Genomic DNA, 121,896 nt, shown 5'->3' with positions numbered 1-121,896 from the left:
GATGGTTATTTCCCTTCTCCATCTCCTGTTAAGTATTTTTACCTGGATATGAGAAGATGTGACTTTTCTTGGTTTCCTGTTTGTATAGAGAGGGTGGGCATTTAATCCCTGGGAAAAATGCATGAAAGGGTAGGGGATGTTAGAGATTAGAGGCCAAGTTTGAGCCTCAGAATTTCCACTAAATTCAAGACCTCTCTTATAGCTTTCTTTAAATAAATTTGTCCCTTTCCTCTGCCCTGTTCTTTTCTTTTCTTTCTTTTTTTTTTTTTTTTGTGGCACCAAGGATAGAACCCAGGGGCATTTTACCTCTGGGCTCCACTCACAGTCTGATTTTTTATTCTTTATTTTGAAATAGGATCTCACTAAGTTGCAAAGGGCCTCACAAGTTGTCGAGGCTGGTCGCGAACCTGTGATCCTCCTGTCTCAGCCTCCTAAGTACTAGGATTACAAGTGTGTGCCACCAGGTCCGGCTGCCCTGTTATTTTCTGATGCTGGTTTGATGCCTGTCCTTTGGATTAAGACACCATGTGATTTATGGATTGTCAGTGCATAAAAGCAGATGTTCAAAGAACACCTTTATTTTCTTGAAATCAATTTGAAGTATCATCATCTCATTGAATGGGTGGGAAATTACAAAGCGTCAGCAGAATGCATTCTGTGTGAGGGGAGGAGGCTGAACCCAGGGACATTCTATCTCTGAGTAACATCCGAGCCCTATTTTGTTTTTTATTTCAAAACAAGGTCTTGCTAAGTTGCGGAGGCTACCTACAAACCTGGGATCTTCCTGTTTTTGCCTCACAAGAACTGAGATTACAGGCGCATGCCTGACTACCTGTCTTATTTCACTGTTGTATTCCCAGGGATTGGTGACTGGCACATAGCAGTATATCAGTAACTATTTCTCAAATAAAGAAATTGAATAATGGTTATTGGAATATCTGATGGGAAGTGGGATTAGAGGCTCTCTGAATGTCTTTCACTTTTGAGTCAGGGTTGTGAAGTGATCCCAACCACTTGCCTTCTTTTCCCCCTGGGTACACAGCTAGATGACATTTCTCAGCCGTCTTTGCTCTTGCCTGGTGCCATGGATTGGCTCTGATTGGTGAGATATGGGCAGGCCTCATCCATGTAAACCAGGTAATCCCGCATGCTTTTCCTTGCCTTCTGCACCTCTGGCCACATGCAAATCACCTAGTGACTAAGATGACATTTAGGGTGATATTTGGCCCACTGTTTTGATTGCTGCAACAGAAATACCCATCTTAAAAAAAAAAACAAAACAAACAGAACCTTCCCTAAGGTTTCTTACTTATGCAGTGATATAGTTTAAGAAGTATTTTTCAAAATTCCTTTTGACAGAGATGTTGCAATTTGATCGAGCAGCACTGAAAGAAGCCTGCTAAAATCAGGTTTTATGTCAAAATTATTTACTTATTTATTTATAGAAATTATACTCTCTGATCTCTGTTTTTTGTTTCTTGCCCAGCTGGGTCTTCTGTTAAACTCTGAGAATAAACCTTTAATATCTCATCTTCCAGCCATTCAGACTCTCTCTTGCTGCTCTTGGTTAAGTCTCTAGAGAAAGGAAAAAGAGGCTCCTTCCATTGTCCACCACTGACGTTTTCTCTCTCGTGGCGGATGGTGGGAAGCATGTCTATATCTGGGGTTTTCACTGGAGGCTGATGTGCTCAAGGGCAGAAACAGTGAAATGGCAGCAAATAGACAGTTGGGCGACTAAACCTAGAAAAGGAGAGTCGACCCCAACACCCATAGCCAGCACACTCATTCAGAGCTCATGCTCTGCCGTGAACTTAGATGGCACAGAGGTCTGTGAAACAGAGCTGTCAAGGATTTTGTGATCCAACCAACTAAGCTCATCATGTTCAGGAAACAAGGAGAGAAACCTCTTATAGGACGTGGCTTAGTCTGAGACGTCCCCTTTCAAGATGGCATTCTACCTCTGCTCTAAGTGGGTCAAGGGGCTGCTGCCACTTGGAGGATAAGGCCTAACCCGGGCAACCCTTTTGATACCCCAATTCCTCATGAACACTAGCCTGGTGTGAATATGGGAACATACTGCTTGTTCTTGTCAACAAACAAACAAACAAAAACAAACACAGATCAGTGATTGGAACAAAGCTTTGTGTACTGAAAGTGGCTAATTGCTAATGTTTGGTGATGTTACCAAAGGTTAATAATTGCCATAGCTCTGGTTCAAGCTGAACTGAACACTGGCAAATTTTGTCTTCTATTTCACTATTGCCTAGATCTGGGTTCCTGAGGAAAATTTCAATGACTTCATAGTGAAGAGTTCTGTGATCGGTCACGGGTACCAACGGCGCAAGCCGGACTAGGCTGTGTTCATTTGTTTGCCTTCTCTGACTAGTCTCCTGAAGACCTGATAAAAAAAATCCAGGGACATAAATGGTCTCACAGAAATATCGGAGCAGTTCTCTGCCCCTGGGTCCTGTGGGCAGGGCCATATGGGACCCGGAGGACTTGAGTGGAGATGTTGCTTGAAATATCCTGCGGGGGTTTTTACTGGTTCTACAGCTGAGCTGGAGGACGCTTTGAGGAGGCTTCCTCAGGCTCACCCTGCGGTGTGTCAGTGCCTCCACGTTCTAGATCTATTTAATCTGGCTTTAAGCTGCATGGAGCATTTTGGCTCTGGGGACCTCCACCTGCAACAACTTCAAACCCCTGGAAAACTGCTGGCCTCTTTGGAATGGCCTGCTGTCTTCAACATCGTGGTGAGGCTGAGATGGTCCTCCACTGTTACCCACTAAAGTAGGCCCCAGATCACATTCAGGGCATTCGTGTGTTGGTAGGCATTGATTTCTGAGATTCTTTGTTTATGAAAAAAGATGCAGAGACTTGATTCTTACTTTTTTTTGTGTGTGTGGTACTAGGGGTTGAACACAAGGGAATTCTACCTCTGAGCCGTATCCTCAGTCCTATTTTATTTTTTGTTTTGAAATAGGGTCTCACTGAATTGCTGAGGCGGGCTGTGAACTTACAGTTGTTTTGTCATAGCCTCCTAAATACTGGGATGACAGGCGTGCGCCTCCTTGCCTGGCCCAGTTACTCCTTTGTTCGTGGACGATGCAGGGCTGTCACATTCACTTTGAACCCGTTACAACTCATTTTGACAATGTGCGATTGCTGGTGCTTCCCGTTCGTGGTCGGTTCTGAGGAGAGGAGAGCCCTAATCCCTGAGAGATGTCACCCTCAGCTTCACTGCAACTTGGTAAGATATTTGACTGGGATGAAGTCTGAGTCTTTTCTCAATGAACTTCTGACTTAGGCCAGGTCCATCAGGACACAAGAATTTCCAGAGAAAAAAAATTACCTACTATTTATTGAATAAAAAGAGAACAATTCCTTAGATAAGAAACCCTGAGATCCTGTTTTTTAAAGCCAAATCAAATCTATCTATATTTTTTTATTCCCTTCTTGTTCCCTGGGGGTTAAGAAAACCAGTAGGCAAGACTTTTTTTTTTTTTCTTTTTCTTCTTTTAATTTTGTTCAGCATTAAAGGAGGGAACTTCATAAACATTGATTGTCATTTACAGAAAACATTCAGAAATCATGTGTGCATTATCCAGGAATGCTAACAGTATTCAACTAATAATTACAGGACATAAAATAAGGACAAAACTCTATTACATTCTAAAGTAATATAAAACTCTTTTTTAGTTTTTAGGGAGTGCTGTTTTAATCTAGTTTATTTATAATTAAAAAACTCAATGCTTACTTCCTAAGTGACTCAGGCTGCTGTTTTTACTCACATACACAGAAATTAGGGCTTATATATTAAACAAGGAGAGAGAAAGAGAGAGAGAGTGCGCATGTGCGCGGTCAGAAAATTGCGGATTTAAAAACTATAGATATCACTGGGTTTATTTGTAGTTTTCCTTTCACCTCTATAGGCTGAGAAGAATACATGGTAATAATGTAATTAAGCTCCAGAAAAAACAAATCAATGGTTCACTATAGGAGGCATGATTCTTTTAAAAAAGTAGAGTCATGTTTTTCAGAGTGAATACTTTTATTTTACAGACCTGTGGCAAGGCAACCCTTGTGCGCTGCCAACAGTGGCGTGCATGCTAATGAGATGCGAGCCGTCCCTCCAGGTGCAGGGCGCTTAGTGGGCTCCGTGGAGCCCAGACCGCCCACGGCTCAACTGCTGGAGGCCTTGGATGCGCTCTGCACTCTACGAGCGTAGGCTGGAGCTAAGGTAAAAACGTTAAATCTCTGAACGTTGGAAGTTATGAAAATCATTTCTCTCAATCCTAAAAGCAAGGAAGCATTGTCAGGGATTTCAAAAATATTGGAAAGTCTCATTTAAATCTAAATATCTTTTTTTATTATAAATCGATCATCATAAAATACTAGCCTTTTAAAGTCATATTTGGGATGCAGGAAAAGCATCAGATGCGTGGGACCTGCTCCTGCCCGCGTTGCTATGCTCAGGACACCTTGAATTTTCCTCCCTCTCAGTCTTTACCCAACCCTCCCCCCACGACAGGATCTTTACAACGTTTATTTGGTGAAGGTCAGTTATGGCTTCAGCAAATGAGTGGTCTGACCTCAGGTTATTAATAAGAAATCAACGTGTACAAAAATATTTTGTTCATCAGAAAGCGGAGTTTGTTTTCCTTAAGCTAACCCATGCAGAAAGGATTCGGACAAGCCATTTGCTCTGTGAGGAAAGATGATTTCACTCAGACAACAGTTTTTTTTTTTTTTTTTTTTTAACTTTCCTTTTTCGTACTGTCTACTGCAGATAGAGTTTGTGGTTCTTGGGCCAATCTTCAATACAAGTTCTTTGGAGCCAATTTAATTGCCAGCCCTATCCTTTCTCAGTTGTATTACAAAAAGAAGCAGACACTTAACACCAATGACCTATCAGGATGCTTGAACCATTACAACCAGTTTCCATTAAAAAACCGAGAAGTACATAACACTCAGAAAGGAAGCAAGTACATATTTGCTTTTTGTTGTTTTCCCCCTCTAAAAAATTGTTACAAAGTCTTATGCTTAAACAGAGACATAGAAAAATCAGTGTATTGGCCATCTCTACTTATTTACAGCAAAAACTAGAGACAGCATACATTGTATTAGACCTTCCACAAGCATATATTAAAAGTAATTACATTTGAAAAAATATTTTTATTTTTCCTCTACATTTCTACAATACATACTCAGTTCTTTGTGGGTATAGTTTTCATTCGTGTGTGTGTGTGTGTGTGTGTGTGTGTGTGTGTGTTAATTGGATGAAGCAGACAGAACTGTGTTCGGATGTGGGATTTGTAGCTTTTCAGACATACCTTGGGTGTGTCTACGTGTAGTAGTGACAGAGGCAGGGGGATGCTCGCCTTCGGCCATAGCAAAAGAGTACAATTGAATATAAAGGTCGTGTTGCCCAGCGGGGATGCAGACACCTGTGTTTCCCTGAACTAGGCTTGTTCAATTCCAAGAACCCTTGTGCTTTAGTTTGGGTCAGGAGAATAACCACTGAGGTGCTTTCTCTGATTCATTGAAGGCCGAGTGTAACCATGTTTCTGCAGAAGGCAAAGATTACCACAGCCAGGTCATTTCAGAGGAATTTTGGCAGTTTGGAAAAAAAGTGCACAGACAGACAACTCCACGTACTGCGGAGGAACCATGATTTGCACTTGGGAACGGGGCAGGTGATACCATCAGGGTTACAAAAGAAATGCTCAGATACATAAAACTAAGGGGAAGTCAGAACTTGTGCAGATTTTTTTTTTTTTTGTGGTACTGGGGTTCCTGGAAGCCCTTCTACCTCCGGGCTACACTCCCAGACACCTATTTTGTATTTTTATTTGGAAACAGGGTCTCTTAAGCCAGCACACGCGCCTGGCTTCGAACCTGCGAGATCCTCCTGTCTCTGCCTCCCAAGCGCGGGGATTACAAGCGTGCGCCACCACGCCCGGCAGAACTTGTGCAGATGTTGAAGCCATACATTTAAACGCGTGTTAAGACTCAGAAACACAAAGTCATGCATCTGACTTCCAGAAAAAAGTGGCAAGAAATCGAGTCCTGGCTTTCTGACCATGGGAGTTCAGACAAGACAAATGTAAGTATCTTTTATAAACCCTCAGTACATTGAGCTGTCCTGATTTTGTTCAGCTCATCTCTTACTATGTCCTTGAGCTGGGCTAGTTAAATTTGGGAACCAAATTGAGAATCAAAGGTGTGAGATGTCCCCACCCCACCTATATCCCTTCAATAATAGTGTCATTTCAGTGTCATCCTGCTTTAATCTGGCCGGACATGCTCCAGCTGAACAGTCCCCTAGACTGTGACTCTGAATTAAACCAGAGGTTGCAAGCTGGTGGCCTGTGGCCCGTGGCCTTCTGCTCAGAGCTGTGTTTGCTTGATTTACACTTGGCTTTGAATCAACTGTCATCATTTACAATTCAATAGATTTTATAAAATTCGGAAACTTGAGCAACACTCAGCCCAGTGGCTGGTCCGATTCAGGAAGGGTGTTTCCCTGCCGGCTTGCTTCATTTCTCTGAATTGACTCCCTGGCCCCCTTAGGCTTTTGATTTTTAACGTCTGCTTTAAATTGACCTGCACCTGAGACTAGATCTCCTTCTCCCAAACAGAGGGTGTCAGATCTTTCTTGAAAGACCCTCATGGTTTTCCTCATCAGGCCTTTACTCATCTAATTCTTGCTCATACCGGCTATTGCAAACAGGACACCAGGTAGTGCTTTATCTAACACAGATGGTGGGCTTTCTCCTCTTCTTTACAGAGGGATCTTGTGCAAGGTTTCCCTCCAGACACACACTCTAAAGTGAGCCCTGTTCTATTGACTGCAGCTCCTGCCACAGCACAGACACCGTTACCTGGATTTACTACCCATTGTCGTAACTTCACTGGAAACAAAGATTAATAGAGACAAATGTGTCAGAAGAAATATTTCTTCTAATTTTCAGTAGCAGTAGATGTTTCCTTGCTTCTAATAAACAGAAACAAAGACTATGAAATGACCCTGACATTATTTCCATCTGACTGATCTTTTTTGAAATGAAAATAGCAACAACAACAACAACAACAACAACAACAACAACAACAAACCGGTAAGTTTTAGGTTGTCCTTGGGACATAAGAATTGCTTTTGCGTTCAGGTCTGGTGCACATGGCATGGTGAGAGTGGGTGAGGGCCGTCCATCTGCCTGGTTTCTACAGGTTAGAAGCTGTGAAGTCACGTGGTGAGCAAGGCAGCCATGATGGAAATGTGCTGCTGTCTCCCTGGCACCTCTTGTTCATATCCAGAGTGTGGTACAGTTAGAGTCTCTTAGATTCTGCCAAATAAATCTAATTACCCAAGAGACCATTACACTCTTTCTTTATTTACTCAAAGGTCCTTTAATCCAGACCCTGAAGACAGTGATAAAACAAAACAAAACAAAAATCCAGAGAGAGTTTGTAAAGTACCTCTCTACCCTCAGTTTTTGGGAATCAGAAAATGGGCGCAAAGATGACCCTAGTCATAGCAGGACTATCTGTGGGATATCAAAACCAGTTGGGAACCCCTTTTCATCCTATTCTCCCTCCAAAATTTGCTTTTTGGAGTTTGAATTCACACCTTCACTTCCCTGGTCAATCTGATTCAGTGCTAGTTAGATTTCAATCTTTTCTTGCTCAAGACTTGTATAGGAAGCTTGGATTTGCTGGGGAATAAATATTCCTACAAAAGAAGCAGCTGGATCATTGCTTTTAGCACATTTTAGAAAATGAAACTAAGGTGTCTGTACTTGTGTGCAACCTTTTAGGCAAGTCCAAATAATAGAAGCCGATTCAGCTTACGCCACGAAGTTTCTACACGTTGGTCTGAAAGCCTTGTCAAAGAGGTTCTCTCCTCGGCATATTTAAATCCTGTCATTTCCATCTTGTCATTTTCCTGTTTTTTTTCCTCCCCTCCTTCTCGGTGTATCTTTTTTCTTTAATGAAACATCCCTGAGCGCATACAGTGCAACATCTGCATCAAGCAGTGATTGTCATGTACAAAGCGTGGTTGAGTAGTAGACTACGGATTCCTTCTTCCCTTGCACACCGTATCCTGAGCATATCAGATCTTTCACTTCTCAGGGGGAAGAAACACAGAGCCGGGATCACACATTGCACAAAAAGCTGTTCTGAGCAAACTTTCAAAACACCTTGACATGCAGTCACAGGAGAAGCTGAAAGGGCAGCTTTTTAAGGCTTTGCTACTTTTCGGAAACCAATAGTTGATTCTCTCTTATGGGCAAACTTGGCAACTGTAGGTCAAATTGGTAATCTCTCCCAATGAAAGTGGGCGGAGTGTGCACTGGTCAGTTTCCCTTGTTTTGTTTTGGTTGAGTTGCTAACTCTGTTTCCTGTGCTCCCTAGCTTCAAAGGTTCAGCTGTCTCAAAGAAATGATTGCACTAGTGGAAACGACACAAATTCAAAACCAGCATCTCCAGAGGCAAACTTGGGGAGCAATCTTTTTCCTACACCACCCATGGGACAAGGGAGGAAAAAATTCTCAGCTACTCCATCAATTGAGCCAGTTTAAATCCTCTAAGGTAAACTGGAGGCAGCAAATGATTCCCTTTGCAGCTCAGCAGGAATTACAGGCTGGCAATGGGAGACACTAGGCCAATGGAACTATGAAAACAAAGTCTGACATAAGTTCAAAGCTCAAAGGGAAACACCAAGTAGACACATTAAGCACCGCCTATCACAAGCCAATCATAAAACATACATTGCATTTGGAAACGGCTTGGTTTAATTGAGTGCCTTCCATTACCCTGTTTTCCTAGCAATCAGTAAAGTAATCTTTCCATTAGAAGGAAATATGACTCTTGGAATTAATTCTTTATACAAAGAGCTAGCAGGAGTGACATTTATACCAAAAAGAATTGAGTCCCTGTAGCAGCATAATAAGCCGTCTACAGCTGTCTTTTCAGAACCAAAGGTAATTTGGTTCAATGTAGTTAAATTAATTGAATATAACAGTAGTTGAGAAGGAGATTCATTATTTTAAAGCCTTTTTTTGTTTTTCCCCAATGGGTTGGAATTCATCAATCATGAGGTGAGAAAAGGCTTCGTTTTCTAAAAGGAAAAGACTAACACTTCCGTTTTGATCGTGAATCAGGAATTCTGAGGCATCTTGGACGTGGCTCTTAACCATGAACTTCAGTAGAGCATAAAAGATGAAAAAAATCCCCCAAAGTCCAGTTTCCATTGGTGGAAATTTACAAAGCAGGGGTGTGTGTGTGTGTGTGTGTGTGTGTGTGTGTGTGTGTGTGTGACAAGGAGAAAAGGGCAGGTTTCTGTGAATTGGGGGCTTAAGATCATAATTTTTATTGTCTTACAACAAACTTCCCCTACAGCTTTCTTTTGAAAACTCCCTTTGGGTCAGAAAATTCCAGAGGCACAGGCCTCCAGGACATGGCCAGAATGAGTGCCTTGGGATTTATTCTTTTCTGATGCTTAATTTTACTGGAGCGTAGATGGAGAAGTGGGAACTTGTACAAGAGAGTCTATATTCTCTGATTCTGATGTCACCCTTGCATTCTCTACTTTTAAATATTATTAAAAAATAATACTAGGATGGATGGATGACACAATATCAAACTGCACTGGGAATGGTTTTGACATTGGAGTGTGTTAGTTTCATAGAATAAACATCTTGTTTTCTACTCTGTCCAAGATCTTGCTATATTTTCATAACACAGCATTTTGGAGTTGACTTTGCTTTTGTGTTTTGCAACGCTGGGGGATTGAACCCAGGGCCTTGGGAATGTGAGGCAGGCACTCTGCTACTGAGCTATGACTCTGGCCCCCAGCTATGGAGCATTCTGGAGATGAAAAAAAATAGAGGCCCCAGACAAAAAGCACATAGAAATTCCCACCTCCCTCTTTAGTGCTACTTTTTGTAACAAATATATAATGATGATGAATATTAAGACTTGCTTTTTTACCTGTGTGTTCTGTTTCTGCCTCTTCTTTGCCAAAAAAGAAAAAAAAGGTTAGACAGAAAATGTTTAGACAAAATGGCATTGGGACCCTGGGTTCTGATTTGCTCTTTTACTCTAATTTTTCTAGAAAAAGCTGCTGGTGGTCATAATCCACAGACTACTTTTTTGGTTGTAGACACAATAAGCACCAAAGTCAAATATTTTTATGGTCATAACTGGAAATCCAAGTACAAAGAAAATAAATGCTTCATGTATTCTGGTGAGAAATAGGAAATATTGAATTGTGTGGTTAAAAAAAGTTGTGGCCCTTATAATACTATCTGCAGCTTAATTCTTAAAACAGGAAAATGGCTCGAAATATTTCTCTCCCCTCAGTATATGCCATCTTGACAAGGCTTTGATGTTATTGTTAGAAATAGAGTCTTTATACAGAGACTATGCATTCTAATTATTCTTTTGACTTACTTCGGAGTTGGTACCCTTCTGCCATTGACTATAGAAGAAAACTCTGGCTGAAAAAACAAAACCCTGATTGTCTAACATAAAAGTAACATTGTCTAACATGAAAGTAACACAGAAGGTAAATGATATAAAGAGTCTGACTGAACCTCTGTTGCTAGTAGGTATGATATTTTAAGCCATAGCATCTGTGCATGTATAAGTAATAGCCATATATAATATTCTCACATATTATATACTTATTACATACATGCACAGTACTTTCCAAGACAGCTACAAATTTATACATGCATCAACTATCTAAAAACATAGAAATAGGTAAGCCTATTAAGTGGAATTTTCTTAAATTATATTTGAACAATCAACAGGAAAAGTAATCGTGTAAAGTACCGCTCTGTTCTCGTATATATCTACAATAAAATTCTATAAACAGTTGTCTCCAAAACATACCCGAATAAAATTAAAAAAAGGATAACACCCAGTGTCCTATATTTGTATATTTATGGTCATTTCAAAAACAAACAAACAGAAGAGCCCCACTCAGGTGCATTATTTACATTCTTCAAACTGTAGCGGTGAAAAATAATTCTATTAAGTGCAGGACATTCCTAATGTTGCAGTAGTGACATTTTTCTTAAGTCTTCATGAACACATTGCTTTTGTCTTAAAGGATGCATTCCAGGACTATGAGACAGTTTTCTCGTCCCCTTCATTTGCAGACGGTGGCACAGTCAGGATTAAAGAGCTCCTTGTACAACGGAGGAAACAGTGTATTCACTATGTCTGGATGAGATTGCTTAAATACCTGCAGCTTCTCCCCGTGCAAGTTGCAAACCGCCGTGATGGTTGGTATCTTGGCTATTAACTGCAGAACGGAGAGATAGGGAGGGAGACAAAGAAGCAGCTCATTAGTGCTGGGTGTTCTCAGTCAGTGTCTTTACTGGCCTCAGCTACAGGTAAATGGCTTTGGAAAAAAGATGTTCCGAAAGAAAGCTCGTTGGTTTACAGCTGCTCTTTAGAACAAAACAAAACAAAACAACAACAACAAAAAACCAGGCTCTTCTCCCTATCACCTAAAGGAAAAAAAAAAAATCAAAAGAAGGAAAGAAAGCAGGCCAGACTTTCTGATTCATTGTTCTTAAATAAAGTATGCATGGGAGGTAGTCTAGTTTAATAGTTAGGGGTGGGTTCTCTGCAGGCAGGCTACTTGGGTCGGAATCCTGCTTCCAAAATAGCTTTAAGGACGGTGTGGCTGTGACGTACTTTCTGTTTCTGTCTCAATTTTCTTGTTTGTAAAATGGGCTTATTAATAGTAACTGCTTCATTGGGTCGCTGCGTGGAGTGAGTACAGAAATTTGTGTGAAAGTATTGTTAACTATTATTATTATCATTATCCATCAATTCCCATAGATTTATATGACATGGATACTCAAGTGTGTGTGTGTGTGTGTGTGTGTGTGTGTGTGTGTGTGTGTGTGTTACTGGGGATTGAATTCAGGGCAATCTACCTCTGAGCTATACTCCCAAACCCTTTTGTTTTTTTTGTTTTGAAGAGGGTCTCCCTAGATTGCTGAGGGTCCCCTGCATTGCTCAGGCTGTCTTTGAATCTGCCTCAGTCTCCCAAGTACTGAGGTTATAGGTGTGCATGGCCACACTTTGCTTAGGTTTCTAATTTTGGAAGGCGATGGTATTAGAGAAGTATAATGACTTTTACAAGGAGCAATCTATAATTGTCTGTATTGCTTGGGTGTCAGACTTTCTCAACTCACCTGTGCCTCATGAATCCCTTTCCACTATGATGCTAAGATGAAACCTACACTCAGTCAAGGGAGAATCCAGGAGGTCACTGACTCTTAGCTACTGTAGGGAGATTATTGTAAAAGTGAGTCAGAAATATCCATGTAGGTTCCTTAGATTTTGATATATAGGTGTCATGTAGGATCTAACTTTTCAAGTTAAAATGCCCAGCAGACATTGTTTAATAATAATTTAAAAGCTCCACAGTTTGCTAAATGATATATAGGCCATAGGCGATGAGCGATTCTAGCTTTTAACATATGCATATCTTAGGACTATATCAAATCCATCCTTCAGTGTCATATTGGCTTAAACAATTGCCTTTGTAATGATGAGGTTTGTTCTATAGAGAACACTCTCACTAAAGATAAGCGTGCTACTTCCTATAGCTGACTAAGGATACACTTGAAAGCGATGATGATAAAATACAATTAAATAAAACCCATCTCATTGCCAATTAAGCCCATCGTGCAGCCTATCTCTTTTGGTAACAAGAATCCATTGCAGCCTTTGAAGTAAAAGAGGAAATAGGTAATTAGTTACTTTGTGGTTTTTCAAAATCAGAGATTTCCACTCTTTCATTAACTTTCCTTTTAACAACTAATGACTACATAAGCATACTATGAGTAGTTTAAAAATAGATTCAAGATGAGAGCTGATGGTACACTAAAGGGATCCAGAATACATAAATATTTGTGTAAATATTTATTTATGTAAAAATAAGTCTGGGGGCTTAGACTTTTTAGCCTCCCCCTCTCTGATGCTATCCACGGAGCAATAGAAATGAAAAACATGGAGCCTTTGCCTACAGAATGATGTTAGAATGTAGACTGAGAAATCAGAACATTATGAATGAAAATTTTTCATTCACGATACTCCACAGCGATTAACTGCATGTCCTCAGCTAGACACCAGAATGCACAAAACAGTTATGGTTCTTGTTTGTAGTCTACTTGTGAAGACAGATGGGAATCAAGTTACCACACTGTCAAAAGCAGACGGAAAGACTGTGTGGTGAGAGCTGAAGGACAAAGGTGGCACAGCCGTGGATGACAGGAGGCCTTGTCTCCTGTGGGGGCCCTGGGAAGGCATCCCTGAGAAAGAAAGTGACAGTGAATCTGAGCTCTGCAGGAGAGGAGAATATCTTGGGTCTAAGGTGGGGTATGTAATATACTCCACGACCAGGGGCAGAGATGCTGTGTCGCTTGGTGCACTGGGAGGGGTGAGGGCAGCTCAGGGCTGGAGCAGAAGGTGAGTGTGTTTGGGAATGACAGTGGAGAGATGGCCAGACTATGGAAGCCCCTGTGATTCACATTATGATCATTAAAAGGGTTTTAAACAAAAATAAAGATAATCCAAACCCCATTCTGAAAGACTCATCGAATCCAGGGTAGAATACTGTGTTTTCTAGGTAAGGATGCCCAAGTTCTCTTAACCAGCTGGCTCACTCAGAAGGAAACTACAACAGTTTAGAAATACTTCTTGCACATCACAATTCTCCCTAAAACAGCTATCGAAGGCAGAAAGGCTTTGGAAGCTTTCTATAATCATCCAACTTTGAATTGATGTGCAGAACTCCAGAAAGTTCCAGATCAACTCTATAATTACTATTGATCTTTAGTGTGCCTAAGAAACACTGGGGTCCTTCCTAAAAAAGCAGATTGGGACCTACTCCTTAGGGATTCAGTTTTGGTAAGTCTGGGTGCAAGTCAAATCCCATGTTTGACAGAGATACCCCCTGCAAGGACAGATGTCATTAGTCTATGAAACAAATTTTGAGAAACATGGCTGAGAGGGCCATATCTTACAAATTTACAACCGGCTTTCAAAACTGAAGAGTAAACTCTGTACTGTATTTGAATCAGTCCAGTTAGCTAAGTGTTCAGTTAATTCCTTTTCAAGAGATGGATGAGGACATTATCTGAACTAGAGAGGGAAGGTTGTACTCGCCTTGTTCTATAGGAAGAGAGACAAGTAATGGATGTCCTGAGTTCCCTGTGATACACAGGATTACTCCAGGGTAAAGAAGGTGGGCTTTGGAATCAGACTAGGATTGGATCCTGCTGGCTGCTAACAGACTAGCTTCGGTCCTGCCACTTACAGTTATGTGACCGTGGGCATGTCACCTAACGTCTGGCGTCCCTATCGGTCAGTCAGATGACAATAATCGGCATGCCTGCTTCAGAGGGAGGTGGGGAAGATTCAGTGAGTCAACACGTTGGCTTCACAGTGGTGCCTGGCACACAGCGGGACACAGGCGGCGGCTCTCACAGTTCTTCCTTTAAGGACAGAGAGAGTTAAGGCCATTGCTATTCAGGCATATAACATGGAGGGCAAGAACCCAACCCGACCCTGGACCAAACACTCCAAATGTGAATGCACGAGATATTTACTTTTATTAAAATGAAAAACAAAATCATGTTGATTTTTCATTTTCTTATAGCAATAAAGTGAGTTTCTCACTGGTGTATAAAGTAAGTTCCTATGCCCTATAATTCTTCAAGTATTTGTCTCCTCCTACAACAAAGGAATGATAAGGGTAATTTAATGTTTAAGAGGATGACCAAGATCCTCCCATGGTTCTTCATTTGGCTGGAAACATGTAACTTTGTGTTTGGTTTGGGAGAGTGACTATGAAGTCGTGCTCCTTTTTTGCTAAGCCTCTGGTTCTGAACTGGGTCTGCCTTTGTTTTGGGGATTTGGATCGGGTCTTTGGTGCTCATCTGTAAAATGGGCTGAATGGTTAAAGAGGACCTAGCCCGTTTCAGCAGTGAGCACTGAGAAAGGCCAAGAGCTTCCTTGCCCACACTCTGAGAGGAAGCTGGCCTAGAGATGTCCAACAAGCTCTGTTAAGCAGAGTGCGGGCATGAACCTCGGCACTGCGCAGCCAGGGCGGGCGGCAGGCGGTGTGGCGGCAGCGGCAGCACTTGTCGGAGCCCAGAAGGGCCCACGGAGGAAGCAGCAGCAGCCACTTATTGCTCGTTAATATTCTGTACTGCAGCTGGGGGACGCCCATTTCCAAGGGAGCTCAGAGCAGCCTCAGCAGCAGTTAATGGTGCAAAAACTTTTCAAACAGCTGGGGAGGTGATCCAGAAGCACTTGGAGACGGAGGGGGTGGTCGCTGTCAAATCATCATGAAATTCCTTCATGTTTAAATAATCCCCATAGCAGAAGTAGACAGAGGGTCTATGAAAAGGCATTTTCACACGCATCGCTTTCACATGACAAGCATTTCTTATAAGAAGGAGGCTTTAGCTTATACCTACAGGGGTCTACAAGAAGAAAAAGCAGCTGTTTGAGAAGAGATAATAATCCTCTGCTTCTCTCTAGTGTGGCTTTATGAGAAAATTCACAATTTTATAACTGGCACATTTGATGTTGGAAAAAATGGGGCATGCAGAGGGTGAAGCTAGTAATCTTGCTCATGTGGGTTTCCAGGCCATCAGGAAGCCAGGAAGCCAGCGATGGTTCGATCAAAGTGGAAGAAACTTCAGGAGCACTGATAAAAACAGGGTGCATAAAGTAAGGCTAAATGCACTTGAAACCTGTCCACTCACATTCTCTGTATTTTTGTTTGTTTGTTTGTTTCGCTGACCTTAGGTGCTTGGACTAGAATGATAATATTGAACTTGAGATCCCTTTCCAGGTCATCAGCCCTCCCCCCCATCCACACAGCATCCTCGGTGTCCCTGTTGCAGTGCATGTTCTTTCTTCCTTGGGCATTGATGGCTAAAGTGGAAGTGGACACTTGGCTCAACTAGGGATGGAATCTGGAATCAGACAGAGCCAGAAAGTCACTTTCTAAATGTAGCAGAGACTGCAAGTAACCCAAGGAGCTAAGAGCTGGCTATATTTCACCATGTGGACCAGGAAAGCAGAGAAAACTGGCATTCAGAGAGGGAGAACATTGAAGTCGATATTTAAAGTAGATAAACATGTGCGATGGAGAATTCTGAAAGCTTAGTTCCTTGTTCTAGCACTTTCCTGAACTGTGGCTGAATTTTGACATTAGGTTCCATGATATCTCTCTCCTTACTTTAGTTTATTTTTTATTATTTTGCCTCAGCTGTTGGAATTGGTTTCTGTTACTTGTAACCAAAGAATCCCAAGGAATACATCAACTTGCAACTTGATGAGCGGGGAGTAATACCACAACCTCACTTCTCGTTTACAGACCTTTAATCTGATGGACAGCACTTGGAATTTGGGGGTGTTAGACTTACAGTGCATGCCGCAAACTGTAAACAGCTAAAATAGACTGAAATGGTCTGGCTGGAGTTCTTCAAGGAATCTCCCATGTGCTATTCATTATTATCTCCTTATACCTGGCACACAGTACATGTTTATAATAAATGTGAGTTGAAGTAGAAAACTATCCCAGAGGAGAGGTACATTTCTTGTGTATACGTTTGAAATATGGAAGCACGAGGGCTCTGTTGAGTTGTTTTCTATAATTTCCCCTATTCTTGCATTTTATAAGTGTGTATTTACTGTTCAACAGAAGACTGAGGGAGGGCCCAGGGTGCCTCAGAAGTGGTTACAGAGGTCTGCTAACTGTGATGATTCACAGAGTTCATAAATAACTTATGACTTAAGAACTTTTCAGTTTGTGTGTTATACTTCCAAAAACTATAGATATTTTAAAATATAATACGAATTTCTGTTCAAAGAGAAATGGGAATGGGGAGGCTGAGACTACAAGTCACATTATCTGGGCAGGGACCCTTCAAATTCTGACTAGATTGATTATGCTAATTTAAGGAAAAAATTGAACCCAGATCTTGGTTAGGCCTGGTGGCACTTGCCTATAGCCCCAGTACTTGGGGGGCTGAGACAGTAGGATTGGGGGTTTGAAGCCAGCCTCAGCAACTTAGTGAGGGTCTTGGCAACTTAGCAACATTCTGTTAACAAGTAAAAAGTCAAATAGGACTGGCCATATAGCTCAGAGGTAGAATGCCCCTGGATTCAATCCCTAGTGCCACAGGAAAAAAAAAGTCTAGTTCTGCCTATCAGGAATTCAGATAAAATGCCCATTGCCCAGCAAGAAGAATAAGCAAGCTTTAGGCATAGACATTCCATTATCAATCACAGTGTAGTCTATTTTGTTCTCCTGGAGAAAGCAAAGAAAATCAATATGAATGATGTTTACCATTTCCATGAATCTCTCAATCAGTGTTTGCTCCATTGACTTTATGAGTCTACATTTTTTTCATAATAGTGCTACTAATATGACAGTGGCCAGGAATGATTGCTTTCAAGTAAAATTTAAAATGTTAACATATATATTAGGGCTGTTTAGCCTTCCATCTTGTCTCTCAATGAGAGAACAAGCTTCTCTCTCATTAATGGTAAAGCTTTGTTGTCTTTGTACTAGAAACAGATATAGGAACTAAGGAGTGAGGGAACCCATGGACCTTTCCCATCTTGATTGGGAAATTCATTCTCCCTGGAAAGGTGGGAACCTTCCAGATGTCTAAGCAGAAGGGGTCCTTCCTTCCTTCCTTCCTTCCTTCCTTCCTTCCTTCCTTCCTTCCTTCCTTCCTTCCTTTTTTCCTTCCTTTTTTTTCTGACACTGGGGATGAAACCCAGAGGCATTCTACCTCCAAGCTACACCCCCAGCCCTACTTTTTAATTTTTTATTTTGAAACAGGGTCTCACTGAGTTGCAAAGGGCTTCACTGAGTAGCTGAGGCTGTCTGCGAACCGTGATCCTCCTGTCTCAGCCTCCCTAATGCTGGGATTACAAGTGTGTGCCATCATGCCCAGCTAGAAGGGGCTCTTTCTGAGAAAGTAGCTGCCCATGGATGAATTGTTCAGGTGCTGGAATTGTCCTTCTTTTGAAAATCATTGTATTTTCATTAACTTGTCATAACCTTGTGGATAAAGAGATGTATTGACACATTTTCATGGGCAGGAAAAGTTTAGGAAGACTCACTGGAAAAGAGAAAGCCTATCAGGGGGCAGACAGTAACAAAAATAGGACGAAAGAGAGTAAGATTTTGAACTTCAGTAAAGTTCTTCAGACTCTTTCACATCCTGAAAGCATTAGAAAGGGATTATCAATACAAAGCTGTGGGTCTAAAATCACTCTAAAGGGGCTGAGACAGGAGGATTACAGGTTTCAGGCCAGCCTCAGCAACTGAGTGAGATCTCGGCAACTCAGTCTGAACCTGTTTCCAAAATAAAAAAATAAGTCTGGGGGTGTAACTCAGAAGTAGAATGCCCCTGGTTTCAATCCCCAGTACCCTAAATAAATAAATAGATAAACAAAATAAAACCTAAGAGATGTATGGTTCCTGAAAAGCTGGTCTCTATAGCATATGAATGAGGCACAAGCATTTGGATATGTTTTGAGGGCTGAATGGAAGGCACAGAATCACTGAAATGTCACAGCTGTGGCAAAATTAAAAGCAGTATTCCCTCTAGGCCTGCACTTGAAGAGCTGAGTGGACCTTGGGTCAGAGGTAGACCAGTAGTTCTCCACACCATACTCTTAGGTATATGTGCTGTTATAGAGTTTGCTGCTCGGCACAACTTTGGGCAAGAATGTACTTCCAGGAGCATTCTATCTATAGGCAAGAGAGCTGGGGAAAAATAATCACTAAATCTAACAATATTTCATAACCCTCAGCACTGAGGAGGCATGGAAAAAGGGGCCGGATTATTGAAGACCTACATCAAGTTGTATCCAGCTAAGGGCTGCGCCCACAGGCTGCATTTAGGAAAGAGCTGGAAACACACACCCGAGGGCAAGATGTGAGCAAGACATACAGACCCAAGCATCGCCCCTGGCCATGAGTGCACTTCCACAGCCTGGCCATAGCTAAGATGCCCTCCCCCAACCCATCTCTGCTTCTCCATGCAAGACACAAGAAGGGCAGATTTAGTGGCTTGGACTAAGGGAAGCCCATGTGCCAGAGAACTGAAGCACCAGCAGTCTTTACAGTTCAGTTATTCTCTGTGGTTTTTTACCCTTTTTAGTCCTGATCTCAACTGAGTAAAGAAGAGCACAATGCATCTGAGTCCTCATAGGTCCCAACTCAGAAGAAAGCCCTTTGGAATGAGTCATGGCAGCACCCAACACACAGGAAGAGGAAGGCCCTCCTGGAAGCCTGGCGCCTGGCTGAGGCACTGGCCCCTGGACACAGGCTTTATAAACAATGTACACTTTGCAGCTTTGAGACTGGAAGATCATGTCAAGTGATCCACTGTGTATGTGACCATAGTGCCCAGAGTACTAATGAGAATCTGGGAGATGCGGCAAAATCAAGTCTTTGTTTTCACTCATTATGATGGTAAAACATCGAAATAGTCCTTAAAATAATCACACAGGACAAGGGCTATGTGAAGAGGAACCTTTGTTTTGTTCTTTTGGACATCAAAGATGTTATACTGAAGGGACCTTAAAGACCATGCAGTCCAACCTACTCATTTCCCAGACAAGAAAAATGAAGCCCAGAGAACAGATGGGCTCCCTCCTCTAGTCATATGGGGCTTAAAAATATATATGTATATTTATTTTTTTTATCATGAGCTTTAGAGAAAGTGACCAGTGTTATCTCATTTCCTGGCTTCTCAAATCCAAGATCCAGCCAAATCTAACTAGTATTTATAGTTCGAACATACCTTATACTTTCCTACCTCCATACCATCGCCCCCATCACATGGAATGCCATTCTTCACTTCCCCAACCTCCCATCCTAACTTTCATCTTTTGAAAAGTTTTCATCCTTATGGGATTAGCTCATATATACCATCTCTTGGTTAAGTACATTTCCTTGCTAAAGTAAAATGCCCTCTGTCAACACCAACAACAGCCCCAGCGAGAGCAACAGCATTTACATGTTGCCTGTTATGGGTAGGACAGCTTCTTTCTATCCTATCTCATTTGTCCTCAAAACAACCTTATGACATTGGTGCTATTTTTAGTCATTGCATTAATGTGGAAACTGAGGCACACAGAGCATAAATGTGTCCAAGGTCCCTTAGATAGTAAGTGGCTCTTGTGGATTATTATAAATTTCTACACATTATCATTATGTTGATATGGAGAGGAAATTAGATTCTTTGATATGTTTTTCCCCCTAGTTTCAAATCCCCCCTCCCAATCACAAATATAAAGTTAATATATGGGGGCTTAAACTTTTTAGTCAATGATACAGAGTCCCTGACTTTCCAAACATTCCCCAGGTTAAAAGTTTGGCCCAAAGTATAAAGCAGAGCTACTTTAATTTCAGGAAGTGAGGGTGTAGAAAGTGTGTTGGAGATTATTCTTTTAGGATGAATTTCAGTGGCTCCATAAGCTCAGTACCTTGATTCTTTAGCACTCAGTGATGACTCAGACACAGACAAATGAAATCTCTTTATCCTGTCTGTTACACCTTTTTGTGTTTGAACTGGTCAGTGGTATAAATAGTTTTTTGCATATTACACAGAAAGCAGATCTAAAGGTTCCCTCTGCTCCAGCCCTGTCTACTGGTTTAAGCCTCTTGACTTGAATACAACATGGTGGGAGTACGTGCCTTCTTCTGTTTTGTTTTTTTGCAGTACTGGGGATGGAACCCAGGGGCATTGTTTCTCCGAGTTACAACCCCAGTCCTATTTTTTTTTTTGTGGTACTGGGGGTGGAACCTCCAGGCTATACTCCCAGACCTTTTTTATATTTTATTTGGAAACAGGGTCTCACTAAGTTGCTGAGAGCCTCACTAAGTAGCTGAGGCTGGCTTCGAACCTGTGCGATCCTCCTGTCTCAGCCTCCCAAGTGCGGGGATTACAAGCATGCGCCACCACGCCCGGCAAGTCTTTTTAATTTTTTGAAACAGGGTCTCACTGAGTTACGAAGGGCCTTGCTAAGTAGCTGAGGCTGTGGGCAAACCACGATCCTCCCGTCTCCGCCTCCTGAGTGCTGGGATTACAAGCGTGCGCCACCACGCCCGGGTAGTATGTGCCTTCTTCTAGAGATAAGTTTTACAATGTTCATCAGATTCCCTAAGGGTTATGAATAACATGTACTAAGAATGTCTGTCACTGTCTAAGAGATATTATGGAGTCAGAAGAGCTCTGTGACTGTGAGATATAAGGAGCATATCTCAAAAGATGAGAAGAATCTGCAGTGGGTGGCTCAGCTTTTCTTAGATTTAAATAAAACTACTTCTTTTGTAGAGTTCAATGAAGAAGGGTCTGTTATGTCTTAGATATTATATGCACTCTGAAGGCTCTCATGCTAAAGGCTTGGGCAAGTCTGTGGGGCGAAGGGAAGGTGGCAGAACCTTTGTAAGGTGGGGCCTACTCGGAAGAAGTTGGGTCAGTGTGGGTGTGGGACCTGGGGTCCCCCGTCTCTTCCTCTCTCTCGACTGGCTTCCTGGCCACCACGAAGTAAGCAACTTTTCTTTACCACTTGCTCCTGCTATGATGTTCAGCCCTGTCACAGGCTGGAAAAAAATAAAGCCCACTGACCATGAACTGAAACCTTTCAAACTTGAGCTAAAATAAACACTTCCTTTTTATAAGTTGTTTATGTCAGGTATTTTGTCACGATGGCAGAAAGCCGGCTAATAGTGTGTCTTATGCACCGATGGTGCCTTTATCTTCCAGGTGTTAAAGCATTCAGGAACCAGAGACTCCCCTATACCTCCCAGCATGTGATGATAAATCTGAGTCTGAGACAAATGGAGGCCCTGGTCTGAGTCCACATAGTCCGAATGTGGATTACAAGCATCGGCTGCCACGCTTGGCTTCTTTTTTGTTTGTTCAGTTTTTGTTTTTTAAAACAGGGTCTCTTTCAGTTGCTAAGAGTCTTGCTAAGTTGCTGAGGCTGGTCTTGAACCTGTACTCTTTCTGTCTCAACCTCTCAAGTATTGGAGTTACCTGTGCATCGTCGTGGCTAGCTATAACATTATCTTTTTTTTATAAAAAGGGAATAAAACTGTATTTTGCCACCAAAGATGGAAAAAGAAGAGTTAAGATAACCTATAGTCAATGTTGTAATTTTTTTCTTGTCTTCAGTTTTCAATTTCTCTGTCTTTTTTCCAAAAAACCTCAAATGCTTTCAGTCACCACCAGATCACCAGGATAGAGAATGTGGTGCACACAGGATCATTTTATCAGCGAAGGGGAGTAATCATCATAATCTTACAATATATCTTTATAGGAGCAAGAAATTGTAATCCCTATTCTATAGATGATGAGACCAGGGCTTTCAGACCAACAGACAATCTCTCCAAGTAGAATAGTTAAAGTCTGTTTTTCTTTCAAGATTTTAACTTTAGGATGGTAAATATAGAAACCAAAGTTGCTGGGGGATCCTAAATGCAAAAACATTCCTCCACGTAATTAATCAGATGTATTTACTCATACATGCTACCAAACAACTATAGAAACACAGGCATATAATTGTAGTATCATCTTTTCTGCCCAGTGAACCTGAGAGAAAATTGAAATTTTGCTTTTGACTGGGAGAAAACAGATACAGAGACCACCAGGTGATTTGTCCTTGATCCCATAATAAGTTACGTCAAAGAGAACGATTACTGCTGTCCAGCAAGTGTGGAAATGTTCTTCCTAGTGACGCATTAATTTTAACAAAATGCTACCATAATGAAGCAGCATATTTAACTCATGCAGACTTTTTTTTTTCCTGTAACCGTTTTCTGTATGTGCAAAGTAAAATCTGAGGATGTCTCCAAATAGAGCCTTTACCCTCCCCCCCTTTTAAATAAAGAACTTCAAGGGCAGAGTGGGAGGGTTTAATGATAAAAATATAAAGAGTAGGATTTCTATTATCTTTCACCAAGAATAAGCTCCATTTTCCAGTTTCTTATCCTCTACGAAAAGCCAGTGCTTAAGAAATCAGTGATATTTTAAAATTTAAAATAATGTCACCCTTCTACCAAATTCTAGTTCTTGAGAAATCAAAGATACTTTAAGATTTAAAATAACGCTGACGATCAATCATTGCAAATTGCTTCTTCCTTTTATGAGCATTTTACTTTGGTAAACAACTTTTCTCAGGACTCTTCGTAAAGATCATCATTCTTAATTAAGCAAAATCAAGAAACGTATGTCATGTTGCAGGAATTTGGCCCCAGGGATGCTTCGCCATTTTGAAAAACCCAGAGCAAGTCTCCTAGGGAAAGATTAGCCTTGAAGGGATACTTACATCGTGGCTCTCCAGGTAGGAGAGTTACTTACAACATACCTGAGGGGGGACCAGGCGGTGGCTGCTGGGTTGAGACCAGTGAAGAGAGCTAACTGTTTCACACCGCGGCCACCCCATTGTTACCAGTCTCATCAACTGACACTTCTTCCTCATTTTGAATAAAAACCTAACTACTCTCAGATTTTGTCCAGCGTTTTCTCTTACTTCACATATGCGTTTTGAAGGTTTGTTTTCTTGTCTCAGGCTTTCATTGCTCTGATGAAACAGAGTTCCTTTGATTTGTCGCCCCTGCCTGCTGGGTTCAGATCTATCTATTTTCTCCTTCTCTGAGAAAGCCACCCTCCTCTCTAGTGACCATAATTTGCTAGTCTCTTTTAAAACATTCACCCCTCCAAATTTATGAAGCCTCTGGTAAGTTTCAGAAATTGTGGCTGCTGAGAAATCCTCCTGCTGTGTCCCAGGACCCTTGGGCTGTCTGCGTTTCCCTCCCGGGACGGTGGGTCTGCAGTCTGAGGACTTACCTTGGCCAAGGTCTCGTCATCCAGGTGGTTCTTCTGAATCACATGTTGAAGTGCAAAGTAAATCTTTTCTTGAAGCTTCTGAACCTTCCTTGGTTCTATCAGCCAGGCTCGGTCTGACAAAGTGGGGGAAATAATGGATAAGAAGGGGAGGGGACATAAAACTTTGACTTCATCTACGTATAGAAGCTCTGAGTTTCGGACCCATTTTAAGTTAGGTTATTCTAAATTGCTTCTGAAGACACATAATTATTTATATAGAACATATATATCTTATAAACAATAATGCCATGATGCCAGGGATGGACAATTGAATGACACAGGGAATCAGTTTGGAGGGAAGGGCAGGATGTCTCTGTGATGACTCACATCTCTCTCTCTTTCCCTGGACAGAAGCTTAGGTTTTCTTTCAGGGTAGAAATGAGTGATTTGTGACGAAAATGAGTTGCAGCAGTGAAGAAAATGTATTCTACGGGAATGTTATCGATATTAAGGAGCTCATTCTTTGATCAGATTTAAGGCTGAAGCTATGCCAGGCATGGTGGCACATGCTTGTAATCCCAGAACATGGGAGGCTGAGACAGAAGGATCACAGGTTCAAAGCCAGCCTCAGTAACTTAGTGAGGCTCTCAGCAACTTAGTGAGACTCTGTTTCCAAATAAAAAATAAAATAGGTCTAGGGGTGTAGCCTGGAGGTAGAAGGCCCCTGGGTTCTATCCCCAGTACTATACACACAACACACACACACACACACACACACACACACACACACACACACACACTAAAGCTGAGGCTATGTATAACTTGTATAGCAGAAACATGAGTTGATTTAAAAAACTACTCTTGAATTCTGTTCTATACTGATTTTTTTTTTTTTTTTTTGCGGTACTGGGGATGGAACCCTTGGTGGTTCTACACTCCCCCAGCTTGATTTTTATTCTTTATTTTGAAACAGGGTGTCACTGAGTTGCAAAGGGCCTCACTAAGTATCTGAGGCTGTCTGCGAACTGGGATCCTCCAGTCTCAGCCTCCCAAATGCTGGGATTTCAAGCGTGCGCCACCAAGCTCTGCTTGAATTTTTTATTTTTATTTTATCTTTGGTACTGGGGATTGAATTGGGAGGTATTATATCTCTGAACTACACCCCATCCTTTTTAATTTCTTAATTTTGAAGCAGGGTCTTTTTTATTTTTTGTGGGTCTGGGGATGGAACCCAGGGGCATTCGACCTCCGAGCTATACCCCCCTGTCCTATGTTTTATTCTTTATTTGAAACCGGGTCTCACTGAGTTGCAGAGGGCCTCACTAAGTAGCTGAGGCTGTCCGCGAACCGCGATCCTCCGGTCTCAGCCTCCCGAATGCTGGGATCACAAGCGTGCACTACCACGCCCGGCTTTGAAACAGGGTCTTGCTAAGCTCCTGAGGGTCTCACCGGTTTGCTGAGGCTGGCCTTGAACCTGTGATTCAGTTCTACTGTCTCAGCCTTCCAAGTGCTGGGATCACAGGCATGTACCACCGTGCGCACCCAGGTTTATATTGAATTTTTAAATGGTTGATAGGCTAATCTCTCGTGCCTCCCTCCCTCCCTTTCTCTCTCTCATACTTCCTCCCCCATTTCCTTCCCTACTGCTGCCTTCCTTTCTGCCTAGAAGCCTTTTCCACCATGGTGACAAAATGCAGCCTGGCATCCATGAGTGCCTCAGTTTGCTCCATCAGTGAAGAGACACCTAGAATCTCTAGATGCTGAATAAATACTTATGGAAAAGAACTTGGACATGATCCTCCTGCACACAGTTCAGGTCAGGTGAGAAACTGGAGTCTGTAATCCTAGACAGGGCCAGGACAAGTCTAGCCAAGAGTTAAGCAAACTCTTACGTAAGTGAGCACAATGGCCTTCAGTGACAATTGTCAATCAGAATACATTAAGTTTCCCTCCCTCTCCCTTCCCTAAGTGAAGCTGGATAGACAGGCTCCTAAGAACCAGGCATGGGGGAGGGGAGGCGTGGCGGCTGGGATGACATGAACACGGGCTGGAGGGCTGTCTCCCCTCTGGTTTTGAAATGGCACTAAGCCAGGGCGGCAAACATGATATTTGGAACTGGGAGGCCTCAGGGTGTGGGTCCCTACCCGGGCTGAAGATTCCCTACCAGGCAGAATAGGCCCAATTTCTCCCCGTTTGATGAGAGCACATTCTTTTAAGACACAAGGTAAAACAGCTCAGCTGATCTCTAACTCATAAAGAGTAGGATAGCCTTCCTTCAGGGTCCCAGTTTCACGGCTCATTCACGTTTGACTTGGCATGTCTTAAACATTTACTGCTAGGAATTTACTGACTCCCACAAACATACCCACAGAGGAGAGCGATTGTTTTTTAGGACTCTTCCTTTGAGCTAGCGGAAGTAGAGAAAACACCTTCCTCCTTCACAGACCCTGGGCTTAGTCTCCTATTGAACTCCATTCAATGGAAACATGGACTTACAGCAGAAAGGGTAGCAGGAACATTATTTGTCATGTAATTGTTGTCAGAAATAAGTATTTCTTTAGCTTGTGTGCTTCTATGTTTGGGAAACTTTCTAAAGAGTGAATGTGTATGTGCATATACACATATTCACACACACATATGCACACACACACACACACACACACACACCCATCCCAGAAGAACAACATGACTTTAGACAGAGCCATAAGAGAAACTGTTAGCAAAACCACTCCATATTATAGTCAGGCACGATGGTGCACACCTGTAATCCTAGTACTTGGGAGGCTGAGACAAGTGGATCATAGGTTGGAGGTCAGTCTCAGCAACTTAGTGAGACCCTGTTTCCAAATAAAATATAAGAAGGCTGGGGGTATAGCTTGGAGGTAAAATGTTCCTGGGTTCAATCCCTAGTACCAAACCAAACTGAACAAAACTCCATGTTATAACTAATGTCCATGTTTGATGAAGTGGTTATGTAAAAAATGGAAGCAAATAATAAAAACCCTCCTGATAAGACCATCAAGGATCATGTTAAGAATAACACAGCCTAACTGATAAAAAACATAGAACTTGGCATTATGGGCAAATACAGCTAGAATGACATGTCAAAATGTACGATATTTTATATCACATGTAAGAATTACTTCTTTTTGCCTTAGTGAAAAATATGTCAGGGTATAAGTAAAGGAATCGATCTCCAGAGATAAGTGGATTACAGGAAGAATGAGTCTTTTGATCTTAAAAATGAGGCAGCAGTGTGTTCTTTGAGTAGAGAGCTGTCAATGCTGCTGCGATCCCTTGACCCAAAATGTACCCGAGGAGACTGCTGAGAAAGACAGCTGAGAGGAAGAATATATTTATTACTATAGCACTTAAAAAGATTATGATCATATGCTTTTATTACGCTATTTACTGTTACATTTCAAGCTGGCACATACTTTAAAATTATTTCAACTGCAGCAATTCTAGTTGATGTATAAATATCGCATCTTTACTTCTGTGGCACTTTTTCACATTTGACTGCATTTTAGAACTGGAGGAAGGTTTCTTTATTATGGGGTTCTATCCCCTTACTTATAGATGAAGACCTGTGCCTCAGAGGTTATGTGTTTAAGGTCCTTCAGATAGATGATGATAGAGCTGGTATGAGAAGGTCTCCCTCTGGATTCTTCCTTTGCTGCCATTTATTTGGCCTGGACAGAAGCTGTTTCCCTTCCAAAGTCCTTACCTCCTTTTAAAGCTCCTGATATTTGCTGGACGTGAGCATCTCTATATTAGTTTGGGTAGAAAAATCCAGTGAGAAAGGTATTTAAAGAGGAGTAGATATTTTATTTAGTCTTTATGGGTTCATTTAGGAATAGTTCTACAAGTTTCACTCTAGTGTCCTTGTTTTGGTACTGGAAGTTGAACTCAGAGAAATTCTACCTATAAACTATGCTCTGAGAGTCTTGCTTCGTAGCTGAGGTTGGTCTTAAACCTGTGATCCTCCTGTGTCAGCCTCTCAAGAATTCCAGGCATTTGCCAACATGCTTGCTCTAAGTCTTTAATTCTTAAAGTCAAAATAGGACTTAGCCATTAACTCAGCCCACTGTTTTCATTGGTTTATTAAGGAACAGTTTTGCTTATCTGGATCTGGAGTGACCCTTATCACATGCTCTACTCTTGCTTTGGGAAAAAAGTTGCTCATTTTAATAAACTCAAGGCTATTTTTCTTTGCATTGTCCAAAAATATCAAAAGCTTGCTAAATAGAATATAGTTCTTTTAAAGTTTTTCCTGACTGCTTTGGCTTGGGCAGGTGTAATTGATGTTAAAGATAGTAAAGAAGATTTGAAAAGAAGTTAAGGGGCCCGAGGGCTCCCTACCTGGAGATATCAGAACAGCTGATGAGAACAAAGCGATCTCCTCTTCAGTCAGCTGCAAGGAACACAAATTCTTTGCAAAGTCAAATGCTTCATTCACTAGGTCATCAGAACCTGGAAAGAAAGAAGGAAAATTAAATTAAGTGGAACTTGCAACTGGGCAGGAATAGAAAGTCTCAGTCTTAGTACCAAGAAGTTGTTCAAGGATATGCTTACTAGACATCTAGAAAAGACCTGTCTAAGTTCCTAACCAGAGAACGTGACTTCATATTAATTATAGGATGAGGAAATTGGCTAGCATCATGGCCGGGTGACTGAAGCTGATATGCTATTGAGGGAAAGTAGACATGGCATAATATTTTTGGGAATATGTAACTTGAATCTCAGCCTATGAATCCTAATTATTTTGGGCTAAAAACTTGAAAATACATGATTTGAGAATTATCTATATATCTATCTATAATACAGGCAGTGTTCACAGAAAACCTAAAACATTACACATAATCGCGAAGGTCTGTCAGTATTAGCGGTTCTTGGACCTAGAAGTGGAGGGCGTTCAGGTGCTTTAAACTGTGTACCTTCTTGTAGAATGGAGATGAGCTCTCTTTCAATTTAGTAATTTTCCTGGAAATCTGATTGAGGAGCTAGAGTGCATTTATTTTAACCTTCTTAAAAATGGCTCACAGGTCAGTGGCTTAGCCATTGTGAATTTTGGCAAAATAATGTTGCATCTCTATACTAATCCCCGGTAAATGATTATTTAATGAAGCTGGAAATATACCGCGGTTGCCTGCCAAGGCTTTTCCTCCTTTCTTGAAAACCTAGCCTTGGAGAACACATGGATGTGTATCAGCTGTAGAAGGGAAACCGGGCCAGCCTTGGTGGACCCGCTGTTGGCTGCCGTATCAGCTAACGGCACAGGAGGTGAAAGGGCAGCGGCCTCCTTTGGTGTCGATGGGCAGGATACAGAATGGATGGCACTATCCATCGCTAAAACCTTTCCTGGCACTAGCCCATCTTTGCTAATGTTCTTCTCCTCTATGCCGTGCACTGATGACGAGCGAGCTGATACACAACACTCCCAAACAAAGGCCGACTCTGTTGAGCCACCCACCAGAATGGCCTGGGGATCATTTTGATCAGGCGAGCACCAACTCTACCTGTAACCCCCAAACTTCATGAGTTCACAGGAAGAAAGCATGTCTGTGGGTGAAATACAAGCGAGAGTTTCCCTTTTAATATCCTTCCTTCTTCCCTCTCTCCCTCCCTCCTTGGTACTAGGAATTGAACCCGGGAGTATTCTACCTCCGAGCTACACCCTTGGCCTTTTTTATTTTGAAACAGGGTCTTGCTAAGTTGTCAAAGCTAGCCAACAAACCTGCGATCTTCCTGTCTGAGCCTCTGAAGTACTGGGATGACAAGCATGTGCCATGATGCCTGTCCCCCTTTTAGTCTTGAGCAATGATTATGTATTTACACAAGAAGCTTAAGAGGTCACCTCATGGACCACTGGAGGTCTATAGTATACACTTTGTGAAGCAGTATACCAGGATGTAAAAGAAAAGGATTCTACAAAGAAGGCCCTATAGTGCATCCCAGCATCAGTTCCCATGAACTTTCAGGCTTAGTCTCAATAGGGTTATGGTTCTCTCCTTCCTTTTCTATTATGGGCCACGATTATAGGATCAGAAGAGTTGAACCTTCGGAGGTCCACCTTTTCCAGCTCTTACCCAAAGATGTACTAGTTCACATCAAAGAATTAAGGCATTTCATTTGCTGATTTTAACTCGAGCGAAGAAACTGATGGTAATTAAAAAATTGTGTTGTCATCAAAATGAAACTTACCTAAGGCTTTGAACATTTGCATTCCCCCATATTTTCCTTCAAACAGAACAGTGTTGTTTAATGGGTTGAAGGCACGACACATTCTCACTAAAACCACTTCCAAGCAACCTATGAGTAAAAACAAAAACAAAAACAAACAAACAAACATAATAAAACATGTTTATATATTCAGTAATAAAATGATCCGTACCGCATGCAAGTCAAAAGAGTTTCGAGAACTTTAACTTGGACACACACACACACACACACACACCCCTCAAGATGAACTGTTATAGAAATAAAGTTATCTTAATACTTATGTGATGAATTAAAGAGCGTATACTTTAAAAGTGGATGAAATGAAAAGCACCAATGGGCAAGCATTTCTCTTTTTTGACTTCTATTATAGTTAGTTTCAATTCTTTTCTTTCTTTCTCCTCCTCCTTCTCCTTCTCCTCTTCCTCCTTCTTCTTGTTGGTGTGGGGAATTGAATCTGCTATACTCCCAGTCCTTTTTATTTTGAAATGGTTCCACTAAGTCACTGAGGCTGCCCTCACACCTGTGATCCTCCTATGTCAGTCTCCCAGGTATGGGGATTACAGGCGTGCACCACTGTGCTGGGTTCCTAGTTTCACTTCTGAATTTACAATCAATGGTAAATAGCTCAGGCCAGCCCAGTCAGCTAACTTTGGTAGCAGTTTTGCTATTGGGTAAACTTTCACCTCCCAAATGGAGTTTCCAACAGACTCTATATATTTCAGCACCAGATGACTTTAATCTGCCCCTGTGTTTCTTGGGGGCCCTGTTTACACCTGATACTCTTTGAAACAAAGGTTTCCTGGTCTAATAAGTCTAAGCAAAATGTTAAATTATTTCATTCCAATGTATCATCAACATTGACAGATCAAAGGCTCGGAGGAGTCCTGAAGTGAAGGAGCTTGATTGACCTTGAAGAATGTAGCATCTTTCTGAGTTTGGTGTCAGCCCAGTGAGGGCAGGAATCTTGTCCGCAGCATGGGCAGTTGAGGTTATTGCCTTTGCCCTTGCATCTGTGGGACCAAAAAGGGTCCCTGGTACCTAGGAGGGGCTTACTGATGTCTTTTGAATGAATTCACCTGCTACCTTTGTGTTTCCTTCTGAACATTTACTGACATCCCGGGGAACTACTGTGGCATATTTCCTCTACTCTTTGGGAAACTGGCTTTTGCCCCGTAGTAGTGTGTGTAAGGTGACAGTCAGATTCGGAAGCCCCAAATATGCACAAGAGCATCCTCCTGGTGATCGGGCTACATCTTTGGTGTCTTTCTTATCCCATCACTTTATATGTATATCTATGTTTTATTTTCTTTGCACTGCTGATTTCTTTCTGCTTCCAGCATAAGGGCTTCTATGTAGGAGAAGATTTGCAAAGATCAGTTGAAACAAAGCTTTTCTGACACCAATGAGATTAGATAGTATTTATTGACTATCTACACTCTGGAAGGCACTTTCCTCAGCCCCTTACATTCATTATTATATTTTCTTCTTGCAATAACCATGTTAAGGTGAGTTTTATTAGTCTGATCTTATGAATGAACTACGGGAGGCTTAAAGATATGAAGTGCCCTGCCTGTTACACCAGAGTCAACATTTTTACAGTAGAGAGAGCTGATAAAAATTAGTTTCAGTGGTCCCCAAATGTCAGTTCATGGATTGGTGGTGTTTGAGTCTTAGTTAAAAATCCGAAGAACTGGGTTTCTGTCCAGGAGGTTGGGATTAATGGCCTGTGATGGCGACTGCCTCTTTGAACTATCACTAAGCTTCTTTGGTGTTCTTGATGTGATTTTAAGTTTGGAATTGATAATTTCAAGTCCACTTCTTAATTTACAAATGAAAACTGCCACCTGGGGGGGGGGTTCGTTCAAGGCCGTATATTAAGCGGAGCAGATTTTATTTTTCTAAGAGAATCATAACAAGAGTTCATTCAATTTTGTGTCCCTCTTCTAGACCTTGCCACACTCCCATGAAGAAATAAATCCTTATCTGCTGCCCTTGAGCCTAGGTAGGCCTCCGTGACTCCCCAGACACAGAGTATGGTGGAAGTAATGCTAAGTGACATCTGTGTCTAAGTCAGACAGATCTAGGCATTCTATGTACTTCTGAGCTTTTTTCTTTTTTTCAGCACTGGGAATGGAACCCATAGACATTCTATATTCAAGCTACACCCCAGCCCTACTTTTTATTCTTTATTTTGAAACAGGGTCTCACTGAGTTGCAAAGGGCCTCGCTAAGCAGATGAGGCTGTCCGAGAAATGTAATCCTCCTGTCTCAACCTCCCAAATGCTGGAATTACAATTGCACACCACCACTTTTGGAATTCAAGCTTTTGGAGCCTATGGAAGTCCAAGCAGTCTATGGAGAGGTTTCCAATGGAGTGCAGCTGAGGCCTCCAGCCCAGAGCCTTGGCTGAAGTCCAGGCTATCAATCAGCACAGCTGGCCAGCCACAGGAGCAAACCAATTTGTAAGAAGATCTTCCTTCCCTCAAGTGGAATCTCCTCAGTGAATACCACCATGGGGCCGAGATAAGTCAGCCTACCGAGTCCCGACCAAACTAGCTTTGAGAGCTAAAGAACCAAGAACTATTTCTTGTTTTAACTAAAATTTTAGGTTGTTGGTAACTAGTAAAAATTCAAATTTTTGTAATTAATAAAAATTCAAAACTAATAAAATTCAAACATTGCCTGAGTCAATGATTTTTTATATCAGTTTATATCATTTGGTAAAGAAGCAATAACATAGAATAATAATCATATTTGACCCAAGTTCAAACACCAGCTTTGCTACAGATTAGCTTTGCCATATTGAAAGCCCCCCCTTTTTTCTCTCTGAATTTTGCCTCCTTTGCTTTCAGATAGAAATAATCCTGATCTCGGAAGGCTAAATGAGATGTCACAGGTAAGCATGAAAATATGAACTTATATTGTTATATGTAATAATAGGATGCTACTAATATTACCATAGATGAGGACCAGGATTAACACAAACATCACAGTATTATCACCTGGCTTCAAAGGGAGCCAAGAAAGACAAGTGGCTGGCTGCTATATAGTAGCTTCTACATAGTCAATCATATGCAGAGAACCTGGGCTCCTTCCTAAGTGATTTTGTACGTGAAGAGGGTGTCCCGGTGGGGAAGATTAGGGCGCAGTGGTTCCTCCCTATACACTGGCTGCGGGCGATCCTCATTAAAATCATTGGGAATGACCAAAGAAGCAGCGCTCAGCTAGCCTGCATTTTTTTTTTCCCTTGGCAGAAGGCAAGGAGTTGGTTTTAGCGCCAGCTCAGCAATTCAGCCACCTTGACATGCTAATTACTTGCGCTGCCTGTCAAGCTGGGTAGCTCATCCTCCGCAATTAATAGCTCTGCTTTCAATAAGCAAAACTGTATTTGACTTCAAAGGGGGACTGAAGGAGGAGCAGGGCATTTGTATTACTGAGAGTTTCCTTGGGGAGATAGCTGACAATGTGGGTGGTAAAAAAGCGCGCCCTCAGGGAAGGCAGGCTTTCTAGAGCCCTGCTGGGTGTAAGGGTGGACCACATCCGGGGTCTAACCTTGGCCCCCATCAATCTTCTTGCTCACCTGACTTCAGAAGAAGAATCTGGTCATTCTGGCAGAGCTCCATGAAGCCTGTTATCCTCTTCGCAAACTCCACCACGTACTGGATGGCGTGCGTGATGTGGATGGCACATTGCTGCCACAGCGCCTCCCTGGACTTCAAAAGAGAAGACACAGCACGTGAATAGAGTCGGGGTTGAGAGGAGTGAGCACCACAGTCAAGGGTGCCTTTAGGGCTCTGCTGCTACCTGGGGCCCAACATGTGAAGGGACACGTTCCACTAAAAGGGGAGAGCAATATTATCTTTTCTTTTATCTTTATGTTTTGATCTACTTGAACCTCAGTATGCTACAGTCATCAAGGTACTGAGGCTAAGTTAACAGAGACATTGCTAATAGTTGGTGATATTTTCTTTGTTTTTTTTTTTTCCTCCTCACCTAAACAAACTCCAGCTCTTAATCTATTATGTAAAAATGAATTCCTGCACTGAGGAATAGCAATTTCACTTAGCCTTCCATTATGTCACTTTCATGCTTTTATAATTTTATATTTATAATTTTATATATATAATATATATATAATTTTATATATATAATTTTATATTTATAATTTTATAATTTTATATTTTAATAATTTTATATTGTATTCTTCTTTAAGAACTTATGGAGGGGTGTGTGTGTGTGTGTGTGTGTGTGTGTGTACTGGGGATAAAACCCAGAACAAGAACTATACAGTCATCTACATCCCCAGCCTGAGAGATTGTTTTGGTATAAAAAGAATTCCAAGGAAAAAAGCATCTGATCAGATCAAATCTCTCTCCTGAGTAACATATTATTATAAGTTTTTGGGCTATTTATTTGAATGAAGAAATATAAATCCATGTGTGTTATTTCTGCTGTTTATTATCATAGGATTATCTCTGCTTTTATTTCCATATTTGTATAAAAGTAATGAGTTAGTTGTTCTGTTAGAGATAAATCAATATGTTGTTTAAATCATCCATTTAGACATTTAATAAAATGTCTAAAATATATTATTTATTAAATGTCTAAATCAGATGTCTAAAGTACATTATTTATTAAATGTCATTTATTAAATGTCTAAATGTATGATTTTTATTAAAATCCCATTTATATATTTTATTAAAATTCTATCAGCCAGCAGATGCTGTAATTGAGGATTTCAATCCCAAAGTCAAGCAACGTGAATACTGACCAACAAGAATAAAGTCTTTCCTTTAAAAGTTCTCAGTTACACAAAGAAACACTACTGGTCATAATAATGTAGAGGGAGTTGTCCATTTTAACATGTAGGGCAAGAAAAACATTTTAGGATGCTTTGATCCATGTCTTTGTTGTGTGTTTTGATGCCATTTTGACTGCTCAGATTACTCAGAGCTTCCCTGCTCCTTGCCTGGAGCCAAGAAACCACAGTGAGATGAGCTAATACCGTCTTATGAAGGCACAGTCTCCCTGGTCACTACAACAGGCCCGCGGGTTTCCGTCAGGGCAGTTGTGCCTCCCAGGGAATGTCTGGCAATGTCTAGAGACATGTTCGGTTGTCATGACGATGTGAGAGTGGTGCTGCACACTGGCCACTAGACCAGGACTTCTGCTCGATAGCCTACCACGCACAGAACAGCCCCTCAGGAGCGCGTCCACCCTGTGGTGTCTAGTGCCGGGACTGAGAGACGAAGATGGCCACAGTGGGGTGATCACAGGGAAGTTTGCGCCATTTCCCAGCGTACCTTGCTTTGATAGGCTTTAATTTCTTCGTAGGTGTGGGTCTGCCATGCCAGCTGGTGCAGCTCTTCCATGGTGTATTGACAAGTCTCCAAATGGGACTTAATGATGTTCTGTGCAATTCGATCTGTGAGACAGAATATCAATTCGAGGTTTTGTGAGTAAAATCATTCTACTCAAAGAAAATTGTTTCTAATATGTATACAATAAAAATGTCCTTTGGAGACTGAATGCATTAGACTCTCAGTAACACCATTCTCTATCTTCAAGTCTCTAAACCCTTGCCTCGTTTCAATTTTCAGCCTTCTAATCAAACTTTTCTGCCATCCTCTGCCCACTTTTGACTCAAGCCTTGGGGTTTTACATGTTAAAAAGCATTCAAGTAATTGTTTACTTTAAAACTATATATAAAAATACTATAGTAATTGCTTTTCTGGCCTAAAAGTCCACTAAGTCTTAACATGTGCACTCTAAATCCTGTGTGTGTGTGTGTGTGTGTGTGTGTGTATGTGTATGTGTGTGTATGTGTGTGTGTGTATGTGTGTGTGTATGTGTGTATGTGTATGTGTGTGTATGTGTGTGTGTATGTGTGTGTATGTGTGTATGTGTATGTGTGTGTGTATGTGTGTATGTGTGTATGTGTGTGTATGTGTATGTGTATGTGTGTGTGTATGTGTGTGTATGTGTGTGTGTGTGTGTGTGTGTGTGTGTGTGTGTGTGTGTGTGTGATGCTGGGGATTGAATCAAGGGGCATTCTACCTCTGAGCTATACCCCAGACCCATTTTTTAATTCTTTATTTTGAAACAGGGTCTCACTAAGTTGCAGATGACCTCACTAAGCAGCTGAGGCTGGCAAAGAGCTTGCAATCCTCCCGTCTCAGCTTTCAAAGTACTAAGATTACAAGCATGTGCTACCATGCCTGGCTTCTAAATCCTTTAAAATAGTTTCAAAATCATTAGAACCTTAATTTATCTCAGAAAAAGATAAAATATAAATGTTTTCCTCATCTTTAAAAAAAGGAAGAGCTGGGCATGGTGGCATATGCCTATAATCCCAGTACTTGGGAGGTTGAGACAGGAGGATTACAGGTTCAAAGTCAACCTCAGCAATCTAGCAAGACCCTCCACAAGTTAGTGAGACTCTATTTCCAAATAAAAAATAAAACAGGGCTGGGGATATAGCTCAGAGGTACATGCCCCTGGATTTCATCAGAGTATCATTCAACAAATAAACAAATGAATGAATATATTAATTAATTAATTAATTAATTAAAAAAGAAGGGCTAGGCTCAGTGGCACATGCCTGTGGTCTCTGTGACTTGGGAGGCTGAGGCAGAAGGATCCCTGTTTTGAGGCCACCCTGGACAACTTAGTGAGACTCTGTCTCAGGGTTAAAGAAAAAAGAAAGAAAGAAAGGACAAAAAAGAAAAGAAGCCAGGCATGGTGGCGCACGCTTGTAATCCCAGCATTTGGGAGGCTAAGACAGGAGGATTGGCGGTTTGAAGACAGCCTCAGCTACTTAGTGAGGGCCTTCACAACTCAGTTAGACCCTGTTTCAAAATAAAGAATAAAAAATAGGGCTGGGAGTGTAGCTTGAAGGTAAAATGCCCCTGGGCTCCATCCCCAGTACTGCAAAACAAACAAACAGAAAAAAAGGGAGAATTCTGGGCATATATCTCAGAATGCATGATTCTCTGGGCTTGATACCCAGCACTACAAAACAAAAACAAAAATAGACAACAGGTAAACAAACAACCTGAAAGAGGAAGGTTACTAGAGGAGGAGGGAATAGAGTGTGGAAGGACAGAGATGAAAGTGACACTTTCTTTATGATATTAATTCCATAGATTTCATTTTAAACCAGGTGTTTCTTACTCAGTTAGAAATGGGAGAGGAGGCATAGATAAAATAATATTGGCCCTTGTGTTAATTACTGAGGTTGGGTCATGAGGGCCTCTATAATTGGCTTTCTAGTTATGATGATATTTTCCTTTAATGCATTAAAAAAGAGAAAATGTTTATATTCATAAAAGGAGCAAGGAACACAATTTTTGGACAACTTATCCTAAATGAGAGTTGTATTTTACATTGTTTCTTAAATACCAAAGGAAGTGTAAGAGTTGAATGATAGAATCAGGCATAAGAGCTCTTTCTAAAAACTTGCTCTGAGTCCGCTGGAGTTGGGTGGAGCTGACAGGAGCTCTCACAATCCCATCTGCTATCTGAACACTTGGAGAAAGGACTAGCTTGAGAAACCAACCAAACACGTAGTCACTCTGTGTGGGGGGCATGGGGAATGAAGAGGACTACAGCCTCTGCCTGACAAAGGTTCTTAGCTCATACAGGAATGGATCTTTCTAGCATTTCAGGTTGCGCCCTTTCCAATGCAATTGGCTTTGTTTTTTTCTAATTGGCTGTACATTGTTTCTCTAGGATAGCTCTCTTTTTTAATCTCAATGAACTTCCGGCATATAGGGTGTGTGTGTGTGTGCGTGTGTGTGCGTGTGTGTGTGTGTGTGTGTGTGTGTGTGTGTGTGTGTGTTGGGGGGGTAAATTGAATTGCAGTGACACAGAGAAGGAAAAATGGAAGCTTAAGCATGTAATGCACTCTCCAAACAGAGCTGTCCCTAGCTGATGGCCTGGCACATGGTAGCGGGTGAGGATGTGGCGGTCCTGGCTGTTGTCCCTGGGCCACTGCATGTGGCTTGTTACCAAGGGAGACAAGGCAGAGATGTTGCTTTTGCAGTCAGAACCATCAAAGGAAGATACTTCAGTATTTGCTAGAGTGTTCCATCACAACTATAAAGTGATAGAGGCAGAAAATGCTGCACTGTGCTAAATTAGGGTGATAGTTAATCTCCATTGGTTTCAGTGCTGAGAATCTCTAGCCTTTCCTTGCTTATTATACCACAAAATCTTTTCTTTTAGAAAACTTTATACTTAAAGTTATGGATTATATTATTATATCTCCTCCAATGTTATAAAAGAAGGCCAGGACCTACTCTAGACACTGTATTAAAATAGATTGGTAAGTCATGGTTCATCATTTTTCAATTTTGTTTGGGCAGCCTTAATTATTCAGAGTCTAAAAATATATCTGTTCTGTGGTAGGTACGTAATAAGAACATAAGATTTTATAGCTCTAGAGCTTTCAAACCTCTGTCTTCATGGAGTAGTTTTCTTCAAAGATGATGTTGATTTGTTGGTAATTTATAGACTTCAGGGCTTATAAGCATTACTAGAATTGCTATTCAACATTGCATTAAGAAAAACTCTTTTTTGCTCTTTTAAGTTATCTTCTGGGAACTGTTGGTCAAAACTTAAGAATTCTCTGGCCTTCTGCCACCGACTTTTCAGGTTCTATGGGATATGAGGAGCAAGCATAATAAATATGTTGTCAGGCTAGAAAAACTGGAAGTCAAATCTCCACACCGTAGCAGGCTCAGAGGTCTTCCTCATGCTTCTCTGTCCCCTCTCACTGCCCATGGAAGGATTGACTGCTGTCACACTTTGATTCTGTCTCTTGGTGAGCCCTTACTCCAGTGAGGTTTGTTGTATGATTATTTCTGTGATTCAGTTTGGTTCAGATCCTCCCAGAGTGGGAACTCTTCAAGAACTGGACGGTGGAGTCCAGTATGGTGCCACCATTCGTTTAGTTAATAAACAGTTTTTGAGAAATTGTTCTATATCAGGTCAAGTTACATATTAAATCCAAAGACCTTGCCTTCCTCTTTAAGGATTTTACAGTCGTATGTAATAAATGCCCTAGCTGACATATTGTGGGAACCCAAAGAAGGAGGTGTCCAGTGCAATCTGGGGGAGGCCAAAAAATAGCCATATAGGAGATCGCCTCTGTTCCGAAGGGTTTAATCACACAGAGGAGTGAAAAATGTTCCTCTGATAGGAGTAACAATGTTATGGAGGCACAGAAAGAAAACTAGCTCTAGGCTAGATAATTTCAGACATCTCTTACATGTTTCCAGCCCTTACTTCTTTATAAGCAACCCCCCTCCCCTTTTCCTAAGGAAATAAATGAGGTTCAGAAAGAGTGAGTAACTCTGAACCAGTTTTTACAGAGTCTACAAATGATGTTTGTAATTAGGTCTGTCTTCTCTGGCAAGAAGTCTGCTGTGTTTGCAACACAGAGTGATGGAGAAGACGGGGAGAAACGAAGTTGGGGGAGATGAAGAAACAGGCCGGGGGTCCATCTCAGAGGATTTCGAGTTTTATCTTGTAGGAACCTGGGCATTGGTGGAAGCTGTGAAGCAGGACAGTGACATGGTTGACTTTTTGTTTTAGAAGAGTCATGCTAGACATGACAGAAGAGATGAGATGAGGAGATGGCATTAGCAAGTACATGAGATTAATTAGGCTATTGTGAAATACACAAGGGGGTCTGGATCAGGTGATGATGCAGAGATGGGGTGGAGAGAGGGCCTAGGTTCTAGATAGCTCTGCAGAGGACCAGCAGATGCGGCAATGAGAGAGCAAGGCACCATTGAATAGAGTCGGTATCTGGCTGATGTTGAATTAGTGAAGACAATGTTAAAAAAAAGTCCATCAATTCAGCCCCAGATCCTAATATCCTTCTCCCCTCTGCTTTATTTCAACAAGATTTCTTTCCCTCCCTCCTCTCCTTCCTTCTTTTCTACCTTCCTTTTCTGCCATATTGGAGATTGAACTCAGTTGGCATTCTACACTGAGCTACATCCCCACCTTTTGATATATTTTTTTGGGATACAATCTTGCTAAATTGCTGAGACTGGCCTCAAACATGCAATCTCCCCGCCTCAGCCACCAGAGATGCAAGTATTACAGGTGGGCATCACTATGCCCAGTCTTCACCAAGCATTGGAGAAAGCTAAGATGGGCCTTTAAAACTCAAATGCTCAGAATGGCACTGACGTCAACCTAGAGCAAGCACTAGTATTTCCCAGGCCCTTACAGCGAAGAACAAAAGTCAAATCTCTTTTGGATGCTAGACTTTTACGTGGCGATGAAGACAGAGATGCAGTAGCAGCAGTTGTCCACGCTTTCCACCTCTGCTCTCTCCCACTGTTCTGCAGGGCAGAGGCTAGCCACGAGCGAAAACCAACTCGACCCTCTCAAGGCTCAAGTCGACAAAGCACACAGAAAAGTGAGACTGGGCCTCAGGGGAGCACGGCCGAGGGCTCATTCAGTCGACTAGAAAGATGCTTGCACATCAGAGGAGACAGTTTGCTTGGACTGAGAGTCTGCAGTTGTGAAAAGGGGAGAAGGACTTAAAAGAAGGGACAAAGAAAGAGACAATGAATGCAGTATGCAAAGTTCCTGCTGGGAGCCAAAGGAACTTTCAAGAGTCCTTGCCTAGAAACATAGAAAAGGTAATAGTAAACGCAGTCCTCTCCAGGGACCAACCACATGAGAAAGTCCAGACAAAAGAGCTGAGGAGATGGAATCACACACCCTTCATCCGTTACCCTGACTTGGATTGCGGCTTTCTCAGAGCTCAGCTTTTGCCGATTCTCTAACTAGCTTGGGCAGCAGACAGTACAGGATGAAGCAGGTCTGCACGCTCTGTGCTGTGGTATCCGTCCACTGGGAAAGGACTTAGGAAATGAGCTCATGAGAGCCGGGCGTGGAGGCGCACGCTTGTAACCCAGCATTCTGGAGACTGAGACCGGAGGATCGCGGTTTGTGGACAGCCTTAGCTACTTAGTGAGGCCCTCTGCAAGTCAGTGAGACCCTGTTTCAAAATAAAGAATAAAAAATAGGGCTGGGGGTGTAGCTCGGAGGTAAAATGTTGCTGGGTTCCATCCCTAGTACCGCAAAAAAAAAAAAAAAAAAAAAAAAAAAAGAACATGGGAAAGTCTACAACATTACAGGCGACACACATGGATCCTATCCTCTGCTCCTTCCAGGGCGAGGCTGGCGATTCCTTAAGAGGATGTGAAAGGGGATCTGTAGTGAGAACGCAGCTACTATACTGTCTCAATAGTTAATATTCAGAATGTACGTTTAGCAAGACAGGTTTGCTCGAATCACTAGAGTTCGAGGGCTGCTTTCATAATTCATAAAACAATATTGAGGAATGAGAAAAACAATATTATGTGCTCAGTCCAGCCATTCATTTGAATTCACATGGAGGCAAGGGAAAACTGGATATATAATTAAAAGTAAATACAGGCTAATATTAACCCTTGGTATCGATTTGTTAATTCGATGAAAAGTAGCTTGCTATCTCTTCCTCTACTGTATATTTTTGCCCCCCATAAACCCACTGTTTTATTTTAGTTTTGACCACAATGCTTTTGGAACCCAAATTTATGTTCAATTAATGGAATGTATAATTTCATATGCTAACTAACTGTATGGGGCAAAAATGACAGGGCATTATTCAAATAAAATAATCATCCCAGAAATCTTCAAAATTATCAATATAGGCAAATATACTTTCCTATCATTTGTGATGAAAAAAGGTAAAGCAATATTGTTAAAATTGTCACCCTTCCCTAAAAGTCTTAAAGGTAATCTTAACTCTATTTAGGATGTGGGCAATAAGAAGAGAGAAATTAAGTTTTTGAAGAAAGAAATGGAATAAAATTGATGGTAATTCTCAATAGTGTGTGTGATAATTATGGAAGCCTGGGGCTGGAACTAACCTCCTTCCTCCATTTCTGGATGGACTCTATCTAAATACTCCTAGAAGTTAGTCATTCTCATTTCTCTCTCTCCCTCTCTCTCCCTCTCTCTCCCTCCCTCCCTCTTTCTCATCCTCATTCTCTCTCTCTTCCCCTCCTCTTTCTCTCTCTCTGACTTTAAAGGCATCCAACACTTCCTGCCCCATCCCTCAGTGTTCTTCATGTGATCTTTTAAATAAATCAAAGAAGTAAGAAAGACAGTCTCTTTAAGGCCTTCACAGCATGGTTGTGATATATATGACGTTTAAATAGCTAAATGGAGTTTTAAAGGTCAATTGTACGAGACAATGTAGAAACATGTAAGGAAAATATTTGGAAGCAATGTTTAAAGAAACAGATGCAAAACAACTTTTCTTGCATATTGACCCAATAGCGGAGCGAAGCTTGGAAACAAGTCATCCCAATTACCCAACTCTCTGGAGAAAACAGGCTACCTCTGCCGATTTTCTGAGAAAAGAAGTAAACTGACAAGCAAGGTGACAGTTTCTTGTTGATAACTGTGATGCTATAAAATGAGGACCAGCTTGCAGCTACGAAAATAGCAAGTGACCTTCTGCAGCTCTGATTTCCACCACTCAGCGGGTTTTTTCCACCAAAGCGGCTTATTTTAGCTCTCACTAGACGTTTCAGCAAATGGTGCTTTCCAAAGGCTACAGTATCTCAGACACGGGTGGTTTCATTAGAATCCCACAACCTGGGAGTGGGGAAAGTTGAGTATATCTTCAAATATGGCAGTTTTCAGTGTTATTACCAAGAGCACCCAGGCCCGAGCGCACGGAGGTGAGAAAGCTGAGATTCAGAGCTATGCATAGCGCGCGGCATCTGAACTTCCTGCTTCTCTCCCCATTCCCTCTTTCTTCTTCATGAGCAAAGATGGTTTCTTCATGGTGAACTATACACCCTCTGTTCATTTTCCTCAAATTTTTTCTTTAAACTTGGAAGTATTCTTCCTAAAATACTATATCTCAGCCTCAATCAAAATGATTAATGAATTTTTAATTTGTCACTTGCCTTAAGGATCTTGAGAACTGCTGAATTCTCTGTTTGGTTATACTACTGGTACGCGGGTGGAATTCTTAGGGGATTCACTTTGAATTAATGGCAGGATATCTCTACGGACTAGCTCAAGGCATGTTTTAAAGTGCCTGCATTAGCTTTTCATAATATCGTGATCCCTAGAATCCACACTCTGAGGCGGTGACTATAATATATTAACACAGTTGGTTGAAAGGTGAAATTAACCCAATGCACAGTTTTGCTTTTTTGACTGGGGACACCACCGATTCTATGAATTTTCTTTCATTAAGTAGAACAAGTCCAACTGCTTGTTATAGATGATAATGCCAGAGAAGACAATGTCTTAAAGACTTGGGATTTTTCAAATCTCTATTTAGAGATCTTTCCTTTTTGCATACATAGGATGGTGCTGTCAGAAGAAAAACACCAATAATATTTAAAATTAACACGACAATCTATAAGCTATCTAAGAGAATAGTAGATTCGCATTTATGGTTTTCAAATTCTCTTAAGTAGGGATTGGAGGGTGTCAATAACCCGTAGCTTATTTGTTGGCTTAGTTCACGATCGGATCACTCATTACTTTCTTCCTCTAAAGAGTCAGAATAGATCTCAGTCTCCTTCTCATGCAAATTCTATTGTCAGCTCAAATCAGAGACTGGCATAATTGATTTTTACTTCGTGTAGACCTGCGCCACAATCTTCATAGCTTTTTTTATAGAAAAAATTAACATAGTAAGGTTTTTTTTTTTTTTTTTTTGGTGGTACTGGGGTTCCTGGAAGCCCTTCTACCTCCGGGCTACACTCCCAGACCTATTTTTACATTTTTATTTGGAAACAGGGTCTCCTAAGCCAGTGTGCGCGGCTGGCTTCGAACCTGCGCGATCCTCCTGTCTCTGCCTCCCAAGCGCGGGGATTACAAGCATGCGCCACCACGCCCGGCCATAGTAAGGTTTAAAGTGATACATTCATACATGTCCACATTCCTTCCAGCCCCCACCCCACTGCCCTGCTCCATCTCCATACACCTCAGTGAGATTGGTACTGATATCTTCAAGTATAAACATAGCATTATTGGATGTTTCCTTTCTCAGCCCTCCATCTCTAAACCCTCTTCCACTTTTCTACTGTCTGTTGTTTGTATGAATTCCTTTTCCTTTTTTATTTTCTCTCTAGCCTCCACATGTTAGAGAAAACATATATTATGTAATTAAAATGCACCTATAAGAATCTAGAAAAATAATTAAGGGGGAGAGACTTATGAACAAAAGAGATGTGGTCTGGGGATGCAGCTCAGAGTTTGCCTGGCATGTGCAGGCCCTAGGCCCAGTCCCCAGCAACACACACACACACAGGTATATACAAAATACAATATCACACTGTTAACATTAAAATGCTGAGAATAGCCGGGTGTGGTGGCACACTCTTGTAATCCCAGCATTTGGGAGGCTGAGACCGGAGGATCATGGTTCGCGGACAGCCTTAGCTACTTAGCGAGGCCCTCTGCAACTCAGTGAGACCCGGGTTCAAAATAAAGAATAATAATAAAAAATAGGGCAGGGGGTATAGCTCAGAGGTTGAATGCCCCTGGGTTCTATCCCCAGACCCACAATAAAATAAAATAAAATAAAATGCTGAGAATATAACAGAATTAAATAAAATATGTAATAGAGGAAATTAATAAATATTATTTTAATGTAAGTAATAGTAATATATGAGGAACAACTAAGCAAAAAAATTGGTAGAAGGGTTAATATTTTCTTCAGTTTTAGAAAGTTCATGCAAGATAGCATTTTCATAGAAGGGAAAAAAAAGCAGGAAAATAAAGCAGAAAAGAAACAGAAAAAACTGTATAGCATTTGTGTTTCGGTAGAGTATATTCAAAAGGAAAAAAGTCACAAGCAGCAAAAACAAATTAACTCTCTTAGAGGGTGCCTTCTTTATTACTGAATAACAGAAAGCTGTTTTGGATCACAAGTGTTTTGTTTTATTGCAATAGTGTGTGTCTAATTTTTGGGAAATTACGGTTTCCTTTTTTGAAAGTAGTTGACAAAATTGAGAAAGAATCTATGATGAAAACATTACATTTCAAAGTTAACTTTCCTAATAAAAGACCTCCTTCAAAGAACAATCAGGAAAGAATAATGCACTCAAATGTCCTGGGATTGATTAGTTCCGAGGGCGCTCTGTGGTAAGATGGAGGAAGTCAAACGTGACCTCTTCCAGACATTTAGCTTGTGCCTTTGGAAAAGTCACTTAACCTTTGAAAGTCTTAGTTTCTTTGGGTTTGAATCTCTATCCACAGAAGGATTTTGGCAGAAGTGATGTTTTCTAAGCAAGCTGAGTCTGAGACACTACATGGAAATTTTGTTTTGTTTTGCTTGGTGAATGAGAAGTCTAATGGTGTTACAGAGGGTGAGAGTACCGCCTACAATCTTAAAAGCACTTGAAAAGTCCTAGACAGAACGAGTGAAAATGTATGGTGGCCTTGAGCGCATGAGAACGGTGTTTACCCTCCTTTAAAAAGTGCACCTCCACACACTGCCCAAAGGACAATTGGTGGGTCACAGATGATGAAACCTAATTAGAAAAACTGCCCAGGGCCCTCATTAGGATTGATTTTTACTATCTGGATTTTGTTGACATGTGGATTGATTGTTAATTTAAACAGAAGCACCCATCCCCCATCTTACCACCTTTTGGAATCAAGTTCAGTCAAATTCACTTCTGACCCTTACAAAGAAGTAACTGAGGTGTATTCCGTGGAGGCCATTTTTATATTTTTAACACTTACCCTAAATTGTAAAAAGTAACTTGAAATTTAAATAATGCATTTAGTTGGCTAATTGTGTTTTTCTTTTATGGTACTGAGAATTGAACCTAGGGGCGTTCTACTTCTGAGCTACACTCCTAGCTCTTTTTATTTTTTTGTTTTTGAAACAGGGATTTGCTAAATTGCTGAGGCTGGTCTCGAACCTGCAATCTTCTTGTCTCAGGTGTGTGCCACCATGCCTGGCTTAATTGGCTAATGTTTTAAAATAAGTCTTGACTAACTAGTCAAACATGAAAACATTCCAGAACAAGCCTGTTTGAAAACAGGTAGAAGTTCCCCAATAAGTCTCATACATATGGCTCAAATTTAAATAGTAAATTCATTCTCCTTAGTAGTGAGGGCATATTGTCAAAGTAAAACATATATCTGCACATAAATAAAACAGAAAAGGAAAGTTTCTCTGTCTGGGAACATTTCCAACAGGTTCTTCAATTTGCAAGTATCACAGGAATGAATCCTGTACAAGTTAGCAGAAAGAGACTTCTAAATTGGTTGCATACCTTGCTAATGACACCAAAGTGCATTGACTTCTATCAGCCTGGTGAGTAACCAGGCGTTTCTGTGTTCCGTGGTCCATGTGGTACCTTAGACCTAACCAGCTCTTCCAAAATTGGGTGCTTAAATATGCGGCAAGAAAGTACATAGCCACCTCCACCAGTGGCAAAGCAATTCAGACCTCTGAGAGCCAAGGTCAAAGCTTGCAATGCCTTAAAGTATGGCTGGCCTGCTGGCTAACATTCTGAAATGCGGCTCCATGCAGAAGCCATCAGTAGGGGCTATTTCAAAGGTCACCTTGTAAGTACCAACATCCTCTTCATTCCCTTCCTCTGCAAGCCACGGGCAGAAACTCCTGAAATCGCTTTTCCTTTTCCTTATTGAAGAATATTTCATATCTACTATGGCTTTTGAAATCAAGTATATAAAATGAAATTGGCTTTCTAATAGCTTCTCAATATGTGGCTTTTTTTTTTTTTGCTGGTAGATTCAGAATCTTCTTATGAAGTTCTGAATCCTGAGTAAAAAATTAATCCCAAACTAGTATCTCCAGGGGAAGTCTCCTCTGCGGAAGATCAATTTTGCACAATTTCAACTCAAAATAGAAGAAGTGCTTTAGAAGATTTACCTAATCTAGGAAATGCTAGCATGTTAGGAAAGCCGTATTAACAGAGGCATAAGCATGTATTGACTGGTATGCATTTATGTACTGTAAATAGATATGCATGTTTATAAGAATGTGAATTTAGCAAGTACCCATGTGGAGCTGGTGGTGTAAATATTCTCTGTATTTGTTTAGAGGCTTGCTACTCACAAAATGCTTTTTATACCTTGTACCATTTACTTAAGCTACTGTACTGAGCATGACTGTAGAAAGACTATAACATATTATTAAGTGATTTTGCTTTGCCTTTGGGGAATTATTAAAAGACAACTAGTAAAGCAAGGATGGAAATGGCCATAGGAATTTCTGCAGAGCCTTGGTCCCAGGTGCCCTCTGGCCCTGCACTGGTTAATGCCATAGCGTAGCCATGTAGAGATCAAAGGTATATGGCAAATTGGGTGATTAGACCAGTCTCCACACTCAGGGAATTCCTTTCTGAGATAGAGGACAGGATTCTGGAACTAAGCAGTCTTTGGGAGATACTCTGTGATAAAGAAGAAGATGCTGTTAACGTTTCAGAGGAGGCAACCAAGTCCCTAGTCAGCTCCCAGGTGCCCTCGGGGAGCCCAGCTCCTTAGAAGTCAAGAACATACTGTCATTTTATGGTCATATATTCTCCCACTAGAGGGGCTGGAGGGAGAGCAGGTTCGGATGATCCAGGAGGGACAAGTAATTTTCCCTGAAGCTGCGTATACCCAATGGCTTGTGTTATTATCTATTTTGATTTAAAACAGCATTTTGCTAGGGTGCTGAGAGTCTTGCTACAACGCTGAGGCTGAGCCACTGTGACCAGATTGTACCTTACTTATTTTGGTACTAAGAACTGAACCCAGGAGTGCTCTACCACTGAGCTATATCTCTAGCCATTTTTATTTTGAGATAAGGTCTTACCAAGTTGCCCAGGCTGACCTTAAACTTGCGATCCTATTGCCTCAGCCTCCTGAGTTGCTGGGATTACAGCTGTGCACTACCATGCCTGGCTCATGCTATACCCGTGCATAAACGTAGCGTGCTTTGGGTTTGGCCACCTTTTCCTTAAACGGCCCCTGGTTGTCCTTATTTTCATATTAATGTCATCCCCCTTTTCTTTTTTCCTAGGAGAGTGGATTAAAAAAAAAAAAGAGGCTGGTGCTGAGTTCTGATTTGGTAGTGGTTACTCTCTGTGATTGGCAGGGTCATTTCATCCAGTGAGAGCCCTGAGTGCCATCCAACTTCTTGGGAAAGGTTTGCTGGCTGCTGACATAGGCAGGTTCACATTGTCTCTTTCCCTCAAGTCTCCTCCCTCCTTTCCACCACCCTGTGCTTCTTGCACAGTGGCCATGACAAGGAAAATATTTGACCAAAGCTTTATGGGAGGTAAGGAAATCATAATCCTTCAGAATCATTTAGTACACCTGCCTTATTTTTCAGATTTTGAGGCCACACCTCAAAACCCTGAACTAATCTTGAATAAACAAATGCAGCTAGCACGCAGAGCTGGGACTCCCAATTTCGGTGTACTTTCCTGAAACTGCCTGCATTGGGTGTGTGTTTGGGGTGAGGGTCTGGGGACAATGAACATTCCCAAGATCCCAAGATGCCTTCCTTCTAGGCAAAAAGGGAAAAGCTAGGCACTGGATTTTCCTTTCCTTCCCTAAATTTTTTTTTTCCAGAACTGAAGATTGAACCCAGATGCTTCCTACCTCTGAGCTATACTCCAAGCCCTATTTTTTATTCTTTATTTTGAAACAGGGTCTCACAAAGTTGTGAAGAGCCTCACTAATTAGCTGAGGCTGTCAGAGAACCTGAGATCCTCCGGTCTCAGCCTCCCAAGTGCTGGGATTATAAGCATGCACCACCACACTGACTTTCCCCGAATTGTTTGAAATTACTCCTAAAATTTACTCCTAAAAGTGAATGACTACTTGTATTTGTATAGGTGCTATCAGAAGACAGAAAAATACAGAGTCAACATCTATATCATCTATTCATGGTTAATGAAAATATGAATGCTATTTTTAGCAGTTTTAAAGTATTTACTTATAAAACTGCACATCATTAATAGTGCTACTTTAAGACCATAGCACTTGCTTGGGATTCTTAATAAGCAGGAATTTAAACACCATCAATTTCATGGAATAATGCAAAATGAAACACTGCTAGTAATGTCTTCTGTATTTCTTTGTGCCCTTGATAGAATAGTGAAGCATTAAGAAGACCAGATCACTTTTAGCCCCAATCCCCTTTTTAGATAGTTATTAGTACTCAGTTTTGCAATAGGTACATATAAAAACAAGGTTTGGTTCTACTTTTCATATTTAAAATTCTAGAGTTTGTGAAAAGAACATAAAAATAAGTTTATGTTTGAGACTATGTAGGAAAAGATCAGCAAGCTCACATTTCACTGTCTTTCTCTGGATGAAAAAATTACTCAGTAGAATACCAAGCTCTGTCCATGTGTGTAAAAGACAAACCTATCCCCTTAGCATCACAGGTGATTTGGTAGTTACTTATATTTTAGCTGTATATTAAATTTATTTCTTTTTTCTATTTTAAAATCATATTGCTTGGCTATTTGTTTTGTCATCTGGTACCTCCTAGATACACTGCCAATCACCTTTCAGCTTTAATGAGCTTTCATTAAGAATATTAATCCTGCAGAATCTCCCCAACCACCTGAAGGCTATGTACAAGAGAAACAAAAACAAGAGGGTCTACTTCCTTTTCCTGCTTGCTTCCTGAGGGTCATCTAGCTAGCTGCCTCTGCCTATCACGGGTCACTGCACGATTTTATTCCCAAAGCTATAAACATCCATCCTGCTAGCTGGAGGTAAATTTCCAGCCAAGCTCTGTCTAAACATTAATTTCAGTTTACCTTTCCTTCTCTTATTTCTTCTTTTTCCTGGCTTCCTCCTCCTTTGGGATTTTGAAAATCCAAGGATATAATTCCTAAAACATTCCAAGTTGTTTCTGATCTCTTACCTGCATTTTGCCTTCTCTTCTCAAAATTCTGTGCGTGAAACTTGCCTGATGAGGGAGGTGGAGCAGAGTAAAGACGCCCACCACATCCCTCATCTCCAGGGGATGACGACCCCCTCTTGCCTAGGATTGCCCAGGATTCACAAATTGAGGATGCTCTGATTTGCAATTATTTATTTCCACGTGTGTCTCTTAGTTGGAGAGGGCATAATCCATGTTCTGCTTGTTTTGAGTGTCTGGAACAGTTCCAAAATAGGTCTTTGGAAGAATGGATGGTGTTTGAGGGTGGTGGAAAGACTGAAGTTAGAATTAAACTTTAGCACTTAGCTTGCTGTGTGCTCTAGGAAAATCTCTCACTGTTTCTGACCCTGAATTTCTTCATCTTCACACAGGATGGTCTTACGCTTCTGATATAAGGTGTTGGTGTGAGGCTTAAATGAACTCAAGTGCACGAAAGGTTTTTCTACATTTCCCTTCATACACAGAATGCTATTGTTAGGAACCTTGGCCTAGGAGTTTGAGTTCCTTTGGTGCACTTACAGAAACATACGTGTTTTTGGCTGGGTGTAGTGACACACGCTTGTAATCCCAGCATTCGGGAGGCAGTGATAGGAGGATCACAGTTTGCGGAGAGTCTCAGTTACTTAGTGAGGCCCTCCGCAACTCAGTGAGACCTTGTTTCAAAATAAAGAATAAAAAATAGGGCTGGGGGTATAGCTCAGAGGTAGAATCATCTGGGTTCCATTCCCATTACAGCAAATATAAAAAAAGGAAACCCGAGTGTTTTTTCTGTTTTTCTTGACTCTGATAATATTCATATAGATGACTTTTCTGGATTTGCACTCAGTTGGTTATGTAATTGTGCTATGGTTCATAAACATGTGTTTTAATTAAAAATTTCAACTATAACACCTTATTCTACATAGACTAATCTAAAAACTGGTTTCTACAAAAGATCTCCTTTTCCGGTGACCCAATATCAAAATAATGACCTGGTTTTACATATTTCATTGTTCTTTCAGAAAGCAAAGGAAATATTCATCAGGTCTTCCTGTAGCCAAGAGTGATGTTACAATTTTTTGGGAGTCATACAACCTTTAGCCAGTCAGAATGAGACCAAAATAAGATACTCTGTTTTCTTCACACAGCATTCTTTCTATAACAGCTTGCCACCAGCCAGATAGATATTCAACAATCAAATCAAGTCAAAATGTCAGCAAGAAGACTGTTAGCTCCATTTCTACCACTTAGAAGAACTTTAGGTACACAGCCAACACCAAGCATGCTTTGCTGTGGGCATGCCAATTAGTTTGTGAGGAATTTCTTTGTTTGATGGGAGGAAATATAATGGTTTAAAGAATTGGTTTTGACATTACTCAGGCCTGGGCTCAAATACATTCTTTGGTTTTTACCACGTTATATAACACATAAACCTCATTTTCATATACAAAGTAGGTATGAAAATATGTAAATCATATTAGGATTGTTATGAGAATTAAGTATAGGTCAATGCTTAGCACAATTGTTACTTAATAAAAGGTAGTTCTGTTACTGGCAATAGGCAGCGATCGTATTATTATTATTAATTATGATAATGTTGAAACATGACAGATGTTGTCCTAAGAAGTCATCAATACTCACTCGCGTATGCCTGCCGCCGTGCGCAGGGATTGCTGCTGGCCAAGTTTACAACTGAGACTCAGAGAGGCCTAGTCAATTCCTCAAGGCAAAAGTTCACCAGGTGAACACTGGCAATTTGACACCAGCACCAAAGTTCTTAACCACCATACTGCAGCGCTGAGGTCTCCCTGCCCAGTGATACTGTTGTGGGCTTAGTTTTTTAGTGAAATGAATGCAAACTGTTTTCATAGTGCAGGATTGTGGTTGCCGCATGGACCTAGATCCCATACTCACTGAATGGGTTTGTGTCCACTAGGTGGCATTGCTGAGTTGACAAAAACCAGCCAAGCCAGTATCTAGGCTGTCGGCCACATTTGGAAGATCTCCTCTGACAATCGAATTGCACCTAATGATATCTTGAAGTAATTAAGAAAAATATCTGCGGGTTCATTCTGCATGTCAGTGTATATATGCAGATAATCTGTATAAATGTTGAGATTATTTAGTCAACAGAAATTTCTATTTACTTCATAGAAAACAAGACCGAGGGCCAGAGAAGGAAAGGAACTTGTCTAGGATAATCCAGACCTGATGGTTTTGCTGATATTGTCTCTCTGTAGTACTTCCTGCGGATGCCAAATCAGGAAGGAACTATTATTTCTGGACACCTAGAAGAGCTTCCAGTTGGGTATGGGGCAGAAGATTGCCAAACTGTTGTGAGTTTTTGTTCCATTAGGATGTAAAGATATGTTTCAAGTCAATAGTAAACTCAGGAGCTTAGATATTAAGTTGTTCAAATGCAAAAAACAAAAAACAGGTAGCTTTTGTTATTTTTTTTCATGCACTGTTGGTGTCTACACTTAAAAAGGCCAGCCCTCTTGGTTTACAATGGGATTTGTAAATATTAAGCCTCTAGCAAAGTCATTGATGGCTGAGCACAAGGTCTCTGGCTTTAGGTTGCCTAGGACTGACCGACACTAGTATTGCCAGGACACCAGGAAGCCACGAGACAGCTCTAAGCCCATGATGTTCATGGGAGTTAAATGTTTGTGAAGTGCGGCGATCTAGTAAAAACAGGGTCAAGGATAGCAGTGATAACTGAATGATTTTGCTGTGATAGTTGATGTTTAGTTGTCTATGTCTCACAGCTGTGAACATTGTTACAGTTTCTTTGTTAACAGCACTTCCTTGTGCTGAACTACTAAAAACAGGAAAAAACATTTTGGGTTTATAACTGTGTCTCATCATTTCTTCCTCAAACAGTTGGAACCAGTAGCCAGTAATATAGCCAGGGTTTCACTAAGTGTTCACAGAAATCATGACAAATGAACTTAGAATGCTGTGGGTTTCAGGCACCTATGAAGGTGAAGGAGCTCATGTTGTACCAATAATAATAGCCAGGAGTTTTTAGGCACTGGCCACATGTTGGAATTCTTACAACATTCCTGGAAACTCTAAACTCATACGTTCTCTCTCTCTCTCTCTCTCTCTCTCTCTCTCTCTCTCTCTCTCTCTCTCTCTCCTCCCTCCCTCCCTCCCTCCTTCCCTCCCTCCCTCCCTCCCTCTCTCTTTTTGGGTTGTACTGGGGTGGAACCCAGAGGCTTTCTACCTCCGGGCTATACTTCCAGACCTATTTTTTTAATATTTTTATTTGGAAACAGGGTCTCACTAAGTTGCTGAGAGCCTAAGTAGCTGAGGCTGGCTTCTAACCTGTGCGATCCTTCTGTCTCAGCCTCCCAAGTGCTGGGATTACAAGCATGCGCCACCACGCCTAGCTGTACATTCTCTTTTTTGAAGAGCAGTGAACTGGGATTGTGAAGCTTGCTCTGGCTTAAATAATAAGTCATAGAGCCAGGGGTAGAACCCAGGGAGCCTGGTTCTTAGTCACTGTGCTCTGCTATTTCTTGGGTGGGATGTGGGGGCATCCTCTAGGGCTCCTGAGCCCTTGACTGCTTCCCGCCGTCCATTAAATGCTACCATGGAGCCTGGTTTAGCCATTTGGGTTTAGCTCTTCTAGGCTGCTGTGGCCCCACCACCCAGGAGGGTAATGTGTTTAGCTGACATCAGTATTTTTATGGTGGCTAGTTAATGAGATTCACTGGATAGACAGTCAATGGACTCTCAAGCTGAAGGGTGAGACAAAGTGGCCACAGGTCGGAGGTGAGCGTGCCTGGGTAGGGCCCCCTTGAACATCACTCCTTAGGAGCTGAAGGGCACTGTGGCCCCAGGAAGATTGGGTTGCGATACTATCACACCCAGGAGTAGCTTATCTGTCACTCTTGTGTTCCGTGACATTCCAGAGCTGGCTGTTTCCACTGCTGTAATTCCGAATCCCAGATAGAATTCTTGGATTCAGGCTTACAAGAGTGTTAGCAGTCTTCCTGTCTACCCCTGCCTTTGCAAAGAGAAAAAGTGAGGTAATGTTGGCTTAAGGTTGTCCCCAGTTATCTCAGAGGGAGAGCTGGATCCCCACTTGTTGGGTCGATCTGCAGTTTCTATATCTTTTAGTGATTTCATTTGGGATGTGCTGAAATTTCCCGATTTATACCAATAATATTTGTCCTTCAGTGAGAACCCAAATTCAACAGATAGCTTCTTTGCAGATGGCCTCTTTCTATTTATAACTTCTTCTCTTTTCTTTTCCTGGTAATAAACAGTTATGGGGCATGGGGACACCGACATTTATTAGAATATATTTCAAAATCATTTTATTTTCTCAGTAGAATCCACAAGTACAAGTAATTCACGAAGAAAACAGCCTTCCTAGCCGGGCATTTGGGAAGCTGAGACAGGAAGATCACGGTTCGAAGACAGTCTCAGCTACTACTTAGTGAGGCCCTTTACGACTCAGTGAGACCCCGTTTCAAAATAAAGAATAAAAAATAGGGCTGGGTTGTAGCTCAGAGGTAGAAAGCCCCTGAGTTCCATCCTCAGTACTGAAGAAAAGAAAGAAAGAAAGAAAGAAAGAAAGAAAGAAAGAAAGAAAGAAAAGAAAAAAAGACAAAAGCCTTCCTAAATAGGACCCAGGCACCTTCAAAAGCAGAATTTTCAAAAGTAAACTTGGAGGAGATTCCAACTTACCAATCTCAGTCATCGTTATCCCCGGCGCTAACTGCCCGTGGTTGAAAGAGCTATAGGTAAACAAGTTGGGGACCGACGTGAGGTCATAGATAGGTTCTTGCTTTATCTGTTTGATTCCAGTCATGTCAAGTCCTGACTGATCGGGGGACGGCTGGCCGGAATCCACGCTGTAGTACCCCTCGGACTTGGGCAGGTCAATGACATGCCCGTTGGCGTAGGTGCCGCTGGCCTCGGTGCCCAGGTTGCTCAGGCCGTTGCTGATGCTGCTGCTGTACACCCTGGCGAGGGCTTCTGCCTCCCCGCTCTGCTGCTGCCGCTGCTCCTGTAGCCGCTGCTGGTGCTTCTGCACCTCAGCGTACAGGCTGTCCCTTTGCTTTTTGGACATCCTCCCGAACTTCACAGCTAGGTTGGAGAGAGAAGCAGAAGGCATATGTGGTTAGCATCCTCCTAAGACACCGAAGGGCTAAGGGTCACGGATGATTGTCCCTTCAAGAGCAAAGAGACAAGTTCCTAGAGCCATAACCTAAGAGGCCATTGGATTACACTCTATATTTGATGAAAGGTGATTTTAGAGGGTGCTTGTACTGGTTTATGTCATCGAATCAAGTCTAAATGTGTCAGCTTTTCATCACTGGAATAAATACCTGAGATAATCAACTTATCAAGAAAAACAGGTTCATTTGGGTTACAGTTTTGGAGGTTTCCGTCCATGGATGGATGGAGCACTGCTTTGGGACCTGTGACGAGGCAGCATATTAGTGAGGAATGTGTGACAGGGGAGGCTGTTCAGCTCAGACTGGGGCAGCAAAAGGGAGAAAGAGGAAGGGGTGGGGTCCCATTATCCCCTTCTAGAGAAGCACCTCCGATGACCTAGGACCTCACCCATTGGCCTCACTTTTACAGGTTTCCACAGCCCCCCAGTAGTGCCATGCGGGGAGCAAACCTTTATCACATGGGCCTTTGGGGGGCATTTAAGATCTGAACTATAAGTGGGGTATGGTGGCGCATGCCTATAATCCCAGTACTGGAGAAGCTGAGACAGAAGAAACAGAGATTGAGGCCAGCCTCAGAAACTTGGTGAAACTTTGTTTTAGGAAAAAAATAAAAAAAATAAAAGAGCTGGGGATGTAGGTTAGAGGTAGAATGCCCTGGGTTCAAGCTCTAGTAGAAAAAAATTAGGAAGAAATATGACAATTTAGATATTCTTTTGTTGTTGCCATAATCTTAGAGGGCATATTGACTTATTCTTTTCAATTACACAAAAAATAAAACCTCACAACCTCCTGAAGCCCCCACAAAACTAACACATAATACCTGCTATTAAAATGTCTACCAACAATATTTATTTATTTATCTATTTACTTATTTTTGCGGTACTGGGGGTTGAACCCAGGAAACTTCTACCTCTGAGATACACCATAAGCCCCATTTTTAATTCCTTATTTGGGAACAGGGTCTCACTAAGTTTCAGAGGCCTCACTCAATAGCTGAGGCTGGCGGTGAACCTGTGATCCTCCTGTCTCAGCCTCTCAAGAGCTGGGATGACAAGCGTGCGCCACCACGCCCGGTTTACCAACCATCATTACTGGGTTTCTCCCTGAAGCGTTAGGGTTGCTAGTTTGTTGGGAAGGACCCCATAACTTCAGTGTTAGCCCTGTTTTGTAAGTAATGGGCAGGGCAGGGTGATGAACACATTTTAAATGAATCCCATCACTCGCTTGCAGATGGCTTTTGGGGATCAAATTATAGGAATCTTGGAAAACAGAAATTTTGTGCATCTAATGCCCAGCAAGCGAGCCAACGATAACTACCTTTCTTCATCCTACCAGCCCTGAGTTTTATTTTGCCCGTCCCTTCCAGAAAAGTCCTCAGCCATTTTGTGGCAAAACAAGAAAAGGCTCTGCAGGCAATCAAGGAGGAACATAAAGAGAGTTTTCATCTCCATGTATTGCTTCGTAACTTTTGGAGCTTACCCTCCGGAGCCATTTTAGATACTGATATTTTCCCTCACAAATCGTCAACTTCCTTTTCAGCATGTGAACATCCTGCATCTCAGAGCTACCTACCTGAATCATCATGCTCATGTTTTTTTTTTATTTTTGGTACTAGATATTAAACCAAGGGCATTCTACTTCTGAGCTATTCCCCCCATCCCTATTTTATTTTGCATTTGGAAACAGGATCTTGCTAAGTTGCTGAGGCTGGCCTTGAACCTGCGAACTTCCTGTTTCAGCCTCCCAAGAACTGAGATTACAGACGCATACCACCACTCTTCAGCTCTTGCTAATGGTGGGGACCATGACAAACTTGAGGGCTCTCCCCTGAGTTTCTGTCTTTTTATCCTTTGGTAACAGTGCTTTCAGGGGTAAAAACAAGTCCTGTCCTTGGATGCAGCCATGGCAGTTGCTGCTCTTCTGAGGAAAAGTAAGGGTGAGGTGCTTAAGAGGTCTCTCGTGCACAGGCTTCACAGAGGAGACTCGTGCTCCAGAGAGCTGCTGTCTGCTCTCTGCAATACTCCACAATTCGTTTTCTCCTTCCATTGATATAGAGTTGCCAAATTTCCTCTGGAAATGGACTGTTCAGAACATAGACCACAATCCACAGCCCCCATCTCTGAGAGTGGTGGTTGTACGATTGAGTGCTGGTTAAGAGGAAGCAAATGGTGGGGAGGCCTGGAACGGGGATGTGAGGTCTAAGTTTACAGAAACCCACACTCTCCCTGAGTCCTCAAACAACAACAACAACAACAACAACAACAACAACAACAACACCACAACACACAACGCAACAACAAGACAACAACACAACAACACAACAATGACAACAACACAACACAACAACACAACAACACAACACAACAACAAAACAACAACAACAACAACACAGTCTGTCTTTTTGATGCTGCCTAAGCAGGGAAATGAATTGGTAATTATCCAGTAATTTTTTCTGAATGAAGATGAGCAAGGTGATTATTTCTCAACAAACTCTCCTTTCTATCCCCGTTGTTGCTTTTACTAGGTCTTGAGTCCTTTGGGTCATTGCGTTTCACTTTGCTTGTAGAGTCACTATCTTTATTAGATTCTGTTTCTCAGAGACAAATTTATTTGCTTACAAAGTGCCACGAGATTTCCAGTTTGTCTGTGGACAGAATTTTACGGTGCTCTATACCTTGAATGTTTCTTGAAATCATCTCTAGGGGAATTTTTTTTTGTACAGGAAAAAATAAATAATGCGTAGTGATTGAAATCCTCCCTCGCAGGAAAGTAATGTGACATGCTTCGTTATTTGCAGTCTCCTCCTCTCCTTCACATTCATGTAGGTTCACAATAGTTCTTCCTTATAGGAATGAATGCAATAATTGTGTCTATTCCTATAGATTAAAATATTTGTGGGCTAGGATAGATCTACTTCCTGACTTACTTTAGTAGAATAGTTTTGCATCTATTTGTTTAAAATTTATAGCAATTAAAAGTTGACAAGGAGAAATACTTATGCCAAGAGAATAGAAACGTAGCGTCTCTACACTTAATCCTGGCTTTAAAATTCTACATATCTATATTTAAGTGAAATAATAAAATTTACATTTATAAGAATTAAATTGGCAAGAAACATTTCTTCTTTTTTTTTTTGTGTGTGTGTGTGGTTATAGGGATTAAACCCAGGGGCATTCTATCTCCAAGCTACAACCCCACCCTTGTTTTTCATTCTTTATTTTGGAATAGGGTCTCACTAAGTTGTGGAGAGCCTCACTAAGTAGCTGAGGCTGGCCTTGAATCTGCCATCCTCCTGTCTCAACCTCTCAAGTACTGGAATTACAAGCATGGGCCACCGCACCCGGCACAAGAAACATTTCAAACACTAATGCAGAGATGTAGTGTTCTATGCTTAATCCTGGCAGGCTGATTGCATTCATGACCCTGATTCTTCTCACCTCTTTCCTCTTTCCTTCAGTGTCCTGCTCCGTGTCCATTAGCAACGCTCTTTATCTCTGTGTAGGGGTGTGGCTGACCCCTTGACTCATGGTCACTGACCTGCTCTGGGCCAATGAGGTACTGGTAAATGCAATACAAACCGAGGCTTGCTTAAGGGCTTGCATGATCTCGGGGCTTCACCATGGCAGGGACATGCCTGAGCTAGCTTGCTGAAGAATAAGCTACACAAAGTCCATGCAGGCCTCCTCACTCATCCCAGGTGAGGCCATCTACCGTCAACAGAGCCAAGAACTGGCCCTTAGCTGGCACATGCAGAATGGTGCTCTTAACTGTAGTCCTCATAATTAGAGCCAATGATGTAAAAAACGTATGCTGCCAAGGGCTCTGCTCTGGTAAACATGAGAAAACTCAACAGAGAAAAGCTATGCCCTTTCTAAGAAATCAGCTCATCAGGTCACTGAGTAACTGAAATATTTGAAAAGAAAACAGCTTAAAATTCCACTTCACTTTACAATTTTCAGGCTTCATCCTAAATCCTAGAATGAATTTTGGATTCCTTTCAGAGATACTGATGAGCCACTGTTTCAATTTTATGCCCCTCCCTCGATAAAATTATTGCCATATTTTGGGGAAATAGCGGTGCAATAAAAATAAATCTACCTAATTTTCCGGACATATAGTAATTCCTTGTCACTGTTTATAAATACATGAGTTGTATTCCTAGACCTTTAAAAAAGGCCATATTCCTATTACATTTCAAGTATTTGTATTCTTCTGATTGCTACCATTGATGAGAATGGCACACATTTTAAGTGTTTGCTCCTCTAAAACTGGGATTATTCTCTTAATGATGTTCACCTGAGGATGAAGGCAGCCTCTTGTTAAACTGCTGCCTCTTAAAGATACCAGCACAATTCTGCGCACACTTCAAGTGCCGTATAAATATTCACTGATGATGGTATTTGCTCATGGTATGCTCTTAATACTCATTTCAATACCATACAAGCAAAGAACAATTTCACGCAAAAGTATCAGAAATCACTTCATTTTTATTTTGATTATAGGATTTTAAATGGGAAGGAAGTTCTTAGAATAACTAAAAATCAAAGTCATTGCTCCTTCAAAGATTTTTGCTCGGTGGACATGTGGTTTTGGTTTGAAGAGAACCGAACTGTACAACTATCATCTATGACTGTCTGTTGTCATTTGGATATTAGCACACCTTACTATCCTTGGCCATATTACAAAGTTCTCTTGTTGCTTAGTAATTAAACTGGCCTGACTTTAATTATTTTCAGTTCAGAGATGTGCCTTTTTTTGCTTTGTTTTTGCGATACTGGGGATGGAACCCAGGGGTATTCTAACCTCCGACTTATACCCTCAGACCTATTTTTTATTCTTTTTATTTTTCCTAAAAAACATGTTTTTATTTGCCAAATGCAGCGTGAAAAACTAAAGCAAAGAGTTTCTTTCTTTCTTTTTTTTACAGAAAGACATTTCAGTTTATAATTTTTTAAAATTTTATTTTATTTTGAGACAGGATCCTATTAAGTTGCTCGCTGGCCTCCAACTTGTGATCTTCCTGCCTCATCCTTCCAAATACTGGGATTACAGGAATATGCCACCTAATCTGGCTCCCGTTGGTATTCCTTAATACTCCATAGTAGGTATTACTTATCAACAGCAGAGGAAAAAGAATCAGACTCCCCAGTATTAGGATGATTTATATAGTGTGAGATAACCTTTATAACCAAAGCACTGACCAACTTCCTCTCTAACTTATTTCATAGTAAGAAAAAAGCTTTATTTATCTTAGAATCAATTTTTGTCTTCTTGAACTCCTTCTCCTTCAGATCCTCAACCACTGCCCCCGCCCCTGAACATCTTTCTTCATGATTAGTTTGACACAGACATACTTGGGAGGCATTTTGGAAGATGCTCTTGGAAGCCTCAGGATGTCAGTGGACCGAGGGCTGAAACGAATCCCAGCCTCATTGGACACTAGTTGCTTTTGTTTGCATAGAGGTGTATGTGCTGCAATAACTTTTTTCCTTCTTGGGAACAGACTGTGACCTCCATCCATTAAGTGACCCTCCCTGATTCCCAACATATTTCTTTCATGTCATGTGATTTAGACAGTGTCCTAGGTTTTGAGCTGATGTGACTGAATTTGCCCTGAGACACAGGAGTCTGCTCTCCTTCCTGATTCATGAGGTATCTCTTCTAGAAGAGATACTGTTTCTGATTGTAGGAAGAAGTCACAAAAAGAAACACACCCAGTTGTTCATCTTTTTGCACAATTATTAACTTTTTCCAGACACTGTCAATTGATGTGCTGCCTCCAAGTGGGAGATTTGAAGTACAAAACCATCAACTCAAATTCCCATCGATTTTCACTACAATTCTGAAGATCACTTACCCTTCGCTCTACTTAATTTGCTTTAGTTATGTAGAAGTACACAATGCTGTAAATTTACCCTAAGAGTGAGCCCAGGAAAACAAATACAAATTTATGCATGACACAAATTTAGGTTTACTAAGGAATTAGAGAAAAGGTAGGAAATAAAATAACTCATGAAATCCCTAGATACAAAGTAATAGTGAATACCAAATATTTATTTATTTTTGGCGTGGTCCTGGGGATTAAACTCAGGGGCTTTCTACCTGGGAGTTACAACCCCAGCCCTATTTTATTTTTTAGTTTGAAACAGTCTTATCAGGTTGCTGAGGGTATTCTTAAATTGCTGAGGTTGGCCTAGAACCTGCTATCCTCCTGTCTCAGCCTCCCAAGTACTAGGGTTACAGGTGTGCACCATCACATCTGGCTAGTTATCTATTTTTTTAACTTAAAATTTTCTTTCTGTAGTCCACACTGCCTTGAATTTTACCATACTACTTTGTAATCCTTACCACCTTGAAGTTGACCTTCAGTAGAGGGAATGTGACTAGAGGCACTGAATCCAGACTGATTCACACAGAGAGAGTCTCAGGGGTATGGTTTGTGTCTCAGACTCCAGGTAGAAGAGAATTGAATGGATGTTCATTCATAAACACTTAGGTGCTTGCCTTTATATTTTTGTCTTTTTTGGAGGGAATCAAACCCCGGGACCTTGGACGTGCTAGGGAAGCTACAGCTGAGCTTCATTCCAGCCCATTGTGTTTCCTTATTTAATCTGACCTTCAGGATGCAGTGGACACATGACCCCAGTACACAGGGACATTTTTTTTTTATCTTTTTATTGGAAACAGGGTCCCTTAGGCCAGCAAGGCTGGCTTCGAACCTACGTGATCCTCCTGTCTCCACTTTCCAAGTGCAGGGATTATAAATGTGAGCCACCACGCCCGGCCTCAGGGCTGCTTTTAATCTGCCAATCTCAGTAGGGAGAAAATTAATATATGTGAATGTCTAAACAATGCAAGAAAAACCAGGTGAACATCTTTGTTCAACTTGTTTATTTGTCCTCTTTCATTAATCTAAGAGACTTGATCGGGAGCGGAGGCACCCAGTTCGGTGGGGCGTGGAGGGGCCGGCTCTTGCGTCACAGTCTGAGTAGGACACCTCCTACGCAGCCCTTCTAAGACTTGGACTTCTGTTATGTCCTTTGCAATCTTCATCATGGCTCAGAATAGTCCAGATCCTTATCTGGATTTCTAGGAGCAGCCAGACAAGCTCACAGCTTCCTACAGAATCATATTCTGCTCTTGGGCATCTCCATCCGGCAAGTAAATTGTGCGCCAGTCAGGCCTCCTCAGACATTGAAGGGCTCCTATTTGCCTGGGACTTTTGGGTTTTACTTCTGAAAGCCACACGTCCCAGGAAATGGCTCATTTACACGTTAACCTGGATGGTCACCTTCAACCCAGACCCTTGTGGCATTCCCTTAACCTAAGTAGCACAGGCGGCTCCAAGAGCTACAGTCAGATCTCCCCGTTCTTCTTACTTCTTAGCCAAGACTAGATTTTATATGTTCTTACTTTACATGTTCTTGACTTCTTAACTCACCACTTGCACTGTGGTTTTCTATTTTTTTTTTTTACCCCCAATCCCCACATTTAAAATTCTTCAGGTGGCTTACATCGACTTTGGCGAAGCCTCCACCTGAAGACCCTAGAGTAGGAAGGAGGAGGGGGCACCTTACCATCTCTGGACATTCCTAGGGCAAGACACTTCTGCAGCCGGCAGTGTTGGCAGCGGTTTCTGTTGGTTCTGTCAATTAAGCAGTTTCTCTGCCTTGGGCAGGAGTAAGAAGCATTGTTCTGCTGGCTCCTCCTGAAGAATCCCTAGACAGGAGAAGGGAAGTGGAGGGAAACGGTGAGAAGGGGAACATCAACATGTGCACCGGCTACATTTTCTGCTATGGACAGAACTGATTTTCTTCTTACTTTTAAAGATATTCATTCAAAAAATGTAATGTCACGTTTTGTTTTTCTTTTTGTTTATTAATTTATTTCATTAAAATTATTTTGGATCATTCTTTTTTGGAGAGCTTGTGAATGTTTCTAAACAGAAAGTGTGTGCTATTTGCAGAGATACGATGGTACTGGTGTCATTCATTCATTCATTCATTCATTCATTTAAGGAATGCTTATGGAAAGCATTTGTGAACTATGCTGCCCTCTGCAAAGAAAATAGTTTCTGCTGCAATGTGCAATGGAGAAAAGAGTGACAATAAGTGTGTTGCTGCTGAATCAGATATGATGAGCCTCGATGGGAGCAGGGGCACAGGCTTTGCCAAGTGCAGTGGAGGTGAGGAACTCGGGTACCAGTAGCCGCGGTGGCACAGAGGTGGCACTCAGTGTGTGCCACTGTTTCCTCAGTTTCTAAGAGGCATTTGTCCTTGTTTTTTTATTTGCTTTTATTGGTTAATTATTTGTTTTTATTTGAAAAAAATTTAGCCAGAATGCATGTGTAAAGTTGCTTTTTAAACCAGTGATGTACCCTATAATCAGTCATATCTTTTAGTAAAGGAACTACTGAGTACGGATTCTTCAACAACAAACAAAAGAAGCAATGAGCCAGGTGTGGTGGTGCGCACCGTGTAATCCTAGCACTTGGGAGGCTGAAACAGGAGGATTGCTGGTTTAAGGCAGCCTCAACAACGTAGAGAGGCAACTGAATGATAGATATCCTGTTTCAAAATAAAAAGGGTCGGGAGTGTAGCTCAGAGGCAGAATGCCCCTGTTCAATCTCCAGTACCCCAAAATAGCAATAAGTAAAAACGGAACCAATGGTCTTTCTTGTCTTTAAGCTATAGAATAGAGGAGCTCTTCACAGAAGAAAGTCTGACTCTTTCTTGCCTTTAAGCTGTAGAATAGAGGAGGTTTTCATAGAAGAATGTTTAATTCTTTCTGGTATAAAATAAACTGCCACGGGCCATGTAGTAGCTATCTAAATAAATCTGCAGCTGAGTTTATTATTATTTTTTACTTCTTTGGGCACCACCCTCCAGCACTATTGGGGGAAAGAAACATTATCTCCAGAGACCTGGAAGTTGCCATTTATCCATCCCCTCCCCTCTGTTACCAGTTTTTCTAATCATTTCGTTCTTGAGTTGCCTGCAGCAAAACAGCAAAAGTGCAAATCCATGAGCAAAAGGAAGGTCTAAAATAAAGGTGCCATGAGAAATTTTAGGAAAAGATCACTCACAGCATTATCTTTTGGAAGGAAGAATCCTCAAAAGGTGGGAGGAGGGTGGTAAGCTTAACACTCATCTTGCTGAGTGGCTTGAAGAGTCCCCTGACTTCTGTCAAATACTTTCTGTGTTTCAGTTTTTTTGGACGGGGGTAGCGCAGGCCCGGAACCAGGCTAAGCTATGGAGGCAATTACCTTAGACTGTGGAATTTATGGACTTCTCAAATTTGTTAGTGATTAAAAGTTAATATCTTAATAATGATATTAACAATGTTTTAAAAATCAGTATTAATGCAAAAACCACCAAGAGTGTAAAGAGAGACAGGATTAATATCATCGATTTTTTTTTTTTTTGGCTCAGTTTGGCCCTGTCAAGGGAACTTGGCCAACCTGTTGGAACTTGGCCAAGGACCCCAGTTGATTGTATGGTTTGAGATCAAAGTCATCCAACAGACACTTGGTTTCATCTCTAAATCTTCCTTATGTCATTTATTTACTGTACCAGTGATGGCAGAATGATTAAATACCTGACTGTTCATTTTGACTGGACAGAGATTATACACATGTCCCCAGGGATAGAAAGGATGCACTTTCTATACCGTGAAAACTCAGAAAGCAAGACTTGACTTGATTAAACATGACTCGATTTCTTTTTGAACATTATGCTAAATGATATTAGTTAGTCACAAGAAGTAAAAAATCGAATGCTCTCCCTATTATTTGGAAGCTGGGGGAAAAGGGGTCATAGGAAGAACTCTAGATGAAGAAGGAGAAACCATAGATGAGTAAATAAGATGACCTGAGGGTAACTGGAGGGGGAAGAAGGACATTCCCTAGTGTACATGATGTACTTTCACAAACACATCAAAGTCAGTCACTAAGCCAAACATGAGGAGGGGAGGAGGGGAGGGGGGGACTAGGGAAGGGCTAAGTGAGTGATGTGCACATGTACGCCTCTACCAGCTTGTACTCCATTAAGATGTCTGACCACAATGCACCGATAAAAATTTTTTAAAAAAAGATAGCTTGAAATTTATATTTTAAGAAAGAATTATTTTTTATCTTTGGATAAAAGAATTGGCAGAAAAGTCTCTTCTGAAGTCACAGCTACAAGCCACAATTTAAGGCCAATTTGACATTAATTATGAAGCGTTTCTTGCTTATCTGTTGCTCATGATTGCAAATTAGGTTTTTGGCACGAAAAGAGACTCTGTTTCAAATTTTTCTGAATGAACAGAAATTGAGTAAGTGTGTGAGTTGAATTTATGTTATTTAAAATGGATTGTTTGTGTTGACTCAAAACAGTATTAATGGAAATTGAGAAGTTGATACTGAATGTGCTGACATGGATGTCTAATCTTGAATGAAAATTTTTGAGTTTTCTGTTTGGAGAATAGAAAGTTATAAATGTGGGTTTTCCCATGAAATGAATGTAGCATGGTACACAGTTGTTTTGACTAAAACCTCAGAGAATGCTTCAGAGCGGCAGCATAAATTCCTTGCTTGTGGATTCTTCCTCTACAAAGAGAATGACAGGAACCTAAACATTATTCCTGGCTGTTGACCTGTGAATTATATTCATCCAGTAATTAAATATTTTAGAAGTAACTATTTAAAACATTTTATTCCTTAACATGAATATATCCCCATATTTTGAAATCAGACATTTTCCAAATAAGGCTTATACAATGAAATGCCAAATATCTCCACTTTGACACTGACCCCCCCAAAAAAATACACTCTTAGTGGATATTATGTAAACTAAACTAAAACTCTTAAAATTGCAGAGCAAGCCAACAAATTGGTAGAAATTCCTTTATGATTCCAAAATTACTAGTGCTTATGAAAAAAAATGATTGTCTACCTGCTCAGGGAAAGTAATAACTTATTTAAGGAGGGTAAAAAAGTGCCACCTTATAATTTTGCTTTATTGTTTCTTCTTAATGAAATGAAAAAATTGCATTAAGGTGGAGAACATGGGATTCTTAATTATAGCTCTGCAGAAGAACAGGATGCGAGGGACATCTCCGTGCTGTGCACGTGTGGATTCTCACTAGCCATCAAAAGCATGAGTGTGTGAAGCCTCCTCTCCCATTTTATTCTCATTCTTCTCTCTTTTCTCCAGTTACAGGAATCACTCTTTCTGAGACTATTATGAAGACACTTTTTGTATACAGCACAAGTTTTTGACAATTACAGTATGATTTTTATTGTTTACATCTGAAGGTCTCTTGAGATTAGAGCTTCGAGTGTATGACTGTACTACCTCTCCTTCAGTTTACTGACCTTAATGATCCACTTTGCTCGCATCTTAGATCGAAATATAATTGCAGGCTGGGGATGTGGCTCAGGGGTAGAGTGCTTGCCTATCATGTGCAAGGCTCTAGATTCAATCCCTAGCACCATTAATAACAATAATAATTTTATATATATAGTGATTTCATCAATAATTTTGCTAGTATATTACCATTTTCCTGCAAGATGGTAGGTGCATTTTATTTTTTTCTGTTTACACGTGACCCTTTAAAGTTTGTTGTAGAACTTTTTTTTTTTTTGGTACTGGGGATGGAACCTAGGGCATTCTACCTTCGAGCTACACCCTAGTTCTATTTTTTATTCTTTTTTTATTTTTTTGAAACAGGGTCTCACTGAGTTGTGCAGGGCCTCGCTAAGTAGCTGAAGCTGTCAGCCAACTGCAATCTTACTGTCTTCGCCTCTGGAATGCTGGGATTACAAGCGTGCACCACCACGTCCAGCTGAATTTTATTCTTTTTGAAACAGGGTCTCACTGAGTTGCAAAGGGCCTCACTAAGTAGCTGAGGCTGTCTGCGAACTGTGATCCTCCTGTCTCAGCTTCCCAAATGCTGGGATTACAAGTGTGTGCCAACACGCCTGGCTTAGCTGTAGAACTGTTTTGCTTGCCCTTTGATATTTAGTCTCTCATTATTTCCCTCAAAGCATTGAATTTATTAAATTTAAAAACGTATCGTTAAATTTCAAATTTCTGTTATTTCAGATGAGGTCTCCTCTGCCGGCTTCCTACTTTAGAAGCAGTTCATCCCTGGAATGTGCCTGTTATTAGGAGGGTTGGTGGTATCTGCCTGGGAGCACCACTGGGATGAGTGTGGACTAAGTGGATTTGGTCAGCTTTTTACTCTCTAGGTCAATCATAATGGTCTCAAATGACATAACCTGGCTTATACCTCAGGACCTCATTGGTAAATGAAGAGGCTGAGGAAGCCGACTTGTGGTTGACTTAGGGATTATCTGGTCTTTTAGCATCCCTTGCTTCCAGGTTTCTTGTCTTTTCCTAGAGGACAGAGGACAGCAGAGTGTACATAACCTGCCACCTTGACATCCTCTTTCTCAAGCAGATGGACACACACGTGTCCACTAGCGTACCCTCTATTTTATCCTTTAGTTCTATCTCAGTAGTAAATGCTCTAGAGTCTTCTAGAGTCAATACTGCTAACGCATCAAGACTTGGTATTTATATCTCTGTAAATGTGAAGAATTTGAGCCTTTAAGTAAGAATCCATGTTCAAGGAGGTGCTGACCAGGTAGACAAAAAGAGTCAAAAAGAACAGAAAATCAACATACCACCCACCAAGCCAAAGACCCCGAGTGTCAGCAGCAGACAGGGGACAGTGCCAGCCCCGGGGGGGCTCACGGGTGCCCCGGGTGAGCCCAGGGTGCAGGGGACAGTCCCTACCTTGCAGCCTTCACACGTGATGACTCCGTAATGGATCCCGGAGGATTTATCGCCACAAATTTTGCATGGTATCACTTCAATTTGTGCTGAAAGGAGAAAACAGAGGTTTTGAGTTGATAATGTCTTCCTCCCCACCCCTCAATGCTGTGATGTTTGTGTTGGAGGGTCCTGGGGCGGGAGAGGTGGCGTGGGGTCACCCAGTACTATCTGAAGGTCTTTCCAGGCTTCTTCTAAGTGAAAAGATATCCTTCCATCCATATGGTTTATTTTTATTTTCTCAAACTAAAAACAAATGAATAAATAACCAGAAACCAGAAGTTTTCTAAACTCTTGCCTTCACTGTTTTTTCCTTTTTAAACTCAATCTTAGAGTACAGAATTTAAATTATACCCTTGCAAATAAGAATCCTTTTTAATTACTCAAGGAGTCATTTTGACAGCCTCAGCTACTTAGAGAGGCCCTCCAAGCTTCATGAGAACTTGTTTTGAAATAAAACATAAAAAATAGGGCTAATATAGCTCAAAGGTAGAATGCCCCTGGGTTCAATCCCTAGGTCTGCAAAAAAAAAAAAAGAAATATATATCTATATATCTATATATATATCTATATATATATCTATATATCTCAAAAGGCATTTTGATATAATCGTTAGTAACACATGTAAAATAATAGAGTAGAATATATTAAAATAAAAATGTGACACAGAAATACCTTTAACCCATGTCTTCAGAGTTCTTGTTTTGCTCTTGAAATTTTAAGTTATTAAGAGCTTTCATGAACTTCCGGGAAGATGGTGACCGAGAAAAGCGGGGCTTAAGAGCCCCGCTAACAACCAATCTCCATTACCACAAAATCGGCGCCTTTCATAGCCAGAAAACACCATCACCAGAGAAATAAAAAAATCACCAGGCTCCAGAGAGAAAGCGGACTGAGAACAGAGCTCAGAGCCACAGAGGAGATACACCAGCCTCACACCCGAGGACGCGGCAGCAGCGCCATACTGCCGGCGGCAGCGGCGAGTTCACCGGATGGCTACAGCGAGCCGAGGTGAGCCGCTGCAGAACAGCCAGGCGGGATTTTTCAGCACAGGGAGCATCTAAAGCTCCCAGTGGCTGAGCTCAGCACACACTGCAGGGACTCAGAGTGGAACTCAAAACCAAGAAGAAATAAGCCAGCCTCATGGCCAAGGGCGTAGCAACGGCGCCATATTGCCACGGGCGACAGCAGCAGCGAATTCAACGAGTCCAGTACAGCTACATCTGCATACTCAAGAACAGTGAGTCAAATTGCAGGCCACAGAGGAGAAATCCCAGTACTGTACTCCCTGGGACTTGACCCAGTGGGGGAGTGGCGGTGGCAGAGATATCACACCATAGGAGAACGTGCAACCTGGCACCCCCCATAGTCTAAAGCAGCCTCTATCGACTCCCTGGGTTGGAGACTCTGTGATACAACCCAGTAAAGGAGTAGTGGGGTCAGAGATACTACAGACTCGAGATCCAGAGCACCTTAAGCGAAGTCATAGTGACCCAAGGGAAGAACCCAGAGAAGGCACAAACTTCCGAACTCATGGGAAAGAGGAATAACACTGGAGCAATGAATGCCCACAACCCCATAACATCAGAACGCAATAAAACAGAAAATCAGAGATTTCTAGAAGATCAAATCAGGAAAATAACTGTAGAAATAATAGATGTGCTTCGAAAAGAATTCAGAGAGAGCCAAAAAGAGATAAAGGATGCAATTAATGAAGTAAAGGCCTCAATTCAAAGCATGAACAACCGATTAGACCACATGGAGAACAGAATCTCGCTCTTAGAAGATGATCATTCCAAAAATGAATGCATAGTTTCTAATCTAGAAAAAAATATCCGACAGCAGGAATCTGACATTGAAGAAATATGGGCCCATTTTTTTTTTTTTTTTTTTTTTGGTGGTACTGGGGTTCCTGGAAGCCCTTCTACCTCCGGGCTACACTCCCAGAACTATTTTTACATTTTTTTTTATATTTGGAAACAGGGTCTCCTAAGCCAGCGCGCGGCTGGCTTCAAACCTGCGCGATCCTCCTGTCTCTGCCTCCCAAGCGCGGGGATTACAAGCATGCGCCACCACGCCCGGCAATATGGGCCCATTTTAAGAGAGCTAACCTAAGAATAATTGGAATAGAGGAGGGAAAAGAAAGTGAAACCAAAGGGATCAACAATCTCTTCAAGGAAGTAATAGCAGAAAAATTTCCAAACATAGAGCAAGAGGGTGATACACAGGTCCAGGAAACTTATAGAACTCCCTTTAGACAGGATCGGAGAAGAGGATCCCCACGCCACATAAATGTCAAAATGACCAATGTGGAAGCCAAACAGAGAATCTTAAAGGCAACAAAAACAAAGGACCAAGTGACATTCAGAGGCAAACCAATTAGAATCACTCCAGACTTCCCAAACCAAGTCATGAGAGCCAGAAGGGCTTGGAGTAACATATTCCAAACTCTGAAAGAAAACAACTTCCAGCCAAAAATTTCCTACCCAGCAAAACTTTCTATCAAATTAGATGGGGAAATAAGAAGCTTCCATGATGAACAGAAACTGAAGGAATTTATGTCTTCAAAACCAGTGCTAGAGAAAATACTCAAAGAGATTAACTACAAAGAAGAAATAGGTAACACTCACCAGAACCAGAGAAACAAGATTTTCCATCCAACAGACAACTAAGATTGGTTATCTGTGGAGATTCATTATTTATGTTAGTCTTTTACCTATCTCTAAATGGTATTGTTTGCCTTTATTGTTGTTAATTTTTAGGATTTCTAGTTGGAATATTAATATACCTTCAGATATAGCATTTGGAAATATTTTATCCCATTCTATTAGTAACTGTTAACTCTGTTTACATTGTCTTTGGATATACAATATTTTTTTTTATTTTTTTAGGGAGTTTGTATACTCTTCTGTTGCCTGTGCCATTGAAATCATATCCAAGAAATCACTGCCAATTTCAATGTTGTGAGGTTTTATGACCCAGATTTTCTTCTAAAAGTTTATAGTCTTAAGATTTATATTTAGGTCTTTTATCTATTTTGAGTTAATATTTGTATATGGGATTAGGTAAGGGTCCAATTTTATTCTTTTCCATGTAAGTATTATTTTTCAACAATATTTAGTTAAAAGATTATTATTTCCACCACCAAATATTCGTGGAAACCATGTCAAAAATAACTTGACAATATAGGGAAGAATTTAGCTCTAGGCTTTTATTTAACTCCAATGGCTTATATATCTGCCTTTAGAACAGTACTACACTGTTTCAATTATTGTAGCTTTATATGGTTTGAAATCAGAAAATATATATCTTCTAGCTTTGTTCTTTTTCAAGATCATTTTGGGTATCTAGAGTCCATATTCCATATTAGGATAGATTTTTTTTCTGCAAAATAAATATATAAATATATGATAGTTTCACCTAAAAAATAGAAAAAAATATTCTCTGGTAAGAAAGAAAGCAAAAAGAAATATTGAAATGTTATCTTTAAGTCATCAAAAGCTTGGTATCAGACAAATGAAACTGTTATGTGAGATTATCATTTTTAATTTTGGATAAATTGCTATATTACTAGATGTCAACCACTAAGCCAAGCATGGGAAGGAGGGATGGGGAGAGAATGGGGTGGGGATCGGGTGGGGGCTGACTGGGCGATGTGTGCATGTATGTCTACAAAAGTTTGTATCCCACTATGATGTATGAATACAGTGCACCAATAAAAAACAGAGCTTTCACATGGTCTATATCAATAATATTTTTATTTATCTATTTATTTACTTAATGGCACTGAGGAGTGAACCCAGGGTCATCTACCTCTGAGCTATACACCCAATCCTTTTTTATTTTTATTTTTTTAAATTTTGAATCACAGTATCACTAGGCTGCTGAGGCTGTCCTGAAACTTGTGTTTCTCCTTTCTCAGCCTCCCAAGTACTAGCATTACAGGCATGTGTTACCATGCCCAGCTTCAATAATATTTTAAATAAGTAAATAAAACAAAACAAGATCATGGATGCATGACAACTTTACCGATTTTGTGGCTGGATGCTCATTTGTAAAAAAGCCAATAATGAATGAGCCCAACACTGAGTGACCATGCCATATATATCCCCTAGGAATCAATGGCTTATGACAGAGGATAAAATATAGTAATAACCTAATTAGTAAAACAAAATTAGTACATGAAGAAATCAGAGAAAAATCGCAAATTTTGTATGCACATGTGGTTAATAAGGTAGCACAAGGGATTGATGCCAGGTTTTGGAGCTGCTGGGGTTAGGCAGAGGAGCTAATCCCTCTTGTCATAAGAAATAGACAAAGTGAACAGGATGAATAAATAATGAAAATGGTGGCTTAGTACTTAGAAAGCTGAGTTGGTTAGGCTAAAGGTCCCAAGGCAGGTATCACAGGAAAGCATGGCTTATGTCGGTGGCAGGACAAAGAGAGAGGAAGAAGGGAATACAAAAGATGATCAAGGGCAGAGAGAGGTTCTGTGGTCAAGGGAAGGATGTAAACCGATGAAGAGCAGTAGGTGGCTTCTAGCTTGCTAGCCTGGAAAGTGAGACAAGGTAGTACGTTTGACAAAAAATGGGGATGTGTATGGATTAAGGCGGCACGTGAGCCATGGAGTTGGATGTCTTCTATGCACCTGTGTACATAACCTCTCGGAACGGTGATTGTAAGTCATCATGATAGAGGTTATTTTGAGTGGAGTAATTCCTCTGTTTCTGATATTATTCTAAGAGTTGTTTGTTACAATTATACACACTAAGAATATGCTATTTCCTATGTTAATTTAAAATAATTATGCAAAATATACTTCAAAATGCTTTGTATATTAATCTGCCACTTGGATGTATTTCTATAGATTCTCACTCTTAAATACACAAAACAAATAAATGCAAGACATTACCCACCTTTTCTTATTGTTTCACATTTTTTAAAGGGTAATACCTAGCTTTAGGGGATCATAATAAATTTTTGAAATTAAATATTTTACCAAAACTTCAAATCATCATTGTAAGCAAAAAAATCAATATTATGTCTCTACAGTTTATATGAAAATGCTGAGCATCCAGGCTGTTAATGAGGCTTTTGAATTGATGTGAGATGTGATAAACCAGAAATTAGCCACATTTCCTGATAATTTTGTTCAGTACTGCGTTCTCTGACTCTTGTAAAAACAAAGAACACAATTTTGAATTTCTACATTACTTCAAAAGTACCAGCAATGAAAACAGCCTAAGGAGAAGCATCACCTGGAATACTTACTAGATTAAGTATTTATGTTTGCTTCTACTTTTTTTTTTTTTTTTTTTTAGCTTTCAGATTACATGAATTCAAATTTGTCTTCAAGATTTTCTGATAGGGGAAAGATATGGAACTTGATGTCATTCTGTCTGGTTCTTCTGGAATCCAGTCCTTAACCTGTTAGTGATTGGGACCATGGCCAAGACAGAATCTTTAATCTTATGTTTTCTGGTTTATAAGGATAAAACTTAGTTGACAATATTCAGAGATTTGTAAGGATCAAAGGGGTATTTTACATAGAAATGCCTTGTAAATAGTAAAGAGCTAAAAAAAATGTAGCTGTCCTCATTACTGCCACTGTCAACTGGTCTTTCTAGTGCTTTTGGATAGGAAATATGATAAGCCAAGTTATTATTCCTTTATTAAGAACCTTGTCATTTGAAATAGCCTAATGAGTGACATTGTAAGTTATTTTTTACTGTGGATCTTTTTAAAGCTATATAAAACTATAACCTTTAAGCAGTGGATTATTTAAAATGATTACAAAATTGACTTTCAAAAATCCTAGGTATCCATTGTATAGTTTTTAGATTCTATGATATTAAGTCAGAGGCTCTCTTTGCATAAATTACTCCCCAGGGAGTAGCTTACACGTGAGGAGAGTCTGCTTCAATAAGTTCTTAATTATAAAATGATCTAACTTTAAAGGAAATGAAAATAGAGGTAATTTGCCCCCCGGGGTGTGAGAAGATGTTTTTGAAAGGCACAAAGGTTATCTTATACAACTTCGAAAATACAAATGAGGTAAGGAACATTCGATAGAACATCTGCATATTTATACATATTTATAATCCTGGCTCAACACTTAATCCTGAGGAGCTATAAACACTTTCGCAGTATTTTTAAAGAGAAAGAAGCCATGTAAAGGAGTGTAGATGTGTTTCTGTGAGTGGGAAGGGGCTATCAGTTTGGACATTAAGGCCATTTTTACTTATTATGGCAGAATGGATCATCTGAAGTTTATTAGAGGCGAAGATTAAGTTAGATAACAGAAAGTAGCAGGTTTTCCTTTTCTTTCATTTAAAAAGAGCAAACTGCTTCTGAGCCACACCTTTGCCATTTGCACGATGTGTTCTTATGAAAGCACGTCTGTGCAAACACAATATTTCAGACACTAATTAGGACGACAGATCACATCATTTCTCCTGTGTTGTCATTTCTAAATATCTTGTCATTACTCCGGGTGTGCTCTCCTGCAGGAGTGTCTTGCAGAGGATAGACAACGTACTGTTTAACACGGTTCCAACTGAGCATCTTGGGAGAAGTTGGCTTGGACCTCGCCAGCTTTGAGAACCCAGGTTATATAAGGAAACGAAGGCATGAGTTTGTCTTTTGTACTTTTGCTTGACTCATGAGTTTATTTGACAATATTAATCCTTGAGAGAAAAACTTAGAGGTGCTGAAATGCCCTGATCAATGGCTTGAGAATCTTTCATTTTTTATATGTTCCTCTTGCTTATATTTTCTATTGACAACCCTTTGTGTAGGCTGTGGTTAAAATTTTATTTACTATTTAATATTTTGTTTGTAACAGCAATGGCATATATGTGTTTCTTCTCCTCCTCCTCCTCCTCCTCCTCCTCCTCCTCCTCCTCCTCCTCCTCCTCTTCTTCTTCTTCTTCTTCTTCTTCTTCTTCTTCTTCTTCTTCTTTTTTTTAAGAAACAATGTGTTCAATGCCAGTTTCCCAAAAGGTTAAAATACTGTGACGCTCTACATTATATTAATGTAACTCATGGACACAGTGGGTTTGACTCCAGGGTTTGGTAGGCAGAGCCTAGTCACTAATTATGGGATGCATGTTTTTGAAGATGTCTCCTCTCTCTCCCAATTATGCCCAAAGTCTCTTTCCTTGCTCAGAGTCTCTGTCACAACTTTGCATGAAGTCACCAAGTTTCATTTCTTTTTGCTTATACAAATATACACAGTTTTAGTTCTGCCCCCTCCAGACTCCTGCTGGTGACAGCAGGTGTTAAGGTTCAATAAACTAATCCTGGCTAATGAGTTAACTAAGAAACCACTGCTTCGATGCAACAAATAATTTAATTCTTAGAAGCATCTATCAGGAAAGGCAATGACAATTTATCTGTTAGGTACTTTCTGGTTGGAGAAAACTTTCTTCTTTCTTTTTTTCCCTTTTCTTTCTTTTTTTTGATATTAAGGATTGAACACAAAGCCATTCTACTTTATAGCTATACACCCCCACCCCAGCCCTATTTTATTTTTTATTTTGAAGCAGGTCTCACTAAATTGCTGAGGGTCTCATTAAGTTGCTGATGCAGGTCTTGAACCTGTGATCCTCCTGTCTCAGCCTCTCAAGTACTAGAATTACAGGAGTGCACCACCACGCCTGGCTCTCCATCCCTCTTTTCCAACCCATACAACTCAACTCACCCACCCATTTTTTCATTCTGATCATTCTAAGTTGGGAAAGGAACAAGGTCATGCTTCTGTGTTTTCAATGGTGTCAAAAGGAGACTTTATGTAAGTCCTTAAAGCAATTATCCTAAATATTTTTCCCTTTCAGCACAAACAAGAGATTAGACATACTTTTATTTACAAAGAGTCTTTAAGCAATACTGATTTTTCATATTTAGTGTGAAAGAAGAAATCAGAATCTTGAAATGGGGGAGGCATATATATTTTGGAAAATGCCCCCAAGTGTCCTAATGATATGATCAGGCTCTGTTGGAAATTAAATGAATCAAGATATTATCTAGGAATTCTCTCTACTACACAAACCACATGCAAAGTTTTTAAAAAAGCCGAGAACAGGCCAGATCTGTAAATATTAAGGAATGATCAGTAATTCTACGTTTCCTGACTCTGAGTTTGGGGCTACACTTGTGACATCTTTTGTTGTCTCTTATTTATTTATGCCTTCAAGGGAAGAAGCATCTAGCAGGCTAAGAGTTCTCTGGACACTGGGACCCAGCACAGGCTGCCTTCTTGGACACTGGGCTTGCCTGTTAGTTTCTGTTTCCCATAATTTTGCAGTTATGCTAAAAGTGGACAGAGCAATTAAAGCTCTTAATGTCTGAGTGAAGTACAATTTACACATGTAAAAATTTCCAATAAAGATGACTATTTTGGTTAAAAATCCTGTTGCAGATGGTCTCAGTAGCCCAAGTTGTATCTCATCTACCATCTGTGACAAATGCAAGCTAAAATCTCTGCACTCCTTCCCTCTCCCTCTGGCAGGCTGATAATCATCTACCTTTTTAGGTGCGAAACCATCTGATGTCACATAGCAGGAAACCCAAGGACTGTGGTAAAGCCGGCATCCTGAGACCTGGTGCAAGTGTTATATGTGATTTGCCAGACAAAAACTCTGAGGATGGAATGGGATGGAAGTATGACCCTCAGGGGACCAAAGGGAAAGTCCTGAGCTTTGGCCCTTGTATTATGCTTACTGGTGATTCTGAAAGATTCCTTATGTTGGGTCAGGACTGCATCCATGTCCATCTCATCAATCCAGAGTGCATCTCAATGCCAGCTTCCTGCCTGCCCAAATGCCCTGAACAGTGTATGAAATCCAGGGCACTCTACTTTCTACTGTAACACTCCTGCATCTGTCCACATCTGGGGGGTCTCCATCTCTTCTCAAACATTTCTCTGTAATACTGTTGGTAGTGTACTTTGTTGCATTTGGTTGATAGTTCCTAAATGACCTAAAGATATATTTAGATTTATATTATTATAATTATATATACTGCATGTTAATGGAAGCTAGATTAAGGAAACTATCATAGGATGATGACAAAATTTGTTTTCAAAGACATAATTTGTAGGCTAATCATAAAGAAGACTGACTTATATTTTACATATGAGCATTTACCGTGAAGGGATGCTTGCCCACTTAGACTCTCTAGAGGACTAAAGACAATAGAAAATGAGACCAACAAATAGTGATGACAGTAAATTAGTAGGGTCATTAAAAACAACCACCATTTCCCCCTATCTTCAGTTTTGCTTTTCATGGTTTTAGATATCTAAGGTCAACTATAGTCTGAAAATATTAAATGGACAATTCCAGAATAAACAATGCATGATTTTTCAATTGCATGCCATTCGGAGTAGCCTTATACAATTTGACACTGGCCCACTCCATCTTGCCCAGAATATGAATCATCCTTGGCTTAGTATATCTACTGGACCACATATCACTGTATATGATACCTGCCCATTAGTTAAGAGTAGCCATCTAAGTTATCAGATCTACTGTTGTGGTCTTAGTATACTGTTATAATTGTTTTATTTTATAATTGGTTGCTGATAATCTCTTACTGTGGCAAATTTATAAACTAAACATTGCTGGAGGTATGTATTTACAGGAAAAACCATAGTATTTATCCAATTTGGTTCTACTCACAGTTTCAGGCATCTATGGAGTGGAAAGAAGAGAATCTCAAAATGTATCTCCCATGGACAAGAGGGGACAATTGTATTGATAATAAGTTAAATGTTTAGTTTTTAGAAAACTCAGTCGCATCTATAAGTAGTAGTAGTTTATGAATTAATTCCCATTAAACACATCTACTTTTTTCCCCCTGGTACTGGGGATGGAACCCAGGAGCATTCTACCTCTGAGCTACACCCCCAGCCCTACTTTTTATTCTTTATTTTGAAACAGGGTCTCACTGAGTTGCAAAGGGCCTCACTTAGTACCTGAGGCTGTCTGCGAACTGGGATCCTCCTGTCTCAGCCTCCCAAATGCTGGGATTACAAGTGTGTGCCACCACACCTGGATCACATCTACTCCTGTCAATGTTTTAATCCTATTGAGACAATGTGTGTCAGAGACCTGACACCCTCCAGGTTGAGAGCAGTTAACGTCTTCAGTGACCACTCAGCTGTGTGGTCTTTGGACTAGGGGCTTTGTCGTGACCCAGGACTGTGTACTATCAAACTCACCTAAGACTAGCAGAACCAAGATTTGCACCCCAAGTAGCAGTGAAGTTTATAGCTATAGCTACCCTGAGAACTGCTATTGGGATTTTTAATTTCCAGGCCATGAAGATAAGAGCTTCACAGGATTCTGCAAAAACAGTTTCTATTCTCATCTTTTAGGTATTTCCTTGTGTTCCTACTGACAGGAGGTTAGTTGGAGAGTTAGGGAAAAACTCCCCAAACTCTGGTCACTAATTGACAAGGCAAAAGAAAGAGATGCCAGTGTATTTTAGAAACATCATTCACTACTGTAGTTAACACTTTGTGCATCAGGGTAATTTTGCAGATATATTGGCTGGGTTCAGGCCCCAGCACCACAGGCTCACCCAAAATGAGTCACTACTACACACTGACTAAAATTATTATAGTATTAAAACTGACAATCCCATATACCGGAGAAGATGCTGAGAAAAGATTCTCATTTGTTGTTCTTGGGAATGCAAAATGGTATACTCATTCTGGAAGGCAGTTTGGCAATTGTTACCAAAGCTAAATTTAGTCTTACCAGCAGTTGTGCTCCTAGGTATTTACCAAATGAGTTGAAAACGTATATCCTCACAAAACATGCACAGAAATGTTTATGATTTTATTCATAATCTCCCCAAGCTGGAAGAACCAAGATCTTCAATAGGGGAATGTATGTATCAACTGCAGTATGCCCCTAGAGTGGGGTATCATCTGGCAGCCCCCCAAAGAGCTAGCAAGCCATGAAAAGACAGAGGAATCTTGAAAGCATATTCCTAACTGAAAGAAGACAGAGCAATTCCAAATATATAACACTTTGAAAAAGGCAATACTAGATAGCAAAAACAACAACAACAACAACAACAACAACAACAACAAAAACCTAAAAACCAAACAAAAACCAACCAAACAGCAAACAACAACAAAAAACAATGATTACTAGGGTTTGGGGGTAAGAGAGGATTAATAAATAAATCACAGAGACTTGTTAGGGTTATGAAACCACCCTGTATGATACTGCAATGATGGACATGTGCTTTATATATTAAAACTTTAGAGAGGACATTAGTGTAAACTGGGCTATATTAATAAAAATGTATCAACATTGGTTCATGAGTTATAGCAAATGTACTGTCTTAATGGAAAATAGTAATAATAGGAGAAAGAAATTGTGTGTGTTTGTGTGTGTGTGTGTGTGTGTGTGTGTGTGTGTGTGTGTGTGAAGGCTGGTGGTTATATGGTTCTCTATGTGATATGTCCTCAGTTGTTCTGTATATACGATTGTACTGTGTGCATGTATGCCTTTTTACTCTGAATTCCATTAAGATGTATGATTACAGTGCACCCATAGAAGTACATATTGTAAAAAAGTTTATTATTTATTCAAAAAATTGTACAAAGATTTTTTTCCACTGGAGGCAATGAGGAGCATCCTAGATAACCAAAGAAAGACAAGTAAGAAATTATTTGAAAAAAATTCAGAAAGTGTCAATTTAAACTACAGATTATATATAGTCATATATATGTAGTCATATATATACATGTATATGACTAAGTTTCTGCCTTCAAAATGAATACTATGATTATACATCCACATACATCTAAATAACTTCAGCCAAGAACAGAAAGATAACTACGGAATGAACTTAAAAGAGGAAAATAATAACTTCTTCTGGGGACACTGAGAAGGTGTGGTGCTGAGCCCGGTGGCTTTTGAGCCAGGTTCTGGAAAGCAAGCCAGCATGAGAAGTAAATATGTAGGGAAGGCTAATGTAAAGATAGGGGGTAAAGAGTGAAAGAAAAATCCAATGACAAAAGTCGATTTCCAGATCAGATATTTAAACTTGTCTGGGGTCTTTTGTTAATGTGGGTAAAAGCGAGTGAGGAGTAGCAGGATGTGTCTAGAGTGATCGCAGAGCTCTGCTTTATCATAGTCACTAATCATCTGTCAAGCCAACGCATGTGAAATTGCCACCTTTTTGTGCAAAAAATTGGTGACATTTGCAACCATATGATTCAATCTAGTAGTATTATTCACTGTGTTCTAAGATGTAGTTCTTATGCTGCATGGTTTTCAAGAATACTTGAAATAACAGAAGGACGTGCTTAATAAGTATAAATAGAGCCATTAAATGATCTATTTGGGGTTAGACAATTCATAAGCAGAACCACAGAGAGAGAGGGGGGGAGAAGAGAGAGAGAAGAGAGAGATAGGGAGAGAGAGAGAAGAGAGGGAGGAAGAGGGAGGGAGAGAGAGAAGAGAGATAGGGAGAGAGAGAGAAGAGAGGGAGGAAGAGGGAGGGAGAGAAGATAGGAGAGAGAAGAGAGAGAGGGAGAGAGGGGAAGAGAGGGAGAGAGGGGGAGAGAGGGAGAGAGAAGAGAGAGAGGAGAGAGAGAAGAGAGAGAGGGAGGGAGAGAGAGAGGGGAGGTAGAGGGAGAGAGAGAGGGAGAGAGAGAGAGAGAGAGAGAGAGAGAGAGAGAGAGAGAGAGAGAGAGAGATCAATCCCAAGTAACTAAAGTTTTGGGTTAAAAGCACCCAATACTACTTTTCCCTCTCCTAATTGATAGAAACTATAGAGAACATTCCTGATTCCCAGCATTTGATCAGGGAGTTTGAAAAATAAAGCATCACTCTTTCTGGTAGGTGGCAAAGGAAGACTACATCTCTTGAAGTATATTTAAAACAAAAAGAGAGACAAGCCAAGACTTCAGAGGAAAGGAGGAGAATGTATGCTAAAACAGAGTGACCAGAATCCAGTTTCAACGCCTTTGATCTTGAAGAAAGAAAACTTGCAGCATCATATTGAGATCTTTTTGTGAGACATTTGGGTAAATTATTGCTCTGCAGTAAGAAAATGTCTACATTAAGATCAGAATGTGAGTCACATATTAAAATTTCTCTTCCTAATCTAATGATACCTCTATTAAACTGGATCATAACATAATTTGCCTAGGTGGCCAAAAGCTAAATAATATTGTCACTTTTTCATGTTTACACTTTTGTTTTTTAATGTATCCTCAGACTTTTGCATAGCAAATAATAACTAGAAAACATAAGGGAGATATTGACATCGGGGGGAGAGAGAGAGAGAGAGAGAGAGAGAGAGAGAGAGAGAGAGAGAGAGAGAGAGAGAGAGTATGACACCAATGATCTTTCAATAAGAACTCAGATTGCAGCAACTCATCTTGAATTATCAGTGGGAGCTTTGTCACACTGGCTAAATATGTTACAATTTCTGCAGTGAGAATTAGATTACTATATCATTTATGTTCTAGCAAACTCGCAGTTCAGCCTGGGTTACTTCAGCATCCAATCTTGAAGTGAAAAGAAACGAGAGAATTGAAGAGACAACCTTAATTCTTATTTCATGTCTTTGAGACAAGAAAAGTTCAGAGGTAGAGAGACAGGGTTGGATTTCATCCATCTTTACATAGATGGCCTTTGAATAGAAGGGAGACACAGAATTTAAAGAGAAGTGTTCTCATTTGCATTAAGCACCAGAAATTATTTCAGGGGTAAAGTGACCATTGAGGTGTCACTTGGGGATGGACGCTTTATAATTTCTTCTGTGCTACCCCCACAAAGGCCTCTTGTTAGTGTGAGACCTAGGCAAAGGGTAGCCACCCAACACATGTAGAATTAGTTACAGCCCCTTCCAAGACTGAAAGGCCTGTTCTGCTGATACTGCACACTTTCTCTAAAGAGATTACTAGCATAATCCTAAATATTATGGGACCCGAGCTATCTTATTTTTGAGCCCATCAGATCCAGCAGGCTGCACATAATCCCCCACAGCTTTATTCAGAGTTTATGTGAGCTGGTGATGTAGGAACATGGTGACCATACCTTCCTCACTCCACAGACAATATGACTCTGTGTGAATGACACGGAAACATGTAATATCATGTTATCATGGCTTTCAAATTCCATGTGAAGAATTTTCCTCTTTTTTCATGGACTTTTTTTTTAATAAAGAGAGCACTCACAAGCATTGTTTGATAGTCTAAAATATTTGAATGGAGATGTTTCTGGGCATCCCATTCGTTAGTTGTGTTTTTTATATGTTAGTTAATACCAAAGCCATTTTGATGCTACTCTGTGGATTGAATTGGTAGAAGGAAGAATTTTTCCCTGCTTGTTTGCAAGTTTGAATTTCAGAGAAAATATAGAGGAAAAGACAGTGGTAAAACCAGAAATGGCCAAACATAGCACCAATTATTCTGTAGTAACTTTAAAAGTTGCTCCTTTAATTTATTTTTATCATATTTATTTTAATTTTACTGATATTGAAGAGGAAAAAGAAAAACTCTAGTGATCTTTGGAAAATGTCAAAGCACATTTGTTCATAAAATTTATTTTAAAAAATGAGTTGTGCTTATGTATATATATGTGCACATAAACCCCTAAAATCAAACATGTTTTATGTAATTTTACAACAGAAGGTAACTGCATGCTTAGCTTTTTAAATACCAAGCAGGGGAGAAAGAAACACTTCTGTTCACCTGTGAGCCTCTGCTAATTGTGATTCAGACTCAAAGAGGATTAGGTCCATGGACGTTAATATGTCCGGTATTATTAATTTCTAAACAACAATAGCAACAATATCCGTAGTAAATCTGTCAGTGGCGAGGATGAATAGTTGTTTAAAGACTCTACTGATGTCAGAACTGCAAGCTGCTGGTAATGGCTTATTTCACCAACGTCTTTAGGTGTATATATTTTAAAATCAGTGAGTAATTACATGGAAAACATATCTATACTTTTCTAAGAACACAAGCACCAGGAAGCTGTGAGCATTGTGGAAAAATTTTAATTTTGAGTCTATAGACTTAGAGGAGTTTGTCTGATTAACAACTTTTTTGAAACAAATGCAAGACTTATTTTATTTTAAACATATTTACATTTTAATACTTCTCAGTTCATTGTTATCTAGCGCCACCACAGAATTGACAATAAATCATTTAACCCTAAAATATTTTTAAGACAGATCCCCAGATCTACTCATGTTATGAGATAATGTGTACTAACTTACTTGTAAAAAGTGTAGAAAAAACCATAATTTTTCTCATTGTTAACAATCTTCCCACCAAATAGTATTGAAAAATGGATTACTTACATATGAGAAACATCTCATATAATATATAAACTAAATTGATATTTTAAAAATAAGAATAGCCAAATTATCATGACTCTAGCAATATTAATAAAGTCAAATCTACACATTTGTGACAAGGGTGTCTACAGTGTTGACCTGATTTTAGTGAAATGTCGTAGATGACTCCTTGAGTTTAATTTTGAAATATATAAATGGGGGAATTCACCTCTGGATATGACAATATTTATATGTAAATACCTTCTCCAGTGGAAAATTGAGCCGGAGTGACTGGTATATTATACGCATTCCCAGAAACTATCTTATTGTTCCCACACCTGGCTATCACTTATTTTGCAGAGAGAGCTTCTAAACCCTTACTTTCCTGCCTGAGGATGCTACATACAGCTAAATATCAGAAGAGAGAAAATAAAAATGTAAAACTCACCTGTGGCATCAGCTTTAGTTTTGAGCTGGTTCTCACACATTTTGACGTAGCAATTAAAAGTCTAACTGAAAAACACTACACTTTTCACTGGAGATCTGACGATTGCCTCATGCCATCCCACAACTAGAATCCCTACAGACTGCATTAATGAGATTAAATGAAAGAGGAGTTAAAGGCATCAACTGTTCCATTTCATTAAGTAAGGGCGAAAGGCAGCTCAAGGCAAGGAGGCGGTGGCCACGGGACTGGTTTTCTGTCTTGATTCTACTACTTTCTAAGGAACACCGTGCTTGATAAATTACAATGAGCGACTTAAACATCACTTCTTCCCCGAATTGTACAGATATGTATTCTTTCCATATTTTAATCCCCCTTTGTTTTCATATTGTTGGAAACAGATCTAAGATGTAGATGCCAAGTAGTAAGAGTCCATTCTGTGCTGGTCATGGGGGTTCACGCCTGTCATTCCAGTACTTAGGAGGCTGAGACAGGAGGATGGCAGGTTGAAGGCCAGCCTCAGGAATGCAGGGAAACTCTCAATAACCTAGCAAGGCCTTGCTTCAAAATAAAATATAAAAATAGCTGGGAGCTGGGCATGGTGGCGCACACTTGTAATCTCAGTTCTTGGGAGGCTGAGACAGGATCACGGGTTTGAGGCCAGCCTCAAGCTACTTAGTGAGGCCCTCTGCAACTTAGACCCTGTTTCAAAATAAAGAATAAAAAACAGGGCTGGGGGTGTAGCTCAGAAGTAGACTGCCCCGAGTCTAATCCCTACACCAACAAACAAACAGACAACAACAACAACAACAACAACAACAACCCCACTACCATCACCACAACAACCAAAAAGGCCTGTAGATCAGCGGTAGGATGTCCCAGGTTCAATCTCCAGTAATGTGCGCATGCGTGCGCACTCGAGAGCATAAACATTTTTTACAGTTGAAGAAAGCATGTCTGCCTTACAGTGGCAGCTGCCAGTCTGGGGACTGAGCACCGGGCAGGTGAGCTGGCCCAGTCAGGTCCACAGTGACTTTCTCCCCTGCCCCCGCTATGCTTTCACTTGTAAAAGAAGAAGAATGAAGATACACCGACAAGAAATTTCTGACCCTGAACCAGTGTCACTAGGTGGGATAAACAGATAGATACTATAAAAATTGCTTTGACTTCCGTAGCAAAAAAATGCTTTTTATGCAAGAGCAAAATGCTTACATAAGTCTCAGCTTTATTTAACTTTTGCTTAGGGCTGCTACATTGCTTCAGTGATAAATTCGATTTTTCTTTTTCCCCTTACCTCCCCCTACCACCTTCAGCAGCTCCCGCTTTCTTCCAGTAGTCACTCAGTACAAAGAGTTTCTTGACTTCCTTCTGGTCTACTCATCTCTTAAAAATGCTCCATTTTTATGTGTCCTACATTATAGTAGAACTGTCCTTCCTTCCTTCCTTCCTTCCTCCCTCCCTCCCTCCCTCCCTCCCTTCCTTCTTCCCTTCCTTCCTTCCTTCCTCATACTGGAATGAACCCAGGGGCATTCTACCTCCAAGGTATACCCCCAGCCCTTGCTATTTTTTATTTTGAAGCAGAGTCTTTCTTGTTAGAGCATACTGGCCTTGAACCTGTGATTCTCCTGTCTCAGCCTCTCAAGTACTGGGAACAAGGGAAAGAGGCCCTGGGATGTTGACAGAGGCTGGGGAGACACATTCCATATTGCCTGCTGGAGTGGCAGACTGAGCCCAGTGGCTCTCAGCTCTGGGCCTATTGGAGTAAACTAGAGACCTTAAAAACGTGTATCCCCAGGGTCCCCCATGAATCCCCATGGATATGTTTTCTTTGAGGCCAAGGCTTCTGGAGTGATTCTAATGGGTGGCCAGGACTGGAGACCCCTGGCACCTTCCTCAGAGTCATCAGAGAATCATCATAGATTCTTGACCCTACCAACTGACACCCAGACAAAAGTAGAATAACCTGCTAGCTTCACTTGCTTTCAGTTAATTTTAAAATCACTAGATTTGGCCATCACATAGCTGGGCAATTATTAGACCCCTGCAAGCTTTGCTGTCGGTCACACCTCTGATGTGTGAATCATGTTGATAAAGGTTACCTAGGTTCCTTTTTAGGGACTTAGAAGCCCATTTTGTTGAAACTACTATCTCTTTACTTGGGCCTCCCAGAGCATCTGATGGGTGATATTTCATAATAGAAGGCCAAAGAATTCACCCCGGATCATGCCTATGCTGCTAATGTTGGAATGTATATGGTATGAAGAGCCATGAAGTCCACACATGTGCAGACCACTGAATCCTCCAGCTTCAACTTTCCCCAGACCCTGAGTCCTCACGCTCCTGTATCCATTAATATCCCAGACCCTATGCTCAGGGAAATGAACTTGAGACTTGGTTTCCCATCTCTAAGTCTGGCCACCATGGGAATAAACTCTTTCCTTTTTGCAAAACTCTTCATTTCAGTGATTGGTATACGGCGTGGAGGGCAAAATGGCCAGGTTTGGTAAGACACACCATCAGGTCAGATCTGAGGCAGGCTCTGAGCAGCTATGGTAATAATCACTTTGGCATTTGTTATCAAAGAAAGTTGGAAAAATTTGAAGAACAAACCTTAGACTTTGAGTTAGATCATGTGGGTGTGAATTCTTGGGTAAGGTTCTTGACTATTTCTGTGCCTCAAGGCTGCATATCTCTGAAAGAAGATGGCACACCTGCTCATCATGTCACTTGAGGAGTAAGTGTAAAAGTGCATAAGACATGGTCTGGAATATATTGGAAACTCAGTAAATATACTGAATATAATCTGCCTGCCTTGGCTTTTGTCAGGATATTCATTTAGGCTGTGAAATCTGGTTATCATTTACTAATTCATTCAATATCAGCACTGTGCAGTAAATGATGAAGTTCGCCATTCAGTACATATTTAAAACTTATTGCCGGGCGTGGTGGTGCACGCTGGTAATCCCCGCGCTTGGGAGGCGGAGACAGGAGGATCGCGCAGGTTCGAAGCCAGACTCACTGGCTTAAGTGACACTGTTTCCAATGAAAAAGGTATAAAATAGGTCTGGGAGTGTAGCCTCGAGGTAGAAGGGCTTCCAGGAACTCCAGTACCACAAAAATAAAATAAAATAAAATCTATGGATTTAATCCTATTTAATTCCTTTCACTGTCATTGTTAGTTTTCCATATAATGGGAGAATGATATTACTAGAAACCATGTAGGTAATACAGATAAAGAAAGCCATTTATGAACTTTTTTTGTTTGGTAGAAAGCAAATGGACTTAGGGAATGCAAAATGTTATATATGTTATAGTTTAAATGTGGAGGTAGACTTGGCTCCTATTAATTATTTAAAGATTATTAATTCTCCCTTGCTTGGAAAGGAATTTCTAGGCACTGTTTATAGAGGGCTGAAAGTCAGGAGCAGAAACTTACATACCTTCTTCTCATGCCTCCTGAGCCTTGAAAGAATCCAGCTCTGTCCTGGTCACATAAGCAGTGCTTATGAAAGAGCCTCAGAACAGAACTGTCAGCAGCAGCCTGGGGCACAGAGCGCTATTTCCCTAGAAACAAACGGCCAGGTGGGAGATGAGAATCCAGCCTGGGGTCAGGAAAGCAAGGGGAAAAGATATTTGTCTAATTACCCTTAGAGTCCTCTCACATCACTTTCCATATCAAAGCCTTTTTGGTTCTCTGGGGGTCACAAGATAAACCAGGCTCCTTCTTGGCTGGACTTCCCTCTGCCTGACCAGCTGCCTTTAGAGTGATGCTGGGCCTGAGCGGTCCTTCCCCCGAGCCGCCTAAATGCCTCACTCTTGTGCCCTTTTTGGGCCGCCTCTCTCCTCCCGGTCCCCCTGAAGCCTCTCTGCACTGTCAGCATTTACCTGCTCTTGAGAACCGAACTCAACTCCCACCAGCTCCCTAGAGCCACAGGGCGGCCCTGCTCATCTGCCCACTGTGCACGCTGCTTATCCCGGCTCCTGTGTCTTTCCCACTAGTTTAGTCCTGGTGTTCTTCATTAATCCTGCTTATATGTTTGCTTTTCACCTTGGGTATAAGCTCCTTAGGGATAAAACCCTCTCTTTGTGTGTCTTCCAGTGTCTAGCATAGGGATTCATAAAAGGTATAGAGTCCATGAATGGGTGAGTAGACACTAGCTGGTCCATTGCAACAAGGGGGCCACCTATAAGTCTCATCGCCTACCCTAGGGTTTCCCCCAACTCAGGTTTTCACACTGATAACTCATCTCTCTGCTAGGTTTGCTTGTTTGCATTTTTTACTGTTTAGGAAAGAAGAGGGGGTAGTTTGAGAAGAAAACTCTTGCCCTGTTTCTTTCCTTATTTAATCATTGGTGATTCTGGTATAGGAACAAGGAGGTTAGAATCAAACCCTTATCTTGCTTTCCTGTTTTTCTTTAATACACTAGTTTTCCTTTCAGTCCCATTACCTGACATTGATTTTAACTATATATTTTTGTGTTCTTATTAAATATAACAATGTATCAAGCTCAGGTAAATATTCTTGAGCTTTTCACTGTTATGTGTTATAGATGCTTTTTCTGGTGCATTGTAATTATATAGCAGAATGAGGTTCAGAGTGGTAGAATCATATGTGAACACAGTACTTGGTGAGTCCCTCACCCTGTTCTGTTCTGTTTCCACGTCGTACATGGTTGTCTCTGAAGATAGTTGTCCATTGGCTATGGCTTTTTCTCTGAACTATTGGTAGATTTCTATTTATTTATTTATTTACTTATTATTTATTTATTTACTTATTTATAATTTTTTAGGTACTGGGGATAGAACCCAGGGACATTCTACCTCTGAGATACACTCCCCCAGCTCTACTTTTTAATTCTTTATTTTGAACTAGGTTGTGGAAAGCTTCACTAAGTAGCTGAGGCTGGTCGCGAACCTCAGTTCTCCTGTCTCAGCCTCCCAAGTACTCAGATTACAAGCATGTGCCACCACGCCCGGCTTGGTAGATTGCTTTTCCTCTGGTTAGGGGTATTATCATTATAGGTGAGAAGGAGTTGCCCTCTCCCCTGGGTGGCTCTGCTCTCACCCCATCCCAGTGGAGGCAGCAGCCTTCTAGCTTTCCATACCAAAATGATGCTCAGGGTCTGTCCCTTGGTATAGCAAGACGGTAAGCTAGCTAGCAGGGCAGAAAAATTCTACCAAGCTCTCTATAGATTTCAGGGGGAAATGAAGGATGGGTTCCCTTAAATAAAAGAAACGTCACAGAAAGAAAACAGTTTGGTTTTACAGAAAACTGTTCTTGTTCAGCGGCCCCCAGACCAGCAGCAGCAGCAGCAGCAGCAGCAGCAGCAGCAGCAGCAGCAGCAGCAGCAGCAGCCGCCGCCGCCGCCGCAGCCTCACTGGGGACCTGTTAGAAACGCAGATTCTTGGGCCGTACTCCAGCCCTGCAGATTCTGGCGCCCTCGGGGTGGGGCCCAGCCATCTGTGTTTTCACCAGCTTGCCAGATGGCTCCGATGCACGCTTCTGTTTCGGAGCTACTGGTTTACAGCATGGGTTTTCCAGCTGGGAGGAGCTACATTTAGTGTATAGCTCTGTCACACACTCGCTGTGTGCCCCGGACGAGTTATTTAATCTTCACACATCTCAGTTTCTTCATCTGTAAAATGGTGATGTGAGAGTCTGAATGTTCTTGTCTCCCCATATTTATTTGTTGAAATCCTAACGTCTAGTCTAGGGTGATGGTGTTAAGTGATGGGTCTTTTTTTGGTGGTGGTGGGGAATTGAATAATGGAGGCAGAGCCCACAGGTACATAGGTAGTGCCTTTACTAAGAGGTCCCAATGAGTCACCTTGTCCCTCGGCCATGTGAGGACACAGGTGAAGGTGCCATCTGTGAACCAGAAATAGCCCTAGACGTGGAATGTGCTGGTGCCTTGGACTAGAACTGCAAGAGATAAATTTCTGTTGTTTATAAGCCACCCAGTTTAGGATACTTTATTATAACAGCCTAAATGGACTAATGTAGGCACCAAACACCTATCTGTGGAGGTGTTGGCAAGTTTAAAGGCAATAATTTCTATGAAATATTTTGTGCAATCCCGGGCACATGATAAGCATTTGCTAACTGTAAGCCATTACTGTGATATTAACTTAGCAGAGGATAGACAGTGTTCCATACTTTAAAGATGCCTGCTATTTTTCTCTACATGTTTCTCAAAACTTGGCTGCACATTGAAATCACTTGGGGAGCTTTAAAAAATATCTGATTGCCAAAAGCCTTATGCCAGGCTAATTTAGTAAGGATTTTGGGAAGTGATACCAGGCATTTTTATTTTACAGAAGATACCAAAATGATTCTTATGTACAGTATAAATGTACTGTTGTAATGTACTATAATCAATAGTGCCACAGAAAGAGTCGTGAGATTGAATGTGGAGAAGAATGAACATTAGTATGAAATGTCTTATTATTTTCATGATATGTCCAAATTCAGTGGTAGAGACAGACACAGAAATGCTCAAAGGCAGGTTCTAGGGTGGGGTTTCTTACCCTTGACATTATTAATACTTTGGCCTGAAATTTTTTCTTTTTTAAATAGAGCTGTTCTATAGATTTTAATAGCCTTGGCCTCTATCCACTAGATGCCAGTGTCACTTCCCCTCAAGTTATGACAATGATAAGCCCTGAGACAACAAAGCCCTCGGCTGACAGTCTTGGTTCCAGAGTTTCAGTGGCTGGCTACAAATACAGACACTTTTAGCCAGGTGTGTGGCACACACCTGTAATCCTAGTACTTGGGAGGCCGAGATAGGGGAATTGCAGGTTCAAGGATAGCCTCAGCAACTTATTGAGACTCTGTATCAAAACAAAACAAACAAACAAACAAAAAAAACAGAGTATAGCTCAGTGCTAGAATGCCTTATGGTTCAATCCCAGGACCACACACACACACACACACACACACACACACACACACACACAAACCCCCTAAAACAGACATTTGTTACTTAACAGTATCACTAAAGCAAGTGATTTAACCTGCCCCTAAGCCTCAATTTCCTCTCCTGGTAGATGGAGTGCAGCTGTCAGAGAGACAGACAGAAGAGCAAGGGTGTGTCAGAATTAGAACAGGTTCCCGTCCCGTGCTTCTCTAGTATGCAACTTCAGGGAGTAACTCAACTTCTCAGGACCACTGACTCCTCATTTGTAAGTTAAAGAAAATAATCACAGTGTTATGTATTTGTTGTGAATTGATTCAGATAATACATGTGGAGATATTTAAGCCAGTATCTCAGTATATAATAGAAACTCATTAAACATTTAAGTCCTTTAAAATTATAGAAGATGAGAGCATAGTAGGACACGGGGTGCACGGTCTCCTCGTCTTTATGGACTTTGACTTTGCACAACATCATTTCACCCAATGGGTAAGTAAGCCGTGAAAAGGACTTGTCCAGTCATGGAAGCATTTTGTCTTGTCAAAACTGCATCTGTAGTAGGTGTGGAGGCGCACGCTTATAACCCCAGCATTCGGGAGGCTGAGACAGGAGGATTGCAGTTCCCGGACAGCCTCAGCTACTTAGTGAGGCCCTCTGCAACTCAGTGAGTTCCTGTTTCAAACTAAAGAATAAAAAATAGGGCTGGGCGTGTAGCTTGGAGGTGGAATGCCCCCGGGTTCCATCCCCTGTACCAACCAACCAACCAACTGCATTGTGTAGGGAGGGAGGAGGGGAGAGCAAGGTGAGAGGCGGAGGGAAGTACTCCAAGAGCTGTGGGCACGTATGTTTTTATCACATTGAACTTCACTATAATGTATCATTTCAATGCATCAATAAAATATTTATAATAATAAAAAAGAATTCAAAAAAGGTACTAGAAGCCTATGATTTTTCTCTTCTATATCTTTGTAGAGTGATAAATCTTGCATACTTACTCATAGATAGAATTCAATGAATCTTTGTTGAAATGACAGCTCTTTACAGAATAACCCCCAATAACCCGCATTTGTAAAAACGAAGCGTGTGAAGGGTACTTGGTAAAATAAAACATACAAGTTAGGGTAGTTAAACTACCTGTCATCCAGAAGGCTAACGGGAGAGGTTGATCTACTCACAGCTGTGCAAATACATCATTCATGCTATTGAGCACTTTCATTTAATTCACTAATAAACCTCAGCAGTTTAATTTTTCTGCAGCATGGACTAGTGATTATTGCATTAATAAAAGCTAAATTATTATGGTGACCAAGTTTGAAAATATTGTAACTTTGGTTTATACTTATATTTTATTTATGTATTTAGTATTTTTAATTTTTGGTGGTACTGGGGTTCCTGGAAACCCTTCTACCTCCGGGCTACACTCTCAGACCTATTTTATACTTTTTATTTGGAAACAGGGTCTCCTAAGCCAGCCCGGCTGGCTTTGAATCTGCACGATCCTCCTGTCTCCGCCTCCCAAGCACAGGGATTACAAGCGTGCCCACCACGCCCGGCTATACTTATATTTTAAAAAGAGACTTTTCAGATTCCCAAGTGCTTTCATATGCTTTTATGTATTTTTCTTATGAGGGGAAGTTACATTAATAGTAGAGAAGAAAGCAAAGAGACAGGGATTATTTTATTAGATGACTTTAGAAGTAGATCTCAAAATTCCAAGAACAGAAGTCGTGAGCCTTGATTGCTCATTTATTAATACATTCCGAAGCTTCCCTGAGACACTCCAGGTTTTAAATCTCAAGAAAACTAACAGGAGCAATTTTATATTATTACGCAAAACAGATTGCTTTTGTTATACAAGTAATTAGACAGATATAATGCACAAGGTGGATGGGCGGGAACAATTATCTTTATTTTCCTAAAAAAAGTTCTGAAAATATTTTTAATAGTAAGTAAAGGTTTTCTGAGTAGAAATCTAAGCTATTTAAAGATAGCTACTGAGCACTGGGAAATGGTCAAAATACAATCACTTCTTTCACTTAAATTTTGACATGTTTTCATTTACAAAATACTTGTTTGTTGAGCACATATTCCAATAGCTGAATTAAGTGCCTTGTCTCAGGGAACTGCCAACCTATAAACTTATTATGCAGAGAGTGAAGTAAACTTGCCTGGTTCTCCCTCAGCATCTCCTTGGTGACATTCAGTGATGGGGCGTCCAACACTTTGCAGGACAATCAGTTTCCCTGTTGCATTCTCTTGCTGATGAATCGTTCATGTGTCACTCTGACTCCCTCCAGCCCATATGTCCCGAGGATGCCCACAGACCTTGCTGATATGACCAGTATAGTAAATTCTATCAGAAATGCTATGAAGTGAGTTTGTCATTACTTACATCTGTTGTTCCCAAGAAGACTGCCGGAGACCTGTGGCTCTAGTTAGTAATTTGTTCTGGGTTGATGTTGAGCATCCCTCCCATATAGGTGTATATGTGTATACATGCATATATATGTGTATATGTACATGCACATATATGTGTGTGTAAGTATGACTATATGGATGCATATATTTATATGTGTATATTTAGTATATAGTATAAACATGAGTCTTTATATAACATAAACACAGCTATATATTCATCTTTCTCTACTTGGTTTTGAATGTATCACATTTCACTTATCTATAATCTTCTGGAAACTTTTCAGTGCTCTGGGAATCTCAGATTGCCAACAAAAAGAAACATATCTGTAGTGCTATATGAATATAGCTTTCATATAGAGACATAAGCTTACGTAAAGTAGCAAGTTTCACCATTATAACACTTATTTCAGTGGTGAGAGTCTCTTCTGCCTTGACACTGCTTATCCTACCTCTTTCTAGTTTGAAGACTATTCTTCTGATCGGAGGAGACACCTTTCTGAAGAATATGCAGAGAGATAGATGACATAAGAATCTTTCCCAGGGGATCTTCAGTTGGGAAGTTGACTTCAGATAAGCTCCTTCAGAAGTCTGAATGTGATGAAGACTTCTCTCTGGTGTTGTGAGCAACAGCAGAAATGCACATGTTGCTGTATATGTAGCATCAAAGGAAGAGCTTTGATTGTTTTAATGCAGGGGACATACATGGATATCAGCTGCTGCACTCAGAACCCTGTTACATCTCTTGCACGAGCTTCATCCATGCTAGATCAGAGTTTTCTAGAAAAAAGCTCTCCTATGTTCTCAAGAGTATTCTCCCATTTTAGTCATGAAAATCAATATCACAACAACAACAACAACAACAACAACAACAACAACAACAACAACAATAGCTTCCTTTATAAACACTAGTGAATTTTGACTGTAGATCTATAGCTTGGATTTCTGTATTACTATTGTTTAGATCCTATTTTTTTTAAATCTCCGTACAAAGGTACTAACAACATATCCTCATTTATACAAGAACCACTTCATTCCATCAGAAAGAATTCAGACACAGCTATTAGTGCTAAACTAACTCAACTGCTCCAAGATCAGCAAAAGAGTTTCTCATCTTCTCTCTTCTACTGAGCATATTCACCGAGAGACAACTTAACAAGCAAATACAGTGAATGTACTTAAAAATGCATACGAGTCCAAGAATGGTAGCATTACCTCTCTGTGCATCCCAGGATTGCACCAGCAGGGAAAAATTTGTCCCTGAAGTAACTTTCAAGGTAGAACTGTGCACGGTTCTTCCTTCTCACTCATCCTGGGACATCTTAACAGTAGCTCACAGCCAACTAAACACATGCTACTTTACTGAGCAGAGTGAGACACAAATGAAGAATACAAACCACATAAACAAATCACATGTTGCCAACTATGTGCAGATTTAATATCCTTGAAGAACAAAATCTTTCTAACTTAAAACAGGACTTGCATCTGATCTAAAGCTAAAAACAGAAAATCCAGAGGGGCAATCAGAGACAAGAATACCAAGCCATTCTCTGTCAATGAAAACAACAGAAGCCTCAAGGGTCCGCAGAGCCAGGTAGCAATCATAATTAGCATGGGTTAAAACCTGGTATGTGCCAGGCACTGTGTTAATATGTTGAAATGAATTACCTCACTTCTCCATCACAAAATCTCTGGGAGGTAGATTTTAGTACTCTTAAGTAACTGTTGTAGAAACCCAGGCATAGTTAGGCTAAGAAATAGAGTGTGAGAGTACTTTCTCCAAGCATAGTTCATTGTGCAGTACCATTAACTCTTATTCCTGTATATTTGCTAGAAATGCATATTTTGGGGTCCACATCAAACCTACTAAGCTGTGGTTCCGAGATGCTAGGAGTGACATCACAGTCATCGTGTTTTGAGACGCCCTCTAGCTGGTTCTAATGCCTGCTAAATTCTGAGAAACTAGGCTGAGATTACATACTAATGGCATATCCATGTCTATTTTAGCATCTTAGCCCATTCTTTTAATCATACACACAAAATATAAACTTAATCACAAAGGTGAGTGATACTTTGAAGAATTTCAAGAAAGATATACTTTGACATGTTTAATTATTAAGCATTACTTATTCCTTCCATTTAAAGAAATCTAGAAGGATTGTTTTTCCACTCCCCCGTAATTTTTAGCAGGTCTTGGTGGTCCTCACAAATGAAAGATGATCTGCATATAACAGAAGTCTTTTCCTCTTTCATATGAAGAGCACACAGACACTGTGTTGTCTCTTTCTTGGAGAAAATTTAGTGATTTCCAAGGTGGATGGGATGCTCAGATTGTGGAAAATAGTTCTTGAGACTAAAATTCTCCAAAATTAAATTGCTATAATACTAGATGTCAACCACCAAGCCAAGCATGGGAAGGAGGGATGGGGAGGGAATAGGGTGGGGATCGGGTGGGGGTTGACTGGCGATGTGTGTATGTATGTCTACAAAAGTTTTTTTGTATCCCACTATGATCTATGAATACAGTGCACCAATAAAAAATTTAAAAAATTCTCCAAGATGTCTCTTTTGAGACACTGCTTTCTATAGAAGGTTGTTGCCAACATGTGTGTGTGTGTGTGTGTGTGTGTGTGTGTGTGTGTGTGTGTATGTGGTACTGGGGTTCCTGGAAGCCCTTCTACCTCTGGGCTACACTCCCAGACCTACTTTATATTTTTTATTTGGAAACAGGGTATCTTAAACCAGCGCAGCTGGCTTCAAACCCGCGCGATCCTCCTGTCTCCGCCTCCCAAGTGCGGGGATTACAAGCGTGCGCCACCACGCCTGGCTTGACCAACAGTTTTGACCATGAGTTTTTAGTTTCAAAGTCTATCTACACTCCTCCTAACCCTTCTGAAATTGGACTATCTACCTTAGGTCTGTATCTCCTAAAGAAAATTGTTATTTGTTTTATTTTTCTACCTTTCAATCATGAACTGCAGATTGGGTTGGTTGACATTTTATTAATATTTTATATATTAGCATTAATATCTATGTCATACTTCATGCTGAATGCGATTTCAGGACTGAATGAAAGATTAAATTCTGGAGTGAAAGGACATAAACGTACGTGTTCGTGGTGATCTCTCTCCTTTGCTTGCTAAGATAGAGTTACTGTGTAGTTCTATGGAGGCTTCCCCATTTTGAGCAGAACAGAGTAAATAGAGAATGTAGATATAATTTAGTGAATATAGTAGTAGCTACACTTCCATTGTATTTATTTTTTGTTTCTTATCTTTGATTCTTATTAGGTGTTCAAGTTGCTGTCCTTAGCATTATTAAGTGGCAAATTAAAGTTATTTTCAAACTGCTTGAAAAGCATTATCAAAATATAGCTGCTCTCAGGGTCAACAAAGCCTGGGGAATTTTCAGTGATAAATGTCATATCAACAACTTAAAAGACTCCTTCTACCCTATTTAAACAATTTTCTCCTTTTTTTATCCTGTGCTGAGATAAAAATCGCCAAGTAGAAATAATTGCTATTTAACATCACCACATTTACTAACAGATAATGATTGGATGATCTGGAGGAATAAACATTGAATTATTGTTTTATGGTTGGGAATTAGGAACTGGATCCTCACGGCTAAAGAATTTCTCAGTTGAGTAGGACATGAATGCTGCAGGAACATTTTAATAAACAGAGAACAATACATATCTTCTACTCGGTGGCAAATCAGAGAGTGAATAATCTAATTTGCCCATGCCCTTGCAACTAATGGGTCCGAGAATAGTTAGTGTTCAGAATTTAAAAATTATCTTTTGTTTGCTGAAGGCGCCTGATGGGTGGTGTGTTGAAGGAGCAACCGCCTTAGGTATGTTTCAGAAAAGTGCTTATTCTGATTTTTTGAAGAGAGACTAAATGGCCTCAGTGAGGAGTTTATATTGCTTAGGGTATGAAAAAGGCAGGATCATTAGGATACTTTAAAACATGCAAGGATTCAAACAATATTTTACTCAAAAAAGTGAATTGCCAAGAGCTTGAAGACACAACTAATCATCACTATCATTGGCTATCTCCTGCTTTATTTGATATTTTAGCTTTTGACCTCAGAAGATACCAGTTAGACATTTTTAACAGGGTCATGTCCTATGTAAATGGGTATATGAGAAGAACAAAATGACATTTAATAACATTTAGAAGATTAATATATTACTGAAATAATGAGAGTGCTCGGCTCCATTCACATCCAAGGTAAAAAACTCTCCTCTCTTCTTTCATTTTAGCATAATGGTTAGGACAATGTTTAACTTTTTTCTTTCCTTTTTAGAAAACTATCTAATAGAATATTTATTAGTTTGAGCTGGGCGTGGTGGCACACGCTTGTAATCTCTGCGATTGGGAGGCGGAGACAGAAGGATCACACAGGTTCGAAGCCACCACGCTGGCTTAAGAGACCCTGTTTCCAAACAAAATATAAAATAGGTCTGGGAGTGTAGCCCGGAGGTAGAAGGGCTTCCAGGAACCCCAGTACCACACAAAAAAGAATATTCATTAGTTTATTCTTTTTAAAAAATATGTTTATCAGTGCATTGTAATTATGCATCGTAATGAAGTTCAGAGTGATGGGGCCACACATACACACCAATTTTTTAAAAAAGATTATTGCATCACACGTAAGCAAAGCAAAGTCTTCTCATCCCACCCATTCCCACTTTCTAGTGGATTTCCACCTATCTGTGTATTCACTGTGAAACAGTGACTTTACAAGATGTTATTTTATCTGAATTTTCAGTAATGAACAAGAGCCACAGACTATCTTGAAAACATTAATTTTAATTTGTAAATACCAACATTTTTATAACTCCTAGTAATCAATTCATGAAGTTGCTAGTGCACTGGTCTTTATTTTTATGTGGAAATGATGCTCAGTAGACCTGTCGTTTGCATATCATAAAACTCCAAGGAAACACTTGTAGTATTTAATGGCAGGCTAGCCTGGAAAAATGCATGACCTAAGGATCAAACTGTGGGGAACACTGGTTTGCAGCATGGGCTTTGGAACTATACTCTTCCCTGACTAGTCCACTTAAGACATGAATCCTCATTTCAGAAGATCAGCCTTTCTGTGTCTAAATTTTCTCATTTATCAAACCTGGGCGATGATTCCTACTTCATAGGACTGCAGAAAGAATAAATGAAATCCTGATCAAAGGTTCCTGCCGGTCACATAGAAAGTGGTCAGCATTATGGTAGCCATTACTAAGCATGAAAACTGCCTACTCCATATCCTGTAGGTGAGCCCCAGACATGCCTGTGTTTGTCCTCATCACTGGAGACTGAAAGGCCTTGCAGAGGGCTGTTGTTGGGGTGGACATGTTTTGGGGTTCCCTACTCAGAAGCCTTCTGACACATCATGTATCCTACAGAGCTGTCCTATGGCCAAACTTCCAGAAAGGACCCATGCTAGTTCTTAACTTCCTGCAATTCCATGACAGGGGAAATTATACCTACCTATTAATTCAGTAATAAATTCTTAATCATATGCACACTAATGGGCCAGGCACATGCTCATTTATATTCTCTAGTTATCTAGCCAACGAGTTGCCTGTTATTTTGGGAGAACATCATAAACATTATTATTCTTATACTAATTATAACAGCAATAATAGTTATCATAAATAATAATGCCTTATGTTTATATGGCACTGCACATTTCTTAACCTGAAAATTTTCACCATTTGTAAAATGATACCAATTTACACAGTGAAGAATTTCTCAGCAGAGAACAAGGATAGGTATTAAATAACCAAAAATGCAGAAAGTAATTGCCCAATAGCAACTGGAATTCTTTGGTGGGAAAATAAGGCACTGTGTGATTTATTTTATTCTCTTTTTTGGGAGCACATCTAAGTGTAGGCAGAATAGCTAAGGGACATAGAAATACGTGAGCCAGGCCGGTGGGAAAGGCAGAATCCCACTCATCATCATCTTGTGTATCCTGTTGTCATTGTGTTCTGGAGCCAAAAACTGCACCAAACCTTTCTCAAACCCAAGTCCAAAAGTCCTTCTTTGACCATCATCAGAACTTTCACCTGAGCTGTTTTTAGTTAATACAACATGTAGTACGAAAGTCAGTCTAGTAAGTCTCTCTCTCTCTCTCTCTCTCTCTCTCTCTCTCTCTCCCTCCCTCCCTCCCTCCCTCTCTCTCTCTCTCTCTCTCTCTCTCTCTCTCTCTCTCTCTCTCTCTCTCACACACACACACACACACACACACACACACACACACACATACACACACACAAACCTTCAACATTTATTCCTTGAAGCAACAATACAGAATTCAATCTTTTAGGTATCCCTTTGAAAATTATTGAATACCTGTGTGTCTGTCGGGTTCAAAAATTCAACAAGCAATTTATATAACAAATTCTACATCTTACGACTTTAATCTGAGACAAGAGCACAGAGTCTCAGCAAGAGGACTTTGTGGAAGACATTGTGCCTGCTTGAGGAGCAGCAGAGGGGCTGCTCTCCACGGTTTGTGATGTTTTCTGTGAGGATGGCAAGGTGTCACTGGTGGAGAAACATCAGGGAACCAGAGGCCCCACCATGACTAAGCTCACCATGAAGAAGACCCGTGGTCTTAGCAGGATGGAGAGCAGGAGGAGCTAAAGCCGCCGTGCCCAGCCTCGGGTGCTGCTGGTGTGCTCTAAGCCAGGTTCTTGATTTTAAGGGGCTACCGTGGTTCCTCCTTGTCACTGTAGTGCTGCCAAGGTTGGGAGGTTACTGAGCTTGTTCTGCACATCTCTTCTAATGGGTAAGTAGCCCTAAGGGAGATGAAATCTCCTTCACTCCTGTCTACCCACCAGAATAGAATCAGCTGTTAGGAGTTTGTTGGGAAAGAATCCATACAACTCTCTATTTCTTTTATTTTAATCAACATATGAATCAATGGGATTTTTAGCAATGTCACATTATATAAAGTCCTTCCTCTACAATGAAATTTTGTAAATCGCATAAGAGGCTTTATCATGAGAAATAACCCAGAGTTGAATTAGTAATCTTTTAAAAAACTTATTTAATATATTGTTCGCAAGGGAAACCAAACCTTATTTACATATTTTGTAATATATATATATATATATATATATATATATATATATATAGAGAGAGAGAGAGAGAGAGAGAGAAGGTATCTGACATGATAAATAAAACACTGGTCTTGGGAGATGGTTAGGCTAAATGAAGGAAATATTTAGCTGAAAGGCTTTTGTACAATAAAAATATTACATATACTTTATTCAAATATACTCTGTGAAATTAAATTAAATTTAAATTTAAAATAAAGATAATAATTAAATATTATTTTAGTGGATATAAAACATTCATATATGACTAAATTTACTCAAATTCATATTTGTTTTTAAGATTCTTTTCTCTACTTATTTCTTAAATTTTAGAAGACTAAGAAAAGAGTATAACTAGCCAGGTGTGGTGGTGCACTCTGTAACCCCAGTACTTGGGATGCTGAGACAAGAGGATCACAGGTTTGTTGCCAGCCTCAGCTACTTAGTGAGGACCTCCACAACTTAGTGAGACTCTGTTTCAGAATAAAGAATAAAAAATAGGGCTGGGGGTATAACTCAAAGTTAGAATGCCCCTTGGTTTAATCCCCAGTACCACACACACACACACACACACACACACACACACACACACACAAAGATTATAACTATTTTAGAGATTCTCTAAAACATCAAGCGTCACACAAATATGCCGGTCTCATTATACACTTGCTGATGCTAAGCATTATTAAAAAAAAAACTATAATTGCTATAGATGAATAAGGACCATTTGAAATTTTGATATTAAATAAGATAACATATTTTACCCCAGACTGACTTCTACCTGTCATTTAACATTATTTCTTAGTTCTTATATATTTTGTATCTACAGAATAAAAATTATCAGGGCACAAATCTATTAAAATTATATTATTAGGAGAAATATGCCCAATGCCAGGTAGAAGTAATCTCTAGATTTCCCACAATTTTAGTAAAATTTGCACTATTTTAGTTTTTTGTTAGGTGATGATTAGAGTTAATCATTAATACAGAAGATACTGTATTGATACATTAGGCCCTATACTTCAATAAAGGACTTCAGTGTATTAATGTTTATCTGAAATTTACCTTTAAATATTTTAATATCTGAATCTAACTCAGCAAGAAAACTGCACCAAAGCCCATCTGAACAAAATATGGTTCAGTTCATGTTGAGGTCAGCTGTGGCTCAGAGGACCGTCTGCAGCGATAACTACGGATGACGGGCCATGTGGCTGTAGGTGGCCTCAGGGACGCACACTGGCTCAGAAGCACGTTGTGAAGGTCTCTATGTCTTGATTACTTTTAGCAAGATAGCTAAGCACATCAGTGCTGAGAAGGGAGGTTTACTTTAATTCTCTCTGAATATGATCTTCACCTCTGGATAAATAATTGTTTCTGTAACTTGATTAAGGACACTACTGAATCTGAAAATATATAATTTTTGGTTTGTCCAGTGTCAAAACCTTCCCCTTGAAGCATTTCTTTCTTTCTTTCTTTCTTTCTTTCTTTCTTTCTTTCTTTCTTTCTTTCTTTCTTTCTTTCTTTCTTTCTTTCTTTCTTTCCTTTTTTTTTTTTTAAAGATACTGCTATCCCTAAAGAATTTCTTGAATCTACCTCTAGGGGAGCTACTGCTATCTCAAAGGTTAATTAATTTTTAGGAGTCTAGGGCAAAACTAAAAGTGGGAAAACACAAGATGGCCAAGTTTAAAGGAGAGAGGGAGAGAAAGAGTGATGTCCAGAGCAGCCCTGAGTGCTTTTCTTGGAATCTAGTCCTGAAGAAGCAACGGCCACGTGCTGGTGATCCCAGGAGCTGATTAAGATCACAGAAGATGGCAGCATAGGAGGGGAAGCTAGAAATTTGCTAAAGATAATTTTTAACATAGCAGTTTGCCTTGCACTGGCCCTCTTCAAATTTATTAATTGTTCTGGGAAGCTTTAGAGCTAGTAGCTTTGAAAATAGCTCAGGTCTCTGGGCTGTTTGAAGTTTGGCCCATAGTTTGGCTGGGATTGTGGGGAAGTCCTTTGGACCCCATATGAAGGCAAGATATTGTCCAGGTAAAATAGAGCATAGAGGCAGGGTTCTGGCCCCGGTATGTCTCAACTTTATGACCTTGGGTATGTCATTGAACCTTATTGTTAAATGTGACTAACTGTAATAGTATTCATAACATGGTTGGCAATATAAAACAAAACACTTTCTTTTAAAATATTTTTAAGTGCTAGAATACTGTGCAACTGAAAAATGAGTATTATTGTTAATATTACTGTTCTTATTAATGATTCTCTAGGATTTGACTATCTTGGGTAACAGTAGAGGAAAAGAGATGGTAGATAGAACTCACCATGGTAGATAATCTGTAGGTTTGTTTTAATTTTTAAAAATGTGCCATTTGTGCTTGGTTCAAGTAGATGCCATAGTTTTGACCTTGGAGGCTATTGAATAATATTTGACATCTCAATCTGTGGCATTTCTCTGGTTAGGAAAGAAAATGTTTGGAGTAAGGAGTGCTATACATAAGAAATGCAAGCACACTCTCACACAGCACTTGGCTACGTATTTCAGAAGTATAGCGCCATTAGAACGGTGTGTGGGACTGGCACACAGTCCTCAGTGGCTTCCAGAAGTTCAACCATTGTCTCACCTTCTCTCTGAACTGCAGGTGGAGAGTAAGCTGTCATGATCTCCAGTGGGGAATAATTGGCAGATGTGTCCAGTGTTTGGAGGAAAAACGAGAAAAAAAGATAATCTCCTAGCAGGTTGTCTCATAGGAATCACAGACTTTAAGAGCTTTAAGGAACCTCAGAGAGCACTCATTTACTATTCTTCTTCTCCAAAACCAGGGCCTCAGTTGACTGACAGGCAATTGATAGGTCCAGAGAATGAGGTTGAGTTCAGGCCAGCACAGTCTCACAGAAACATAATTCAAGTCACATATGCAATTTAACATTTGTGTGTTTGTGTGGGCGAGGTGCTGGGCATTGAACCCAGAGACATTCTACCCCCAAGCTACAACCCCAGATCTTTTTATTTTTCATTTGGAGACAAGGTCTTGCTAATTTTCAGACAGCCTCAATAAGTTACTGAGGGTGGCTTCAAAACTGTATTCCTTCTGTCTCAGCCTCCCAAATAATGGGATTATATATGTGTGCCAACATACTTGGCTAATTTAACATTTTTCTTGTAATCACATTTTAAAAGTAACAAGAAACAGGTGGAAATAACTTCAATGATATATTTAACCCAATATCTAGTAAATATTACCAGGTCAGCAAGTAATGAACATAACTATTAATGGGATATTTTGCCTTCTTTTTTTTATACCAAATTTCCAGTCTGTCTTTTCCCACTTAAATCGCATTTGTTTCCCTTTGAATTTTCTCAATTTGTTTTAATGTTAAACTTTCCATGGTTCAAGTAAAACACAGTCCTGTCAAAGTGATATAGTTGTACTGAATGGGAAATATTTTACACCGTTTTCAAATTTAAATATGAGTTCTGACTTCTGGGAAGATGGCGACCGAGAAAAGCGGGGCTTAAGAGCCCCGCTAACAACCAATCTCCATTACCACAAAATCGGCGCCTTTCATAGCCAGAAAACACCATCACCAGAGAAACAAAAAAATCACCAGGCTCCAGAGAGAAAGTGGACTGAGAACAGAGCTCAGAGCCACAGAGGAGATAACCGGCCTCACGCCCGAGGACGCGGCAGCAGTGCCATACTGCTGGCGGCAGCGGCGACTTCACCGGACGGCTACAGCAAGCCGAGGTGAGCCGCTGCAGAACAGCCAGGCGAGATTTTTCAGCGCAGGAAACATCTAAAGCTCCCAGTGGCTGAGCTCAGCACACGCTGCAGGCACTCAGAGTGGAACTCAAAACCAAGAAGAAATAAGCCAGCCTCATGGCCGAGGGCGTAGCAGCAGCGCCATATTGCCACCAGCGGCAGCAGCAGCGAATTCACCGAGTCCAGTAAAGCTACATCTGCGAACTCAAGAACAGTGAGTCAAATTGCGGGCCACAGAGGAGAAATCCCAGTACTGTACTCCCTGGGACTTGACCCAGTGGGGGAGGGGCGGTGGCAGAGATATCACACCATAGGAGAACGTGCAACCTGGCACCCCCCACAGTCTAAAGCAGCCTCTATCGACTCCCTGGGTCAGAGACTCTGTGATACAACCCAGTAAAGGAGTAGTGGGGTCTGAGATACTACAGATTCGAGATCCAGAGCACCTTAAGTGAAGTCATAGTGACCCAAGGGAAAGAACCCAGAGAAGGCACAAACTTCCGAACTCATGGGAAAGAGGAATAACACTGGAGCAATGAATGCCCACAACATCAGAACCCGATAAAACAGAAAATCAGAGATTTCTAGAAGATCAAATCAGGAAAATAACTGTAGAAATAATAGAGGTGCTTCAAAAAGAACTCAGAGAGAGCCAAAAAGAGATAAAGGATGCAATTAATGAAGTAAAGGCCTCAATTCAAAGTACAAACAACCGATTAGACCACATGGAGAACAGAATCTCGCTCTTAGAAGATGATCATTCCAAAAATGAACGCATAGTTTCTAATCTAGAAAAAAATATCCGACAGCAGGAATCTGACATTGAAGAAATATGGGCCCATTTTAAGAGAGCTAACCTAAGAATAATTGGAATAGAGGAGGGAAAAGAAAGTGAAACCAAAGGGATCAACAATCTCTTCAAGGAAGTAATAGCAGAAAATTTTCCAAACATAGAGCAAGAGGTCGATACACAGGTCCAGGAAACTTATAGAACTCCCTTTAGACAGGATCGGAGAAGAGGATCCCCACGCCACATAATTGTCAAAATGACCAATGTGGAAGCCAAACAGAGAATCTTAAAGGCAACAAAAACAAAGGGCCAAGTGACATTCAGAGGCAAACCAATTAGAATCACTCCAGACTTCCCAAACCAAGTCATGAGAGCCAGAAGGGCTTGGAGTAACATATTCCAAACTCTGAAAGAAAACAACTTCCAGCCAAAAATTTCCTACCCAGCAAAACTTTCTATCAAATTAGATGGAAAAATAAGAAGCTTCCATGACAAACAGAAACTGAAGGAATTTATGTCTTCAAATCCAGCGCTAGAGAAAATACTCAAAGAGATTAACTACAAAGAAGAAATAGGTAACACACACCAGAACCAAAGAAACAAGATTTTTCATCCAACAGACAACTAAGATTGGTTATCTGTGGAGATTCATTATTTATGTTAGTCTTTTACCTATCTCTAAATGGTATTGTTTGCCTTTATTATTGTTAATTTTTAGGATTTCTAGTTGGAATATTAATATACCTTCAGATATAGCATTTGGAAATATTTTATCCAATTCTATTAGTAACTTTTAACTCTGTTTACATTGTCTTTGGATATACAATTTTTTTTTATTTTTTAGGGAGTTTGTATACTCTTCTGTTGCCTGTGCCATTGAAATCATATCCAAGAAATCACTGCCAATTTCAATGTTGTGAGGTTTTATGACCCAGATTTTCTTCTAAAAGTTTATAGTCTTAAGATTTATATTTAGCCGGGCGTGGTGGCGCACGCTTGTAATCCCCGCGCTTGGGAGGCAGAGACAGGAGGATCGCGCAGGTTCGAAGCCAGCCGCACGCGCTGGCTTAGGTGACCCTGTTTCCAAATATAAAAAAAAATGTAAAAATAGTTCTGGGAGTGTAGCCCGGAGGTAGAAGGGCTTCCAGGAACCCCAGTGCCACAAAAAAAAAAAAAATAAGATTTATATTTAGGTCTTTTATCTGTTTTGAGTTAATACTTGTATATGGGATTAGGTAAGGGTCCAATTTTATTCTTTTCCATGTAATTATTATTTTTCAACAATATTCAGTTAAAAGATTATTATTTCCACCACCAAATGTTCGTTGAAACCTTGTCAAAAATAACTTGATAATATAGGGAAGAATTTAGCTCTAGGCTTGTATTTAACTCCAATGGTTTATATATCTGCCTTTAGAACAGTACTACACTGTTTCAATTATTGTAGCTTTATATGGTTTGAAATCAGAAAATATATATCTTCTAGCTTTGTTCTTTTTCAAGATCGTTTTGGGTATCTAGAATCCATATTCCATATTAGGATAGATTTTTTCTGAAAAATAAATATATAAATATATGATAGTTTCACCTAAAAAATAGAAAAAAATATTCTCTGGTAAGAAAGAAAGCAAAAAGAAATATTGAAATGTTATCTTTAAGTCATCAAAAGCTTGGTATCAGACAAATGAAACTGTTATGTGAGATTATCATTTTTAATTTTGGATAAATTGCTATAATACTAGATGTCAACCACTAAGCCAAGCATGGGAAGGAGGGATGGGGAGGGAATGGGGTGGGGATCGGGTAGGGGCTAACTGGGCGATGTGTGCATGTATGTCTACAAAAGTTTGTATCCCACTATGATGTATGAATACAGTGCACCAATAAAAAAAAATATGAGTTCTATTTAATTAAAATGAAATGATATTAAACATTAGGTTTCTCCTATGCATATTTTGTGTGCTCACTAGCCACACGTGGTCAATGACTGCTGGGAGGATGGTACAGCTCTAGACAGTTTCCTCTGTAGCTGCAGGACCGAGTCTCCATATTGCAGCCTTGCACTTAACTTTAACTTGGTATTTGGCTCAGAGGGCGTACCCAACAAAAAAGTGTTGACTGCATAGAGGCCAAAGCTTGGGTACTCTAATTCAGTCATCAGATGGACCAGTTTCTAGGTACCTTCTTGGCATTATTCCTACTTTGTATAGAAGAGTGGTTCTCAAAGTGTGGTCCCCTGAGTGGAAGTATCTGCATCACCTGGGATGTTATGGGAATACAAATCTTTGAGCCCCTATTTCAGACCTACTGAGTCAGAAACTCTGAGGTGAGTCCCAACAATCTGTGTTTCAACAAGTGATTCTGATGCATGCCTACGTTCCTGAACTCCTGCTGTAGGTCTCAAGGAGTTCTGTTTCCCTTGGGCTCATCCTTGAGGTGGAGGGATACTAAGACAGCATGAACTTTTAATTCCATGGGCCAGCAGAACTCTGCAATACAACGGAAATGTTCTATATTTGTATTATTCAATATGGTAGCCATGGGTTACGTGACTATTGGCCACTTGAGATGTGGCTAGCACAAATGAGGAATTAAGTTTTCAGTTCTATTTAACTTTTTTTTTTTGGTACTAAAAGATGAATCCAGGGACATTCTACCTCCAACTCAGACCCTATTTTATTTTTTATTTTCAAACAAAATCTTATTAAATTGAGGCTATCTTAGACCAGTGATCCTTTTGTCTCAGACTCCCAAGTACTGACAAAACAGGCATGGGCTACTATAGCTGATCTCTATTTAATTTTAATTGGCTTAAAGATAAATTCAGGTAGCTGCATGAGACTAGTGGCTATCTAACAAAACTCTTTTGGAATCAGGCAGGGAAAACATGGTGCTCAGTAACTGTAATGGGGCATCATTGATTTGAATTTGAAGTGAGTTCAGAGTTAACTCAGAGACAAAATTTGTTAGGCAATAGCTCGTCTACTCCTACTCCAGGGTTGTTCTCTCAGAAAGGAGAAATGGATTTACTGAGCCAGTGTGTGTTTTAAACCTAGGATTAGGGTAATCAAAACAACCCATAGCCTATTGCATGATGAAGACTGGTAGACTTGATTTTCCAGGTCAGAAGTAGAACCACATAGCCTGACCAGGAGGCCACAATGCACAATACTCATATTTTGTGATTAATGATTACATAAGCTGCTCTCTTCTTTTGGCCCCCGAGTTATCAGAACTGGCAGTTTACTAATTTATTAACCATACAGACTATCTGGCTATGCTTACGGCAACCTTTTCTTCTGTGTTAATTCTCTTTTTTAAAAAATGCTTTGCAGAGCTGACAAAATGTCTCTACCTTTGTCCTGAACCCTTTCTCCCTCCACTGTTCTTGGGCAATTACTATGATTTCCTGCACTTCCAAAGTACAGGCGTTTTCCATAATAACACAGAGAAAACGAAAATGACTGGGTTTCAAAGGATGAGACAGAAAGCCCTCAGTGCCATAGCTCTTATTACTTAAAATAAGACCGAATAAGAACAAAAATGACTTGCATTTTTTGTTCAAGTCATTGCACCTTACTTTAACCAACTCAAGCCCCTAATTTTTCAGAGCAAATCATATTTGATCACGTATTGAAGTGGGCACCAGGAAGCTGGGATGTGGTTCCTGATGACATTTTTACTTGATAAAACAGAGACTGCCCAGCTTTGTGAGGCCTCTGGGGAGCCCATCACAACATGCTTTAAAGCTCAGGTGCCCCAGGGAGGGTAAGAGTGACCCCCAGCAGCTCTAGCTCATCAGCCTGATCCTCTTCACTGACTCTTTTCTTATAGAAGAACCTTAGTTTGAATTTAGTTGTAAAACTTACGCCACACATAAGACATTTTTATTTGCAAGTGGAACCCCGAGCCAACATATTATGAATGGTAAATATCACATAAGCTGGTAAACTGGCAAAATAATCCCATCTTTGACAAAGAGAAAGTGATATAAAGCTGTTATTGCCAATACGTTCACCTCAAGTCTTCCTGAACAGTGCTCTCTCTCTACCTCATCGATCTAATGCTTTAATTGGCAGACAGTGAAGTCTGATGGGAAAATAATGGTCTCTTAAATACCTGAAAATGAAAAGCAAATTAAGTTAGCACCGTGTAAAAGACAAGTAATTACATAATGTCACTCCCATTTTATACCATTCAGTCTTAAACAATATACAAAGAAAGGGCAGGTTTAGGAGAGAAAAAAACAGGTCTGTTTCCTTGGGCGACTTAAGCATTGCTGACTTGGTGAGAAGAGAGCTGCAGGAAAGGCTTCTAGAAGGAAAGCCAGCCTTTATTCAAAGTCTTCATTTTCTATGGCCTGTCTTGGTTTGTACCAGCCCATGATAAGATGACCACCATTGTGAGCCAGTTTTGTTTTTTGGTTCACAGACATGTTTCTAAATCAGAAGATGATCTTGTTGCATCACAGAATAGACCCAGAGACTCACTGTATCCTCTAGGTGGCTGGGAGGCTGCTGACTCAGCAGGCAGAGGGTCCCCATCTTGGCTGTGCCCAAGGGTAAGGGTGGCTTTGTGGCTTCAGAAGGTTTTCATCCTTGGAGCTCAAGTTTTATCATCCACCCAAAAAGGACATCTTTAGCGAATGGGTATGGCAACCATAAGGAAGCCCCTTATAAATAAAGAGCTTAGGATATTCCAGTGTGGAGAAAGATGAGGGGACCGGACAGGATACATGGTAATGGGGTGATGAGTGGACCAACTTCCCTCACTCTCTCAGTCTTGTCCCCTCTTTCCCTCCCTCTTTTCCTTCTTTCCTCTTAAAGGGAAGTATTGGGATTTCTCAGTGCGTATGCAGCTGCATGTGTATGTGTATGCTGTTTACAAAAACTCCATAGAATAAAGAGAGGTAAAGAAGAAAGGAAAACTGCAAGTAATTCTATTTCCCAGAGGAAAAACCACTGTTAAGACTTTAGAGTGTACTTCTATGAACATTTTCCCCATGTATATTCCTAATTCTCTGTCTCTCATATATATATATATATATATATATGCACAATAAAATAAAATATTATATAATATTCATAATAATATATTTGTATTAAATAGACTATCAACATATATATTACAATACGTACATATATCTTAATATAGCAATAATATATTAATAATGATGTTATATAGGTTAACATAACATTAATCATATGTGACATCATATATTTATATTAAATATACTATACCAACATTCATACTATACATAGATTGTATATATGATTTTCACGATACATTATACTCAGCTATCAATCATCATTTTCAAACATTCCTTAAGGAGCAGGGGAATAAGAATTACAGTTCTTTTTCTGGAGCTTCCTGGGGGTTTGACTGAATTAACTGTCAAGGACCTGCAAATAGGGGTTGAGCATGAGAAGGGTGTGGTGACAGCTGTGAGACCCTGGTGTGTCCTGGGGAAACTTTCCGCGCTGTTCATAAATGCACAGCTGGAGCCAATAATGCACAAGTCTCACTTGTGCGAGAGGTATGCAGGTAAACTCAGGGCCATCTGAATGAGCGTTCCCTATTTCAGTCTATTGACATTATGCCAAGTTTCACCCTTTTGAAACATACTGAGTCTCAGTTATTGAGAATTTCATAGATTGAGCTTCACAAATTCCCTGAAAGTACTGTGGTTGCTATTTCAAACACTATGATTTTTTCTACTGGAGTTGCTTTGGAGATATTTCTAAAATATATGGCATCATTTTTATTTGTCTTGAATGTAGTGTTCTGAATGGACGCTACCTTTCTGTGAAGGGTTAGCTCCCTTTTAGGGCTCCATAGCACTGATGTACCATGCCAGCGCTTGTGGCTTTTGAGGTGTGTAAGAAATGTTGGTATCTTCACAAGAATGGCTCGAGAGGGTTATATTTTCTGAGGTCTGTATCTCCTGTTGATAGGTCTCTGTCCTGTTTCCTGACAATCCGGTGCTTTTCTGGCTGGATCAGAATGTTTTTCTGCAGCAACAGCATCCGCTGTCCTGTTCTTTCCTCTTCATGTACTGTGACTCATTCCTTCTTGTGCAGGACAAGGAAACCAGATAACCAAGCGGGCTGGAATGATGTGTAGGTAGAATTAGGTAAAATAAAATTGGTATTAGTATTAGGTCCAACCTGATGCTCCATGAAAGAGTAATGAGATTTAATGATGAAGTTTGTGGCCTATTTTGGTTATTTTCAGTCTTGTCGTCATTGTCTTTCTCTACCCCTTTCATCCTCCTCCTCTTCCTCCTCTTTCTCCACCTCTGCCTTCTCCTTGTCCCCTTTATTCCTCTTCTTCTTCATATCAGGTTATGATTATAGTATCTGGCACATGTAATCAGTAAATACTGGTTGAAAAGAAGTAGACATCATTTCTGGTGTATATCTGGGGAGCTGCATTATCAGATGTTTGAGTGATGGACAGAGGGCTGAGTCTAAAGATACTTTGGGTAGAAAGCTGCTGTGACTCTCATCAGCCAAAGAAATGATTCAGGCCCAAGGAAAACCTTGATTCAGAAAGCTGCTCATGGGCCTGTCCCACAGCATGGCTCAGGTTCCTGTCTCATTTCATTCCTGAATCATGATGCCTGGAGCCTACTTCATAGGCTCAGAGTGTCCCTTATCCACTGCAGGCTCTGGGGCATGTGATGGACCATTGCTGTCCAGCCTGGGTCTATCTGGCTTCTCATATTAGTGAGTGAGGAGTAGTGTTTGTTTTGCCTTTCAGGGCCTCAACTTCTCACTAGCATTTAGGTCATCTATTCTCAGAAATTTGGTCCAGGCAATGGGTGATAAAAGGGGAGAGATTTCCCTATACTCTTGTCTAATTTTTTTTCCCTTTCTTTCTTTCTTTTGTGGTGCTGGGAATTGAACTCGGGGCATTCTACCTCTGAGCTACACCCCCAGCCCATTTTTTATGGAAGCAGGGTCACTATAAATTGCTGCGGCTGGCTTAGAACCAATCCATCTGTCTCAGCCTTCGAAGTACTGGGATTGCAGTTTTAGCGCCATCATCACGTCTGGTTCCCTTGGCTAATTTTTACTCTCCAATCACTCCCTCAGCAATGTTATGGTGCACTCCAAAGAAGCGTGTGGCCAGCGGCACGGGGCTGCTTTCATGCATGTACAAATCACTTTCAAAAAGGTAGATTCTGGTTCATTAGGTGCAGGATGGGACTTTAGAGTTAGGTATTTTGGATATATATATATATATATATATATATATATATATATATATGTATATATATATATATATATATATTTACTCTAAGTACTATAATTTCTCTAACAAGAAAGTGAGGCTCTATTTTGTTATTCTTTAAATTTCGCATCCTCACTATTTATTTTCTGGGGATGTGTGAATGCTGGAAGCAGCTGAGCAAGGGTTCCAGGAAAAGTACATAAGGATGGCTAAGGTCTGTTTCTTTTTCTTTATCTTTTTCTTTCTTTTTCTGGTTTCTTTTTCTTTCTTTCTTTCTTCTTTCTTTTTTTTTTTTTTTTTTTGCAGGTCTGGAGATGGGACCAAGGTGCATTCAACCTTCAAGCTACACATCTTACCCCATTTTTTATTCTTTATTTTGAAACAGGGTCTCACTGAGTTGCAGAGGGTCTCACTAAGTAGCTGAGGCTGTCTGCCAACCATGATCCTCTGGTCTCAGCCTTCCGAATGCGGGGATTACAAGCGTGCGCTGCTACCACACCCAGCTAAGGTCTGTTTCTGAATTATCAAAATATAGGCCATTGTGAAGATTAATCCACTTTCTATTGTCGAAGAACCAAAATTAATGAATAAAAATAATGGTTCCATGTCAAAGCAACTATTAATAATCACTTTATGTTACACACACATATACACAAACTCTCAGTAACATTTTAAGGACTGGAAATGATAAAAACATATTTGGTTTAATATGGGAGTCCAAGTTTCTTCTACTTGTCGTACATTAATAAATGAAATATCTTTAATCTATTTACTAGAATCCCTGGATGTAAACAATTTAATGTGAGTACATTTGGGTTCCAGCTGTCAGTGAATTTAGGTAAACTCAACTTTGAGAAAACATGTTTTATGTGGAAACCAATTTCAAATGAAAGCACCTACTTATTATCTCAATCATCCTGCATTAGGGAAGTAGAATGAATATTCAGCCTAGTCACTGGGATTTTATGATCTATGTCCACTTTGTTTTTTCTGCCCACGTTAAATTAGAATGTTTATGGCTTTGATTTACTTATGCTATTTCCCATAAGTTTGGAGTTTTCTTTTCTTTGTAACCAAATTGTGTGTAACTGTTTTTATTCTAAAATACTTTAAAAGCTAAGGAATTTCACCTTACAGAAGGGATTGATGACCACGATGCTTTGCTGCTGAATAGAGACCAGCTCACACAATGAAAAGTGGTTCATTCACATGCAAAGGGGATCATGGCCCCAGTTCAAGGTTTGGGCCATTAAAACAAGAAACAATATAAATCTGGTTGGATTTTAGAAGTTGAGGTTAGATTAAGATTCACTGTACAAGAACTCAATTAAGCCAGAAAACTTGGTACTTTATTATGTTTGGTAGAAGGTATCTTCATCCTTGTTCCTTTGATGGCATTTAGCTGGCTCTGAATCTCCAATTAAAAAAAATGCTCAGAGTAAGAAGCTTTCCAGAAGCTGGGTGGGCATGGTGGCACATGCTTCCAAATTCCAGCATTCGGGAGGCTGAGACTGGAGGATTGTGGTTCGCAGACAGCCTGAGCTACTAAGTGAGGCCCTCTGCAACTCAGTGAGACCTGGTTTCAAAACAAAGAATAAAAAAAAAAAAAATAGGGCAGGGGGTATAGCTCGGAGGTCGAATGCCCTGGGTTCCATCCCCAGACCCCCACACACACACAAAGCTTTCCAGAGTAAAAGTAGAAATAATCTTTAAAGAACAATAACATATTTCTGCAAAATACCCGCCTGGTTCATCATGAGAACCAGAACACAAAGCTGTCTGGGCCAGAGGTCTCAAGAGTTGACTGTGTGCAAGTCCTTGCATTTTATATGTATTTTCTTATTTAATCCTCATGACAATTTCCACTGAAACGTGGAGAAAGAAAACATTATGGAGGCTGAGTAAATGTCCCAAAGTCACATATGTACGTGGCAGAATCAGGACTTGAACCATAAACTGGCTGAGGTCAGAGTAGAGAATCTCTATACTACAACTCTTAGACTATATCTCAGACTGTTATATATAACAAATAAAATGATTTATATTACATTTTAGAAGGACTTATATTTGATCCAAATTAGTCTGTTAATGTGTATTCGAGTACCTACTGTGTACCAGGCATAAACCCAGGCCCTGGGAATAGAGTTGAAATGGAGTGGAAATTGGCGAAGGGCTAATTGAGTGATGTGTGCATGTATGCCTCTACCATCTCCATTGAGATGTATGGCTACAATTCACTAATAAAAAAATTTAAAAAATAAACAAGAGCTAGACATTCAAGTCCAGCAGGAGGTACTGATACCTGTAGTACTCCTAATACTAGTGTTGCTATTATTATTACTACTAGTATTATTACTCCACAGTAAAACTTGGAGTTTATTATGTACCCCGCAGGACCAAAGGATTTTAAATATTCATGTATATCTTATAATTGAAGTAGGTAATATAGCTATCTTCATGTGACAGATACAAAAACTAGAACATGGCATTATAGCCTGCCCAAGGACCCACAAGTAGTGAATGTAACAGGTGGAATGTGAATCTATGTAGTCTGACACCAAAGTTCATGTTCTTGCCCTCCACAGAAAGCTAAGAATTATAATGGATTAACTAATAAAGAGAGGAAAATTGTGGCAAAGAAGAATAGAGAGGGTATAACTGGAGACCTAGACTGGTGCCTAGGGCTAAAGGGCACTGCTCTGAGGAAGATGTGATGTTTAATATTAGGATGAAATGTGCAGTTGGCCAACTCAGCGATTCCTTAGGTAGAAGAGAACATAATATATGTGAGACTTCTGTATACTTCCATCCTTTGTACTGTTTCTTTTTTTAATGTAGTTTTCTAAGATGTGGAGATTGTAAGCAAAGTGTGAAAAAGTAAAATAATATTTACTGAGTAGTAGGCACTTTGATAGATGCTTCATACAATAAGTAATTTTTGATTCTCACAGTGTCTTTTGAGACAGGCTTGGCATCATTTTAAGAATAAGAAAATTTAGGTTTGTTACAAAATGACTTGCCCAAAGCCCCATGAAAAGTTGGTCAAACCAGGATTTGAATCCAGTCCTAATCTGGGATCTGATAACTGACCCAGGTGTCCCTGTTTGATGAGAAAACTCTGAGCCATGATGTATGAGAGGGTTTGGGTGTGGGCTGGATTGGGAAACTTTGAAGTCATATTTTAGTAATGGAAGAAATAAGGGAAAGACATAAAAATATGGTTACAAGTTCCTCTGATTCACAAATTCTTTTGACAACTGAAATTCCCTACTTCCCTAATTTCACTTTCTATTTCTCCTGTCTATGTATAAAATTACTAATAATTCCTTAGATTGACTTATACTGTAGACAAATGAGACCAAGGAATGTTCTGATGTCAAGCGCAGATGATGCTTTGAAGTGAGGTCTTTGTAGCTGTATCTCTGGTGAGGACTGCCTGGCTACTCTGATTGTTAACACTCTGCTTTATTTTAAAGAAAAATTGCAGCGAGAATCATTTTTCTTTTTGCCATGCCTGCATTATAAAGCCTTCATTTCTGAGACCCTTGTAAAAACAAAGTCATCTACCAGAGCCGAATGTAGAAGAAAACAAAAAGAAATAAGAAACGTTAACAGTGAAAACAGGCCAAAGAAATATACAACTGTTCTCCTCGGAGGATTAAACGATATCTTGCTTTGAATCACTTTGTACCCATACAACCAAGCAATACATGTGCTTTAGCTGACTAAACAAGATTCCGTTGATAGCCTAAAAGCTCCAGTTCTTATGTAATGAATATACTATTTCATGTACTAATGGCCCCAAAAGAATGAGAAATGGTTTTTATCTTTCCTTCAAAAAGAAAGTTAACTGAATGATGAATTAAGAGTATGTTGCTCTTGTTTTAAATCAAAGAATACCCAACCATAATGAATGATGATCTATAATACTATTACACTGTATATAATGCATTTGTTAGGATAAGAGGTAGACTCACTTCCATCACTATCTTTGGCTCTTAAACATATTATTTCATTTAAAAATAAAAAAAGTAGATACTTTTTTTTTTTGCAGTACTGGGAATTGAACCCAGGGGCATTCTACCTCTGAGCTACATCTCCAGCCCTTATTATTATTATTTTTTTGGTGGTACTGGGGGTTGCCCAGGGGCTTTCTACCTTTGGGCTATACTCCCAGACCCATTTTATACTTTATTTGGACATAGAGTCTCACTGAGTTGCTGAGAGCCTCACTAAGTAGCTGAGACTGGCTTCAAACCTGTACGATAAGCATGCGTCACTGTGCCTGGCTCCAGCCCTATTTTTTTATTCTTTATTTTGAAATAAGATCTAAGTTGTGGAGGACCTCACTAAGTAGCTGAGGCTGGACTCGAACCTGTGATCCTCCTGTCTCAGCCTCCCAAGTACTGGGATTACAAGTGTGCATGGCCATGCCTGGCTAGATATTGATTTCTTTTGAACTAAATATCGTAATTTATTGACCTAAGTGTGCCAAGGTCAATATTTTTCTCATAGGGTAATATATTCATGTTTATTGAATCACAGAATCAATTTTGTACTTATACATATTCCAATTATCTTATGGTTATAGGATACAAGAGCCAGGGGGAGATTTAACCCAAATCCCTCAATTTCTTGGTGTGGACATTGAGTCTCACTGAAAGTGAGGGACTGTTCCTAATTATCCAACTTCCTCCACACCATGCTGGTTGCAAAGCATGCTTACTTAGATTTACTCTACTGTTTTTGCTACAATATCCTCCTGGTTTTGTTAAATATTTTGAAAGTTGTCTTCTAAACCCAGGGAAATCATTCATCATGATTATCATGAAATAATCATTCTATGTTGATTTAAAAATATTTAGAAATAATAAGTCATCATAATTATCATAAAATCATAATCAACATAGAATCTTGAGCTATGTGTGAAAGGGGGAAATCATCAAAACCTAGAGACCAAGCTAGGCGTGGTGGCGCACGCTTGTAATCCCAGCATTTGGGAGGCTGACACAGGAGGATCTGGGTTCGAAGACAGCCTCAGCTACTTAGTGAGGCCATTTGCAACTCAATGAGACCCTGTTTCAAAATAAGAAATAGAAAAATAGGGCTGAGGGTGTAGCTCAGAGGTAAGATGCCTCTGGGTTCCATCCCCAGTACTACAAAAACAAACAAACAAAACCTAGAGACAAATTATTGGAGTGTTTTATTTTCCCCAGTGAAATATCAAAAGAGAAGGTGCAATGACTGCATGGTGTTCTGATGCTAGCATGTTCTGGTAGACTTCTACACAAATGACCTTGGTGTGTCCTGTGTCTTCTCATGTCCATGCTTGTCAATAGTACCTCCCTCTCTGACACTAGCCTTGGCCATGTGACTTCCTTCAGCTCATAGACCATAGCAAGCTTGAGAGTACTGGAGCTTGGCATCTGCGAACACACTGGGGCTTGCCATCTCTTGTTGCTGAGAGGGGGCAGGACACTCAGTCCGACAGAGTTCTGGATGTCTCATTACTTGTAACACGTTCCATAGTATTTATTAGTTTATGCATGGTTGTTTTGTATCCAACAACCCACTTTTCCTCCACTGATCCAGGTCCAAGTGCTAGAAGCTCTTGCTAACCTGTTGATCCACTCTGAAGGCAGCCTCCAGTCTCATTCGGCTGCTTCTGCCTCCCTTTTTTGGACAGCTCCAGTAGTCAGAGAGTCTGTGACCGTGGGCACTGAAGAGAGAACCGAAACTCTTGCAGACCATGTGTCTCTACTACCGATGAACAATGGCATTAAATAGACAGAGTCAGAGTCCAGCTGAGTCTGTTCTTAGTGGCTTTCTGTCCTCCTTGATACTGAGCTGATGTGAGGAACAGTGGACTCTTGATGCTGAGAATCAACTGAAACCCTTCCTGTTGCAGTGAATGGCACTGGGAAAACTCCAGACTTCTTTTTGGAGCCACGTCCACCATACTTCCTGGAGAATACTAAGAAACTAGCTGGGCACAGTGATGCATGACTATAATCCCAGTACGTGGGAGGCTGAGACAGGACGAGTGTAGGTTCCAGGCCAGCCTCAGCAATTTAGCAAGACTCTATTTCATAATAAATAAATAGATTAGGGCTGGGGGTATAACTCAGAGGTAGGATGCCACTGAGTTAAATCTCCAGTACCCCCTACCCCCCACAAAAGACTTTTACACAAGTACTTTGTCCATACCAACAACTGTGGGAAATCCTCTTTCATACAGTACCTCATTTAATCCTCACGACAACCCTGTAAATGGTAATGTTATTTTAATATCCAATTTACATAAAAAATTTGAGGCATAGAGTGGTCATGTAGCCCAAGGCCATGCAGCTAGTACAACCTCAGACTGACAGGCTCCAAAGAGTCTGTCATTTGTTTACAAGTGCTGCCGAATGGAGGCATATATATATATTTACGTATCTGGCTACAAGTGCTACCGAAATGGAGTGGCAGTGTTTCATATATACATACATATATAAGATATACATATATATTAGCATTAGATATACTGTCTATAAATGCTGCTTAAATGGAGTAACAGTAATATGTATATATAACACTCATATACATACCTATATATACAACACATATACATAACTATATATGTATATATAACACATATACATACCTATATATACAACACATATACATAACTATATATGTATATAACACACACATATATTATATATATATATATATATATATACATAAACACACACATATATTTATAGATATACTACAAAGCCCACTTAATTTCTAAGACTGACTGCACGGGGTTCAGAAGGAAATTCTGTATGATTTGCTGCACTGAGCCAACCTATATATCATTAATTTAATGATTTTAATGTCATTTAATTCCTAGCCTGTCCCAGCCAAGATCTCTGGAGAGAGCATTTATGACCATCAAGACTGGCGCATAGAGGAACAGCATTATCTAGGTCCTCTGACATAACTCACAGTAAAGTTTCACTTTTATATCAGTGCTCCCTGAAGACAACGTTTGCATCAACTTGAGCAACACCATCAAAGTTCCAAGCCTAGTTCCTGGCAGGTTTACCTTCTGGCTGGGCAAATGCTGCCTTGGGCCTTGGGCAGGGACAACATCTCTGATTTAGAGACTGCCCACCAGCATAACACTGGATATGTTTTGACTCAACTATGGGAGTCTCAAAATGTTGAGGGGTTTTGTGCTGAATAGTACCTTTGGCCTTCTGTGCTGTATTTCAGCTGTACCTGCCTCATGCTAGCCTGGGTTTTGGAGAAGGCGTAGTGCTGGGGTGTGGCCTGAATAACATCTTTTTTTTTTTTTTTTGAGGTACTGGGGATGGAACCTAGGGGCATTCTATCTCTGAGCTACACCCCAGCCCTATTTTTTTATCTCTATTTTGAAACAGGATCTCACTAAGTTGCAAAAAGCCTCACTAAGCATCTGAGGCTGACCACGAACCCACAATCCTCCCGTCTGTCTCCCAAGTTCTGGGATTACAACCGTGCACCACCATGCCCGGCTTTGAATTGCATCTTCTATAACGGACTGATCATCACCCTGGGGGTAACTTTTGGAACTCTCTTTGAAAATGCTCCCTGGATGAAACAATTACTTGGCCAATTTATAATTACCGTTAGAATCAATCAATAAAAGTTTATCAATGTTTGGAAATATCAAAAATCTTGAAAGGGGAGGTGAAGCAGGATTTGTTTTGCAGAACCTCCATGACTGTACAGCGGATGTAATGTTTTCACAGGACAACTGGATATTCGGAGGAGGTGCCGGGGTAGGTGCAGCTGTGAGAATTGTTTACTTTGGCAATACCTGTTTCACTTTAGTCCATGAGCCACTTTATAACCATCTACTGAAGCAGAAGTAACTTTGCACAGAGAAATACTTAAGTAAGCCCTAGTGACTTTGGGTCAGGCTCTGACATGGTGAATCTTGCAGACTTTTGGGGAGAGAGGTGGGTAGAGAGAGCGACTCTACAGTCTCCACACCTGCACCTGTTGCTGCTGAGGCCCAGCCACATCCTTGTGCAGCTGCCGTCCTTGTGAGTAGAGCACGCAGGATGTACCATCCCATGTGGAGATCTGAGCTGGACAGAGACAGTGGTCCAAGCCCTTGAGTTTTCTCTTGAACACATAGCAGCTCCTACTTTTCTATCCTTCCTTCAAAGCAATTTTCTGATGCCTGCTAAATGAGTGATGAGTAGACCCTTTTTCTTTTTTCTTTTTCTAGACTACTCAGATCCTGACTCTTTATCTTTGGCCTTAGGAGGTTGCAAGTTCAAATGCCTTCTGAGGCTTGTGTAGGGAATGTGTATAGTTGACAGAAGATGAGCAAAAGACAGTAGAGTACGGTGGGAACTGCAGTGAAATGGTAAGCACGTCCTCTGTCCAGGGAGCCGGGGCTGCTCTGAGCTACTGACTGATGCTAAGCTGGAACTCAAAAGGCAACCTAGATTTCTGTGTGATACTTTCCACTGTTGATAATTAGTTAGGTTTTTTTTCTTTTTGGAACTCAGGGACATTCTACCTCTGAGCTATACCCCCAGTCCTTTTTATTCTTTATTTTTTAAGTAGAGTTTCATTAAGTTGCAGAGATTGGTCTTTTTTTTTTTTTTGGTGGTACTGGGGTTCCTGGAAGCCCTTCTACCTCCGGGCTACACTTCCAGACCTATTTTATACTTTTTATTTGGAAACAGGGTCTCTGAAGCCAGCGCGGCTGGCTTTGAACCTGCGCGATCCTCCAGTGCGGGGATTACAAGCATGTGCCACCATGCCCGGCCAGAGATTGGTCTTGAACCTGCAATCCTTCTTTCTCAGCCTCCCAAGCACTGGGATTACAGGTGTGCGCCATCATGTCTGGTATCAAGTGCTTAAAAAACAATGCAGAGGCCAAAGAACACGATTGAGGGAGCTGTTTGACAGGCAGTCTTCCACTTTGTAACCTTTGTGGGTTTTCTTCAATTTGTTTAATTTGGTTACATTTTTTAGTGACGCTGGCATTCCTTAGCTTTCATTTCTAGGACATGGGCTCTGGGCCATTTTTCAAATATGGGTGAAACTTCCACTGAACCATTTATTTTCTCGACTAGTTCATTTTTGTGTATACACCAAAACCCAGCTACAAAATTGCTGTTAGAGACAAGAAAGAAGTAAATTCCCAAGAATAGCTAACTGGCTCATTTCAACCTTGCATTTTGGACTTTCTTACAAGATGGCCCAACCAACTAAGTGTGGGTATAAACTTGCTTAGTCTTATATTTTTTTCTATTCCACTTAAAATAAAATGCTATTTCGGGTATTATTTCTTAGGACAGAATATAATATTTTATCTGTGCTGCTAAGTTCAAGAAGAGATAGAAATAGAAACTGAACAAAATATAGACTTCATGAGTATAGACATTAGAAATTATAGTAACAATGCTATTTTAAAAAATACCAAATAATAATCCACTCATGTAAAAAGTATATAGCAGGTGACTTTGAGTCTCTAAAGTTCCAGAGAAATAGTGCCATCAAATATATAATCCAAGCCGGGAGTGGTGGTGTGCGCTTGTAATCCCAGCATTTGGGATGCTGAGGCAGGAGGATTTTGCAGTTTCTAAGCCAGCCTCAGTTACTTAGTGAAGCTCTGTTGCAACTCAGTGACACCCTGTTTCAAAATAAAGAATAAAAATAGGGCTGGGGTTTTGCTCTGAGACAGAATGCCCCTGGCTATATATATATATATATATATATATATATATATATATATATATATATATATATTTACATATATAATTATAATATATAGAAATATATATATATATACATT

The 121,896-nt window shown here is 40.4% G+C and overlaps 1 protein-coding gene across 1 annotated transcript; it reads right to left on the bottom strand.

Moving 5' to 3' along the window:
- Positions 1 to 11,152: 11,152 nt before the first annotated feature.
- RORB (RAR related orphan receptor B) lies at positions 11,153 to 83,880 on the bottom strand (the record flags this gene model as incomplete). Its single annotated transcript, XM_080709195.1, has 10 exons — positions 11,153 to 11,308; positions 23,919 to 24,031; positions 28,260 to 28,370; positions 30,102 to 30,209; positions 33,700 to 33,832; positions 35,423 to 35,544; positions 54,766 to 55,167; positions 62,837 to 62,978; positions 68,042 to 68,127; positions 83,841 to 83,880. 10 exons carry the CDS (start codon positions 83,878 to 83,880, stop codon positions 11,153 to 11,155), a joined length of 1,413 nt encoding a protein of 470 aa, XP_080565321.1.
- Between the last annotated feature and the right edge of the window lie 38,016 nt (positions 83,881 to 121,896).

This window comes from Muscardinus avellanarius, assembly GCF_963383645.1.
Source record: "Muscardinus avellanarius genome assembly, chromosome: 13".
NCBI classification, from domain to species: Eukaryota; Metazoa; Chordata; class Mammalia; order Rodentia; family Gliridae; genus Muscardinus; species Muscardinus avellanarius.
Note: the sequence above shows the minus strand (reverse complement) of the source record. Positions and strands in the feature narration are given on the sequence as shown.